This window comes from Myiozetetes cayanensis, unplaced genomic scaffold (assembly GCF_022539395.1).
Source record: "Myiozetetes cayanensis isolate MyiCay16 unplaced genomic scaffold, myiCay2020 scf4, whole genome shotgun sequence".
NCBI lineage: Eukaryota > Metazoa > Chordata > Aves > Passeriformes > Tyrannidae > Myiozetetes > Myiozetetes cayanensis.
Window position 1 is genome coordinate 53347751 of NW_026087631.1, and position 121896 is coordinate 53469646.

Below are 121896 nucleotides of genomic sequence, written 5' to 3' on the forward strand. Positions count from 1 at the left end.
TTCCAAACAAAAAATAACTGTTCATGAATTCTTGTGTCAAGTGTAACCAGATGTAGAACTACATTATGCTAACTATTGTATCTTTTGAAAATGCCACTTTACTTCCACCTGCTCAAAAATCATTTTTCTTTGATTTTAACTAGAAAAGCAACAAACCCAACATACAGTAAAATCCTATATTAATTGGCACTATTTACTGTCAATGAAGCAGTTTCGTGCTTAATGATATATAAATAGTAGTTCTGATTCTTGCAAACCTCTCTAGCTGCTATTCTTTATCAAAATCTGTAGAGTATCTACACAGTACTGAAGGCAAAAGTCTTTGTTTTAGAAGCCGTAATTACTCTATTACATTGTAGAGCTAATCGAGCTCAAATTGAGCTAATTTGAAGTTTGATAACTTTTTTGTATTTGGAGGAAAAAATTTCATTAATGACTCATTAATTTCAATTAATGACTATCTCCAGTCATATTAGTCTTGCAGAATACTTCTATCATGTGGAAAGGGATATTTGGTGCTCAGATTTGTGTTAAGACAGTGAAAAAAGATCCTTCTAACTTCTATCTAAGGTTGTTTCTGAGCCCTGCAGCTCTGGTCCTTCACAGTGGTCAAGCTTGCACCTCGTAAGATTGTCCACCTGTGTGCAGGCTTTGAGGTGAGCCATGGATCAAGTGCCTCTGAGTCCCTGATCTGTGCACAATCCTATCTCACCACCTGCCTGGCTAAGTCAAGGTTATGAGGCTGTGTCATACCAGAGTTGCATCCATTGCAGACAGGCAGCAAAACCCTGGGGTGGGAGAAGCCTACAGGAAAGAGGCAGAGAGGCACTGTTGCTGAGCTCCTGCCTCGGGAAGTAAATAAAAAAATTTACTAGTGTTTCTGAAGGGCAGGTTTTGTTGAAAAGTATGATCAGTACTGCCTCTGCTGCAGATCACCCTTGTAGCTTCTGTGTTTTCTTGCATCTCAGCAAGCTGGTTTGAACTAAGTGTTGCAGGATTTATAGCTAGGATTCTAATTATTTATTTATTTCTGTTCTAGCAGGCTTTCTGTACAGCAAATCTTGAAGAGAAAGCAACTCTAACTTCTGCATGGGCTGGTAAACACTATGCAGCCTCACTTGTTGATAGGATGAAAGTGTTGAATTTTATGTTTTACTTATGAGGTTTACTAAAGGTCTTCTGGACTGCATTTAATCACACAAGGTTTCTTTTGAAGTAGGGAATGAGTTAGGATTTCTGAATTGTCTTACACACAGGAAACAAATAGTAAAGAATCTACCAACTACTGCTTGCTCTCATAATTCATGAACATAAGCCAATCACACAGCAGGTTAATGTCACCTCAGCATATACAGAGACATAGAAACATAGAAATTATTTTGTGATAATATGGTGTGAGTTATTTTACACTCATGTTTTGGAAAATTGTTAATGCATGCATACCAATTGCATGCTCTATATTGTATGTGTATACTTTGGGATACAAAAGAAACTCACTTCAAGTCACTTTCTGCTGTGCTCAGTTCTGGTGCTTCTTTTTTTCCAGATATGATGGTTATTAGAAGGGAATGATTTTATTGGTGTCCATCTGCGGATGTCTGTCAGAAGAGATCACACACAGTGAGTTTGAACTGAGTTGCTGCCACCAGTCCTGATATACATGCTCAGAGATGAAAACATGGAGGGAAATTTGCTACAGTAGTGCTGACCAGAGGTTTTTGTCTTAGCAGCCTTCTCTAAATGCAGTTATAACTATTACTGCCTCCAGGAAATACCCAAATTATCTGGCATATGTGTACCAGATGGAGTCTTTTTGTTATTTTTGAAAACAATGGAGGTGTATTTTAGAGCTCTGAAAGCATAATACCACAAGGTAGCAAAGGGAACAACAAAAATTACTGTTGCTAGCTTGTTAATGGAGATTCTTGTTCATATCAGGCATTCCCCAACATGTGAATCTCCCTTTTGCTGAAAACTTCCTGTGGCTATTCCTGGTAAGAAAGCCTCATCTTTTGCACTACAGCATAAGTAAACTATCTCCTGCTTGAAATACAACAGAAAGATAAATTATTCAGAAAAAGAGCTGTCTAGTGTGAGCTCAGGAAAGCTATTGAGCTCAGTAACAGAAGTGAGTTAAATTGTTGACACAATGAATTGGAGACCAGGTTCAACTAAAATTTTGCAGGCAGAATAACTCCAAAAAGCCTTTTATGTCTTGCTTTGGAGACAACATGCTGGGAAGGAAAGAGAAAGATTGACATTATTTCTCTCAGAAATTACACCGTTTTTTTAATTAGAGTATGTATTTACAAAAGAGTAAATCTGTGGTTCAGATTAATCTGTTAATATCAGTAAGTGACCTTCATAACCCTTATGGTGTCTATATCCTCATTTTGTGGAAATCTGTTTATTCAGGGTGTCTTGGGAATACAGGGCAGGGAAGTTAGTCACTGTGGATATGCACTCACTGGTATTTAATCCCTTTCTATCAAGCTGGATTTATAGCTGGTTTGTTGGGGTTTTTTTTCCATCCTGCTTCTGAAATTAATCGAGAATTTCTTTCTTCTAAGCCTAGTCATTTTCAAGCTATTTTGGCTATTTTGAATCCTTTTTTTTTTCTCATGATTCCATCACATAATTTTAATAGTTCTTTTCTTTATGGCCTTGGTGCTCACTTGTTGATGTATTTATAGACAACAACCATATTACCTCTCAGCTTTCATTTTTGCCAAGTACAACATGTCCAGTACTTTCAGTTACTCCCTGTACAATGGGCTGTTGTTTCACTTCTTCACTTCATAGTGCTTCTGTCTGTCTGCTACAGGTTCAAAGGATCCTTGACCAGGATAATGTAAGTCACATATAACATCATTGCCTTTGAATGTGGATATTAACACTTCTCCATCCCTGAAGAAGAGATTTTTCTGGTATCAGCCTCATGACCTGTACTGTTTGAAATCTCCTAAACTTTATACTCCAGAGAATTAAGGTGGCGTTTGCTGCCTTTTTCCACTGTGGGTATAGAATCTGTCAGGGGTAAGCAGTGGGACACTGGACCACCAGTACAGTTTCTAGCTCCTTTATGAAGCCATCAAGACCAAACTATCCAATCCAAACCTCCCCTGACACAACTTTATGCCATTCCTTCACCTTCTGTCACTGGTCACCAGAGAGAAGAGATCAGTACCTGCTCCTCTGCTTTCCCTCATGAGGAAGCTGTGGGCTGTGAAGAAATCTCCTCATTGGTTCACTTGGACCTCCATGGTGTTGCAGACCGCATTGTATTTTAGTATGCATACATCAGTGTGTACCATCTCTTTGACCAGAAATAGTGTCTATTTTCCTTCTCCATGCCCATGGGAGGGTTTAGCCACTGACTTGAAGAGGGACCCCTCCTTTCCTGCAGATCCTTTACAATTACCCTAACAGATGCCTCTTCTGAGGTGGAAAATGCCTGTTAGTCTACTCTAAGTGAAAGTCTGATGATCTACAAAGGAGATGTAGCTTCTGTTCCCATATCATGTGTGGGAGGGGATCTTCAAATCATGATAAGCAATGCCAACACAATATTCTATATCAGCCTACAAAGAGAACAGAGATGCTTCCCAAAGGCATGGAGTTAGTCAGCTTTTGCAATGGGACTCTCAACCTCTGCATGCACCTGTGGGTGGTGAATTTCAGATCCCAGAGACATTTCTTCTTGAATCATCAGGGAGATTTCAGTCCCCTGCATTCTGTTTTCCTGCAAAGCAGCTACCTATATGTAGGTCTCCTTGGTCCTTCCATTAATGAGCAGTGTTGTGCAGGTACTCCCTGCCAGTATCATCAGTCTGGTTTCTGAAGTGAGAATTGAAGAGCCCTGCCACTCTGCTAATGTTTCTAGGTCCACTCACCAGAAGGTAGACCTTCATCTCTAACCCCCACCTCCTAGGAGTCTCCTTGTTACTCTGGCCTCTCTCTCTTTTTTTTTTTTTTTTTTGAGTATGGCTGACTAATTCTCCTTCAGTCAGGCTTGTTCATTTGCAGAGAATTGCAAAAGTTTTGCACAATGCAAGCTTTGTACATGCCAGAGATTGTAGCTCTTTTCCATGAGTTTTCCCAGCCAACTCATATTTGTGCTAACTGCTGCTTAGGCCACGGTGCTTCTCTCTCTTTTTTGAAATTTTTTTGCATTTTCTTGTGATATCCACCTTGCTTGTTTTTTTTGATGGATCAAGTACACTGGAAGTGTTGGAAACCTGCTTCTTTATAAACCTGACTGTTTGAATGATGGACTATTGAGGCTTACTTGGGTACGAAATAACCCATTTAGTTCAAATAAGAGATGGGTAGACCCTTGCAAACAAAATCATACATGCACTCGGCAGTTAAGCAAATACAGATAATTATAATTTCTAACATCAGATTCACTCTTGAAAATAGTTGCTTAAAAACATTTTAAGGCCTTACAGCCTGGGACCATTTGTTAGTTTTACATAAAACACTTTTAGTTAGTTTTACATAAAACTGTCACAAGATATTTCTGTAAACTAGAGTAGGCCTGCATCTTTCCCACTTAAAATTCTGAGAAGTTACACTTATAACAATTAAACTATATTAGTATAAAATATTTGATTGTGGAGTTCAGCCAACCTACTGGAATGACGTCAAATAAGAAGAGTTTCTGGAGGTTCAATCTAATTGTGTTACAATATTTAACTATTTGAAAGCAAATAGGAACTCTTGTTTTAATATTAAACCTTCCAGCACAGCCAAACAGCTAGCTCTAAGCTTTTTGTGCCTTATTAGAACAAGAACTACCAGTAGCTCCTTCAGAGTTCACATTTGATCTACTTTTGACAAAACCGACCAAATTGTAAAGCCAAGCCAGAATACTTGACTTTGCTTCTGCTGCCCATGGGAAATAGGCATCAGTGCCAAAAGAACTGTGCTTCAGTGCCTTGCTCCCCGTGAAATAAAGATTCAACAAGTGCCCAGGATAGTCCTTACCTTTCCCAGAGGAGGACAGCACTTTTCATATGGGCAATATAATTTGTTTGCACACTTATCTGAGCCCTTTTTGGAAGCATCTGTGGAAGGTATATGTCTTGCTTTGACTCCTTGTACACAAAAATATTTTACTTTTAAATCTCATTTTAAAAATCTTAGGACAGCCATCCTCTGTGGAGATGAAGTATGTAGGAGGAGTGAAAGGAAAAAAGAAGACTGACACATAAAATTTCAGTGGAAAATAATGCTTTTGCACTTTCTCCCTAAGTAAATTTTTTCCGCAGGCATTTTATACTGTCATTAAACAATATAGTCAGCTAATTACCTATGATAGCACTGCTATCTAACCAGTGATTTTCACTAATTTGTGGTTAGAATTCTGCCAAAATCCTTGCATGTGTAATGGTGGAACTTGAAACTTTATGTAAGATGAACACTTCAGCTGGGACATCATCTACACTATCGGTGCATGAACATAAGGGAACTTGTCTCATACAGAGGATCCTCATTCATCAGGGTCAAAGTTATCCATGTTTGCTAAGCAGTGCTGTAAAATTGCATCCTACTCAGAAGTTGTGCAGATATAACTGTCCTTGAAGCACCACTGCGTGAGGCAAATAGTTGGTAAAGAGCAGAAGAGAAATTACCACCCTACATAACCACTCTACTAACTCAGATTGAACTGTTCACCCATGGTTCCAATTCTTATGCTTAGGTAAACAGATACCAAAGCCTTTTCTATTTCATTGTAAATGTGAAATGATTTTAAGGTTTTCGATTTTATTAGTAGTTTTAAAAATATGCTCTTGTTTCACAACTCTTACAAAAATGTGTATGGTATCACAAATGCCTTTTTTGAGTGGCATGATTCCAAAAACTCATTTGTTGAAGCCTTACTTGTTTCAACAGGATACAGGATAAGCACTGACCTTTCCAAGTGAAATGCAAATTGCCAAACAATCACAATTTTCAAATCATCCTGTGGAACATCCTTAAAGTTCATCTTCAATCAGACTTCCTAAGAAATACTTTTTGTGTGTCTGGACTGCTACCTTTTGACCTTGATCTGCTGCCAGTTCTGCTCAGCAACCTTTCCACCATATTAGCTATTCCTTTTTCTGACCTGGTCCTCATTAGAAGCAACTTTCTTCCTGTTTTTTAAGAGGAATAGGAAATCTGCTCATCCAGTCTCATGCAGTCCAATACACTCAGTGCCAATGAAACAATCAAGCTGCAAAATGTTAGAGGCGTTGAGAAAGGCCAAGAGCAACATTACAGGAAATCTGAAGTGATGGAAAATAAAAATAGTGGAACCCCAATAATTAAAGGTCATTATGGAGCTATTTCATCTTCTCATCTTTTTTTTTCCTTTATATACCTACTGTGTGAGATGAAGTAATTTGGAATCAAATGCTATTCTCAAGGATAATACACCCATAGTCTGTTACCATATACTTAGCTGACCTCTTGAAGAAACCATCAAACTTCTGCAGCACGTAAAAAAAAAAAAAAAAAAAGAACCCCAAAAAGCAAATAAGAGGCAGATATCTTTCTTCCTCATAAAAGAGGCTTCTATGTACCTTTGTCTACTGCAGCATCACAAGGACTAAGCCATAATTTTCTGTTACCCTTCCATCCCCAGCTCCCTTGCAAGGCTGAGCTCTCTGTTCTGTGTTCAGTGCACCTTGCAGTCACACTGCACGCCTGCTCCCCACTGAGGGTTGGGATCTACCTTTACCGTCCTCTGGAACCAGCTGCTACTGACAGGACTGACTTGTTTAATTTCTTAGGGTTGACAAGGAATTGGATAGGATAGAAAATTAGTTTTTCCTTGGCTAAAGTTTATAATGCAAAGCAGTTCTATTGCCTAAGTGAAGTGTAGCCTACTCACTGGTTTTTGATTCTACTGAGAGTTTAAACATTTATTTAATTTTTGTAATTTCCTCATAAAAGATTTTTTCAGACTATCTCTTTTAAATATTTTCCCCAGGATAGAAAGGGAGCATATTTGAACTCTTAGATTTTTCCACGTAGACAGGTTATCGTTTCCTGTCTAGGTGTTTCTATAACAATTGATTTAGCTTTTGTCACCACAGATATGATGCCATCATGTTCCAGCCATAAATTTACCACACACGGATTAATGAGTACAGATCTATATATATATATAAAGAAGTAGAAAGTATTGTTATCAATATACTTGTTTCAGAAATACCATGTGGTGGCAGAATGGATTAAGATCTGAAACATCAAAAAACCTGGAAGTAAAAAGAAATATTTTTTAAAGTAAAGGATGTTTAACAGGTAGGGAGAAAGTAGAAATTATACAGCAAAAAAAATATTATTGTAAATTCTGCTGAATCTATAGCCTGTGGGGAAAAACAAGTCTCAGGAAGAGCATTCATTCATTCCTCTGTCACAACTGGGCCACATCTTTAGGTGACCTGAATTTGGTGAAATCAGTGCCTAAAAGGACAGTTTTCCATGATCCCCAGTCCCTGAGAAGCACACACATGGACACCTGCTAAGTGGCAGTTCACATTAGCAGGAATCTGCTCCACTTTATGCCTTCTCCAATGGAGCAGCTCTTGTTAAGGGAAATTATCTGTTTGTTGTGCTCACCAGTTGCTTTTTGAATTTTTTTGCTGTTTCTGCAGCTTGAACCTTACAAGGTTCAAGGGAGGTGTGAGCTGTGTGTTCTAATATCCATCAGCCACAGCTTAAGCAGCTGGGGATAGACTTGTGAGTGGTATTCCGAGCTACCCAGCATAGCTTTGGGGTAGCTTCACGTCTAGGAAACCTACTCACTGAGAGATGTAATGCCTCTTGCAGCTGCTTCTGGGAGCTCACAGACGTCCCTCAGGCCTTCCCTGTGTCCCAGTCTGAGGTGCTGGACTCCTTTATGGACTGCACACGTCTTGCTAGTGCTTCATGTCAACTTGCTAGGCTCTCTGGCCCAGGGTGTTGCATGTTAACAACTAGTGCTTATAAAATTAAATCCTTTGTTGAACCTAGACTGATACCTTCCAGAAACTGATAATCTTTAGTGCTACCTTGACAAGTCAGAGGGAAAAGGTGAGACGATACACCTCTCAGAGAACAGCAGTTATTATCCATGCATGCCCATTTCCCTCCCATGTCAATGTCTGTATGTGTGCATGTGTATAGATATGGTGGTGTAAAGTAAGACATGCAGGTATCCCCAGAAATGCCAAGGCAATGGAAAGAATTCAAAGATTTGTTTAGGAGGCCAGAACAATACCTCACAGTGCTATTAAGAACCAGGCCCCAGGGACAAAAGGCAAGTTCCTGCCCTCTCTAGGGCCTTTTTATCCTCTCTGTTTCTCCCCTGCCTTCCCAAGGCCCATGTACATATCTGTTAGGGTTATCTTTCTTGGTATAGCAGAGATAACACAGCTCTTTCTTCAACCCCCTCTGGGCTGCAGAGGGGAAAAAACCCATTTAACGCTCTTGAAAAGGCCCTTTGCAGGCTTCCTAAGCAGAAAGGATTTTCCAGCTTTCCAGTTATAAATTCTTCCAAAAGCACCACTATTCCTACAGTTCTATCATACACACCTCTTGTATTTCCATCTTAACTCATCCTCAAGAGCTGCTCTAACACGTCTTCCAGAAAATGAGCCAGCTCACCTCATAGGAAGTTACCTGTTGGTAGCTGCTGTGACAGCAGCCCACAACCTGTGTGCTGTGCAGGCACATGGACTGAGATCACATGAAAAATGAACTTGTCACACTTATAGCCAGTTTCCGAGCACTATATGCATCACATGGAGTTGTACCTTTACCATGGGATGATAAGAACAGAATTCATCTTCTCTGTAGGGAGTCTTCATTAGAAAAGAACTAAATCACGTTAAAAGTACCAATGCACAGCATTCATTTCCATTTTTCTAACAAGGAAACACATTACAGGAGAGATCCCTGTGAACCAGGCATACTGTAAACTTCCACACCACAAAGATAAAAATTTTATCCTTTGTTAACAAATTTGCAATGGTGCAGGCTGGGATCTAGGGTTCTAGGCATGTAAGTGGAACATGGGTGACATCAGAAAATTTTTTGTATTTAAATAGATCTGGGTTTTTTGCTGTTGTGTATAGTGATCCTGATATACCAATCTGTGTTGTTCAAACATCAGAGAGTCACAAGAATATTGACGGTCTACTAAGTTATGAGTGAGATAATTTCCTTCTTGTCATAGGGTAAATATAGAACAGAAAATCGCATGTGAACATAAGCTTCAAATACATACATCGGAATAAAATAAATAGGTGACTTTGCTGAAGGGAAAGGTGGCTTACACAAAATATGTCCTGTTAGAATTGCCAGAAGGCACTACAGAGTGGAAAACACTCAATTTACCTCACCTGTTTTATCATATCAGTCTCAGATCAACTGGCACTCACTCATACTCTCACCTGCACATGAAGCAGTGCCTTCCTTCCTTAGTGATGTTTAGGTGTCTGTAGCCAAGGCCTGAGAGAACATGACTATTACAACTTTGGAAGGGTTTTGCTCTAAAATGAAGACTACCCCAGATCATTCCTTGCCTGAATGTCTTCCTTAGGAAGGGTAGCAGCTGGTCTTATTGTACTTTCATTTTTGTTATGACAAAAGAGTGACTCACCTTAGAAAAATTCTGTCTAGTGGTTATATTGTTTAATGAGATTTGTTCTTGTTGTTGACATTCTGACAGATACTGAAAAGAAACTGTGAGAATGTTGTCACAGATCATTTGAGAACTAAAGATGCAGTAATGGTGGCAGGAGCGTAATGAAATTGTGCTTGATCAGAATGTGTGGCAGCTTGGTAGCCCAGTTGCTGTTTCCTTATAAATATTCTGATTTGTTGTAAATGAACATCTGCCACACTTGGACAAACATGAGGCAGAAAAGTAAAGTGCTGGTTGAGCAGATATGCAACATCACATGAGATACCATAGAGTTTCAGTGAGACATAATATGGGATTGTGTGCCATTTTGCAGTCACACAGGTACAGCCCAGGACACCATCTGACAGGAGACGCAGTACTTTGAAGAATCCTGGTCAGTCAAACATCAGACTTGTCTCCTCTAAGTTGATGATATGAAGCTCAGACACCCTACTGAAAGTGCCTGTGAAGAGTTCTCCCCTCCAGAGCTGCAGAGAAGGTCTACATTAAGAAGAACAGGAGCTTTCCTCATCCCATCAAACACGACTCCTGCTTTAAGTATTTGCATACTAGATCCAAGCACTGTGTTAGAAAGTTTTATTGCACTGATTACAGAAGTCCCACAGCTCCCCCAGACTGCAGTAGTAAAATCAAGAGTCCACAGTAGGTAGGAAGAAACCCATTTATAGGCCATGGCAGAAAATCTTCATAATCATTTGTTGCTATCCATATGTGAATCACCTCATTATCACTCAACAATACCTGCAACGAACTCATTATTTCAATGAAGATTTCAGACTGAAACTATTTTTCAAATTGTTTCCTGCTCTGATTTGTTCACCATGTGCAACGGAGATTTTGCAACAAAGCTAGGCAAGGTCTAGTTAGTTACTTCATTGCTGAAAATATAATTAGTAATCTTTCAAATAAGGTAGCATCTTTAGATAAGTCCAGTTCTGATTATGAATTTTGCTACACCCTGTCAAAAACTAGTGGATATAAGGTCCAATAGGAAATCATTTGACTAATTCTAAAGACCGGTTTTTTATTGAAGATAGCAATATTTAGGCTTCAAACCTCTTGATAGCAAGCATCTCTGAATTTCAGGCATCTAAATATATTTGTAAAACTGATTATAGCTGTTCCTGCATAGTTTTGAGTACTGACCCTTTTGAAAATCAATCAATAAAACTCTCTGGAAGAGAGAACAGAGTAATATTAAAGGAATCAAAGTACAATTGAACCTGCAGACAAAGAAGAAGATTTCCTATATGCTTATTTTATTTTTTGACATGATGTAATCTTGATTTCTTTCGTTTTATGTACTAAATTCAGTTATTATATATATACCTAGCAAGCTAGAAATTATATCCTTTTCCAAAGGACTACTAAAAAGTATCAAGGCAGTTGAATAATGTGCTAAAAGTAGGAAACCAAAATCCAATGAAAGATGAAAATGGGTGATTAAGAAAGAAGCACATTCGTTCTTCAAACCTTTAACAAGGAATTATGAACAGCATTTTTGTTGGTTGTTTTTCTTCAAAAGTCAAATAAGTAAAATTTAACAAATGCAGGTCTCATTCATAAACAGCGAAGTGCACAAACCACTGCAAATCATAACATGCAATGAATGAAGCAGTCCAGTATGCACTCTGGAGATTACAGCAGCAAAGGAATGGTTCAAGAAGTTTCTACTTCCTTCCTTGAAGTATGTAGAAGGTTACAAATTAATCTCAAAAGTTTATAAGTCTCTCAAAGAGTTAATGATTATCTTGGAGCTGCCTGCTTCTCTTAATCGTCTAAAGGGCAGATGGTCCTGGAGTGTATAAAGTACCCATGCACGAAGATGAGAAGTACAGCCAAGAGAAACAGTAAATGAGCAGCAGACAGGAACAAAGCACTGTCTGCTGTGAAAGATGCCAAAAGATGTTTTTACCTTCATTCGTCTTTTTGTGCTCTTACTCAGTTTCTCCACTATTTGTCTGGGAGTCCTTTGCATTTCCACAAATTCCTTCATGTGCAGATGTGGAAATAATGAGCTAGTGTTTTATTGCCTGGTAGCTCTGGGGTTCTTTCTCCTTGTTACTGGCATTTTCTGGAGCACTTTCCATGAAGTCCTGAAATACAGGGCCCTTGGCATCATCATGCGAAATCCCAGCCACCAAGAACTATGTGTCTGCACCATAGACAGGTAGGTGTTGCGGTTTGTTGCAGATGAAATGGGAGGGAGGGATGTTATTTTGTAAGCATACTGTCAGAAAAAAGACGCAATAAAAGGTTTTACAAAATTTTTAAAAATTGTACTATATTTACTATAGAGAACTGTAGTCTGAATTTTTATTTGCTAGAGCAAGGAGCAATGTGCAAGCTGCAATTCATGCAAACAATACATAAGGTAAGGTATACTGGGGGAAACAGAGAGGTTTCACTATCGCGGGTGGGGTTTGGTCCCGCGACAGACCCAGTGGCACATCTTGTATGGGAGACGGAGCACAGGAGTGTGACCCACAAAATGGCCTTTATTAAAACAAGATGTCACTTTATATAGAGAGGAACATGGAAGGGTTTCACAAGGGTGGAATTCTGCTAGGAACAACGAATCCCAAGGGTCAGAGATAAGAGGGATGGAGGGATTGGCCGTGGGGAATACGTCCAGCCATATAGGGAGAGTTGGGAGTTAGGGAAAGAAGGGAAGGAGAGGTGAGGGGCACAGATAGGGGGGTTCTGCAGGGGTCTGTGAAGCGGTGTCTTATTGCTGGATCTCAGGCACTTCCTGCAGCTGCAGCTGTCAAAGCACTTCTAGACAGATTTCTTCCTCTGAGGCTCCTTCACAGACCTCCTGCATTTTTCTCCATTCTCTGTAGGCTCCCGTTGGTCCACCCCCGACATTTCACTGTTTTCAAAAAGTTTCCAAAGCCACACAGGGAGGTAGCAGGTGCACCTATGCCAGCTTCATGCAGGGGCATCCTGAATTCCATCTCAACAGACAATTTCAAATGTGCTGCTGTAGGGTGCTTATATAAGTGATCAATATTGAGGTATGCAGGGAGCTTCAGCTCATTATATGGCTCCTGCTAAAGTTTTCTGGTCTAACTGTCCCCCTTATCGGAAAACCTCATGAAGTTCAACACAGCCAAGTGCAAGATGCTGCACCTGGACTGGGACAAACCCAAGCACACACACAGGCTGGGAAGAGAATTAACTGAAAGCAGCCCTGGGGAGAAGGACTCGGGGGTGTTGGTTGATGAGTAGCTCAATATGACTTGGCAATGTGCACTCACAGCCCAGAAAGCCAATGGAATCCTGGGCTGCATCAAAAGCAGCATGGGCAGCAGGTTAAGCGAAGGCACTTTGCCTCTCTACTCTCTCTGAGTCCCCACCTGGAGCACTGCATCCAGGTCTGGGATCCTTGACACAGGAAGGACACTGACCTGCTAGAATGGGTCCAGAGGAGAGCCACAAAGATGATCAGGGGTTTGGAACACCTCTCCTATGAAGACAGGCTGAGAGAGCTGGGGTTGTTCGGCCTGGAAAAGGCTCCAATGAGGCTTTATAGCACCTTCCAGTACCTGAAGGGAATTTACGGGAAAGATGGAGAGGGACTTTGCATAAGAACATGTAGTGACAGGGCAAGGTGGAATGTTTTCAAAATGAGAAAGGTTATGTTTAGATTAGATACTAGGAAAAAATGGTATACTGTGAGGGTGGTAAGTCACTGAAACAGGTTGTCCAGAGTTATGGATGCCCCATCTCTGAAAGTTTTGCAAGCTAGGTTGGATGGCACTCTGAGCAATCTGGTCTAGTGGAAGGTGTGCCTGCCCATGGTGGGGGGTTTGTAACTAGATGACCTTTAAGTTCCCTTCCAACCCGAAACATTCTGTGATCCTACAATTTTATTTCTTAACAAAGTTGGATGCTTTGAGAGAGAGAGAGAGTTTCTTAAACTGATTGGCATTAGGCCTTGCAAAAGCCTTTAACAGGAACACTGGATACAAATTACTTTTCCTGGACTGTTGTGGAAACCGCACCAGAAACACTGACAGTGGGTTCTCTAAAAGCACTATAAAAGCAACATTCAGCAAATTTTGGTTAGATAAGCAGAGACATACAAAATGCATTTTAAAACTGTGGAAAACAATGGTTATTGGAATAATAAATAACTTTGAACATTGATCCCAATCTTCTTTCAAATTAAACTTTTCTCAGGCACTTGTTGAAATACCAGCACGAGTGTTTGTATGTCAGGGGTGCGAATTTTCACGAGGAAGGTTTGTCCTTTTAGAATGTTGTGTTTTAATAAAACATTTTGTACAAAGCCACAGGAAAAGATCCTGGCTATGCCTACCTTTTTAATTTAATATATTTCATTGTTCCAAACCTATTTAAGTTTCCATTTACAGTATAAGCATCATCTAAACTTCAGAAGTGTAACAGACAAAGCATCTAACCAAGCTCTGTGAGATAAATCACATTTCACCACAATGTGTTTCTTTTTGGTTTTCTTATTTTAGGCCTGACTTCTATCCTCCCTCGTATGAAGACTACACAGATCCTGAAAAACAGACTTCCCCACTGTCAATTGCCTTCACAGTAAAACAGGAAGAAGCCATCAGTGTCCCTCCACCTCTATATAGTGAAAACAGTGCAGAGTTCATCAGTGAAACAAATGAGCAGGAACAGCCACCACCATATGAATTATGTGTGCAGCAGGTAAGGCAGCAGCAAACAGCTGACCAAGACTCAAACCCCGGACTGGAGTCAAATTCTCATATATCCATGCAAGAAATCAGTTACCACCTGGATATAGGCTTCCAGGGAACCTCAGAAGGAGTGACACCTGTCAAAATATGGGTAGCCAGTAAAATTCCACATCTGTGAAGCAGGAAAAACTGGAAGAAAACTTGTGTAGGTGATCCCTAGTAGTACACTACCTAGGGTGAACTGGCACAGGAAAAACACTGACCATTTGTCAGTTTGAGTGGAGTTGGAGGATATATATAAAAATGCTCAGTATTTCAGAGCAGAATAACTCTCTGTAGAGATAGAAATGTTCAGGCTGTATCTTACAGAAGTCACCATCGATGGCAATAGGAGTTTCTTACACTACAAGGCAAATGAAGCATCACGCTATTATCAGTCCTAAATGTCTTCTATCTTGTAAGGAGTTTCAAATTAAAGCCTTCATTTGTGGTTTTGAAACTTTAGCTGACTTGGGAAACTTATGTACTCAGCTTTTGATTGCTTTTGTCTGAAATGTGTAGATTATTTGTTGTAACTGATTGTTTTTGTATTGTATGCTTTTCAAGTTTTGTGTTTTATTTTGGGGTAAAAATATCTGCTATTTTACTATAGATTTAATGAATAAATTTTGTATTTCAAACAAATGCCTTATGTCTGTTTATATGATACAAGAGGTCCATGATTCCAGATAAGGGCACAATAAAATATGCCTCCAAGCTGCCAGACAGACAACACTGGTTATGCTCACAGCTTCTCAGAGGAAACTACCAATTGCAGGAGGAAAAATTATCTCTGACTCCTCTGAGCTACCTCTAAGGTCAGTTGCTTCCATTGCAGCTTACTCAAGACTGTGGGAACTGAGAAAGGGACCCTGTATCCTGTTTCTGACACAAGTGATCTCATAATTACACAACAAATACCACAAAAAAAGATAGTCTTGGATATATGTCTTCCTCCCACAGAATCACCAAGGCAAATTCGCATCCAGGCACTGTCACCTATAATTCCAGATGACAAGAAAAATGTCAAGAGGGTTCTTTGAGATTTGAATCTGCAACATTGACTATAGATGAATTTTCCTCTTTTGGTTGGAACGGACCTCTAGAGGTCATCTAGTCCAAGCCCTGACAGTGAGCTAGAACACATTGCTCAGAGCCCCATCCAACCTGACTCTAAGGTAAACATATGCAGGTATTCTTCTCAAGAATGCCAAGGCAGTGGAAGGATTAAAAAAGAAAGGTTTATTTTAGATGCAAGGACCCCTCTTTTTTTGATGTTGCACACATTAGGCCCCAGGGGCAAAGTCAATGCCCCTCCTCCTCCAAGGCTTTTCTTATCTTCTCTCTCTCTCCTCCGATACTCTCTTTCTGGCCCGAGGAGGCCTTGTGCATGTCTGCAAACATGTTAGCTCTCTGCATACCAGAGAGTGAGGCTGAGAACTTCTCTTGCCACGCCGCGGAAGGGGGGAAGGTGGGAAGTATTAAAGTTCCCTTTGAGAAAGAGTTACCATTTCGGCAGAAAGCCTTCCTAACAAAATGAGTTGTAACTTTTTGTTACAAATTCTTCCGGAAATGTACCTATTCCTACTGACCTTGAATTTGTTCAGGAATAGGCTTCTACCATGTCTCTGGGCAACCTGTTCTTGGTTCTGTTACATACCAGTGAAACAGAAAAGCTATCACACTTTCCAGATGCCCACATACTATAAAATTACAAGGTGAGCACTGTGGCTGCACATGCATTAGAAATACAACTTGTGGTGTTAACAATAGCTAAGGCCAGAGAACTGACAATTGCATCAGTTTTGTCCTTCAAAGAATTTCACCCTATATAGGAAAAATATACAAACCTTCAGTTGCTTTAAGTAAAAATGAAAGTTGAGTAAAATGCGGTGAACAAACTACAGAGAAAGAAAAATCAGTTCAAGATAAGTTGTTGATGAGAAAGGTATTAAAACACTCAGAGTATAAAAAAAGAACCCCTGGAAAGAAGTTGATAGAAGATGCTATAAGCATATAAAGATTTTTCAAAGTGACTGAGAAGCAGCACAGCACAGGGAACAATAAAAGCCACAATATTTCCAAAATAGTTGAAGTGGGGATCTGCTATGCCAAGTGACCTTGTTATAGTCTTACCTCTGTATCTTACTCCCATATCCATCCCCTGAAATCTCTTGCTTTTCTACTCCAGAGTCCCAGATTCTGAAGGTAGTGAGTACTGTAAAAGTATTGGTGCAGTGAGATTGATCAGCCAGGAGGCATCCCATGGCAAAATGCCTGTCCTGCATGTTCAACGTTTTTTTTTTTTTTTTTTTTTTTTTTCTCCAGTGGGGATCAAGCTTTTCCACTAGGTAGGTAACTACTAATGCAAGACCAAATGAGTGGGAAAAGATTGAGACTACAGTTCTGAGTCATGTTGAGAACAAGTACTGCTGGAGTACCCCTGAAGTTTGCTCTTGGACCAGTTTGCTATAGGAAATTCACTCAGATGCTTTCCACATAGTTTATGAACAAACAGGAAGACCTAACCCTCCTTTCCTTTCTCCCAGTTCCAGAAGAGCCCTGCAGTGCCCTTTTTTGGCTCCAGCCCTCTGCAGATGTTGTGAGGTCTCAGTGGGTCCATGAATGTCAAACTGAAGATAGCTGCATCTTCCACATGCAGTATGTAATAAAGTATTTGATACATGAAAGTTACTGAGATAAGGAGAACATTAAAGTTAATACCTAATATTTTGATACAATCTGGTATTTTGACACAATCACTTTGTCTTTTCAACTAATGAACTATTTGATTATGAACTTAATTAAAAATGGCATGGGCAACGAGCTCAAAAATGTCAACAATCTTAAAGCAGCAAAAGCTTTTAAACAGTTTGCTTTTGATCAAATTTAATAGCATGAAGTCATATTTGCCAAGAATAGCAGCTGGAAATTTTAAGTTAAAAGGAATTTTCTTTGGGCAGAAGGACAAAACCAGTCAAACTAAGGCTTCAGAACAGAATAGGTTCTTCCAGTGCATTGACAAATAACTTCCTGCCACTGGTGACTGAGGAGTCAATAAGATGGTCCTGTCCTGGCACTCACAATACCAGAAGTGGGTGGGCACATGAAGGTTTTTGCTGCATTGATCATGAGACAATGGATTCAGAATTCTGAGAGGAGCAAAAAGGACAAAAAGTGAGACCAAAGTCTGCAGAGAAGACTTTAACGTCTTCAGAGACCTGCTTGGAAGAGTCCCATGGTTTATGGCCCCAGAGAAGAGATAAATACAGGACAGCTCTTTGATTTTCAAGGATTGCCTCCTTCAAGCTCATGAATGGTTCATTCTGACATGCAGAAATCAAACGAAGGCAGCAGGAGGCCTGCATGCATGCACTGATTAAACTCAGATATGAAAAGGAAATGTATGATAAGTGGAAGCAGGGACAACTGAACCAGGAGGAATACTGCATGATTGACACTGTCCATCCAACCGTGCAGGGCTGAGATCAGGAAAGCCAAAGCCCACCTGGAGTTGAATGAGGTGATGAATGTGAAGGGCAATGGGAAAAGTTTCTACATGTACATGAGTTAAAAGAGGGTACAGAAAAGGCTTAAGTGCTCAATGCTTTCTTTGTCTACATCTTCACTGGTAAAAACAGCCTTCAGGAATTATAGGCCCTCAAGACTAGAGGAAAAATCTGAGGCAAGGAAGACTTACCTTGGGTGGAGCAAGAACAAGTCAGGGATCACTTGAAAAAACTGGACATACACAAGTCCATGGGATGACTTGGAATGCACGCTCAGAGCTGAAGAAGCTGAGGCATGCCATTGCAAGGCCACCCTCTGTTACCTCTGAAAGACTGTGGATGACTGGGAGAGATCCCTGAGAGAGCAAATATCACTCCTGTCTGTAAGAGAAGGAGGGTCTGGGAAGTTAACAGGCTGGCCAACCTCGCCTTAGATCCTGGGAGGTGATGGAGTAACCAATCCTGGGAACCCTTGTAAAAGCCATGAAGGACAAGAACATGATTAGGAGTAATCAGCATGGATTTATGAAGGGCAAATGATGCTTAACCAACTTGATTACCTTCTACAATGACATGACTGGCTTAGTGGATGAGGAGAGAGAAGTGGATGAGGAGAGAGTTCTGAATGTTGTTTGCTTCACCTTTAGTAAGGCTTTTGACACCATATCCAAAAACATCTTCAGACTGATAAAATATGATTTAAAAAGTGGACAGTGAAGTGGATTGAAAAGCAGCTTACCAACCAGAGGGTTCTGACCACTGCCACAAAGTCCATTTGGAGGCCAGTCACCAGCAGCATAACCTGGGGCTCAATACTGGAGAAAATATTGGCATCATGGAACTGATGGGGCAGAGACATCTTCGGTGGTTTTGTAAATGATACAACACCAGAAGGAGCAGCTGACATTCCAGGCGGATGGGTTGCCATGACAAGGGACGTACATAGGCTGGAGAAATGGGCCAACAGGAACCGTATGAAGTTCAACAAAGGGAAATGTGAAGTCCTGCCCTTGTGGAGGAACAAATCCAAGCACCAGTACATGCTGCAGCCAGTGGGCTGGAAAACAGTTCCACAGAGAAGGACTCGGTGGTCAACCAGTTGACAGCTCACCAGTAATGCACCTGCACAGCAAAGACAGCCAGTGGCATCCTGGACTGCATTAGGAAAAGCATCACCAGCAGCTGGAGAAAGGTGATCCTTTCCCTCTGCTGAGCAGAGTGAGATACAGCTGGAGTGCTGGGTCTGAGCTTCCCAAGTACAAAAGAGACATGGACATAGTGGAGAACTTTCAGCAAAAGACCAGAAAGATGAAGGGACTGGAGCATTTAGAATCATAGAATCAGATGGGTTGGAAAGGACCTCTGAGATCATCTAGTCCAACCCTTGATCCACTACCACCACAGTTACTAGACTATGGCACTAAGTGCCACATCCAGTCTCATTTGTTATGAGAGACTCAGAGATTTAGGAGTGTTTAGTCTGTAAGAAGGTTCATAAGGAACTTATTTCTGTAAATATTTAATGGGAAAGAAAAAAGTGTATGGACCCAAGCTCTTCTCTGTGGTGCCCAATGACAGGACAAGAGGCAATGGACACAAACTGAATCACATAAAATTCCATCTGAAGAGCCACAGAAGGTTCTTTTTCATTAAAGGAGTGGTCAATCACTTGAACAGTTTGCCCAGAGAGGTTGTGGAGTCTCAGCCCTTGGATATAATCAAAACCTAACTGGATATGGCCCTGGGCAGCTTCCTCTGCGTGACCCTGCTGAGAGCTGGGACATGGACCAGTGATTTTAATCCTGATGAACTATTTGGTCCCTTCCAAACTCAAGGATTCTGTGATTCTGTGGTTCAGGTGAGTAGTACTGCCTTACAAATTATCTCTGAACACAGAGAGAATCCAAGGTGTTGGGAAACAGAATTGATGTCCAAGTAAATGTTAGTGCAGTCATAGCTGAACAATAAAGGAATTTTGCAATTTCCAGACTTGAGGAAACTGCTCATTCAAAAATAGCACAGAAGGGTGTGGGTCTCTGTCACAGTGCCTAGACACTGTGATAAGATGATAAGAAAAGTATCAATACTTTTCCCTCTGCTAGATGTATGGTCTGTTTTTAGGAGCTTTTCATTTTTGTGTAACTTTGTATATGCTGCTTTTTTCCGAGCATCCATCTTTCATGTTAATAATTGAAAGACCTCAAGAAATGCTGCACACTTCATAAGACTATGGCTATGGTCTTTCCCCAAATTTATCAGATATAAAGATATACACTGTACTTCAGCCTTACAAAGTTTTATTCATCTTCTTGCAGAGAAAAGTAATTAACTGGTGGAAAATACCAGTTACATTTTAGCATTATCACCCATCTTTTTAAAAACAGGACCTGGAGCCCAAGATAAAGTCGATACCAGGATTTTAAAATATACCCTTTGTTTACCATGACTGCCTTCATGAAAGCAGACTGCCATCTACTGCAGCTCTAGTGAGAGCTTTCTGATAAAAGCACAGATATGATTCTTCACAGTCCTCACCTGTTCCTTGTGAATCTTCCCAATGCATCCTGAAAGACACCTGGCTTCACTATATCTTACTTTTCGAAGTGCATTGTTCCCATCCCAGAAAAGCTTGACAAATGGGATATGCCATAGTACAAATAACTATATATTCACTAGGTGATCAAAAATTATTTCATTGTCAAAGAACATGCAGGAGATTTTACAAGTTTGTTTTAGTTCGATGCCTTTCAGAACATTCTTTCGTGCAACGCAGTAATTCGAACTGTCGTAATCCAGAGTGTGTGACTATGTGTGATCTACTGGCTAGGAGCTTACTATCTTGGACCTAGAGGAGTTCTGATCTATAATAAATACAGAGCATCAGATAAACCAGGTTTCTTCCAGAAACATTCTTTGCAAGGTTTCTGTAAAGATGAATACTCTTACACTCAAAAGTGGATGTCCAAACTGTGTAAGAATGCCATGGTCATATAAAAGAAAAATCTTTATAAAAAGAACCAAAGTCTTAAAATCTCATTTGGTTTATAGGAATACGTAATGGTAAGATAGGATAATATGTGACAATATTAGTACATCATTCATGTAGAGTCAATTAAGTAATAATGTAACTGTATTAAAGGCAGTTTTATTAGGATGCTTGAAAGTGCAGTGTGTCTTGTCCACAATTACATATTAAGACAGATATACAGCATTACTCTTTATTGTGTACTAAGTGCCATAGCCATTTTTTTGACAGAAGTGTTGAAAGAAATAAAAACAATTTTCTTTGCTGCAATATTATATAAATTGCACTAAAATTTGACAACCACAATGAATTAAAATACACTGCAAAGAGGCAAGTTGCACAAAGCCACCCTGATGAATGAATACAAGTGACCAACAAAGCAAAGCTTTGAAACAAATCACATGCAAAGTGTTTGTGTTCTTCTTCAGGGCACAGTATTGTAGCTAGAACTGCAGTATCATTTCACAAGCAGAAAAATGCTGATGGCCATATCCCCAACAGCCTTCTCAGATCTATGCTGAGACGCCTTTTGCACTCCCCAAACTTTTATTCCATGATCCACTGTTACTAAGAATCTAACAGAAACTGTTCATCTGGTGAATCAGTCAAGTATTTCTATTTAATTTATTAGGTTTTTTAATCCCCTGTTCACTTACTTCACTTTGTAGTAGTGGAGCATGAGTATTCCAAAGACTTAAAAGACTTCCATAATTCCTTGATAAAGAATTGCTGATCTTGCAATAATTACCTTTCAAACACAGTAAGAACCAGTATCATTTCTTGACATGAGGAATATTGCAAAAGACCGTCAGATTCCATAGCCAACATAGTGCTGGAAGGATAAAATCAACTCTATAGCACAAATGCCTCCTTTTGGAGGAAAACAACCAAAGAGCCAAAATATCTGTAACATCTAAAGGCACAAGTCACATTGATATGTTTTAAAAGCAGGGGTAAAAAAATATGGAATAACCCCTTCTTTGGGATCATGTGTAAATGTGTATACAACACTGCTGTCAGTGTGCATCTGTGAGCAACAGGAGAGGCAGGAGAGGAGGCATGGTTGTCAGGTGAGGAAATACAGAGTTTACTATACAGCCCTTATGAGTCAAGACATGCTCTGTATGCCTTTTTATAAACTTACAAGAAGGTGACAATATTCCCAAACAATATTCACCAAGCAAGTCTTTGCTTTGGAATTCCTCCCTCTCTCTCCATAACTGAAATTTCTCCAACTTTTATCACAGCATTCAAAACCAAGCAGTTGTCATTTTCTGTCATACTGCTGACAACATTTGAAGGTTAAGGCCTCTTTGGTTATATTGTTATCTGAAATTAAGATATTGCAGGTAAAACAAAGAAGTCAATATACTATTGCATTTGGAGATCAATGCAAGTGATTATACTCAATGTTATATTGAATTTTACTTTCCACCCTGCCTCTCTCCCCGAGAAAACTTTTAAAATCATACAAGGCACAAATGGCTAACAAGTCTTAACAAGGTTCTGTCTCTTCCTTGCTGTTTCTCTTTTGGCCCTGGTTTAACAATCTTCTGTGGCTTCAGGTAATGACAGTGGGTCCCTTTCGTCCTGTTCTCTCATGAATCTGAGATATTTTCAGTGCGATTGCTATGAGAGGACTCAGCACAGCCTAAAGAGGGAGAAATACATTGAATTACATTGAGCAGAAATATCAAAAGACATCTTACATTTGTAAATCCTTCTTTTAACTGTAGAATTATACAATAAGTTAATGATATCAAAAACTGACACCAGTCATAGTTGTCTATATAGTTATACTTGGCATAATGAAGTACCATGTTTAGCATACGTTTTGTGAAGTGTTACACTGAGTATACCTAAGCTATGCAGAAAAGAGAAACCACAAAATACATTATATTAATAATGGTTCTATGTCACAGGAATTGTGGAGCTCTTGTGAAATCTGCTGTACAAAAAACCCTAGAAAAAGTTCTACAGAAGTAGAATTGTTTCTATTCTGATAACTGGAAGCCACATATAGGATATTTTCCTCCTTACTCTGTGAAGCTTTGGTCAGAAGGTACTGTAACAACTACCCTAACAGAATTTACAGAAGTGTGTTTTGCATAATACCACGTTAATAGGATAAATTCCAACATAAAAGCATGAATTTTCAAGTTTCAGGCTACAGACTTTATTAAATGGCCATATATATGCCCAGATGGGTGAGTGCAAGTAACTATTATGATAGTACCATGTGAAAACCAAGTAAAACACAATTTTTCAAATGGCAATTGAATCTTCTTTCAGTTAATTAAATGATACCCAAAGATAAACAGACAGAGCTGAGTTTTGTGTGAAAACCTGCTTTTCAGAGAATTGTATATTTGGTTACCAAATTAGTAAGTTAATTCTCTGATCCTTAGAGATTTCCCCTGGCTGCCCTTTTCAAATAAACTAATTCTGGCTTCAAACCCATCAGGTTTGAAAAAGAAATAAAACAAAACCGTAATTCTAGAGAGCTTAAATTTACAGATATATTTTTATAACCTTAATATAATCAATACTTTTAACCTGTTTCAGCCACCTAACAGTTTCTGACAGGATGAGGTGTTTATTTATACAAGCAGTCACATGGTTAAATCAGAGGACTGAAGAGACTAACCATGCAAGTAGAGTCATGCAGTAACACCATGAATGCCATTGGTGTTAAGTTAGTTTATGATTACTTTTAGTTATGCACAAGTGTGAGTGGTCTGACGTGTTATTGTTAAAAAAGCTCCATATTTGTAGATATCTATCTACTGAATAATCACTGAAGCAGAACATAAGTCTATTAAAGTCAAACATACTTAGAGAAGATTAATATGCAGAGCACAAATTCACATATGTGAGCAACACTGCAAAAGCAAACATTATAATACGCCAATCTATAAGGTCTGGATGACACCAAAGCATTTAAACTTCTCTGGCACTCTCCTAAGAAACCTTTTCCTTATGTAATGTAAAACCAAGAGAAAATTTAAAAAGCAACCCTATTGACTAGTTCTACTAGACTCTGCTTTTTTAGGTAATAAATGCACTCTACATTAAAATTAAAAAACAAGCCAAGCAACACGTTATACAATGCTGGAACAAAACACGAAATCAAGTGAGTTTATGTGACATCCATTTACATAAACAATTTAGGGGCTGCACTTTTGCCCAGTTATTTCACTTGTTACTAAATGTTCTTCTTGCTACAATTATGCTTCTCAACAGAGAAAGTCCTTCTGTAATTGTCTTCTCAGTTTAATTACATTTTCTTCATCCAGAATATATAAAAAAAGTGAAAGTGAATTATATTTGGAATAGCAAGAGCAGGACAGAACAACATGGAACTAGAACTGCATATGCCTTTTAAAAACTCCTTTACCTCTGCCATGAATAGTTTACATTTCAGTTGCAACAGATAAATCCCAGCCAGCAATCACTTATCATTAATATGACTCTAGAAAGCCTTCTATATCTCAAAGAGATCTTGATTTAAAAATATTTTTCAAATGGTTCTTTCTTCTTCAGAAATTGTAAAACTTTACTATTGACATGTCAGCTCAAAAAACAATTGCAGTCACTTTGTACGTTAAATAACACATTTATCTCTTGGCAACTGTTTAGGAGATATGGTATGTTATCCTTTAGCATTATCTAACTGTGGCCTTCCAGTACCTGAAGAGAGCCTATAAGGGAAATGGAGTCCAGCTTGAGGCTGAGGGGGATCCATCTAGGAGCCAGTTGGAACTGGCTCTTTTTGACATGGAGGCAGCTTCTGATAACTTCTCCCAGAAGCCACTCCTGCAGCCCTTGATACCAAAACTTTGCTGTGTAAATCCAATACAGTAGCAATTGGAAATGGGGTTGTAGCAGTGTTCTTCCCCAGTTAAAATACATCAATGATCTTGCTAGCTGGGTATATCTGGATATACAGAAAACCAATAAAATTGCTGAAAAAAGGTGCTTTACTCTGTCAAAGCTTTAACATTACAAGTAGTCTATCCAAGAAGTTACTGAGGATGCAAACTGTTACTTAAAGGCAAATAAAATTAATAGATCATATCTGCAGGTATGGAGTCTGCAACATTTCTGTAAAAACTGAAGCACTTTTTGTGACTGATAGACAATGTTTAACAGCACAAGAAGAAACTTGCTAAGTTTATGGTGAGAATCTGGTGAAAAGGCAACATCAAAAATTTACCTAGGGTTCAAATGGATTTGAAAGCTTTTATGTTTTGGGACATTTTCATTTGCATTCCAGTCACGAACACACAGCTACATGGGACTTAAAACTGCAGTGTTTTGATTTACCACAACCAAATGCTTAACCTCTTTTCCATGACACATCCTTAGTCCTCTCTTGTATACCACAGCATAAAGGTGGTTTCCAGGGAAAAATCTGAGAGTGTAAAACGTGATAGTGCTGGACTATCAAGCAAATTGCTTTCAACATTCACTCTTCTTAGAAAAAAGTCTGGTTATGATATAAGTTTTAGACACCTGCAAGTCTTTCCCTTAAAAAGGAATCTCTACATTGTTTAGAATCTGGCATCTGTATTTCCTAACTGCAGTCTCCCATGAGGAATCCTTGGGATGCTCTGACTTCCAGACAACCTTCTTGAAAAATACTTATTTTTAAAATATTGTTCTAGAACTCAGATTACAACCTTTTAAAAAAATAGTGAAAAAAATTCAAACTAGAATGTCTTCCCTTAACAGACTTGGAGTCATTGCCCAGCATTCATCACCACACATCTCAGCCCTTGAGAGTGTTAGATATTAGTGTGCCTTCTTGTTGTGTTAGATATTACACAAACATATATTAAAACTGTTATTCCTGCCTCAAAGCGAGTACATTTACAATACAAAAATCATCTACAAACACAGTAAACCAGTCCAAACATTGAGTGTTACTTCTGATTAAAGATGAGAACCCATAGCCACTGCTATTACAAAGGTAATGCATTATTTGTTGACTTACTATAATCCTATTTCATTACCTGTGGTTCCTTATTGTGTTGGCTAGGATCCTTTTCATAACTCTCTGCATAGATCCGGAGAGTAGCTCTCACATGACTAGAAGCACTCATTCTGAAGATGAGCCTGGAAGCATCTGAAAAAATAATCCGCAGCCCCTACAGGAGAAGAAGGAACAGCATATATATGTTAATAATTTATATATGTTAATAATTTGTATATGTTAATAATTTATATATGTAAGGTGGTAGTACCTTTACATATCACCATTCACTGCTTTAAAACAGTAAGTGAAAGGTAGAGGCATTTGGATGCAATTCCTCTTACCCTGGAACTTTGGACAATTCACTCATTCCTCTTTTTCCCCATTAAGGACTAGAAATTATTTTGCATGTTCCCTCCAACTCCTCATAACAAATACTCTCTTAGTTCTATTTTTATTTTCTTCACCTGATTTTTTCTTGTTCTATTTGGCAGAGTGTAAGATCAATGGCCTGAGAAATAGCTATAAGATCTCCAAAGATGAGTGGCCTAAGAAATAGGTACAGAATCCCAGGACCAAAAACCAGTTGTCAGCAGTGAAAACAAAACACAGGACCAGCTGCTGCCCCTCAAAGACCATGCATTAATATCTGAGTGCAAGAATTTCAATAAGTTTGTAGTACAACTTGGAAAACTTAAGGTGTTAATTAATTTCAAGTACACTAATTAATGCACATTAACTGTGTGTATAATAAAAGGATTGATTAATTTATTAACTGTGAATTTGCTCCTTGCTCCCATCTTCACCTCTTCTTTTCTTTCCTCCTCCCCAACTTTGTACAGCATATATAAACCAGAGACTATATACTTGGATCCACAGTTTCTCTACAGGGGGCCATTAAGGCCAGAGAAGCAAACTGAACAGATGAATAGTTGTAGTGTTGCAGTATTCTACCAGTTCTGCACTAATATGAAGAACTGTAAATGATACCCTCAGACTAAGTGTCACCTCTGCTATGCCACTGAACTTTAGTTCCCCGTAATCCTGCTGTTGTCAAATGCCTAGTGCATAAACTGAGACCCTTGCTACTTTTGTTTAAAGGGCAGTAAACCATTAAAAAATGAGAGAATTAAAAGAGATGCATTTTGTTCTTCCAGTTTTATCAGCACCTTGAGAAGACACTGATGTTGGAAACACAGTGTTCCAATATTTTAAAGAAAAGTAAAACTGTTGTTTTCTCGGGTATATACCAAAACATCTTCAACACCATATAAAGCATTGATTGGTTGATTACTACAGAATCATAGCATGGGTTAGATTGGAAGGACTTTTAAATGTCATCCAGTCCAATCCCCCTGCAATGACCAGGAGCATCTTCAACTAGATCTGGTTGCTCAGAGTGCCATCCAAACTGATCTTTAATGCTTCTAGGGATGGGGCATCCACCACTCATCTGAGCAACCTGTTCCAGTATTTCACCACCCTCACTGAATATATACCTAGCCTGAATCTACTCTTTTCATCATCATGGCTAGGCTTCACGAACGAAGATTTGAGAAGGGCTCTACCCACGCTTGCTACAAGCGCGCTGATGGCTAAAAAGGCCAATGCAAGACAGACAAGTCCGGTTGCAGAAGGCACAGCAGAAAGACTCCCCAGGGAATATCGACAAGAGGAGATTCTTTCTGCGTTGTCTTTTCTCCTCGAGAGTGATCCTGCGTGTGTTCTCAAAAGCAGAAGCAGCGTTATAGATGGTGTGTCTCCAGGCTTTTAGTTTAAAGCCATTACCACTTTTCCTGTTGCAACACGCTCTGCTAAAAGGATTGTCCCCGTGTTTCTTACAATCCCCCTTTTAAGTACTGAAAGGCCACAATAAGGTCTCCCTGGAGCCTTCTGTCTCTTAGTGAATGGGTAACTTGTACCTTTCATCCTTACAATTCAAATTTCACACAAAAATGCAGCTGGTTCCATTCCTGGCTTGCTGGTTCCTCAGAAGCAGCACTGTTATGTGCTCATGTTCACAAAAATTACAAAGACTTATAATAAAAATTAAAACAGTCTTCAAGAACAGCAGAATGTTTAATTTAATTTTATGCCTTATTACTGCACTGTGATAAACAATATTCATGGGTTTCAATAGAATTAATAGAATTAATTAAAAGCTACAGTCTTAGTGTATCATTTGCTACCTATTTTCTTATTGCTGTATTTTTTTTTCTGAATAAGTTGTTTATTAACACTGATTAAGTAGCATGTAGCCAACTTTTCATTCACTGAATATAAATTGCTCTCCCCTACCTACCAAAGATCAAAACTTGGAACATGCTGAATACATAGCTGGAAAATCGGCATGAAGCTTAGGATAGTCTGGAAGGGGCATCTGCATTTAGAGGATGAGCAAACTACCTGAGGAAAATGGCAGCAGTGAACTCTTGTTTCATTTGCATGGATCAGCATCCCCTCCTATTTTATCGTGCTTGGAGAATCCCACTGAGGCTGCAGATTCATGGAGCTAGGAACGTGTCCTTGCCAAAAGACATATTGGTTGAACTGTGCTCTGAATAATTCAGAGCTTCTCCCTATGACAAAACATCCTTTCTGGTTTTAGGGTCTCCTTTTCAGAGTCCATCTGAAAATAGGCCAAGTCATGGTTCTCTGTTTGTGTTACACACTGATATGAATTAGCAATTATATTCCAATATAGAGCAAGGGCTTTGGATGAAAATTAAGGGAAAGAAAAGTGCAATGAAAATCCACAAGCTGTTTTTCTAAAGTACAAAGGTCACAAGTCTGCCCTGCCTGTAATTTTCCATTGGACTTGGATATGACAATATCCTCATATCTTGGTTCAATAGTAATACATACAGACAGTAGCTAAGTGGCAGATGGGCTACTTACGTTTTCTGGATGCAATGATGAGTGGAAAATATAAAGACTTTTATCAGAATGGCATGACAACAGTTTTAATGGCTTATAATATCATTTGCTAGAGTCTGGTGAGGTCAAGTAATTAAAAAAACAAAGAAACCGGGACAAAAAATATAAACAACATAAAATCAGGACAAACTTTAATATGAGTCACAGCTCATATTCAAGATATTTGAATATACATTTACACCTGGCAAAAGTGCATGGTCACTCTTGAGCACATCATGAGTTTCAAAACACTGAAGGCTCAGTTTGAACTGCAGTTCTTGAGAGCTGAGGAATCTCAGTATAGGCAGAGCCCAAAAGGAACTGGTGATTTGGGCTAGAGAAGTCAATTGTGCTCACATAGGGTACAAATCTATTAAAGTCTTCTGCATGCTGTTGGCTAAAAACAGATATTTTACCCTAATTATGTAAATTCTGTGGGTCACCAAGAGCAAGAAAATTTTAACTTTTTTTGTAATATATGTATAGCAAGTGGATATTTCAGACAGAAAATAGAAAAAGGAAAGATCTTTTTATATGACATTTTCCACTGTTCCGGAAAGGGAACCCTCCCTATACATGCATTGCTGTCAACAGGGACTTCATCTCATCCTATGTTCACTGTGAGACTACTGTCTCCAATTATGTACAGCAAGTGCAAGCTAAACCAGAGGTGGATTATCTTATCCAGACCAAGCTAATCTTAAGTAGGAAATGCAGTATCTATCAAAGCAAAGCAAACACCACCCTATAAATAAATGGACAGTCTTGCCAGCTGAACTTTAGAAACAACACTGTTGGATACAACGTGACAACTGCAAAACCTTGCTACTCCATCTCTACAGCCATACCTGTCTTTTGGTCACAGTGCCATCCACAGGATCTACGAACTCAAAGCTGTCTGTTCTTTCCACACTGTAGATACTGTTACCCACAGCAAACTGCTGATGGCTGAATGATTTGTCAGTGATCAAAGCTTCCAGGTCTCTCATTATGAAATATGCTGTTCTGGGTTCCAGTGCTTCATAATCAAACCTTGCATATATATCAAAAAAAAGGTAGAACCAAAAAGTAAGTTCTCAGAGCCCCAGAGAAAACAGTTCTGTTTTCACAGAACTCTACATACTCAAAATTAGCAATTTACTGCTTACTTCAAAAATCAGAGGCGGAACAATGAAGTACTGATTGCAAATTAAACCAGCATACATGTGCAAGTCCTGTGCAATCTGACCACTACATGTGTGCACAACAGTTCTACACTGGTCACTGACTCTGAGTCAACAGAAATAATTTAGAAAATGCACAGTTTCTGAATTAGCATAGAAAATATCACTGATACACAGCTAGCTTTCCAAAATTAAGGACACATTACAGTGCTCAACAGACAAGTGAAATAAAGAAATAAAGAAGACTTTGCTACAAGAGGAACAGCTACACGCAAAAGGCCTTACAAATTGCAAAATTTTTTGGATTAAGAGAGGGGTAGAAGCTAAAATGTAAATGATGTTTGGACCCTTGGGGGAGTTAACCTAAATTGAAAGTAGGCATAGTTTCAGTTCTCACTGAAACTGTCATATGGAAGCACTTGCAGAAAAAATGCAGCAGTAAATGTTGCTGGGATTTTGATTCTTTTTCAATGTCATGTAACAAGCTACACCTACACATTTCACAAGTAAATAAGTCTTTCTGCCATTCAGTATCAGAAAAGTCAATTACTTATATACTAGCAGTAACATACATATGTGCTCCTCCTTCTGTCACTTATCAGAAAAAACGTGCCTACAGAACAGTGGTAATCCATGGTAGATTTTCATTCTGTAGCCACAGCAAATGCACACCTAAGTGCAGCTGAGCATATAAACAATGACTGTAGCAGAATTCTCCTATCAACTCCAGAAGTTCCCGTGCCTTTTCCTCATTTTTCTCACCTGCAGTAGTAGTGCCGGCCAAATTTTGCCCAGTGATCCCTGACAATCTCCTCCACACTCTGCTTTCGGGCTGCTAGGATTGAAAGCCAAACTAGCACAGCCCACAGTCCATCTTTCTCTCGAAGGTGATCAGACCCTAAAGAGACAGACATAAAATGCATTATTTGGTATCACCGCAAATCAGAAAACAAGGTGAGGAAGCTGGGCAGATGTCTAATTTAACTTTGTACATCACATAATGGTCATCAATAGTACTAACCTCAGCACCTCTAATATCTTCCAGACAGACAATCAGAACTGAAGTTTAAAATATGATTTATTAACATATGACAAAATCCATATTTCTCAGGTTAAATAAAAATATATACAACTATTTGAAAAGAAACAGTAGCAGTAGGAAAACAATTTTAGTCATGATTCCTGCTCACTAATAGGATGTTTTCACCTCTGCTACTATTTCAGTATGGGGGTAGATATGCAAACCTAGTCATGAATCAGAATGTTCTGTGTTTAGAGAGTCAAGTCCAACAGCATCTCCTTATCTCTGCAGATGTTCATCTGTCAACCTGCAGTGAAAGAATTTTCAGAATGTTCATGATCTCCCATCAGGACGAAACCCAAGAGCTTGAAAAGATTTTTCTGGCAAAAAAACCCCAAAGCAAACCAGAGAATGGTACTTTTTCTCCTTTCTACATTTCTCCATACCATCTAAAGAAGTTTGGATGCCCAGGTCTAAATCCCTTCCTAGGTTTATATTTCTGAAGAGAGAGGTTATTACAACAATGAAGACTAGCAACAATTTTGCAATACCCCATAGGATTTAGCACATAGTCCTAGACCCAAGTAAGATTCAGGACCCGTGACATTCAGTTGTACTGAAGACAATTGTATAGGTTAATAGACTTATGAAACTTGAAGAGATATCAAAAATGTGGTCATTGCTCTGGCATAATATACTAGGTTTGGCTGAAGTTTGCTGCAACCTTATGGTTTTCTGTCTAATGCACCTTATTGAAATCCTGAGTACAAAGCAAGTGTAATAATTCAGCAGTTTTGTTTTTTCCATGAATTTCCTACTGATTATAGAAGCAACCAATTGAATTGTCTGTGTCCTTAGAAGATACTTAGCAAAATCTTCCAGAGAGGAATCTAAAAACTTTTAGGAAGAAAACCTGTTTTCTGAAGTATCCTCCTTCCATAAACACAAAAATCTTGTTGCAGCAAGACTGTTTTGCAGTGTTGTGGTTTTACATAACAGCCTGCAAGGTCCACACACTCATCTGTCAAAACAGCTGTGTTTTGCTACTGGCAGAGGACACAGCTCCCATAATATAAATTGATGTACTGAAGCTACTAAACCTGTGAAAAACTGTTAACATATTAAAGGCATATAATGAAAATAACAAGATGTGCAGAGAGCCATCTTAGGGTTCAGTCCTCCAGTCCCTGCTGATGCCTTGAACTTGCAGCCCTACTTCTTAGGAGAGATCAGCAATCAGAATAGCAGCCCCTGCTCATATGGTTTTGCTAAGAACTTGTCCTGGGTCTGCCACAGCTCTGACTGGCACTTGCACTTTTTGTGTTACGTTCAACCTCAACACCCTGAACATAACATTAACTACTTAAGTAAATCTAAATTCCTATCCAGCACAAGTTCTATGGGAATGATTACTGAACACTTGTAAAAAGGAGAAAGACTTGTATGAAGACTAATTATATTTGTGCTATGTGTCAGGTATTACAGAAAAGGGCATTTAAGAGCTGCGACAGTAATGGTTTCTTTGCATTTGCAAAGTAGCTGTCATGATAGTAAGAGCACCTCCTTTCTGCTCCTTTTTGTATGTTTTGAACTGTAATCTGGGAACTCTCCGGAACAACAGCAGTCTCCTACTGCAATAGCCAGAGCTCAGGGCTGTTCCTTGAGGAGCTGCTGTAGGAGGAGCTACAGTTCACTCTGTTCCCTCCTCGTGAGCCCTGCGTGCTGTGAAAGCACGGAGTGCCAAACAAGCAGAAGAAAAAGGGAAGGATTATTTATGAGCTTCCAAAGCTTTGCAAATAGCTTCAGATAAGAAAGGAAAACAAATGTCCCCCTAAAAAAAGTCAGTCCTTCGGGCAGTCAGGTCATAGAATCAAAGAATTGTTTGGGTTGGTAGGGACCTTATAAAGGTCATCCCTCACCTTTTCTACAACCTTCTTGCAGTAACACGCTAGATCAGCTTAAGGATACCATACACCAGCAGTATGTGCTATGGATAATAAAGTCAGCTTCCTTATAGGCAAAGCAGACAGCACGGTCACAGTCATGGGTACAATATCCAAGATAATGGTACAGGCTTCTGCCCCTGCCACCAAAAGAGAAATCTAGAAGAGAACTGTCACTTCCCCCTCAGCATACATCGTTCCTCTGGTAACAGCATGAAAAGTCATCAGGTCACCACAGGGGCTGAGGACACTCAGGTGACTGGGAGCACCGGAGGCTGCCCTAGGCCAGCAGGGCAGGAGCAGCCAGAGCCCATCCCCCTGCTCCAGAAGCAGGGCAGCCAGGGGCACCAGGGCAACCCCAGCCATGAGCATCAGGCACCTCCCTGGGGATGGAGATAGGGCAAGGCCAGGCCAGGATGTGGGGCCATGGGCAGGTCTGGCTTAGGGAGGTCCTTAGGCAGGCATGGTAGTGCTGTGGGGAGTTGGAGACTGGCCCTGTTGCAGCATTACTGGGGCTGGGGCTGGGGCTGACAGCCTGGGTGCTGCTCCTGGGCAGTAGAGGAGACCCAGAGGGCCAGGCAGGGCACTGGTCAAGGGCACTGGCAAGCTCACCACACCATGGCTGTTCTTTTTCTTCTTAACCTGCCTGCCTCTCCTTTCAGCCATTCATCCTTAGCACTGAAAAATTCCGTTTCACCTAAAAAGTCATCTCTGTTGCTGTTATCATCAGCCACTTAAATGGCTTAAGTGTCTCAAAAGACACTAGCAAGAAGTGGAGACTTGGCACTAAACTTAACCCCTTAGCAACTTGTTCCAATGTAAATGACCATTTATTCTCCTGTTGTGTAACATTCTGCAGACTGCAGGCCAGCAAATCATACAGGGAAAGGCACAGCAATCATTCAGCAAATCATCATCATGACCACTGAGCAATGGGCTGAGCTGAACACCAAAGAGATGCATTTTGATTTAACTAACACTTTAAATACGTTTCACCGAACAAAAATGTTCCAATGAAACATGGGCAGGAATATTTCTGTAAGGCTGTCTACTGTGAATCTACAAGGAGGTGCCTTGCAACTATGTATTCCTGAAATCCAAATAGTAATATCCCTCCCAGCTTGCTGAAGGCTTTCAGTAATCTCAGTATGATTCTCAGTGCTACTTTTAATTGAAACATCCTCGGATTTAAGGAATTGTGTTTAATGAGCTGAAGTAAAAAGGGAGAATAGAGGAGTCAACAATTAATTTTTCTGATTTAACCATTACATGTAATTTGCCATTGTTCAGGGAAATTATAAGACCAGCAAGCGTTATTTTTAGGTTAATATGTTATTTCTCCGTATAACAAAGCAAAAGTTATTTTTTACTACTGCAACAGTCAATTGCTATGTTCAAACTCAGTGTGAACAACCTGGGAAAAATTCTCAGAGCATGTTACCATTCATAAAGAACTACTCAGCTTACACCGGTTTAAACTTAAAAAGTTTTCAGAGGCAGTAGCTTGAGAAACAAAGTAAGTTCATGCAAATACGTTCATCTGATGATTTTTGTGCTATTTGAAAGCTGTTGGACATATATGCTGGCTTCTACATGTCTAACTTAGATATCTGAGATATCCAATTCTAAGAGGGACAGCAAGCCTTGAGGGTCATATGCACAAATAAAATGTAATTGCTTTTCCCTAACTTAGTCATCCCTCTCTAGTATATTGCATTTTATAAACATTATTTTAAAACAAGAAAAATCACAGGACTACACAAACGCACAGTAAATAATTTTGGTTGCATACACTTTGAGTCTTATAAATTTATCATCCAGCACTCTGAAACTTGATATTTTAGACAAATGGAGATTTAGGGACATTCTGATCTCTTCCTTTATTCAAGTTAATGAGATTATTTCAGATTTGTGTAACTGTAACATATACCACCAAACAGCTCTTTTGAGGTTTTCATTCATTTCAGCAACAGCACATTATTATATTCTCCACTAGTTCTTCTTCTGCATAATCCTTCAGGGAAAGGTGGCTGACATTTACAGAATCTGGAAATTTGGAATGAAGCAAACAAATTTATAAAAGTTGTAGCAATTACTGAAGTGGCTTAAACTGCAGAGAGATAAATCGGTGACACAGCTCTCCTAATCCTGATTAATAGTTTTCTGATGAAATTTAGAAACTAATCGCTGCTACTCATGCCCCTCTTTGAACTGAATGCTGAGTATTAGTCATAGAACCAGAAAGCTACTAACTTTATCTGACAAGCTCCTCACACTGCTACAAAAATGGAAGAAGTTTTTAAAGCATTGGTTGAGCTCCAAGATCAGCTGCCAGAAAACAAGTTTGGGAAACACAGCTCTATGAGATGTTTTCAAAATCTTTTGTCCTTTTATAGTAGAAAACTTGCTTTTATTTACTTGTCAGAGCAAAATCCCTTGTGTTATAAAACCAGGCTCTGTATTACTTGGAAATACCAGCTGGGCTGAATTACCTGTGTACAATGAGCAACATCAAACTCCAGTGAAGTTTGATGACAGAATGTAGATTTGTAAAACTCCTTCCTCTTGCACAGAGCCCCAAGTTTCCCACTCTGATCACTGTATGGTATGCTTATATAAATATTCTATGCTGAAAGTTAAAGAAGTACCAAGTTTCAACTCACTAAATAGATATGATTGAGCAGAAGCTGTAAATTTGATTCAAATGCCCAATACTGGTAGAAACTTGTGAGGGTCACACAGCTTAGGACATTATTAAAAAGATTTGCAATAAGGTAAATATTTGCTGCTAAAAATAGCTCACACTGCTACAGTACTGGTCATCTGTAAACCAGACTATGTTTTACAAAAAAATCTGCTGGCATATGATGACACATTTTTCAGACAGCTGCATTGAACTGAAAGATGATAAGGAAACTGAGGTAGGGAAAAAACAAACTTTAGGTATCATAATCATTGCAAAATTGCCTATGTAAGTGTCACAGAGTCACAGAATAGGTAAGGCTGGAGGGGACCACAGTAGGGCATCTGGTCCAACCTCCCTGTTCAAGCAGGGTCATCCTTGAGTACATGGTACAGGACTGCATCCAGACAGTTTGTGAGCATCTCCAGTGAGAGAGACTTCACAATCTCTTTAGGAAGTCTCTTCCTGTCATCTATGTTTTTTACACAGCAACTACACATGCAATGAAGAATTTAAACCCCACGCTCAAGTTCTCCGGATGCCCATGGGATCGAATCTTGAGGATCCAGATTTGCCTTTAGATGGAATTGGATTAAATTGGAGGTCAAGAGGCTTTCTGCACTAAAGTACTGAAGGTACAACCAAGTTCATCTGACAAGAACATACCACAGTGCAGAGATATTGCTGTAGAACAGCTCTCCACACTGGCAGCAATATGTTGTTCAAGCACTCTTAAAATTCACAAGAGATGGGATTTATCAGGAATCTGAAGAATTAATGATAGGACAGGAGCACTAGATTAATACAGGAATATGGAGAGTGCTAGGAATGCAGAGACTGGTCTGAGACAGGAGACAGGAGCTGCAAATTTGGAAGAGAGGCTATAGTACAAAATGCAATTGTTTTAAGGCCCTACAGAAAGATACAAGCAAAGGAAAAAGTCAAGGGCAAGAACAGATAGGGAATTTTGTTCCCTATCTGGAACAGACAAATCCCAGATGCCCTTCCTTGACCTCCATGAGTGTTTCTCTTCCCAAATTCAACCACTATCGGATACTGAGGATAATAAAGTTAGTCAATACAGATCAAAATGCCCTCATTTTTCAGTAGATCAGGACCTCAATCCTCTTTTTTTGTTTTTATTTTCCATACAACTGATTTGCAGAGTCCACCAGTACCTGGGACAGCCTGCTGAGCAAGACCTGAACAGTGTGAAAGGGAAATATGATGTCTTTTTTTTTAACAACTGTACCATAAGATTTTAATGACAAGTCTCCTCAAAGAAGATACAGCTTCTACTAAGCAACCAATGATTCTTCCTTTCTCCCTCAGACAAAAGGCATCTGAGAGAGTCATACTCAACATCTTCTCAGATGAAGATGGTCTAGCAACGGACTTCCCAAGCAGTAACAGGCCCGTGACAGTGGTTTGTCACGGCATACGGCACGTAGAGACCACCCCTGTTTGTTTTACACACCTCTACATACAAACCTGCAAGCAGCAGGATATGCTGCATTCTGTGAGCTAAGGTATCTAGATGTACTTCAGTCTATGGGAACTCACCATCAAAACTCTTACAAGTTCCTTCCAGTTAAAACCCACACTTCCCTTTCTGCAGCATGATGCTGACGGTAGGATATTTTTTCAAAATAATTTGGGTGCTAATGAGGTCATACAGGTGTCTCTAAACCCACTCAAGTTTCATGAAAGTATCTGGTTTTGCATGAGCAGCAGGAACTTCAAATATTTAGAGAGAAGAGGTACAGATTTGACCTCATGAAAAAGCATCAAAAAGTAGTGAGAGCTGCAATCTCCCAGTTCACACCTCTCATTGCTACATATGGGCAAATAGAGACAGAGTTCAACAACACACCACAAAAAAATAGCAGTATATTCTGACTGGTCAAGATCTTCCTACCCTTCTCTTCAAATTAGAAATCACATAGTGACTTTGTAGAACACCCTGTAGAGAAAGTATCTATTCAAAAGACACTTCAAGGCAATACAAACCTGTGCCACTCACTGTGATTAGTCAAGGAATCCAGGTTGCTAATCATGGGACATTGGTTACCATTCAAAACAAATAGAAAATTAACATTAATTATTAATTTCTCTTCCTTCTTACTTAGAGACACCTAAAGAAATCTAACACATTTTTGGTTCTTCCATCATAGTCCATTCAGATCTGTACAGTAAATGACACATAGGATGGCATGTCTTTGGATTAAAGGTATCCTCATTTTTGAAGAAGTAGCATTCTGCTCTAATTGACCTCAACTGAAAAAAACTAAATACCTAACTCAATCAAAGCAAAATGAAACAAGTTTCACTGCATGGTGAATATTTTCTACAAAAAGCTGCAGCCAGAGAATTTCACATTCAAAATAAAGAATTCTATGGAACTCACATCAAAATACACAATAAACTATTAACCAGTTATATGGTCATGTTATTCCAGTACATGCTCTTTCAAAAACACTTGTAACATAACCAGTCTAATAAATAAAAAGAAGGAAGAATTTCTGTGCTAGAATACAGGAAAGAAAAAAGAGACCCATTCTGAAATTTATTCAGTTTTTCTCATAAACTGCAGCCATATTTGTGCAGATTTACACACTATATATTTTATTGTCTGCTCTAATGCTTACTGTCAGCACTGTATTTCTGATGACTCAAATTTGTTGTTCATTCTGCATTCTGTTGCTTGACTGGTTCTTGTGACAGCTAAGAGAGAAATACCCAGGGAAAACAGAGATGCTAATATGTAACTGAATATCTTCTAATGATGATTTTATCTGATATTTGATTAATTGTAATGTTTCAAAAAGGGTTGTCTACAACAGGTTTGTTTAGGCACACCATTGGACATATCAATTCTCATACTTTGTACACTTAATCACATTAGGAAAAACCATGTGGTTTCCATATGGGTAAAATCCCTCCGAATGCTGTTGCAGTCTGTGAAACGACTATTACAGTGGAACCAGTGAGACATTTCTGCATTATGTTCAAGTCAGAAGAGACTGCCAGGCACCTCCAAAAGCTGTCTGGATAGTAATAGGTTTGCCTGTCGATTCTGAGTGTCTGTCTTCCACATTTTTCACACCTCTGGTGGAGGTACTGGACACCACAGTTGAAAGATGACCATCAAAATGTGAACAACAGACAGTTCTCTGTTCCAGCACAAAACAGTTAATTTGCTGATTTTTTTTGGCTGATTGACCACAGGCATCCAGAAAATTAAAAGTTGTCAATAAAAGTCTGGTAATTTTGGAGTATGTATTACTTACCAGTGCCAAAACTCTCCTCTCCACAAAGTGAACAACGTCCAGAGTCCATGAGATTGGAAAAGTATCTCCATCCTGCTGGTGTCTCATACACAGGAACCTTCATTACTTTTGCCACTCTGGAATAAAACATCACATGATTAAGACAGTGCTTTTCTTATATACGATATGAGGTCAGTTGAGGAATATTCTAGGTCTTGCTACACCTCCTGACAGCTGGGCTATAAGTTAAAAAAAACCAAAAAAGATCAACAACACTGTTCAAAACTGATCCTTGTCTCAGAACCTAACTTCAAACAGAACCCAAGTGTGTTTATACACTAAGTGTAGTATTTTGGAAAATGTAGGACCTTACCTCATTAGGTTTTACCAGTATCTTTCTCTTCTTATTGAGAAAGAAATAGTAAACTCTAGATACACAGTTTTATTATATCAATATTTTTAATGAAAGTTAAAGTATCATGTAGAAGTACCTTCCCTTACAAAATATAGGGGATCAAAATCAATATGCTTCGAAAACATTTGTACTTCTGTTAATGTGTTCAAAGCCAAGACAATAGAGGGATGTTTCCATGATACAGAATGTCCTTTAAAAACCTTTCCCAGTCTAAGACTGAATTTGAACAAGAACTGTTCCCTGATTTTCCCTGTCTCCTCTGACACATGAGATGAGCCCTCTCACTATCTGGGCAACGTGCTAGTATTTTCTAGAACTAAAATTAACCACCATATAATCTGGATGTGTGTTTCTCTTCCCCAGGTTATTAACTGGTAACTATGCATATTATAAGCTATAATCAAAAAAAACTTTTTATTGGCCTAAAAAACTAGAAAGAAAGAAAACCCATCCAACAACTCTAAAGAACTCACCACCAAGATGGGATTTGTGCTGAATGAATATTACCAATCTTCTTGGTTCTAATTATATTTGCAAGGTTTCACTGTGTGCCTAGGATTTTCAGGACCAACTCTTTTATAATATGAAAAATAAGAACTGAGATATAGTGAAGCAATCTGATCAACTAACAAGGACCTTATGATTGCTCCAGCATTCATACCTAACAAACATTTCTTAAAGCAAGAAAATTTAAGTAATTTTAACTGCAGCCAAGCCCAGGTAAAGCAGACCAATCAAAGCTGGATTCAATGCACTTAACACAATCCACCCAGAAGTTACATGTCAAGGTGAAAGCAGTCACCACTCTGATCAACAGAGACACCTATTTTCTGGCCATACAGCACTCTATCCTAAATTAGGCACGTAAAGTAGATGGGATGAACTGATTAGATATGCCAGCACTAAATGATATGCCTTTCAAAAACTACATAAATGACAGAATCATCAAGGTTGTAAGAGACCTCAAAGACCATCTAGACCAAACATCAACCTAGAAGGACCATAATCCCCCCAGGTGCCACATTCAGAGGCCACTTGAACGTTTCCAGAGATGGTTACTCCACCACCTCCATCAGCAATTTATTCCAATACATTCCAATGTATAACCATTCCAATATCCAATCTGAACCTTCCCTCACAAAACATAAGGCCATTTCTTTTTGTCCTTTCACTTGAGACATGGAAGGAGAGACCAATCTTTATCTCAGTGCAACTTCTTTTCAGGTAGCAGGGAGCAGTAAGGTTCCCCCTCAGCTTCCTTTTCTTCAGGTTAAATAAGCCCAGGTCTCTTAGCCACTACTCATATGCCTTGTGCTCCAGACCCTTCACCAGCTCCACTGCTCTTTTCCAGACTTACTTCAGCACCTCAATGTCCTTCTTGTAGTGAGAGGCCCAGAAATGAATCCAGGATTCAAGGTACGGCCTCACCAGTGCCGAGTACAGGGGGACGATCACTGCCCTGGTCCTGCTGGCCACACTATTGCTGACACAGGCCAGGATACCATTGGCCTTCTTGGCCACCTGGGCACACTGCTGGATTATGTTCAGCTGCTGTCAACCAGCATCTCCAGGGCCTTTTCCGCAGGCAGCTTTCCAGCCACTCTTCCCTCAGCCTGCAGTGCTGCTTGGGGTTGTTGTGACCCAAGTGCAGGACCCAGCACTTCGTTTTATTAAATCTCATGCAACGGTCCTCAGCTCATCGATCCACTCTGTGCAGACAGGTCTGCAAACCCTTTATACCTTCCAGCAGTTCAACACTCCTGCCTGACTTGGTGTAATTTGTGAACTTACTAAGGGTGCACTCAATCCCCTCATACAAATCATTGTTAAAGATGTTAAAACAGGATCAGCCCCAGTCCTGAGTCCTGGGGAACAGAACCATTAGTGGCCGGCCACTAAATGGACTTAGTCCCATTCACAATGGTAAGTGGTGACATGACAGTTCAGCCCTTCAGTATTGTCTCTGAGATCTTTACATTGTTAACCAGCACTGATATTAAGTCCCCAAAGAAACATTTCTTTTATTAAGAAATATCCATTGCTATACACATTTCCTCCTATTTAGCCTAGGTGTTAATTTTTGTACTTACATATTACATCTAAAGAGAGTGATTTTTAAATAAGAGTAAACATTGCTGATATCTATTTTAAAAGAGCTAAATATGTACATGAAGAAAAAAGTATTATCAAAATGGTTAATCCTAAATTGAGCCTTCATATGTCTAGTTCAGAGGTAGAGGTAGGTGTATACCTCCTTGTGTTTATACAGCACTATACATTTTATGGACTCTCAGAAAGGCTGCTGCATAAGGGTGGTTTCACAGTGTGCAGCAGAATAGGTTTCTCTCTGGCTCTGTAAAAAAATCAAGAACATAAAAGGATTTAATCTCTGTATGACAGTAACTGCAGGCTGAAAACAGGACTGTACTGCCAAAAAAAATAGAAAACATTAAACCAGAAAACAATAGCTAATGTGCTGGAAGAACAAAACCAGTTCTCTCGAGGTAGTCTAACAATACAGTAGAGTTATGTTTGCTTGCAGAAATTTTCCCATATCCCAGTACTGTTTCGGAGAAGGAAATCATTTCCCTTTCCCTTTTCTGTATTCCCCTGGTCTGAGGATAAACAGTCTACAATGAACTTAGCTTGACCAGCACCAAAAGCTTCCAGAGGTTCTAGTAGTTTTCAAACTGCACTAGGCTAGCACTGAAAATACAAATGTTGTTTCTGTTGTCATGCTTCTTTTTTATTGACATTTTGCTGAAATAAAGAATCATCACTGGAAGTCTAAATAAGTGCAGAATGTGCCTTTATGCAACCTATTCAAGGCAAATAACCACCCCAGAAAACATGAGAAGGGTTCCAACATGAAGATGCAAAAATTCTTAAAGCTGCATATTAAGAGAAATAATGTGTTGCATCAGATCAAATAAATTATCACGCAAAATACAGGAAAACACCCTCAGAGGAAGGAAACTAATATGTGACTGTGAAATTACTAGATCTTCAAAGCCAGGGAAAACAGAGATAAGATGCAGGAAAGGGGAGGGCTTTTTTTTTAATGCTCCTACATCTGCTTCTTTCTAAACAAAAAATGTGACTGGTATTACTTCAGTGGGAAGAAATTAAAAAAATACATATAACCATCATAGAATCATAGAAATAACTGGGTTGGAAGAGACCTCCAAGATCATCAAGTCCAACCCTTGATCCAATCCCACTGTGATTACTAGATCATGGCACTCAGTGCCACATCCAGCCTCATCTTAAAAACCTCCAGGGATGGCGAATCCACCACCTCTCTGGGCAGGCCATTCCAATGCCTGATCACTCTCTCTGTAAAGAACTTCTTTCTAATATCCAATCTATCATTTACCAAAACTTTTCACTTCACCAATCTGCTTTTTTGTAAAGAAAATTACTAAATCAGAGCTTTCAGTCACAAAAGCCAGGTTTTTGTTTAAAGAAGTTCCAGATGAGACTGGCAGAATCCTCGTGGATGAAAATTTGGAAAGTAGTTTCTAGGTACCACTGTTTCCAGCACTATTTCATGCAGCATATGGTTTCATGACAAGTTTTATAGATGTTAGGCAAAAAAATCCTTAGGATGAGGGTTTCAGGAACTTGTAATTCTGCAAGAACAACTGCTGATAAGTCACAGTAAGGATTTTTATCTATAACAAATCATAGATCGATTAATTACCTTCTATTATGTTTTTAGCAATGTACCTTCACGGGACAGTTCAAACAAGACTATTTATGTATAGGTTTTCAAGTTTCTCTTCTCTTTCCAGCTTTCACTGGAATCCCTAAATTTGGGAAATTAGAAAGGAAAGTCAAGGGGTTAAGAAAAAGAGTTTTATCTATATGAGACCTCTTGATGAGACAGAATACTGCTTCCCTCAGAAAGTGAGTTTTGAAACTAATACTGCAAAGGGTTTATACCTTCCAGAGGTCTCACTCAACAGCATAAATTTTGTATGTCTTTATATATACGTATAAGGATATACTTATAAGATACTGATGCAGCAGTGCACCTGTAAAGGTAGTACCTCAAACTCTAAATCCTTGGGTTGTAGGTATTAGCTGTCAAAAGGCCTGACTTGATAGATGGAATATGGTTCCAGAGCAATTTAAAATAAAAAACTGGAAAAAAATATGCCCTATAAATAAGTTCATTTTCCTTGCCTGTTTGAAGTAAAGGCATTCTATTTATGTCTAACCACACAGTTGATATACCTGTGTTTATATGTTCCATGAGTATGAACTATGTAGAAAGAATACAACTGACCATAGACATTCTGCTTCTTGTCATCTTGGACACTTAACGGGACTGACTTCAAAGTCAGCAGTGTAGTGTAACTGCTCACTACATCAATGAGATTACACAATAAAGATTCTTCAGTCTGTGTATAGCACTAATTAGCTCTTGTTAGACTAGGAAACAGAGAATTTACACTTGTAACTAAACTGAAAAGTAATAACCTTAGTTATTATGACCATATTAGAGCTAAGGGTGTTTATGATCCCAGTATGTTGAAATACTAATTAAGGGGAAAAAGATAAATCAAAGAAGAGTGGACTGTGCTTTTTGCAATTACATGCATTATTTAAAACTATATTTTGTGAATTTAAAAAAAGCAGGAGTAGATGCTTTTAAACATGGAGATAACAAAATGAGTTAAAATCAGAATAAAAATTCTTGTACCGTTATATAGTTAAATTTACCCTCCTACTGTACAGTTTCACTGTCATTTTTATTTTGAAGAACTAGTCCCACACTACCTGTACTGACAGCCTTCTTTTTATTCAAACTTGAAGAAATTGAACACAATGCAACCATGAGAAGCAGTTTCATCCCTAGAAAACAGATTTATTGGAGAGTTTAGTACCAAAACAGAACTGTTAAGCCAATTCTTGAACTCTACAATAAGTCTTACCTAAGCATGAGCTGGCCAGTTCAAAGTAAAGGTAATAATGAACACAATTATAGCCTTCATAATAAAGATCAGGATTTTTACAAATTTGCTGACAAATTAAAAAAAAAAAAATTAACAGCTAGTTCTAATATCATTCCTTCTGCACCAGGCAACTGAACTACTAATTGTACAGTTGCACATCTGAATATCCCAGGTCTTCTTCCTTATGCTTCATAGCCACCTACATGTTACCTAACTAGAAAAATAGAGGTTATAGGACTCTTGATAGTCCACGTTATTTTCCTTAGAATTACAGTAAAAATACTAGTGTGCTTAAATTGTGAAAAAAGATAACTTTCCATTAAAAAAAAGTTATTTTATTTACAAATGTTAAAGGAATATCTTTGTGTTACCTTTCTTTCTGTTTTCAGTAGAAACAACACTATTTTTTACAGGTGGGCTAATAAAACAAAGTGGTCCTTAGTTTTCTCCAACCTAATCTATATAATGCCACAAAAACAATACAAGTCATTCAGATACAATAAATGGCCTGCAGCAAGTTGACTTTCTTGTACCCAGTGAAACTCCAAGAATAGATCAGTCAATCAAACAAAATTTTCCTGCCAAAGTTTGTGATGGTTGTTCACCACAAAGATAAAGGTCACAACACTGGGGGAAGGGCTTTCTTTAACAGGCCTCACGAACTTGCAACGATGCAAATGACTGGTTAGAGCTTTGCATTGCAGGTGAAAGCTAGCATAAACTGGGGTAAACTGTCTAGGGTAAACTGCAGCATCACATTAATTCTGGAGTATTAACTTGGAGGAAGAAATAGATATTAATGAAAAAAACACTAGAGAAGCAGCTATTGCATGCCCTTGTCCCCTACCTTCCACCACCTTACGTAGGTATCAGCTCACATGTGGAAGATGCTCATAGACACCTCGGTGAACAGGCTCCAAAACACAGACTGGTGTTCCACGGACACAATTATTTTCAATCCTACTCCTCTCTGTGATGCCAGACAAGGTACTGTAATTTAGAGACCAGCAAGCCTTACTCTGCAGAAGGGTAAGCACTGTCAGGCCCTAACAATCAGGAATTGAAGGAATTTGTGGGACAGACATGAGGGTCACTGAAGGGTAGTGTGTGGCAACAGCATTTGATAAGAGATCAAACCTCTGTAAAGGTTTCTTTCAGAGTTACAATGGCTACAGAAGAAAAAGGTTTACCACTGGGGTCTTCTAAATCTCTCCTTAGCCACTAAAGTGGCTTGTCTTACCTAATCTCCAGCTGATAAAATCCTCATTTGATTTAAGGTCTGAAGCATATTTTATTTCAAAGACAAGACTATGATTTGACTGAACTTAAGAAAACTTGTTTTGTTTTCCATCTCGGTAGTCTTTCTTCATGAAAAGAATTAAAGGTATCTCAAGTAAGGACCTGCATCTGATTTATCAAAAAAATAATTTCTCTAGCTGAAAATAAGTCTTCATACAGTCTAACCTTAGCATACAAATCTTTGTATCTGATATTTTACTGCTTGTATTGCTTGAATTTTTTTCCTAACACTCTGAATACTTCTGAGATCAACACAACTGATTTATGTTTGCCTATGTTATTTTTCCATCCCTTTAATAAAAAACTGTTTGGGCTGTTTTATAACTATATAATAGAGACTTTGCCTTCAGTGTACTTGCAACCAGACCCAATCTTTAATGGGCTTATTCTTTTGGAGTACCCTCTTCAACATTTAGATTTTATTTGAAAAAAAAATATGTATATACTTTACTGACACCATATTAATTGCCCTTGTAGTCACCAAGTACCTAGCCCACTCTCACTGCATAATGTTTCCACCTGTTCTTCTGTGGTCTCCTCTTCCTGATGCTTCAGAGCTCTTTGCCATTTCATTTTTCAACTTTTGAAGTCCAATTCAGTTCACCTTTGGTCAGTTCTCTCTTCGTTCTTATTATTTCTCAAGATGCAAGAGTCATTAACTAAATGATTTTAACATCTGTTTTCAATCCCATCTGTAAGTCTACCCTTTTTATCTGTGCAATTCCAATAGACTGTGAGAAATTCACAGCAGTAGCAATGACAGCACCAGCACTGGCACCAAGTATAATGTGAAATGTATGTTCTGCTTCTGGATGTTTTCACTCTGTCTGCACCACCTTCCCTTAAAAGGCTTCAACTGCATATTGTGCAAAGAGCAGAACTAAAACAGTCACCTCCCTTATATGGTCAAGTATTACAGTGTTACTCCTTCCTAGTCTTTAATTTATTGAGTAAAAAAGCAGTGGAATGCTAAGCCCTTGCAGACAACACAGACAACCAGGACACACCACTAAGATAAGATGTAAGCCATCATGTTTGGCAGAGAGGCTGTCAGGAGCATACGGCAGAAAAAAACCAGCAGACAAGTGCCTTTACTTTTTCCTTTCTAGCATGCTACATCTCAGAAAGAATAATCACAGTAACAGAAATCAATAAAGAAAAAGCATCTGAAGGCACTTTAATTACAAAGGATCTAAAAAATTTAGCTTTTTCTTTGTTTTGCTTCCTCCCAACCCCTGCAAAGCTTTAACCAAAGTACTAATGCAGTTGAAAGTATGCTGAATCCTCCCAACCCCTGCAAAGCTTTAACCAAAGTACTTATGCAGCTGAAAGTATGCTGAACCAAGCTCTGATGTTCAGGAGTAGTTTCTGTCCTGAACACTAGTAACTTTAGGTGGATTTTTTTAGATGGCAGTAGTTCGGAGGACAGTTATAGAATAATAATAATTGCAGAAATCATCATTAAATTCTAATTAGGACTTTGAATTGTCTGTCTATCAATGGAGCCTCATAGCACTCATGAAACATAACTGCAGTGCCAACTTATTGTTCCAAGTCTCCTGCCTCTCAGGCTCACACTGGCCTTTCTCTATGTTTGAAATCTTTCAACAGGAAAAATTAAAAATTACCCTAGCAGAAAGGCAAAGTCATAGAATCACAGAGTAAAAGAATCACAGGGTGAGATGGGTTGGAAGCGACCCTAAAGATCATCTTGTTCCAGCATTCCTGCCAAGGGCAAGGATGCCACCCACTGGATCGCATTTCTCCAAGCCCCACCCAACGGCTTTGAACACTTCTAGGAATAGGGCATCCACAACTTCTCTGGGAACCTGTTTCACTGCCTCACTACCCTCACACTAAAGAATTTCCTCCTAATATCTGTTTTAAATATCTCGTATTTCAGTTTAAAACCACTCACCCTTGTCTTGCCACCATCTGCCCATGTCAAAAGCTGCTCTCATTCTTTCCATGAGAGCTCTTTAGGTACTGGAAGGCTGCAATGAGGTCTCCCTGCAGCCTCTTCTTCTCCAGGTTGAACAACTCCAGGTCTCTCAGCCTGACTTCATAGGAAAGGTGCTTCAGCCTTCTGATCATCTTTGTGGCCCTCCTCTGGACCCGTTCCAATGGGTCCACACCTTTCTGGTGCTGAGGACCCTAGGGCTAGATGCAGTACTTCAGGTGGGATCTCGCCATAGCACAGTAGAGAGTGAGCATCAGCTCCCTTGACCTGCTGGCTACCCATCATTTGATGCAGACCAGGATGTGCTTGGCTTTTTGGGCTGTGAGCACACGTTGCCAGCTCATGTCCAGCTTTTCATCCACAGGAACTCACATGTTCTTGTCCACAGGGTTGCTCTCAATGAGTTCTTCTCTCAGTGCATACTCATGTTTGGGATCGCTCTCATCCAGGTGCAGCACCTTGCCCTTGGACTTGTGGAATCTCATAGGGTTCTCATGGGCCCACTTCTCAAGCTGGTCCACACCCACCTTGACAGCATCCCTTCTTTCTATTGTGTCAATTGCACCACAGCTTCGTGTCATCTGCAAACCTTCTGAGGGTGCACTCGACCTCACTGTCAATGTCATTGATGAAGATATTGAAGAGCACTGGTCCCCAGACAGAGCCCTGAGGGACTGTACCTGTCACCAGCCCCCACCTGGACATAAAGCCATTGACCATAACTCTTTGGCTGTATCTACCCGGCCAATTCCTCAAATTCACTGCCTTCAATTTGGAGATAAGATGTCATGTGGGACCATGGCAGAGACATTACAGAAAACTAGATACATTGACATCTGTTGGTCTTCCTTTGTTGGTCTTCCCTTGTTAGCCATTGTAGTCACTCCATCATACAAGGCCATCAGACCGGTCAGGCACAATCTGTCCTTAATAAAGCCATGTTGGCTACTTTGGATTGTCTCCTTGTCTTGCCTTAGCATTGTGCCTTAGCATGTGCCTTAGCATTGCTTCCATGAGGTTCTGCTCCATGATCTTCCCAGGCATAGAGGTGATGCTCATCATAATGTAGCTCCCCATGTCTTCCTTTCTCCACGTTTTAAAAATAGGGCTGATGCTTCCCTTTTTTGCAGTCGCCAGGGACTTTGCCTGACCACCATGAGCTTTTGAGTATGATGGAGAGTAGCTTGGCAACAACATCAGCCAACTCCCTCCAGACCCTGGAATGCATCTCATCAGATCCCATAAACTTGTGCCTATTTAGCTTCATCAAATGATCCTCACATTTGCTCTTTGCTGACAGTGGTAGAAACTTCGCTCCTGCAACTCCCACCTGAACAGGGACTTGAGAAACGGGGGAAGCCTAAGGTGAAGACTAAAGTGAAGAACTCACTGACTACCTCAGACTTCTCCATATCTTTTTTCACCAGTTCTCCCTTCTCATTTGTTAAGGTGGGAATACTCTCCTTGGTCTTTCTTTTCTGACCTACGTTCTCACAGAATCCTTTCTTATTATTCTTCAGATCCCTTGCCAAGTCCCACCCATCTTTGCCTTAGCTTTCCTGACCCATCCCTACACATCTGAACCATATCTCTGTAGTCTTTCTTGGTCACCTGTCCCTGCTCCCACTGGCTGTGCACTTCTTTCTTATTCCCCAGTCTGAGGAGCAGATCCTTGCTCAGCCATGCCAGTTTCTGTCCTGCACTGCTTGATTTCCTAAACACGGGGATGGAGAGCTCTCGTGTGCTAAGAAAAGTGGTCTTAAAAGAGTTGCCAGCTCTGGTTTGCTCCTCTGTCCCTAAGTTTCCCAGGGGATCACATCCACTAACTCTTTGCACAGCTGCAAGTTTCTTCTTCTAAAATTCAGGGTTCAGGCTTTGCTCCTTGCCAGGCCCATGTTCCTCAGGATCATTAACTAAACCCCGGCATGGTTGCTACAGCCTAGGCTGCCTCCAATCTTAACCTCTCTAATGAGTTCATCCATACTGGTCCATGCCCAGTAATGCTTCTCTTTTGTTGCTTTCTCTAATAAATCCTATAAACAATCTATCTTGCTTGTATCTTGTAATACAAAGTAACCACACATACATACTAGAAACAGCTACATGGAACATGTCGATGTTCAGTACAGTGACCACCATACTCAAGGACTACTGTGTGGAATACCAGCTGCTTTGCTTTAAATCTCTAAACCAACAAATTTAAAACTTAGTATCTTCCTTTGGGTCCTTCAGGTTCATTGGACTTTATCTGTCTCCCTTGGGAGCAGACTTGAAAAGGCTTGCACCATCACAAGGGTGATTAGAACACTCATCAGGGAACTCAGGCTCCCAAACACACAGAGAAGCCCTGCAGTCAATCATATTCTTTGTTGTCACCTATAGGTCACGGTGTGAACACACAGCTCTGTATTTCAAACCAAGGTTTCCTACACAGGTTCTGGAACAGCTCAGTCAAATGTTACAAGCACCTTGTGCAACAAATCAAAAAGGCAGCATTTTAAAAGTACTTGATACATTTACAAAATAATACAAAACTAATTTGTGTTGCAGTCCCAACAGGCAACTTTCTGATTCAATCCCAGGGGGTAAAAGCAAATTGTGCCTAATTCCATAGCCAGCTACAGAGCCAGGGGAGTACTGTAGAACTGAAATGCATTTGTAAGTAGGCCAACAGCTTCAGCACAGCTCTGCTTCGCATCTCTGAGAAAGTGCTGCAGAATGCTACTGCCTCCTCCCTGCTCTTCAGGGAGTAAGCGGTCAAAGTAAAAATAGCCAGCATGGCTCCTTGCTGAGTCTGCCTTTGCCTTCAAAACTAATGTGATAATCCTGTCCACTATGAGCAGGAGATGCAAGGGTACTTTTTATGGGCACTGTACTTTAGCCTAGTCTCACTAATTTGCTGTGAACTGCCACTGATGCAGAATTCACTGGTGAACAGGGATGATAAACGCACCTTTAACAAATACACAAAGCAGATGGCACGCAGAACTTGAATTTTTCACCCCATATTTGCAGATGCTGCAAATAGGTTATTGTTGTAGTGATCAAGACATGAAATTACTGCCAATGTTAAAACTATCAAGAGCATGCAAGTTACATATGTATTATCACAGTGAGATTGTTACCATCCTCAACTTGTGAGCACGAGTCATTAAAGAATCTGTTTTCTGGGAAGTTAAATTACTTTTATAAAGTCAGAAGAACTTTTAAGAAGTTACTTTTTACCAATATACAGTCTTAGATTTTAAGACCTTGAGTACAGCTTTGGCTTATAAATCCCTCTCTGAAGTCTGGATGATAATAGTCTTAGCAATGAGATTCCACAGGAAAAAAAGTTCTCTGTGGAGCTGTGTTTAATTCAATTTAATTGAAGTTTGTACATACATAAACTAAGAACTATCCTTCTTTTCAAGGAAATACAGCCCCCAAAAAAATCCCACCATAAAAGATGGGATTTTATCATAAGCTCCTCAATTCAGACAGGAAACTGGCCAGTAAGTCTGTGGCATCTGTTTCTGTTCAGTCAGACTACCATGATATAGACGGTGCTGTCAGCATGAAAGCACTGTAGGTCAGACTACAAATACACAGTTCTTTGCAGTCTCCAGGAAAAAAAAAAAAAAATCACAGCATAGATTTTAGCTTGGAGCAGATCTTGGATCTTCAGAAAGGAATCAGAAATTGACACAATTACTAGATGATAGATTTTTACACAATAATAATGAAATGTAACTGAATAAATACTGGTTCAGTGGTGTTTGCTATGAGTAGAGGTACTAAGGATCACTATCTTATTCACCTGAAACCTACATTAGTAGGTCAAGAAAAAAAATATTCCTGCTTTTTTTTAAAAAAAAGAAAAGTTCATTTAATCATAATGCAAAACCTTTAATTTTAGATGAAGTATTTGTGCTCTTACTACAATCAATGGAACCAGGTTTTATGTGAATTCACATTTAACTGCTAGAAATTACTCTCAAGTACTTTTTACCAGGAATTAGTTGAGTGTAAAACTCCTTTTCTAAACTATTAATAATTTTACCTTTTTGAACTCCTTACATTGCCAGCTTTTCTTTCTCTTCCACTGAATGACAGAATCTCCTCTCTTTATCTTTTCTTTCTCTTCTACTGAATGATAAAATTCAGAATGAATCCTCTGTCTTTAAAGCTAACCCAGACTGTCAACTTGCACGTCTGTATCTGGACTGAGTTTGCTAAGAGCAAGCATTTATTTTAAGTGCCGTATTTACAATAGTGATCTTTTCTGCTGCGTGTGAGGAAAAACACAGATATGACAGTATGGGAATAAACAAGAAAGACTAGAAACAAGTCCGCAGTGTTTTTCAGGGGCATCTCCGCAAATTTTGTAGCCAATATTTTTGTGGGAGAAGAGGACTAGTGTGATAGAAGTCCTGCTGGATACTCACCCACCTTATGCACCTCTGAAGGTGCAAATGGTGTATGCCACATAGAGCAACTGAGCACGGTTCAGGTATCTGTAACCTCAGGGTGAAGAAGCTACCTGTAAATCAGGAAGCAGTCTGGTCCCATCAGTGTGGCACTATGCCCCTGTTGGTTTCCTTCAAAGACCAGGTTTGGTGCTTTGCTAGCACAAACACATAGGTCGATGCACCCTAGATAGTATCTCTGCACTGCTCTATATGATACCATGCAGACACATGGGCTTATCCAGGTATTAGTGAAAAACACTGCACTGTGTGAAGCAGCCATAATTCAGGCTTTGCTGAATTAACTGCACTGTATCTTCCTTCACTGGAGCAGTGTTCAGAATGTTCTGAGTTGTGCTCTTCCTAACTCTTTCCCTTCCATGTCTTCTTATGTCTTTTTGGCCCTGCTCCATCATGCCAAACAAACTGGAGAAAAAGAAAAAACACTGCAGTAAAGGAAAACAAAAAACTTTTGTGCAAAATTTCTTTTTTCTATATTATCCATGCATTTATTTTTTTAATAAACTTTTACAAAAGGCCTTCATGTTTCCATTCAAATCTCTGGAAGTTCTCATGAGTCCAAAAGTTAAGTGTGCTTAATTATGTTGCTGAACTAGTACCAAGAGGCACAGGAGAAACACAGTACACTCCTTGCCCATTTTGTCTCAGGTATGGCAATACTCTTAGATGTGCTGAAACATTACCAAGACTCTCATTCATTCACTAACAACAAACTTTTAATGTGCTGAATGATCCATTTGAAGAATTTAAAAAAAAAAAAAAAAGAGATTGCCACACTTTCCACAATTCTTTCTAGTGAAACAAAGAATTGACTGATCTGCTACAAATAAAAAAGTTCTCTGAAAACTAGGACATGTGGGACTTGATACATCCCGCATTTGATGGTAGCTACGAGGACAGAAAAGGGCCTGACAGGTTAGTTCAAGTTGCAATTAAGTATTATTACAGTAAACTCAGCATGACAATCTACCACTACTTCATTTCAGTGAGATACAAGAACATAAATTAACTCTCTGATTATGCTGTCTGAGTGATACTCACCACAAAGACAATTTTTGCAAAGGAGCAAAGTTTTAAAATGGGCAAGGAGCACACAGACTGGTAACAATGACAGTAATATCCTCAAACTGGCAAAAGCAAGCACGAATGAAGCATCTTAAGCCATCTAAATGATGGGAGAAGGAGAAAACCAAATCATAATTGTGCAGAGTTTTGGCAAAAAGAAGCAAAGAGAGCTTCAGTTGTACCTGGTGGGGATTTGATTCACTTGAACAAGAGGAAGTAATCTCAGAGAATGATCAGCTCACAGTACTGTTCCTGAGAACATATGACTTTAGACAGCAGTTTCTTGTGTTTCTGAAGAACAATCTACACAGGATTCTAACTAGAAGGTTAGAGATTCTAACTGGGAGGGGTGCAGAATTAGGTCTTGATTCTGGAAGACTCAAGAGCCAAGTACTGGTGTCCCCAAGGGCTGACAACCAATACTGACTGGCCCACAAATGAGCTATCCTTGTCCCACCTTTTTTAAGAAATTGGTCTGCACCTGGGAAGAAAGATAACAAGAGAAATAAGACACTGTATGATTGCAGGGATAAACAACCCAACAGTGAGTGATCAACCAGTCAGGAGCAGCTGCTAAAGAATTTAATTCTACAATTTACAAACAGATCTAGGACCAAGCTAATTTCCTAACACAACTCAGCAGTAAGTGTATGGAGACATTTGCCATAGCTATATTATTCTTTCTGGAATCACAAAAAGATTCTGCAGGTCAGTCAAAACACCCATAACTACACATACCACACCTGAGACAAATGAAATTTTAAAAAAAGATCAATCTTTTAAGGAAATTTGTTGCTTAGTCCACACTGTAATATTTTGGCAAACTCATGATGTTGCTTTATGTTGTAATAAATCATACTTGGACAGCAAAACTCTAGTAAGTTTCATCAACAAAAAAGCCCATACTTCTCATAAACTCAAATGACTGATGTAACTGATAAAAGTGATGAAAACATGAAGATTCTCACTGGTCTCCCATCCAAATCTGTTGGAGTAAAAAACTATTTATGCATTACAGTCATAACCTATATATATGGGAAACATTTCTTCTTTTTAACATAAATAACACCCTCACCATGTATAATACGCAATTTCATGAAAATGCCATCATTGCCTCTGAAATGTACTTTTCCACAAACTCAGACTTACAAGTATGAAAACTTCTAAACTATTACAGTAACTAATCTTGTTTTCAACTGTTTCTAAAAGTACTGGAAAGCTTTGCATAAGACGCAGTCTGTGTAACTCTTGTTTTATTATGGGTTTGTTTTCCTCAGTGTGTGGGATGTTAACAGGTGTACTCATCGTGATGTTCCACACCAAATGCTGTCTCATGTTGCTTTAGTCATCAGTTTGAGATTCAGATTCAAAATGTGTAACTTTGCACCCTGTTTTGTAAACATTTCAAGAGTCAACTCCCAAAGGACGTATAACCTTCAGGACAGAGTGCCTGTGACTCCCTGCCATGTGAACATTTCATTGTCCCCTTCACACAAGCTTTAATAGAATGATTAGAAACAGCTGTTGACATATACAGGATCTGGATATGGCTGTGCTAAAAGTAAGGATAAAGCAAGAGACAAAAGCTGCTTTGCTACAGACAACTAGCAAACACGTGTTTCTGTGAGTATATAATGAGTGAGAGATGTGCTTTGGCAGCAACATACCGCTAAAGAATTTTGTCTTTCACATAACAAAACCAGCTGGTATAGTGCTCAGAGTCCCTGTGAGGTGAAATTAGAATCATAAAATATCTCAAGTTGGAAGAGAGCCGTAGGGATCACCAAGTCAAACTCCCTGCTCCTTGCAAGATGATCTAACAAAATGATATGACTGAGAATCATCCAGATGCTCCTTGAACTCTGGCAGACATGGTGCTTCAACCACTTCCCTGGGGAGCCTGTTCTAGTGACAAATTGCACACATATGTACTATAGATCCACAGAGTATCTGAGGTTTGATTGCAAAGTTCGTAGTAGTAATGAAGAAAAGTCCAACCATCTGGCAAGCATGTGGTCATGCTCTCCAGATGTACTGCAGTAATGCCTCAGGTCATTCATGCCCTTCCTTCCCTTCCTGGCTGAGACACAAGAATCTCTTTTCATTATTATTTCAGCATTCATATGCCTATTGAGTAAGTTAACTCCTCCTTGTCAGTAAATTAAAGGACAAAGAGAATGCATGGTGATCAGGTATGGTGACTTCTAGCATTTAGTGAACTTTTACATAACTATAATTCCTGTAAAGATTCCAAGTTTATTTTAGATTCCAAATTCTGCCATGGCTCAGCAGCAGAAAGATTATGCCTTGTTTTGACAAATACCCTGTTCACTTTTTTTTATGACTGCAACTAACTGTATTAGACGGTCTGCTCCGTTCCCAAGAGAGTGACCTGTGACTAGCTCAGCAGTGCAAGCAAAGTCAGGGGTTTTTTAATATATATCCAGAAGAACAGCTGTCAATGGTATGTTGTAGTATGCTGCATTAACAGCCTGAGTTGTGGCTGGTTTACTGAAAAAGACAAGTAGGGGAGAAACCTTCTTAATGCAGGGCAGTAACAGAAACAAACAAAAAGACTCAAGCTGATTAAGGCAAACTAGTCCCTCGAAAGTGAAGCTTACCTACCAGTATGAGACACATCTGAGCACAAAATGACACAAATTAATTTCAGAATGGATTTTGTCCCACTAAGGATTTGGCAAAAGTTTCGTATTTAGTACAACAATGAAATAATAGAAGGGTCTGTAATGCACGCAAACTACAGAAAAACAAAAAGAACTCCAAAGCTTGAACAAGAAACAACCAACACTTAAAGCCTTCACATCTTCCCACCCTCAAACAGGGATATCTTGAGTTCTAGTCCTGAGTTCTTCACAGTCACTGCTGCATACAGAATTCATGTTTTGCAGTAATAAAAATTGTCTATGAAGGCAAGGAGTAAGCGTTTTTTCTCCTATTAGATAGAAACTGTCAGGAATATTTTATTATACCAGAAAGTGACATAATGATTTACGAATTGTAATGAAGAGGTATGCTCCTTACATCCTTCTGCAGATATTTACTGAGGTGAGCCTCAGTAATGTCATAACTAAAGGCTGGCAAGACCTGCGGTCTTCTTCAGGAAATGCAATAATCCTATGGACTAAGTACAGGGAAAAGACCCTCCATTAACTCAGGAGTACATATGGTTCATAATCACTAGCCTTTTCAGGCCTATTACAGTGAGGTCAGCTGGTTCACCGTGCCTGTGCTCAGATGCAGATGCAAGCCAGATGTGAATATAATCACCATGTGTTACAAAACTTTATATTGATAGCAATTCAAATTGCATTATTGGTACTCTGAATTGTCTGAATGACAGAAAGAATAGCTTTAAGTACATATCAGAAGTTACTGGTTGCTTCAACAGCCTCTCCTTCACCCAAGTCCTATAATACTACTTCCATCCTCTCACGCAGAGAACGAAGACAATCAGGAAAAAAACCAGTTCTGTTTCTCCAGATGTGTAACTCCCTAGTTTAGAAGAAAATTAAAATGTAAACAATTTAGGGCAGCATGAACATTTTCTATAGATCATTCTTCTGTTACATAGTAACTACAAGACTGCAAGGGTGCAGGCAGGCTCAACAGTCTTGGTAGCGTAAGGACTTTTTGGCAGAGGTCTCTTCATAGGAACACGGTATTATTAAATAATTCAGACTGGAAGTGACCACAGAAGGTCTTAGTCCAACCTCCTAACTACGAGATAAGGTAAAGTTTCTCAGGGCTTTATGTAGTTGAACACTGAACTTCCCTCTTTCAAATTTCATTGCCTCTTGTTCTTCCACTATGCACAGCAGTGTAATGTCTGGCTCCAGCTTCTTGACAGGCACTCTGTAGGTATAGGTAGCTGCTGTTGGGTCCCATCAAAGCTATCCACCTCCACACTGCACAAACTCAGTTCCCCTTTTAGGGCCTGTGCTCAAGGCCCCCACCTGTGTTGGTGATCCTATGCTGAACTCACTCCAGTTTACTGACGTCTTTCCTGTACTGCAGATACCCAAACCAAACAGTATCTGGGAGTGGTTTCACACATCCATTCCTGCCAACTATCCATGTTCCCCTGACTGTATCAAAAATACTGTGGCCACCAGGACCAGGGCAGTGTGATCATCCTCATATATTTGGCACTGATGCGGCTGCACTTTGAATCCTGTGTTCAGTTTTGGGCCCCTAATTTCAAAAAGGACACTGAGGTGCAGAAATGTGTCCAGAGACGGGCAACAAAGCTCATAAAGTGTCTAGAAAACATATCATATGAGGAACAGCTGAGGGATGTGGGTTGGTTTAGTCTAAAGAATAAGAGGTTCAGGGGGAACCTCATCACTCTCTACAACTACCTGAAAGGAGGGTGTAGTGAGGTGGCGGCTGATTTCTTCTACTGTACCTGCAGTGAGAGGACAAGAGGAAATGGCCTTAAGCTGAGACAGGGAAGATTCACATTAGACGACGGAAAAAAAAATTCATTCTTAGGGCGGTCAAGCATTGGAATAGGTTGCCCAGGGAAGTAGTGGAGCCACCATTCATGGATGTGTTCAAGACTCATCTGGATCTGGTGATATAGTTTAGTGGTTGAGGGGTTACAGGGGTGGTGCTGGGTGGATGGTTGGACTGGATGATCTTGTAGGTCTCTTCCAACCTTGATGATTCGATGATTCTGTGACTGATGGCTCTGCTCTCCAGCACACCAACAGGTATCCCCCACAACCTGTAAACCTTGTTAGGGTATCCTCCACCCCCTCCTTCAGACCACCGATAAAGATGTCAAACAGGACAGGTCACAGAACAGACCCCTGCAGTACCCCAGTTCTTACCAGTTCATTAACCAATGGCCTTTGAGTCTGACAATCAAACCAGACTTTTACCTATCTATTTGTCCACCCATGCAAATCAGAAAGTCCTGGGCTTGGTACAAGAATGCTGTGAGACAGTTTCAAAATCCTTGCTAAAATGGCAGTAAATGACATCTGCTATCCTAACCTCATCAACAGATTCAATTGTTTTATCATCCATGCTTGTTGGATATGATTTATTCCAGCAGCTCCCTAATGATGCCATTTAAATTTGGATTGCCTTGTTTACACTAGTTCTTCTTTTTCTCTCTTGTAAACTGTTCTGTGGATTTTAGAGACGGAAAATTAATAAGTGCTCTTATGTGTGACTTGGCTGGGAAGGGAAAGGAAAAAAGCAGTTTCACAACTTTACGATAGTGTTCATAGAAATAGAAAAAATTGAGAAAGAAGAAGAAACTACAATATACCATAGATATAGACTATTACTACAGAACCCCAGAATTGTTGATGTTGGAAATATTTTAGGCCTCTTTCATTTCCCCACGAAAGGAAATAGAAGACAATGTTTCTTTTCCTTCAAAATTAATATAACAATTCAAGTGATTATGACCTAAAGTAAGACCTGTTCTAACAGGACTTTCAAATTTCTTCAAATAATGTTAAGTACCCTGGCTCTGTCACAATTTTACAGAGATCTTCTTCAAAAAACATGGAACATAAACAACAATCTCCTGTCTTCATAATTTGTAAAGAAGAAGTGTAAGAAGATTATACTTTAATGTAGATTAGAAGCAGAATTTTAAACACACTGTTTGGAAATTCTGTGCCAGGAAAGTATTCTTTGAAATCACCAGGAAGCCTTTTCCCTGAGTGTCACCCATTTACAAAAAATTCTTTGATGGGACATGTTGCTCTCAGGCTCACATCAGCTGTGCTATCCAGTATGGGCAAAACATGTTCAGACATGCTAATCCACGTGGGAGCCTTTCTAGGTTGAAGTGTATGTGTGCAAGACTGCGTAAGCCCTTGAAAAAAAAAGGGGTCTTCAAACCTTCTTTAGTACTCACAAAGTCTTCTGTAACTGACTTGCTGCAGGATTTCTTCCAATATTTTAATCAAAACATTTTTGGACTTTTAATGAGAACATCTGTAGGAATTCCTGTTGTTTACTCACAGCTGTATACTTTCTGAGATATAAGACAGATGCAGCTCTAAGAAAAGTGTGGACTTTCTGTTACCCAACACCTGTCTATTGCACAGTGCAAGGCCTACTGGGGAGGTTTTGCAAAAAGTTTCTTTTTCTCAGGTAGTTTTTCAGATGTGGCACATTAAGTCTGTTTGTTAAAACTGCAAATACACATACTTCTTCCTTAACAGGAGTGAATCAAGTTTACAGAATGTACTTATTTCCCACCAAATCCCACACTCTCTAACTTTGGTTGAAAAACTGACCTCATTTTCAGCCAAAGCCTAATCTGGAAACAGAGGACTACATAGTTTTGAACCTTGTTTTCTTCTTAAATGAAGAAAGCTCTCAATACACCTTTCTGGACTCAGTTCTGCAAGCTTCACATTGCACAACCAGTGAAGATGCTCATTTTAAGCTAAGCAGCTGTAGCAGTCCTCTCCATGCACAGGTTAGAACGCAACTACCTATGAATGAGAGTAGGAGCCGTATGTTGTGTAAGGCTGCTCTGCAGCCTGCATTCTCAACAGGGAACAGCTGCCTCCAGGCCCAGAACTGGCCAGTAAATCCCTCTCAGATACAAAAACTAAGTTGAGCGCCAAGGAAGCAAGCTACAGGACTGTCTAATGTCTCTCACCATTTATCCATAAAGGACAACACAGAGTTTCCTACTGATATTTCACAGGACACTAACATGTTTTCTGTCCTTTTCTTCACGAGCAGTCACTACACACAAGATTAATTCTCTCCTGGAAAGTTCAAAAGTATGCAATACACTGAGGTATGTTAGTTCTCATCTTTCACTGAGAAAGTATTTGAGGGTCTGACTGCTGCTATCCTGAAAAGTATTGAAAATAAACATTTACCCCACATACATAAAAATGTGGTCTCTCATGACTATAGCATGTTTTCATCAGTGCAGGCAAGGATAATGAAAGACTGGATGGTCAAGCATATAGTGGGCCTGCAACAGTCAAACAGACCACAGCATACTAAAACATACCAAATCCAACATCAAAGAAAACATAAAGACCAAGACAACTCCTAAAAGATATTCTTGAAAATATCTGCAATGATAAATAACTTCTACTGCTTAGAAAACATTCAGGGATGAAAGGATAGCAGCTAGAGTACAAGCGCATTGTAGAACTAAGAGGGACAGCTAATCAACAAACATTCATGCCATACAAAGATAGTTGTTTTTTCCTCCACAAGTCTTCTCAAACATGTCACATCTGTGTAAATAAAACATTTAGAAGACATTTGAAAGCTGATATAGAAAAAACTTCAGAACTTCATGTTTCAAACATGTTAAACTACATTCATGAAGATTTTATGCAGCTGTCCTTCTGCAGTATTCCAGAACATAAATTTTCCTTCTGCTCTAATTTAGATGTATGTGACATAGATTCAGTTTGACAGAGGTGTCTTAAAAAATTCACAGCAAGCCTATTTCAGATAAGAGAGAGTGAGACTGAATTATCCTGCTGAAGAAAGATAAAAAGAGTGAGGTCATGACTGGCATAACTTGAACAAATCACAGTCAGAGTGAATGCAGTATGAACCATGTACAAATCATGTATTTATAATTCAGAGAAGGAATTTTGTTGGGAAAATCCCTTACAACTCAACAGTAAAGGACATACACGAAGAAAAAAAGAAATTCACAGTGCCTGTCCTTCTTCTGGCACAAATTTCTTCAGATAATCAACAATAGAGAAGAAATGGACATGAAAAGACAGACAAAAAAACCATGTAGGCTTTGTAATGCAGTAATTCAAGAAAATAATCACAAAGGTACAAGTGGAATGTGGTGTGCTCTTCTCTATAGCCAGAGGTATATATATGAAGAAAAGGAGGAGAAACTGAGTGGCAAAGAAATGGGAAAAGAGGAACAGGGGAAGATCACAGAAATGTAAAAAATAAGAAAGAGAACAAAGATAGGTAAAATAGAAGGAATTGTTTAGCAAAAGAATAGAAGAAATAAAAGCTGGAAGAAAAAGAGGGAGATAAGGAAGGAAGTGGGGGAATGGAGCAGAAGAAGGAACAGGAAGAAGAATAAGAAGACTGGGAAAAGTGGTTGGACTCGATCTTATGGGTCTTTTCCAACCTAAAGGTTTCTATGATTTAAGCAAAATTCCTCGTGTGCTTCAGACAAAACGTTTCTTGCTACCAGGGTCAACCTCCTTCTGGACCTAAGACATTGTTTAGAGCTCATGGCATCTCTGCCCTTCACCACATCAAGATGCTGTTTTAAACAACTCAGAATTCTCACTGTCACTGCAGGCCCCCTTAAAACCTGTCTCTAGATGACCAGAGAGTACACAGACAATCAGCAGACAGAATACTGACATATTAAAGTTGCATTAAAAGATGGGCTCCCATATGAAAAGTGGCAGAGATCTGCACATTAGCTTTACCCCGGCTAAATGTAATAAGAGCACCTACATGCTGTTGAAACTACTTAGCTGTAGAAACATGGTAGCAGATGATGCTAGTCAAAGCAGTATTCTCTCAAAAACTCTTTTCTCCAGTAATCATCTTGACTGCTATTTTCTACACACACTCAGCTTCATATTCCCTACAGCAACAATTTTTACTTACCCTTGTGATTCTCACTTTAAAGCCTGTTAACTAACATCTCAGTATTTCATTTCCTTTCCTGTTATGCAGACATCAGATAAACCAGAATACAAGGATATGAAACAAGACCAGTTTTTTGAACAGGGTACACAGGTTCACATTCCCCAAAAAAAAAAGAACACCAACCTAAGGGTACATATTGTCAGAGAACTGAAGTCTGGAGATGTGTTGCCACAATCCTGTTGATGTTGGAGCATATTAAAGCAGATGTTTCCTGTCAAGTGTTATGTTCTCCCTACAGTACATATTACTATATTCCAGCAGTCACTTCAAGCAAACATATGTAAATGTTAAATATTTTCAGTGAATTATCTTGTAATTCACTGCTCCATTTGTTAATGCTGTATTCCTAAGCAATATTTAGAGTCTTCTGGATTATTGCTTCCTTCTGTTTAATAATGCTCTGTAAAAAACTATTACAGAACACATCATCATGCACAAAAGTGAAAAAGGATTTTCTAAATCCTTTCTTTAAATTACTGAGCATGATGTTTTTCTTTAATATAGCTAAGGAAAAGCTCCAGTTCAGTAATTTAGGCTAAATTGTTTCCACACAAAATGGACACACCATAAGAAGAGGTGGGTTTCATTTGTTCTCTAGCATATACAGGGGAGATATCCATAACCTCAGAAGACAGTACCCAGGTGGACAGGAATTAATCCAGTTCTCCCACATGAGAGCTACTCTTATTACCAAGGTCCAGAAACAGGCCAACAGAGACAGCTGAGTATCCTACAGCAAGATTCATTTTGTAAACACAAATCAAATTACACCATTCAGGTAATACTGGGGCTGTGATGGCCAAAGAACTGTTACTCCAGAGACATTGTGATGGTATTATCAAATACAATGAAGTGTTTCTACCACAATTCAGCTTTTTCTCATGAGAAGAACATGAAGGGATGTTCACATACAAGATACTTTTGGCCATCATTATCTCTGTTTCTGTACTCTAGTAACATGTGTTGGGAAAAGATTTTCAATTGGTTTAGTTTCCCATAGAGTAGTGACTGTATTATTTAATCCTAGTTAGATGTGCTTAAAGTTAAAATTCCTAACTTCTTCAGAAGGAGATATAAGCAAAATATAAGCTTCTTTGCATTTCCTAGGCACTACTTATGCTATCCCACTGCACCTACTATTATAAATATTGCTCTGTCATTTTCAAACATTTAACACAGCTTCTCTCTTTCTAGTGTTAGAACAAAATACAGAAAATAAGAAATAGCACTCAACAGCACAGCAGAACCTTTTTAAATACTCTGTTTATTAAGTACGCTTTCCCTTCCTTGTTAATCAGATGTTGTTCTTATTCTTGTCCATACCATTACACAATGTAGATAACAGTTGGCCTGAAAGTCCTTTTCCTTTATTTATTTCTTCAAATTCACTAACAAAATAGATTTTTTCAAAGTACTTTTAAACAACGATTTCCATGGAACTGAATGGTACTAAACATGCACTAAAGGCCAAATTATGACTAACTCAAACTGTCAAGATTAAATCGACCAAGGTAAGTGGGACAAGCCTAAGAAACCCTCAGGTTTAGACTGGTATGAATAAGAACAAAACTTACCGCTTAGTTTCTGAATACATGAAGATCTGCTGTGCATCTATGACCTCAAATGGGATAAATACTAACTTGAATGAATGCCAGATATGACATAAATATTTCAGTATTTGAGGTATTTGGTTTAGATACTATACTTGGTCTACACGGCAGGGTTGGGGGCTGCAGGAGTAGTCTCTACAAGGAGTGGCCTCTACAAGAAGAGGCCCTGGTTGTCCCATGCCAGACACAGTCAGTTCCAGTCAGCATCAACAGACCCAGTTGGGCACAAAGAAGCCTAGCAGGCAAGCTGGTGGCCCTTCTGGGAAAACATACTTCAAAAGGGAAAGTGGGGATTGAGGAAGAAACAGCCCTTTGAATGCCAAGGCCAGAGAGGTGGGAAGGGGAGCAAACAATGCTCTAGGTGCTGGGGTAGAGATTACTCTGCAGCCCATGGAGAGAACAAGGGTGGAGCAAGTGGATATTTTTTGACAGAAAATGCAGTGAGTGGAGAGCCCACACTGGTCCAATTATTTAGTAGTTGCAAAAAAGGCAAAAGCCACATAGTTTTGGAAAGTTATGTAAACAGGATAGATTATGGCTAACATCCAATGACAATTTTTAATGCTTCCCTCAAAACTTTAGCTTTTTTCATTACAATCACTACATAGAAGTTCACTAGAATTTATTTCATTACGTCCATTATGACTAATACCCACAAGGTTTCACTGTCAGATGTTTTTTTCACTCACCTTAACAATTTATACTTTCTACTGTAACTAGCACTGTGTAACAAGAGAGCCTTCTAAAGACGAGAGTGAGGTGAGGGATGAGTGCAAATCTTAAGCACAGATGACTTACCCTCAGAAGAGGAGGAATATCTTGAGGAACACTTAAACAAACCAGACATACAAAAGTTCATGAGGTCTCAGGTGCTGACAGACATTCCTATCTCCAAGTTGTCAAGAGAGAACATCTAGAGAACTACAAACCAGTCAGTCTCATGTTTATCCCTTGGTGATGAAACAACCAGTCATTTTTAAAGTCAGGAAGGACAAGAAGATCCTCCATGTGAGGTCAGTATGGATTTATGAAGATGAAATCATGATTGACCAATCCAGTAGTCTTCTACAATAAGTTAACTGGCTCAGAGAACAAGGAGAGCACAGCAAATATTGTCTATTTTGACTTTTGCAAGGCTTTCAACTGTTCCTCCAACTACATCCTCACAGACAAAACGATGAAACATAGAAAGCTTGAGACAATAGAGGTGGACTGAAAAATGGCTGGGTTCCAAGGCTCAAATGGTTGTGATTAGCAGCATAAAAATCCAGTTAGAGGTCAGTCATTGGGGGTTCCCCCTATGGAACAATATTGTGACCAACACTGTTTAATGCCTTCATTAATGACCTGGATGATAGAGCAGAGTGTACCCTTAGCAACTTTACAGATGGTACAACACTGTAAGGAGTAATACTCCAGAAGATTGTGCTGACATTCAGGTAGACCTCAACTGGCTGAAAAACTAGCAAACAGGAACCTCATGAAAGTCAATACAGGTCAAAGCCGCCAAGCTCTGCATATGGAGAGGAATGACTCCTGACATCAGCACATACTGGGAGCAAAAGAGCAGGATAACAGAAAACTACCTGAGGTCCTGGTAGACAGAGGATTCACTCTAAGCCGGAAATAAGCCCTTAGGGCAAAGAAGGCAAACAATATCCTAGATAACATGAGAAGTGCATTGCCAACAGGTGCAGGGAATTGAGTCTTCCTCACTACTCACCACTGGTGAGACAAACTGGGGATTTGAGTCCAGTTCTGGGCCTATTGGAGCAGTTCTGGAAAAGTGACACAAAGTTGACTAAGGGATTGGACCACATCATAAGAGGCTGAGAAAGATGGCATTGTTCATCTCAAAGACAGAAAGTTAAGGGTGGGGAAATCTTTCCAACATGCATAAATACTCAATTTGGGGGTTGGGGGAGTAACAAAGACAGAGCCAGATTTTTAAAACAGTGCCCTGTAACAGAAGAAGACACAGTGTATACAAACTGAAATTCGGCAAATTCTGTTTCTACTTATGAGAAAACTTTTCTACTCTGAGAGAGGTAAAATACTAGCAAAATTTACCGAGAAAGACTGAAGGGCAACAAGAAAAGCTTCTATATATACATCAGTGATAAACAGAAAACTAGGAAAAATGTGGACTTTCTCCAGAAAGAAATGGGAAACCTGGTAACCCAGGACTTGCAGAAGGCTGAGGTACTCAATGATATTTTTGCCTCAGTTTTTACCAGCAAGTGCCCCAGCCACACAGTTTGAGTTGAAGAACACAAAGGGAGGGACTTGGACAATGAAGAACTGCCTACTGTAGGAGAAGATCAGGTTCAAGACCACTTAGGGAACCTGAAGGTGTACAAGTCCACAGGACCAAATGAGATGTATCCATGGGTCCTGAGGGAACCAGTGAAGGAAATTACTAAGCCATTACCTATCACATTTAAGAAATCCTGGCAATCCAGTGAAGCTCCTAATGACTAGAAAAGGGAAAACATAACCCCCATTTTTAAAAAAGTATAAAAGGGAGATCTGGGGAACTACAAGTCTGAATATCACCATGGTGCCTTGCAAGATCATGGAGCAGATCCTCCTGGAAACTATGCTAAAGTATGTATGGCTTCACTAAGGACAAGTTGTGCATGACAAATCTGGGGGCCTTCTATGACAGGGTTACAGTGTTAGTGGATAAGGGAAGAGCTCTGTCCTGCACAGCATCCTTATCTCTAAAGTGGAAAGAAATGGATTTGAGAGATGGACCACTCAGCAGGATAAGGAAATAGCTGAATGCTCTCACTCAAAGAACTGTCAATAGATCAGTGTCGAAGTGGCAAATGGTATTCCTTGGGATTGGAGCAGGCACTGCTTAACAGCTTTGTTGCCAACGTGAACAGCGGGACTGAGTGCACCCTCAGTAAGTTTGTGATGACACCAACCCGTGTGGCTGTAGTAAGTTGACCCTGGCTGGACGTGAGGTATCCACTAAAGCCGCTTTTTCACTCTCCCTCTGCAACTGGACAGAGGAGAGAGGAAAAAAAACAGCTAAGGATTCATGAGTTGAGATAACAGTTGGGAGAAGTCACTTACTGATTACCTTCACAGGCAAAACAGACTCAAAGTGGGAATGGTACTTAAATTTATTACTAACAGGATAAGAGCCAAAGAGTGAGAAAAAAACAGTCTTAAAAATACTTTCCCCTGCCCCTCCTCCCCTCCCAGCGGTGCAAGGGGACAGGGAATGGGGGTTGCAGTCAGTTGTTGTTTCTGCTGCTGCTCAGGGAGAGGAGTCCTTCCCCTGCTTCCGTGGGGTCCCTCCCATGGGAGACAGTCCTTGATGGACCTCTCTGGTGTGAGTCCATCCCTCAGGCAGCAGTTCTTCCCAAACTGCTGTCCCATGGGTCACTCCTCCATGGAGTGCCGTCCTTTACAAATGAGATGTACTGATGTGGGTCCTCCACAGGGGCCACAAGTCCTACCCGGAAGAAACCTGCTCCAGCGTGGGCTCCCCTCTCCAAGGGCTGCAGGTCTCTGGCAGGACCCTACTCCATCCTGGGCCTCTCACAGGGTCACAGCCTCCTTCATGCACCTGCTCCAGCATGGGCTCCTCCATGGGCTGCAGGGGGGTCTCTGCACCCCGATGTCCCTCCCTGGGCTGCAGGGGCACAGCTGCCCCACCATGGGCTGCCCCACAGGCTGCAGGGCCTCAGCTCTGGCACCTGGAGCACTTCCTGCCCCTCCTTCTGCACTGACCTTGGTGTCTGTATTGTTGTTCTCATGTTCTCACTCTGCTCTTCCCTGGATGGAATTCTTTCTGCGCCACAACCTTCTGTTCTTAAAGATGTTATCACAGAGGCATTACTGTTACTCCTGATTGGTTTGGCCTTGGCCAGCAGCAGGAAGTCCATCCTGGAGCCGGCTGGCATTGGCTCCACAGGACAGGAGCTGCTTCTAGCAGCTTCTAACAGAAGCCACCCCTGTAGCCCCACCCCTGCTACCAAAACCCAGCCACAAAAATCCACTACAGTAGTGTAGTCTACATGTTGTAGGGAAGGGATGGCACCCCCAGGAACACTGACAAACTTGAGAGCTGGACCCATGCAAACAGCTCGAAGTTCAACAAAGCTAAGGGCAAGGTCCTACATGAAGGTCAGCGTAACTCCAAGAACAAACCCAGGCTGGACAGAGAACTGATTGAGAGCAGACCTGTGGACAAGGACTTGTGTTGGTTGATGAGAATCTCTACATGACTCAGCAATGTGTGCTTGCAGCCCAGAAAAACAACTGTATCTTGGGTTGCATTACAAGAAGAGCAGCCAGCAGGTCCAGGAAGGTGATTCTGCCCCTCTACACTGCACTTGTAAGACACCACTGAGTATCCAGTTTGGGAGTCCTTGGCACAAGAAAGATGTGGCTCTGTTGGAGTAGTTCCCAAGGAGGGTCACAAAGATGATTAGAGGGCTGGAACACCTCTCCTGTGAAGACTAGCTGAGAGAATTGGGGCTGTTCATCCCAGAGAAAAGAATGCCCAAGAGAGACTTCTTACTAGCCTTCTAGAAACTAAGGGAATCTACAAGAGAGTTGGAGAGGGACTTTTATACAAGGGCATGTAGTGGTAGGGCAATGGGGACTGGCATCAAACGGAAAAAGAGTAGGTTTAGATTACTTATTTGGAAGAAATTCTTTACTGTGAGGATGGTGAGGCACTGGAACAGGTTGTTAAACAGCGGAGGTGCAGATGCCCCATCCCTGCAAGTATTCAAGGCCAGGTTCCATAGCGCTCTGAGCAACCTGGTCTAGTGGTTAGATGTCCCTGTCCATGGCAAGGGGGTTAGAACTAGATGGTCTACACTGAACTACATGACAACATGTAACTTTTAAGGCTTCAAGAAAACAAAGACAACCACAAAATGAAATAAAAAAAAATAATTCAAGTGTCCTTGATACAGACTGCAAACCTCATAACAGTAAATATTTGTAACATCAGATAGGAAAATACTTACATTCTTCCATCATTATCAATTGCTCAGTTTTATTTAATAATTAGGCTTAGCTCCACATAACTAAATAAGGCAGCAATAACCACAAGACCATCTTTGCACCAGAAGGTCAAGTAAACATTGTAAAGAATATAATTCAAACAGTCACAGTATTATTGAAGGGGACTTCAGACCATGCTTTCTGGCATATTTATCAAACTTCATGGCAAGAAGACAGACAAACATATTTAAATGTCACTGTTTCTTCAAGTCTAACAGGAATTAAGATATGCTTGTGTTTATACACAAAATGAACTCTATTTATTTTATAACATATTTTAATATAACATTATCTTTGTCACTTAAACAATGAGATTTTTGGATCTCTGAGCTGAATAAACAAAATACAACACACACTGACCTAACAGTATTTTCTTAAAGTAGATGATCTACTCACAAGGAAGGAACATGTTCCTGAAGACTCTGTCAAATATTAGAGGATGCTGAAAGCTCTGAATTTAGTAACTTTTTGAAATTTCATGAATAGGCAAACTGTAGAGAGAGCAATCAACCTTTTCATCCAAGCTACATTTAATTTTAAAATTACTGTTTCCTGATTAGACATATTTAATGGGGGCAGCAGATCACTCTTGTCTTAGTAAAGATATGCAATTAGATCTACATTGAGACACGATGGATTTATGGAATGCTTTTTCCACACAGAATATATACGGCAATAAGATTTAGGTTAATCATCGTATCCTGACATTTACAGAAAACTGAGGCCTGGATGATACTTGTTCAAAGTTCAGCTGCTAACACAAGATGCTCACCCAGCAAATCTTTAAAGAGTAGACTGGACTTGTCAGAAAGAGCTTTAGATATACTTTTAATCTGTCTTGAAACTGGGAATGGATTTCATGACTGCCTGCAGTCACTTCTCACACATTTTGTATTCTAACACCTTATATATTTCAACAGTTTATGATGAGAGAGGGAGGTTGTTTTTTTTTTAATACTTGTTTAGTACTGAATTAGTACTTTCTCTGTTTTAAACTTTCATGAATTTCACAAGAAGGGCTGCCAGATAAACTGTAAACCATTATTTACTAATAAAAAGAGCCAAGGTTTTTTGAAAAGGAATTAGCAAATACTTGTAGATTTAACCTATCTACTTCTTTTCCAGACTGAATTAAACTCTTTTCATTCAAGTAAAGATGGGAAAAATTAGTCTAGATAAAATCAAAATGTCATCAAACTAGTTAAAACAGTAAAGCACATAAAGATGATGAAAATTAGAAGCTCTTATCAAAGGCTTCACAATGTTGGAATTGCTATGTAATAAAGAATAAAGATAACTAAAGTAATGACCAAGGTGATACAAATAAATGTTTCATCTTACTTGTCCAGGGCTGTGCTGGTAGGCATGCTCCTGCCAAATCCTCGGACACCCATCTGACAAAAGTATGGAATGCAAGACAAATTGGCAGCAATTATAGCCAATGAATCTGATGCGTTCACAAAGAAACCATTTTGGCCAAGAATCATGTAGCGGTCCTGGAGAAGAAAAGAAATTCAAAAAGTATTACAATTCCATGTATTGTGGAGCTGTAATTTCTTTTGCTAGATCACTGCAGGTAGAGAAAAAAAGGGACAGGCCTTGGCTTACTCACATCCCTCTTTGGGTAGAATAATTCACTGGCATCATCCTGGCAGGTTTACAATCTCACTATCGCACCATCACTCCCGCCTGCCTTGCAAATCAAAGTTCCAGATCAGTCTCTAGCTCCAGCTGCCTACATGTCACGTCAGTAGTTCTGTTCCTGCCAAGGGAATGCTTGTGTAGGAGAATCTTTTTGCCAATGACACGCACTATTAGGTGAGTAGGAGAGTGTTTTGTGTTTACTGACAATAGAAAACAGCTTCTGTTCTTCAGAACCTTTTCGACCTTCTCCCACCTTGTCAGGGCAAAAGTTTCTGTAATACTTTGCTGTTTATAATGCTGATAATATGACATTAAAATTAAAATAAACAGTAATTATGATTCAATGCTTTATTTAGCTAAAAATCCCTTAATTTATGATACTAACCAAAATGGACATAACGTTTTTAGGTCTTAGTGTGGCAAATCCACATTATGTATATATGCTGTGTCTTTCTAACCAGGAAATAAGAGTGTTACACCAATACAAGAGTAAACCTGATATTTAAATAATTCTTATTCTGCCTTGAAATCCTGCTTGATTTGCAACCATCTGCAGAGGTAAATTGCAACATATGTGTCTGATTGATGGGCTGCAAATTCTACCATCTGTACCTGAAACTAATACCACTTTCAGCTTAAATCAGTTACTGAAAAGCAAATAAATTATACTTACATGTCCCATATTTGACCTCGAACAAAACAGCAGCAGTGAAACCTCAAGACATATCAAAATACTTACTCCATCAGCATCAAAAGCTGCTCCAAATCCATACTCTCCACCTTTCATAGCCTCCAGCAAGGCAGTTGCATACGTTAAATTTGGATCAGGACGCTGTCCACCAAAATCCTCCAGAGGAATACAGTTTATGGCAGAATTTGCAGGAGCTCCCAACTCATCACACAAGATTCTTCTCACATAAGGTCCCATAACTGCAAAAACAGAAATCTGCCATGCAATCACAAAAGCGTATGCTTGACATTGAAATTTTTCACAGCACTGTGGAGAGGTGATATAAAACATACTTTACATAGCAATTCTATACATCTGTCCTAACAACAAAACCCAAACTCTTATTTCACAGAGAAGTATGTGATTGTTCTTCCAGTAAAAAATTAATTTGTAATTCAGTATAAAAAAACCAGTTCACCACTACAGGAAGTGAAAAAGTAAACACTGAATGGGAAAAGATGCACTTTTTATTTATCCATTATTAAGTAAAGAAATTATCATATGTATGAAGGGTTTTTTCTCACCAGCATAAAATTCAAATGTTATTCTTTGTGTCCTGGGACGCAAACAACAGTTTACCACATAATAGCACAAAAAGTAAACAGCAGGGGAATGCAGATGGGAAATACACCTACCTTAACATTCCAATTCATGTGAAAATTGCAATAGATTTGGACACCAAAGAATTTCAGTATATTTTAGTTGCTACCATGCAGATAATGAATAAAAACTTTTGCAAAACTAACTCCAAAATACTTCTTTTTTTTGTTAAAGATAAGGCCAATTAAGATCCCAGTTTGTGTTATTATATATCAAAATTATTATATGCATTTGGTGACTAATCAGTCACTAACTGAGCACTCTGCATTCCTGAGGCACTCTGAACAGGTGCCTCAGAGGTGAAAAAATATGAGTGACTGGTCTGTCTCTCATGCTCTCTCTTCCTCCTACCTTATTCCAAGATCTTGCTAACTGGAACAACTGTGACCAAAGGTAAAAAAAACATGTGAGAACCTTGTTTTCAAGAAAATGTAACCCTTTATAACATACCATGATTCAGGTTCTTATCAAAAGCAGACTCCTGACAAATTACTCTTTTTTTATGCCAGTGTTAAAATACCAATGTCTATGGTATAAAAACATATTCCAGAGGTGCAGATCGAAAATATATTTCAGAAGACAGCTTTTCAACATATATATGTGATCCTCTCTAATGTTCACTATACTGTGGCTAGGGACTCACTTTTGTCTAATGCATCTCATCCAGAAAGTCTTTTGATCACATGCCATCAAAAGAAGGGTAAACCCCAACTACCTTTGACAGATTGCTCCAATGGTTATTCACTGTTACCCATAAATATGTAAGCAACATTTCAATATGGATTTACCTGGGCTCAACTTCTCTCTCTATTGATTCTTTCTGGCATTTTGGGGAATAACAGCCTGAAAAGTAATTTTTCTGCAGAAAAAAACCCCAACAACTTTCTTTGTTGTACAGAGACATAGTCTTGTATACACTTAATCTATGTGTACTTTATATTATAGTATGGGTATTTCTGCACCAAGATGCAAGGTCATGAAGCTTGTAAATAAAGGTCATCACCTTGTAAAAAAAGAAACAAACTCAACTTAAACTCAGTTCTTTAAAATTTTTGTGTGCATCTATTTTTCTAACCCTGAGCCAGACTATGCATCTCTTTGACCACAGGTAAAAATTTTTAACTCAGTAAGAGACTTGGACTGAGAGCTCTACAAAGTATTTGGGCAACGTTCTCTCGGGTATTGTATGTGACAGCAGGCAATGCCTTTCTTATTGCTCCCTCTACATTGTTCAAGGATACCATTTGCTCTTTTGCCACAGCCTGGAGAAATGGGGTGTTCACACTGATTGGATGCAGAATATAATCCTTGGCCATGGCCTGTGAACACTCTGACCTTTTGAAGACTATCACACTGTATTAGAGGCCAAGACTAAAATGCTTTACAGAAGTTTTCTAAGCCTATACAGCTCCCTTTATTGGTTGATTTTTGTAATCCCATTAAAAAATGAAACCTGTTTAGTTTGATGCAATTTGCTTTCCATGAGATAATGCTGAACATTCTTACGTATGCTCCTATCCTTCAACTCATTATCTGTAGAAATGTTTATTTATATTTTCATAGTATAGCCTAAGATAGATGGCATGCTGATCTATGTTTTCCCAAGTGACACAGCTTATATCTTTTTTAATACTGGTCTCCTTAATGTCTTCTGTGACACCTGCAACTTGTCCACAGCACATAGAAATTAGTTTACTTTTAACATCAGTGAGACAGAGGTCTCAGCCAACTCTTTAAGGGCTTCTGGGTGCAATTTATTCAGACTTTTCTAGTTTTATAACGTTTAGAATTTGCTCTTAGTAGAAGCTCCTCATTCACTGGATACCGCAACATGCTTCATCACTCTCTCATGGAGGGATTACCTCATCCTGCTTCCTTCCAAATGCAGAAAGAGAACTTTTATTGGACACACATGCCTTTGCTTATTTATGAAGTAAGATAAACCCCTTTGCCTACTAAGGGATCTAACCCATTGTTAAGATTGCCTTTGTTGGTAGTATAATGTTCAAATCCTTTCTTATTATCCTTAACATTACATAAAAGTCTGACTTTTACATGCTGTACTGTTATTGGGAAACCACTGCAGTGTACCATTTTTTATTGGGAAATTATTTCTGTCCTGACAGCCACTTAAGTTCATACCTCCATTCATGGCATCAATCCTTATTTTAATCTGATTGGGCCCGGTCAGCAGATTTCTGATCGCACTGAAGTCAAAAACACTTCGAAGGAGATTGAGGTAGATTTCCACAGAATCCACAATTTCCACTAGAAAAATTACACAGAAAAAAGTGACTACAGTTCATACATGGGAAAATCTCTCTTCTAACACAGTTCCACCAGTCATGTAACTCAACTGAAGTCAGAGCACACAACTCTACGTAACATGGATTTGCTCTGAAGCCCATAGAGGTAAAGTCAAAGACACCTCCTGCCCTTTAGCGTGGCGAGCATTAAGCCTGAAAAGATAGACAGTTTTGACTGCTAAAAAAACACACAGATAATGTAAGTTGACAGTTCCTATTTCACTGAGAACATTAAAGAGAGTACATTATATCAAAGTAAACTCTGTATATATCATTCACTAAGCCACTGAAAAACTTTCCAAGCTAAATAGGTTTATTCTCAGAGGATGAAGATGACCATGACAAATTGACATCAGACATTCTATTCTTCTGACATCAGTATCTATCTGCATCAAGAGAGACATACAGCCTATTCTTCTAAATTCTGGCACCAGGAATACCTGTGTCCAGTTTGCTGGCAACCTAACATTATACTTTTGTATTGTATATCACTGACTTAGGAAAGTAAGGCTCAGATACAACATCTTTTTTTCGTTAAGGTCTTGATAACTTGAATTTTAAATTCATAAGCAGAGCACTACTAGTTCTTTTGGATGGAAAACATTAAACTAAAACACATTTATGAAAATAAGTCCATCATAATGAAAGCAGTTACTAAACAACTGTCAAAAGTCATGATTCTCAGTCATCTTGGAATGTATTGCTCTTCCTGATTAAATTAAAAAGTATACATTATAAATATCTTTTCATCTGGTTAAATAAGTACCTTAAAATATTTAATTACAAGTTAAATTATTACTTAGAATGTCAGCCAGTTTTGCTCAAAAACACTAACTTTGCCCTAATGCTCTTCTTTCAGGTAACATGAAAATGACACAGACATTTTTTGAGCCTGAGAAGAACACTAGAATAGATTGTGACAATGTGCTTGAAGGAAGAAACAAAAAAAAGGCTCTCAAGGTTGAGAAACAATCTGTAAAACCTACTTGAAAATTAGTCAGGTCTATGGTATTTGTTGAAAGTCTCCAGCTTTCACTAAAATGATATTATTGCATATCTTCTATGCCCTGTTTTTAGCAGTATTTTAGTAGACTCTAAGCTTTACACATATGAACAAATGTGGCAACTCCAGCGGAGCTGCTCACACATGTTAAGATAAAGGATTAAAGTTTAAAAATTACTTTAGCTCCTGCCAAACCCAACTCAGTTGCTTCAACACCTGTGTAGGCTTGATTCACAGGAATTAGTTCAGACAACTGAAAAAGCAGAAGTTTTAAATACGTCAGATATTACCTTAAATTACTTTTTAAATTACTTGCATTCGTTCTGCACTTTCAACCTGCATTCAAATCTGTGTAAACTACGCTTACTTGTGCACTTATAGGCCAATTACGTTGCTTCAGCAGGGTTCCCTGGTAGCTCTCCTGTCTCAGGTTGATATATTGTTGGAAGACAGGATTGAGATATGTTTTTTTCTTAGAAAAACATACAGAAAAATTGCAACTATCTCTATGCACTTCTGTACTAATGTGGGGGAGGGATGTCTGATTTTTGTTTACAAACATACAATTAGGAGAGACTAAAAAGCTAAAAAAAACCCAAAATATAAAAATCTGGCAATTTTTTCATTCTGGAGTGGTACTAGAGCTGAATTTTCTTTGCTTTTTGTTTGCCTGAAAAACCTAAATATATTAATTACAATAAAATTTAAAAAAAAAAAAACACACAACCAAAACATAATTTAATGGGGTTTTTAATGAAAAACTTTACTTCTTAAAATGTAAAGTTTGGACAGAAAACAAACTACATTTATTTCTAGGGCATCAGGAATGAGCACAAGTTTTTGAGGTCACATGGAGTTTTACAGTATTTGAAATATATTAAATTATATTAAATTATCTATATCAAGTTAATATATAAAATATATATATGAAATATATATGAAATTTGAAATACATTTCAGAACCCCTTCCTTTGCTTTTGACTCTTTCAAGGAGATATCTAGGTTAGGTAATTTTAAATCAAGTGTAAGCATAAAAGTATTCACATGCTTAAAATTAAACATGTGCTTCAGCACTCCCTTTAGATTTGGACTCACTGGATGCATAGTGCCACAACTTTTCAGAAAGCATGAGCAAAGAGTGAATAAACTTAGATTCTCACACATTCCTGACAATTAGACTTTCATAAGCAAACCATTCCTAGTCCAAAAAGGTTTGTGTTTGGTGTTTAACTACTAGCAAGCATAAGCACATATATTTGGCAAAGACAGGTTTTTCCCTAAAGGAGGAGAAATTTAGATTAGATTTTCTAAAGAAATTCTTTACTGTGAGGGTGGTGAGGCACTGCAATAAGTTGCCCTGAGATGTTGTGGATGACCCAGCCCTGGCAGTGTGCAAGGCCAGGCTGCATGGAACTCTGAGTAACCTGTTCTAGTAGAAGATGTGCCTGCCCATGGCAGGGGTGGTTGGAACAAGATGATCTTTTAGGTACCTTCCAATAAAAAACCATTCTGTGATTCTATACTAACTTTAATAATTTTTAGTAAGGCATTTTGAAGAACTAAAGTTTTGTTTATATAATTACCCATTATAATTCTGCAGCAATACTAATATTTAGACTCAATGTATTTAGCATGCATAAAAGCAGACATTGCTACCTCGGAAAGGTTTGAATTTGTTCTCCAGATCAAATTCTTGTCTTCCCAGGCGTGATAAATCAACTCTGAGATCAGGACAAATTGCATATTCCTCCAAGGTTTTGCTGATTTGATAGATTTTTTCTGAAACCATATCTGGAGCAGGTCCTAAAAGAGAAAATAATGTGGTAGGTCATTTCTGTTAAATGAAGGTTCCTTACTTTAAAAGTAAGTGCTATAGCAAATATTTTTCAGAATATATTGGAGTTAGTACAGAATAAACACAAAGTACTACAATAAATAAGGTCTGTTCTTTCACTACAACACAAGCTTAAAACATTTTTTGAAAAATAAAACATGGAAATATAGTATGTTACACATCATATTTTGATTTACATAGAGTATTTAAATCAACCATTACCCAGGAGCAGGGAGGATGAGGGAACCAAAAAAAACCACAGCCATCTTTCTTTGAGTTTATTGCTCGAAGACTGTCTTTTTTTACTCTTCATAGAATCTCAACAAAGCTATTAAAGGAAAGCCTATCCTTCAGCAGCAGTTGTTTCATAGCACTTTCTGCAAATGCACACTTGTGAAGGTTCGTTAGTATGGTGGTTCATATTATTTCATAAGAAAAATTATCACTTTTAAAAGCCTTAACAGGCTTTTACAGTGGTGCTGTATTGCAGTTTTCCTTCAACAGATTAATGAAATCTATCTTTGTTGGAATTTGCTCAACAATTAGCAATCTGAACTTGAAATAATGACATCATTCAGAAATAGAAAATGCATCTTACTTGTAAATTACTTTCATTGCCAAAGCCTGAAAAATGGCTCTACTTTTAAAGATTTACTGTTAACCAAATAAAAGTTGTAGGCTTGATGAAAAATTATCACATTAATTATGCCATATGTAGTGCAAGAGTCAAGTCTAAGTTACAACAGAAGTCCTTTCTGGCTTATCTGACTCTTTATAGCTTGTATTAAAATCACAATTTCACTCTAAAAATTATTTCCTTTATTCTCTTTTATGCCTTCTCTCTCCTGTGCCAAAGTGCCTTTGAAGAGTTTTTTTCAGTGCTAATTTTCCATTCCTCTAGCAATGCTGCTATATGCAGTGCAGTTTTGCCACGTAAATTACTATGTTCCATCTCAGATGCAGTGTAGCAGATGGTCCAAGTCAATACAATAAGTAACAGTCACTTTGCTCTTCATTCAGCTTAGAATACAACTTCTTACTCATCTAATCGAAACCCATCCAAAGGGTGAGGACACGTTTCATTAGCTCCAGATCATCCTTGATAGATGGATATCTTGTTTATTGGTATTTCCAGCCAAGGAGATCCCACAGTGTCACTCTACATTTTCTTCTACAGCAATAGAAAAAAACCACTTCTGCTTGACCTGGATCTGCAAAATGGACTGAGAAATAATGTAGAGCAATGACAACCTTCCCTAGGAGCTTGTTGCTGTGTCTAGCCATTCTCTTACTACAATAGTCTTGCCTAATAATCAGCCCACATTTTCTCAGCTGTAACTTTAATTGCTTTTCATTATGATCTCAATGATTAGCACAAATACTTATACCTTGTGATTTTAGTTTGAGGAGTGTTTCATATATAAAGCTTAATAGCCTTTTTGAATTCTCTTTAAAAAGGCAAAGCACACTAAAAAGACTGCCCCACCAACTGTTTCCCATTTATCAAAGAGATTTTAGGTATATGTGGTGTTTTAAAGTTTATAGAGTGCTAATGCATCTAAAAGTTTGGCTCTGGTATGTGTCCGCTGTGACCCTGGCTTTCTCACTGGATGCCCTTATGGAGTCCCTCTAATCTCTCTGGGATTCAAGCCTATTCTGTTTATAAAATCCCATGAATTTAACCATGGATGTTTTTCCATTAAACAAGGGGCAAGGGAGAAGCACTCCCTTCTCAAGTTCACCCACTTCCAAAGTGGGGAAGGAAAGATTTTAAAAACAGTTTCAGTTCATTTTTTTCAGGTAGAAAACATTCTGTATGTATGAAGTATACAAGGTGTCAGCAACTGCCACCATAATGTTTTATGGGTGTACACAGATCTATAATATAAAACATACTGAATGTATAACATACCTACTTGCGTTAGCTTGTCAGTTTTGGAAAACAGGACGTTAGCTACATACCCAAATTCCACTATTCAGCGGTGGAACTTCAGTAGTTAAGATGCTACAACCCTCTCACTCGATAAGACCAGTTACTTCCTGGGTAAAATTAAGAAGTGCTTTCTTCCATACAAGACAATGAGTTATACTGCTTACAGTATTTCTGAAATTACGTGCTTTAGAGTAAATGCCAAGACAAGCAACACAAAATATGAGCAAAACAGAGCTCCCTTGTAAGTATCTTTATAAAAGGATCAGAACTGTTACAGTGATCTGGAAGACTACATAAAATACTGTAAAAACACGATAGCAAACCTCTTGTTTACAGAAATCTTACAGATACCACAAGGACTCCAGTAAGCATTTAACACTTATTGTACAGACCCATGCAGACAAATACACTCCTCTTACTGAAAAAAAAAGAAAAAAGAGACTCTTATGTTCTTCGCAGTTTTACCAGAGAAAGTGAAAAACACATAGTTAAAGGTACCTAGTTATCCTTGACAGTATATTTTCAGCATACCAAGATGCAATGCTGTAGTGTGTTACCAAACTCATACCTCCATTGGCAACTTCAAACTTGACTCCAAATTCTCCTCCAGGTCCCCCAGGACTGTGGCTAGCTGTTAGAATAATTCCACCAGCTGCTTTGATCTTTCGGATGATACAGGAAACAGCAGGTGTGGACAAGATGCCATTCTGTCCAATAACTAATCTGCCAATCTAGGTGGAAAAAAAAAGCCAAAGCACTCATTAATATATAAATTAATATTAATAATAATACACACATTAATATATAAACACACACATAGGGTATTTACCTACAGAATAGAAATGTAAAGTCCTAATGTGGAACATATTCTTTTGCAGAGAAATATACATACATGAGTTGGTTGCATGCTAATTTGGAGCACTGACAAAAAACATTGTATCCTGGCACATTTAACACCAGTGGCCTGTGTATTGGCAGTAAAGCAAGAGCACAGTCATGACAGTGATTTGCAAAGCTCCCAAGCATAGCACTGGGCTATGATCCTGCTATCAAACCTTTCCAAGCATCCCCACAAATCAGCAAATCTCCTCAGATACCAATATAGTTTAGGGCTGACTATGTGGATGCACTCTTCAGGTCTGGGGCTTCAACCAGCATGAAAGAGAACAGAAAGAGAATTGCTTTTCAAAGAGCAGCATTTCAGGGCAACCACAACTATCACTACACATTAGGACCGGCAGTCTCTTGCAGTTACATCTCTATTGCTAAGACACTCTTGGATGTCCTGCTCCATATAAAGCATTGCTCTTCCTTCAGCCATCAGTGATTCCTGGGCTATTCCAAATGAACAGGGTGTGTTTCCCAGGGCACAGCTGAGCAGGGAAGTTCCCACCACTCTTAAAGTAAAAAAAAACCGTTATAGGTGGCGTTATTAAACACTGACTCAATGTGTTTGGTATTATGTGCCGTTCCACTGCAAGGTTCCAATTTCAAAACCTTGCCTTCATCCCCTACACAGATACTACAGTTTCAGCTGAACATAAATAATTTAGAAGCAAATCAGAAATGTATTTGCAAAGAAATACAAAAGAGTTCCAATTTCTGGGAAACAGGCGGACACAAAAAAAATTGAGAGAAGAGGTTATTGTCACAGATGATAACTGATGCAGCTGCACATAGAGTTGAAAAGTGTATCGCTAATGTTCAGAGTTTTTTAATAACATCACTGTAAGAAACAATCCCACCCCCCACCACTACTGAGTAGTAGTTTCAGAAGGGGTAAGGAGTGGGTAGGGGGGGGCAGAAGGAAAGCCAGAACACTGAATTCTTCCTTCTCCTCATCTTAAAACAGACCGGGAGTTGAACTTCAGTTTTCATTCTCAAGTTTGAAGGACATTTGATAGCTCTCTGTGGCAAAGCAGCAGCACAGGAGGTGCTACTTCTCTCCTTTCCATAAAGAGCTGTTCCTTCACATACAGATGACCTTCCGGTCACTCATGTGAAGCACTTAATTACTCAGAAGTGCAGTTCCAAATAATTTCAGAAAAGCAAAGGATTAATACATTATTTATTCAGCCTGCTTTTGTGAACTATTTTAGTTTTTTAAAAATAGGATCTCTACAAAGAAATAATCAACTTCTAAAGTAAGCACAAGTTACTTTTTGAACTTAAATCTCACAAAGTACAGGCTATGGTCAGCCATTTCTCTTTCCCTGAGAAGAGAAAAATCTGCTTTCAAATTTAAAAAAATGCACAGAAAATGCATTCCATTAACTGAGATTTCTACCTCAAGATACAGTGATTGATTGTCCACCCAGTTTTCTTTTCACAGTTTTTGCAGATAATTTTGAAGCCTATGGATTGTTGCTGGGAAACAGGAGAGCTATCAAAATTATAAATACACTTCATGGAAAATCTTCAAGGTTCATTTGAATTGTTCTTATTACTATTAGAAAAATGTTTTGTTTCACTGTCTTTTTTTTTTCCCAGGTTGGAACAATTCCAAAGGGGGGGGGTGGATTTAAGAAACAAAAAAAAATTTATTATGGAAAGAAAAACATGATGAAAATAAATACTGAAAATGTTTGTTTTGAATATTGTCTCTCCCTTTTTTAAACTATGAAGCATGTAGAAAGCTAGAGCAATGACTCAATCTTCCAAATACAGCTGTCAGAAATGGGTGCCAGCTCTTAAAACAGCATTGTGTATGGGTAAGCAAAAGGAATATGACAGTGATAATATTTTACATCATGCTTGAAAACTGTAAAACTAAATCTATCTTGAGTACTTAAGTATAAATGCATTTATACTTGTTTATAGGCTTAGCACGAGCACATTTTCTGTACCTCTAAACTAGTGAGTTTAAGTTTTTGCCTTCATGCACATCAAAACTGTATTTTTAAAAGTTAATAGAATACTTAGATTACTCAATGCATAAATCACCTAGCACCAACCATATTTCATATTTCCCATTTCCAATTCAACAAGAGTTACACAAGCTAGTTTACCCATTTTTCTGGATGCCAAATATTTATATAAACATGACTAACTAGATTTGCCTTCAGCTTTTTTCAGAAGGTTATTATTTCTATACTACTTAGAAATATTATTTATTATACTAATTTCTATACTATAGAAATACTGAAATACTTAGTATTCTAAATTAAGGTTCTTGAAGTCAAATTACATGAATGATACACTGGTATTTTATTTGCAGCAACTACTATAAAGTTTCACCTTATATTAAGGTCTTCAGTGCTTTTACAGAACTCCCTGAGGACACTGAACACCTTAGACGTGTAAATGTGCTACCCATCTTCCTCTGCTTTCTTTGTTTTGGTGGCAAGAATGTAGAATGTAATATTCTCTTGACTCAGAAGCTCTTAATTTTGTCTCTGAACCAAATATTAAATGGACATTTAGTTAATTCTTTAATTAATTTAATTAGTATCAGATGTTACAGACTTCTTACAATCTGGGCTAAAACAGTAACCAAACATTATCCACACACTGACTCACAAATAAAGTTTCAGTAACATTGTTCCGAAAATGGTGGACAGTTTCATAGCGTGGAAAGATTATCTTTGGAATTCAAAAACTTACACGGCTACAAGATCACAGGCATGTAATGTCTCTTCTAATACTTTGTCCCTATGCCACGTTATATTTTGTCACTCTAGGTTTAGTAGCAACAGCAGAAACAAAGATCCTCAGCAAGTGGTTACAGCTGAAAGAATAAAATAACAAGTACTTTACAAGAACATTTTTATGCAATATTACTGCTTGCAGCTGTGCATTTTCAGACAATTCAGCTGATTGTCATGGAGTCACTTAATGCTTTTTTTAATTATTTTTCAAGTAATCTCTCATATGCCTCAGTCAATTATACTTGAGAGAACATGAAGCAAGCAAATTACATCCTGAACAACATGGAGTTGTGCCTTCCTACCTTTTAGTATAGTACCCTAAAGATGACTGAGTGCCACAATCAATGTAGAAGCAAATAAATCAATTTTCCTGGACACAGGTCCAGGAAGGGAAGTCAAGATTCACATGGAAGGCCATGGGAAGGAAAACAATATGGTATTATACAGAATACAACTGTAAAACTCAACTCTCTGTTATCTCAAACTTCTACAGCATTACTAGTAATACTCTGCAATCTCTAGCATGTCACGACTTTCTATATTCAGTGTATGATCTTTACCTTCTGATCTGCCACAGAGACTCACAGCAGCTTCTCATTTAAACCTATCTTAAACTTTGCATCAAAAATTAGATAGCCCATACAGTTGGTGGGTCTAACGGAATATTTGCATCTAATTCGCAGAGAAACTGTATTGCAGCTGCTGGAGCCTTCTACCTCAGTGCTTCCAGACATTAACACTCAAGGACACTACTACTGGCAGGACATAGGTGAAAAGGGCAATAGACCCTCAGATACTGTCCTACCACCATACTTTGTAAAACTGCTTGTTGCAACCCAGAATGGTACAAAACCTCTGTCTGCCTTCCTCACTCTGCCCCACCCTCCCATGACACGCAGTCCCTTACCCAAATGTGTTTGCTACAGCCCCAGTTCTGTGCCCCATTTAAGGGTGACCCTGATTAGCCACCTTCAGCTCTGAACAGAAAGATTTGTGGGCGCACGTGCTGCTTGTAACTATGGAGCACGGACCAGCCCATAGCTGCTGCCACCAGTGGAAACCTACACAGGCTATAGCTGTGGAACATGTTCCTTCAGGCCCGAGCTGGAGGGCATGAGCCAGTGGGACTGAGGATAAGAAGAAAGCAGGCCAAGCACTGGCAGCTGACTGGGAAGGGGACCTCATCTCATTCCTTGTACTGGAGCCTATGCCAATTGTGCTAGGCTGTTAGCGCGGGGGGGAATGTGGGATGGGTCACCAAGTTAGAACAAGAGGAACCTAGCAACTCTAAAGGGCAATACATTTATGGTTGATAATAGAAAGCCACTTTTATTTTTGTACTCAACAGGCACAACTAACAGTGACACTCAGTATGTGTCTCCCAGGAGGGAGATTCAAGTTCAGTTTATCAGCGATATGTGGCTATCCCTCTCCTGGCACTCAGGGTGGCTTAAGGTTTTCAATGCAGCTTCAAGGCTTCCACACATTTCATCCAATCCTATACCAGTTCACTTCTTTCCCTGTGATAGGGCCTACATGCCTTCTACTGACATTAACCTGATCGAAAGGGAAAGATCTTTGCCCTCGTGAGTATTTCCTTCTTCTACCCCGATTTACACAGCACAGCACTAAACAGTGCCATCAAGTAGGTTTAGTTATTTTCCCAGCAGGTGTATTTTAACAGCCAAAAACCAAAAGACACAAATAGTACTCATTAAATTAATGTGAGGCTTACACATTTACAGTGTGCTTGAGAGAAATGGAGGGCAAGCAGGGTGAAAATGTTAGAGAGGGAAAGAAGTATTAGAAGCTGGAAATGGGAAGCCTTTTCAGTATCAGTAACTCCCCACCAGCTGGCTTACCAAATTTGTGAGGACTGTGTCATTAGTAAGAGTATCACGAATAAATTCAGATATTTGTGGAAACTGTGAGCAGAAGAGTTTGGGAATTGGCTTCAGAAAACACTAGTGAGAAACTGTTTCCAAGAAACTTGCAGTAACTTAAGGAAGTGGAATCATTATTACAGCAAGGTGCCAGAAACATGACAAACTGGAACTCTCCTGAGGTCAAAAAGATATTCAAGGGAGACAGAGTAAAATGGGTAATGTGACAGAAGCAGCAGGAAGGAGGTAGTCTGATAGAAAAAATTAGTCAGCATAAGCTGTTTGAGAAGCTCCTGCTGTTCTAAATCCTAAATTTCTTTTGTTTCTCAGTCCTTGTGGTCACCCTGCAGCTGTAACCCACTCCTATAGCTCCTGCCAGCATGCAAGGACAGGCAAGGATCTCAGCCTCAGCAGGGCAGTTCTTGCTGCTGGACTCTTGCTTTAATTGTTGTTGCACTTTATCCCAGCTGTATTTCCATTGCCAATGTCCTCACTTTAACCAGTGTTCCCCTGACAGCCCTTCTCACACCCTGAGCCACGTAAACTCTGGCATCTGCACCAACTCCCTGTGTGAATGGCTATTTTGCACAAAGAAGGCAGCATGTAACATAAACAATCTCTCTGAAATCTCAAGTATCACTAAGCATCAGCTTGATGCTATTAGTGTGTTGAGAACACGCTTTAGGAATAATTTTAAAATGCTCATTATTTATATCAGACTGGCTAGTCTGTATAGCTTGTATGTGATAACAAATTAATTTAAAAATGTTCATTATTTATATCAGACTGGTTAGTCTGTATAGCTTGTATGTGATAACAAATTAACAGGAAAAATTTGGACACATATAGAGATTCCTTTCAAAGTTGAAAGATGGAGCTTTTGAAAAAAATTTAATTCCTTACCAAAAGAAGCCCTATAAAATCAGATCACTCCTTTTGCCAAATCTAAAGGATCAATTTAGCCATCATAACAAGAGACAGTAGCTTCAGCTCTGCTTTGAATTGGGAACTTCAAGCCTACATTATCTGGTATTTCCAGCTTTCTGTACATATATATCCACACATGAATGTGCATGTATCTAGCAGAAGACATCAGTTTTCTTCTCGAGTTCTTTCCTATTTTCAAAACTGCACAAGAGAAATCTGTATCCCATGAGGTCACAGAAGCTTCTGCAACTTCTGTCTTCTTACACTTTGTAGTTTGCAAGCTAACAACAGAAAAGAACGACTATTTTCTTAAAATGCAGCCAAAATGCTGAACTCGTCTTCCCTCAATAATACCATTTTCCATTAATATTTCTAAACTATGCGAAGCAGCAAACACGCTTCTGATACCTTTGTTTCCCAGGCACATATTTTTAATTCTTGCTACATTTTCTCTTCAGAGTGAACTCTATTTTTCAGCGCTCATTCCTTCCTCCTCCTAAAATAAAGCGAAGCGGCACGGTACGGCTAGCAGTCTCCTGAGGTTGTCATCATCCCCACCGTCAAACCCCGCCGGAGCCACCACGCACGCCAAAGCCCAGCAGAGCAGGGGACACACGAACCGGCACGGGGCTGGCTCGGGCAGGTGCCGGGCAGAGCGCCGAAACTGCCGGACGCGAAGTTCCTCCCGGTTTTATTTGTACATTGAGCGCTGTCCGGGTGACGACACTGGAAGGCTCTCCCCGTGCCCGGGGCTGCCCCGCGCCTCCCGCCGGGACCGCTGGTGCGGGCACCGCGCGGGTCCCGCTGAAGGGAGGGGGCCAAGGGCCAACACTTACCCCGTTAGCCGCGGCCATCTGAACGACGATCTCGATGGCCGTCTTGCTGAAGTACCTGCCGTCGCTGCCCACCACCATGGTGCAGCCCTGCCGGTCGCGAAGGTCGACGGAGGAGAGCAGGCTCTGCACGAAGTTGGGCAGGTAGTTGCGCTGGCTCTCGAAGAGCGCCGTGGGCCGGCGCAGCCCCCCGCCGCCCGTCGGCCGCTGGTCCTCGTAGGGTGCCGTCTGCACGGTCAGCACCGGGATGGGGGTCCGCTCCATGGCGGCCGCCGCCCGCCCTGCTGTGGCTCCGCTGGGGAGCGGCAGCCGTCGCGCAGGGTGCCGAGCCGGCGGAGAGGAGCCCACAGGCGTCTCCCCGGCGGGGGCGGGCCAGCGCAGCCCTCGGCGGCCCGCGGCGGGAGCCCGACGCCGCGGGGGAGCCGGGGCGGGAGCGGGGTGCGCGCCGCCCTTCCCCCGCCCGCCCCGCCGGGGCCCCTGCCGGCGTCTCGGCGCCCGTGAGGATGCCCGGGGCCCGACAGGCCGCTGCCATCGCCATGCGGCGGCCGCGGCCAAAAATAACCCTGGAAAGCGAAGCCGAGAGCAGCGTCTCCTGCCAGGGGTGTAATTGGAGGCAGCGAGGAGCGGGCGAGCCAGCGCCGCACACTTGCTCGGGGGGATCACGGTCTGTCAGCGCTGGGGCCGTCCCCGCCGACCCCCGCCGGCCGCCGCAGGAGCCGCCTACCTCCGGGCATGGAGAGGAGCCGGCGGCAAAGCTCAGATCATTGACATATGTGTTCATTCTGCTTTAATTAAATGCAGAGGTGGTGGCCCTAGTGATTGTGAAGATGCCTGACGTTTCCCTGTATAAAGGCTATGTTTACAGATGCCTGTAACTGTCAAACATCGGTTGAATTTTTCCGTCCAAAAGCTGTTTCCACGCTGCACCCACCAGGACAACCCTGTTGGCTGGAGAGTTGGAAAAAATAGTCATGTAACCTCGATGTGATTCTTGTGTTAAAGAAATCCCTGGTGTGGACCTGCATCTGAGCAGGCAAAAACAATTTTGTAAGGCATTTTTCTGTTCTCTGGGAAAGAGTGCTCAGAAATTGCTCGTAAGCCCAAAGGAGTGTCATGGCTCAACAAGACAACATGTTAGCTGTGTGACAGGAGGTGGCTGGGGAAACATGGGGTAAACTGATTTTGTCTCTTACACAAAGAGCTCGTTAGGACTCGGTGAGTGTCACCTGATGAATAGTAACCAGAGGAGCTCAGTCATGGTTTTAAGCCCTGCTTCTGCAGACTCTTTGGTGGTTCCTAGCAGATAGAGTTTGACAGTTTCTGATACAATTGTCTGCTACACATCTATCCCTTTGCCAGAACCACTGCTGTCACAATAGAACACTATGCGTGCTAGGGTAGGCAAGGCCTAACACTTTAATTTAAATAAATTAATCCACTGAAGCAGATACAGGAATTCTAGCTCCATTGACAAAATGCTTTTGTACAGGGCCATATACTCTCGCAGAGAACCAGAGCACATACAGGGAAGAGGTAATCTCTGTCTTTTGTTAGACCTCCTAGCCTGTAGTTGTGATTGTGGCTTCCTGCACTGATTCAGAATGCATTTTAAAAAGCAAAAGGAAACAAATCGACTCTGTGGAAATGCCAGATCTCATATTCATACTGTAAACAAGGCACAGCTATAGATGAGATTGCTTTATCAAAAAATTTTGGGCACTGCCAGCAGTGAAACCATGACATACAGTCTGCATTAGTGAAAGCTGAAATAGAATCAGATAACTGCTATCTACCACAGCAAATACCCAACAAGGAAACAGCAACAAAGATCAGAAACATTAGAAAGAACAAATTATAAAATCCAAATGCCAAATAAAGGAAAACATATGACCAAAGTAAGAAGAAATGCAATAATCTTTGAATAAAGAGTAGATTGTATTTTTCATATGTATTGGAGGAATGTGTTTATCGTTTGGAAGAAAATATATCCATTCGAATCAATTTTAAAAATTTTGCAAACATTCCCAAGGGACAATCAGCGAAAATTTTCCAGAACTGCTTGTCTCAACTCATATAATTTATAAATATTGCTGAAGAATAATGAAAAAGTGTGGTTTTACAGTCTTTTCAAGCATTGTCTTGACAAGTGCTCTACCAGAAGTATAATGGATTATTGTAATGAACACTGTAAATTTTTTAGTTCAGACTCAAGCTCTGCTTGAGATAAGTCCAAGCAAAAGTTTATGTGATTCCTCTTTCATTGTGATTCCTATAATACTTTGCAAAACTCAGTTTCATAAAGTCATGCTATTTCAGGAGGAGCTCAGATTTTGTATTAAAAGAAAATTACAAGCCTTCACAGTAGCAGTGCAAAGCATGAAAAAGTTAGTGTAGAGAGCCTAAACATTCTAGTACAAAAGCTGAAGAAAAAAAAATTCCTTACTTTTTAAAATAAATTCTACAACTTCCCAGTATCCATGGTAGCATTATGTTGATACATTTATCCATGTAAAAGTGCTTCAATTTTTCTTTTATATCAATGCAAATCCCACAAGCAGTTCTACTCTCAGCAAATTTCATTGAAAAGTGAAGGTCTCTGTAAATGGCCAGTACTGCAGTGCATTAAGTGATTACTGCTGTGTATCTCTAACAAATGACTAATTATCAATGTGGGATGATATTAAAAGTCTGGAATGTCTTCTTGGAAAACAACAGCTAAATATATTCTTCATATTACCATAGTGTGCTGTGAGTTAGTTTTTGAGAGGTTATTAAAATAAAAAATAACTTAATGTAGAGATAAGATACATGTTAAATTTGTTCCATTTCCAAGTAAAACAATTAGCTTTCTTACTGCTAGTTTTAGAAACTTGGTTTGACATATGCTGTCTAGTTCAGGAATATATGCACCCCTTACTTTGATTCTTAAAGCCTTTTAATTCTTGAGCCTTAAAATGTTTACCATAGCTCCTTTGTCTTGTGACAACATGGCAATGTTAATTACTTTAGGAGCTATAATTTTTATGTTTGCTTATCTTTAAAAAAAAAAAAAAAAAAAAAAAAAAGAAGCACTGTACTGATGTCTTTCTTTGTCCTGTGATGTCCAGTTTTTTCATGCACTGAACTGGGAATTGGGTTGTTGCCTGTGTTGACTCAAAGGAAAGAGTCCCATAGCAACAAAAATCCTTTTTAGCCACACAATTACTTCTGATTCAGTTGATCTGGTGACCTGAGGTGTCCCCTCTGCAAAATGGCAGAAGTTACTGGTGGATCTTCTTAAAGGTAGATTATGGAAGCCCAGCCCAGCTCTGATTTGATGCTAATATAATAGAACTTGCTGTGAACCTGAAGCTTACTTTCTGTTAAGGAAAAATATTTTGTATCAGCTTGCAAATGTTGCAGCAGAATTGAACCAGCGCCATTAACTAAGCAAGTTAACTAAGCAAGCTCCTTCAGTTTAACTTGGGCTCACATTCATCACCAGTATAATACCTGAGTTTTAGATGAAAACATATTTTTACAGTTGTTTCATGTAGAATGTCTTTCAGATAGAAATATGGATACTCAAAATTAATTCAGCTGTTCCCCATGGTGCCATATTTTGAAGTTCAAATTCTCATTCTGCCACTGAACAGGATATTCCAGTTTCTCTTATAGCGCAGTTACAATTTGAAGAATGGCATACACATACTATAAGATGAAGATTGTTAACCTAAACTATTGAAAAAAATATTTTGCAAAAAAGTTCTAAAAATAAAATAAAATAAAAATAAATATTGACTTGTCTAAACCCCTCCAAGAATTGCAGTTAATATATTGTTTTGCTAATAAAAGCAAAACCAGTTTTAAAACCCAGTGTTAGGTTTTGAGGCAGTTCCTACATGTGAATGCTTTGTTTGCAATGACTTTGTTTCAAAATGTAAATTACTTAGAAGTTAAAAAAAAAAAAAAAACTAAAAGAGAAAAATAAAATTGTAAAATTTGGAGATATTTTGACTGACTTGATCTGTCTTATCTTTCAGCTCTCAAATAAAAGTCTCTCTATGCAAGCCCTTCTATTATGGTTAGAAAAGGCAGAGAAATTGTATTTTACATTTTTATATGCAAGTTAGTTCCCTAGTAGTGAAGCTTTATTGAGAAGTATGATCTCATGGATTTCCATAGAACCAACTCAATTGGTTCTATGGAAATTGTACTTAGTCACCACTACAGTTATAAGTTTCTAATTACTATGAAATTGTTCTAAGGAACATTTTCACAGAAACTTACATGCACATTGATTTACAAAGCCCCAACAAGAAAAATTCCCTGAAAATGTATTTCTGATAACTGATAATTGATTTACTGCTATGTCAACATTAGTGCTATGTGATGTTGTATAAGCCAGGTCTGACTTACAAAATTGCCTGTCACTATTCATCCAATCAGGAGAAACAAGGAAGGAAGGAAGGGACTGAGGAAGGGAAACAGGATAATCATCAATCATTAACCTAACAGAAAAAGCAACTGTTGTAAAAAGAACATCCTCCAAAATGTCCAAAGACTGCAGAAAGTTTATTCAAATAATTTTGTGCATAGCAGAGAAATTCAAGACAAACATCCATTTCAAAACTACAACAATATGCTCACTCAAATTAGTGCTTTGGATATCTTAGAATCACTAACAATTTTTTCTTTTCCAGTGTTACTGACAGACCAGTCCCATCACTTTTGTTTTCAATAAGTCATTCCACGGAAATACTCAAGCAAGGGCATCGAATGCTAGGCCATGAGGAGTTATGCAAGCATATGAATGACAATCGTGATGGTTCTTGCCAACATGGGCAAGAAGCAGAATCTGAACATGGACCCAAGCAGTGGTCTCTGTCCCCACTCTAATCCTGCCACGAGTGGGCCAAGCAGCTGACTCTTTAATGTGTCTTAACAGCAGCTCGGAAAGGGAGCTGTATGGGAGAGGAACAAAATGTAATTCCCAAAGTAAGGTCTCTCTCCAATCATGCAAGGGGGTATGCAATGCTTTTCCTCTGAGTATGTCACCTCATTAGCAAGAGCACTGTTCTACTTATTTACACAGCTTGCTTAGATCCATCATCTGTTATAGATTCCTTGTAGATCAAGGAAAATAAAAACTGGTAAACTGAAGTCTTACTCCATGTGCTAGATTTGCTAGATGGCTATGTGGACCAAACCAGACACTGCTGTGCAATGGCTTTTTCTGGATGTCTGAACTCCAGGACATAGTGGATACGCTTTTGAACAAATTACAGCTTCTCATTAGGCAGCCCATCTGGATTGGCACAAGGGGATCAAGGGTGGAATAAATGCTTAATTGATAAAAAGACTGTAAGTAATATATGGTTCAAGTTCTTCCTGGTATTGCTCAGTAACATTTGTTTAAGATCTGCTAGATTCAATCAGTCAAATAAGCTGTAGAATTTGTATCATTATTTGGGCTCACACTAGCCACCAATAGAAGTTAGGACATTTGCAGAGTGCATCTTCTGGGAAGAAAGTCTATATTTTCCACTTGAGTTTATGTTGGGAATTATACACAGACATGAGATTTTTTTCTTTTTATTTTTTTTTTTTTTAGTGGGGATTAAAAATCAATTAATACCAGAAAGTTCAGAATAGAATGATGAACCATCAGCACATGCAATGTTTATTGGTGTCATTTAATTAAATACAGATTGGGAAGTAACATGATTCAAGGATGGAAGGCATTATAATAGAGTTGAGTAAGGAAAAGGCTAGGGACAGGAAGATGGTATACAGCCTAGTGGTCTCCTTTCTTAAACTCTGTTCAAGAAAGCCTGACAGAGTTCAGGAAGCGTTTGGACAACTCTCTCAAGCACATGGTGGGATTCTTGGGGTGTCCTGTGCAGGGCGAGGAGTTGGAATTTCATGATCCTTGTGGGTCCCTTCCAGCTCAGAATATTCTATGATTCTGGGGTTCTGGTTGGAGGAGAAGGCAATTGGAGAGGACACTCAGCTGCATGATTCCCTCCTGCTACCTGATAAATATGCTTCAATATAGCTAATGCCCAGAATGAAGGTAGCAGAGATGCAATCCCAAAAAACAAAAGATGTATTGAACAAATCCTATGTGAGTTCATCACAAAATCTGGAAATATATTTAAGCCATCTATAATACTAACATTATCAAATATTAACATTTGTAATCAGCTAATTAAATTCCTGTTCAGGAAGCGAGATTCTCTTAGTCCAACATAAACTCTGTGTGGAAGTGCTGAACATGGAAGGATGCTTCCCACCATTAATTTTGCCCACTGTCAAGAGATTCATACTCTTTTTCTAACTGGAAAATAAGTTATTTAAACTCACTTTATGTAAAATTAACTGTGCAATCAGCACAGTCTTGCTAGACTGTGTGACAGAGACAGATACGTTCTGTTTTAAGAAGGTGTTGGTACTGCCAAGTAAGCATCATGATTGTCAAGGCCTGATTTAGGAGAAACTTACTCCATATTCACTGTGGAAGCCTTACACTTCCATTTATGGCTACTTACCAATTATGTCATGAGTTAAGAGTGGAAACTTTATCTATATGATTGGTGTTCCAGCACATAATATGGAAAGAACAAAGCACAACCTACAGACTGTTCCTACTGCTGCAGACCTGCAGATTTTAGATCCAATTTTCAGAGGTGCAAGAAATAGGTACTACCACTGCATCCAGTAAGAGTGACGTACAACTTGACCTTCCAGGCTGTAGTGCTCAGACATCATCATGTTCTATAACCATGACAAAATATGTCTTACAGATACTGCCAACTGAGTGACCTCTTCCACGTCATCAGCCACTTGTGCGCTGCAAATTCCTGGCAAACAAATAACTTCAAGGTCTAACTCCAATCCTTACAAGTGAGCACATTCTCTATGTATGTCTGTCTTTCTCAGTGGAATCACTGAGTAAAATGAAAATCTCAGGTGAGACACAATGGTTTGTTTGATCCTGGGAGCTGGGCAGTGATAATGCAGAAATGAGACACTCGTTCTCAAATTCATCCTCCCTATCTATCTACTAGCCCAGGGATGCTAAGTAGTAAAGGTTGCAGGAAAACTGCTAGGTCTCTTGTACTGATAGAGACTGTTGTACATGAAGCAGAGACTGAATTTATATTAGAGATCTATTCTCCATCCATTTAAAAAGCCCATGATTTTAACATTAAGTCAAAGCCTATAAAAAGTTTAAAAACATAGAGGAAGAAATTTTTCCACAACATCCCTTCACAAACATATCTGAAGGAAGATACACATTCAACATAATGATTGGTGCAGGGAGTCCTTGTCTTATACTGGCTTCTACAACAACGTAGCAAGGTAAGTAAAGCAAAATGCCCTTGCCCTGCTCTGTGTCTCAGTGTCTCTGACAAGAATTCAAAGCAGCATGTAAAAACTGCTCCTTCGTATCAGGGAGGATTTTAATAGTAGCTTTATTTCAGAGTTTTTGGGGAAGACACAATATGTTTAAGTCCCTCAATTCACCAATCAAGTTCACTGGCCTTTTAGAAAGCACTTTGAGACCTAGGGATTAAAAAGCCCTATTTTAAGCAAGGTGCCCAAAAAGAATTCCAGTGATCCTTAAAAAGTGTCAATATTATGGTTTTGATCACTTTGCATAGTTGCTTAACAGTTTGCTTTGGGGTTTTTTTGCATCCACTGAAAAATGAGCAGTTAACTTCACTATGCAGGTTGTGTGTGATCCACACAAAGATTTTTCTCTTTTTAAGACTTCTCTGTCTCATGTTAAGGGTCAAGTAATTTTTCAGTATACATAATCTAAATTCTACATGAGAAATAGATTTTGCCAGGGAACTTGTTGTATCCTCTGACAATAGCTCTGAAAAGAAGAAAAAATCTTCACAGCAACATATCATGTCTGCTAAATAACCTTTCCACATCCAAGTGGAGTCTGATTGTTTCTTTGGCCACCAATGAGGTTAGAAAGACATAAAATCAGTGCTTTAAAATGATACAAATAATCCAAAAGGAACTACTGACTAAGGTCCAAACAAAAATCAGGCAAAATGAGTCAAAGGTGTAATTTCAAGATACCTCAAGAGATTTGGGTCTGAGCCCTGGTTTGCAGCTGAAAACCCCACGTGGCTGCAGGTGCCATCATGAGGTGTGGAAAGTGGTCGAGCAGCGCCTCCTTCTGTGGGGATATCGTCTCTGTCAACCTCTGTGAGGCTCTGCCCACAGGAAAAGGCTGATTTCATTTTCCCTTATGTAACCTACCATATCCTCTGGCTCGTCTCTGAGAAGTTTGCTCTCACTTCTCACTACCTGCAAGCCAGGAAGGGTGCTTGGTTAGGGATGAACATTTGAATGTTCACCTTTGGAAACTTTTGTCAGACAAACCAACTTTTTGGGTTTGGTTTGTCTTCCACTCCTGGTCTTGCCTGACCATCTAGTCTCAGATAAATCCAGGGTAACTTCAGATTTTCTTATTTATATTCTTATATACACTGCAAAAGTGTAAGGGGAAAAAAATCTGATGTGCTGTGGACAGTAAGTGTGGCAGCACTTGGCAGTTGCAACTAAAAAATAGCCAAAGTAAAATAATAAATTGCAGGCGTGAAGTAGGTAATTTCCTTTAGGTTGCCATAAACACGAAGTTAATGTTATACCTGCAGTCAACACCTGTGCCAAGGTTTTCAGAGACTACTGCTGCAAAAAAGAATCTGTCATGGAACTGGCTTTAACAAGTCTGTCTTGTTTAGACCAGTGCTTTTAGAAAACTAATATGCTGACTTCCTTATTCTAGAATTACCAGCTCTTTGTCCCAGGATGCTCCTCTTTCCCAGAAGTATCGGTTATTTCTACCTACCTCTTTTACCGAGGGTGCTGGTTTGACTTGCTCTTGTTGACATTTTCTGGTCAACACCCACACCCATCCCGCCCCCTGCTGCCTGTCAGGTTTTACTTTGACTCAGATTATGTCAATGATGCCAATTCCCATCCAGTCTCTTCCATGGCCATGTGATTAATCAGCAAACACCTACCAGAGTGGAAGCGTCCTGGGGCTTCTGGACCTTTATTTTTAGTTTTTCTCCTGTGTTGAAGCTATCCCTGCCTTAACACAATTCTTCTGGCATGATCTTGGGCCAAAGTTTACAAGCTTGTCTTTCAGTCTTCCTAAAATCACATTCAAGTGGAAGGTGCTGGAAGCATACTTAACAACATACAACAATTTAATTTTCTTCTTTACAATAGCCATTGTTATAACAGAAATAGTTGAAACAAGGCTCACATGAATTTTGAAGTGGGTCTTTGAGGACCCCATTCACATGTTCTTAGTGTTATCTCTAAATCAAGGATGTGTTATGGCATAGCATAATTTCTCGTCCATCCTACCCTTTCCCGGGAGTGCTGTATGCATCCTTTTCTGCTTGCCAAACCTTGGGTAGAATGCAGCATCCCAGGTTTAACATTTTTGATTTTCCTGATTCCGTCAGTGTAATTGCCTTTAATTGATGCAAAGCAGAGGTGCCTTATTTGACAGTTCTTCAAAGAGCATAAGCTGATGCAGCTTTATTGACATATGCAGAGCTAAACAAAGCAACAGGAGCTGTAAACCACTACAGCATGAGTAGTATATTACAGATGAAAATACAGATGATTACAGATGATATCCCACTGTACATCCTGTAGCATCAGGAATAACTGAGGAGAGTGTGGAGAACAATAAACTAAAAAGATGCTATAAAGAAAACACTCTGTCCAGTTTTTGAACAACATGGTTAAAGTTTATCTGGCTTCCTAGAGCAGTGGGGGTGGAAAGCTAAGGTTTACCTTCTCAGGCACCTTTGATATCATAATTCAATCTTGTAATGATGTTGGTGAAGTCCTTCAAAAAATGTAATGTCAGTATTCTCTCAGTGTTAGAAGAAAGAGGAAAGAATTTCCAGGGAAAAATAATCTCACTGTGATTTTAGACTGAACCATAAGTAAAGGGATACAGGTTTTTTAGTCTTCATAAATCCTTTCCTTTATTACCTAGAAAGGGCATAAAAATCAAATCAGACATACAGTTTCCTAGAAGACTAAATCCACATCATTGCAGAGCTAACAAACAATTGCTGAAATAAATGTTACCACTAGATGACAGCAAATACCCGTTTACTGTGACATTTTCCTACCTGTGAGCAAGCAGGTCGATTACTAGAAGGCAAAAACAGGCAAAGAAATGGAGGAGCTGGGATAAATCCCCTTTTGGAAACAAATTCTGTTTCTCATGAAGAGGACAGCAGAGTTCTTCACTGAGTAAAATTTACTTACTGGGTAGTAAATTCTCTATTTCAGCTCAAGTATCATGTGGCTTTACAATCCTAACTTTTGAGGAGTTGTCCTCTGAGATATTAGGCTTTCTGATAATCTTGATGGCAAACCAGAACTCCAGAAACTGTGTCAGTTTGAATTTTTACTCACCTTCCTCCAATTCCTTCTAAAGAAAATGCTGATCCCACAGGCATGTTTTTGGGAACAAGTTACAGAATTTTTACAAAGAGGCAAATAAAAACATTATGATTTAAGCAGCTTTGTTTATCCAGGCTATTATTTCTAGTTGAAGATGTCCCTGCTCAGTGCAGGGGGTTGGACTAGATGACTTCTAAAGGTCTCCTCTGAACCAAACTATTTTATGATCCTGTGACTCTATGGTTATAACTGAGTCCTCCTGGAAAATACAGCTTAAATGTCATATGAATATCCAGCCTTGGTTCAGGTAGCCCCCAATACACTGATGGCAACAATATCAGTTTACAAATGTCCAGCCCCTTCATCTTGTTACAACATTAGAATGGTATAAAGTTATTATACAAACCACACTTTAGACCAGTATTTATAAGTAAAAACAAGGAACAAGTGTTTAACACATTTCTTAACAGGCAATACACATCCTAGGCTGCTTGATGCTTGATCTGTTACAATTGCACTCTTCTCCCAACATTTCTGTGGATGTCGGTGAATGCAGGACTGAGATCACGGTGCACTGGATCCCTGATGCCTCGAGCAGGCTGTCTCTGTGAGGTTGCTGGCCACAGCCAGACTTCGACTTCCTCTTTGTTCCCTTTGCCTGCATGTCCACGGCTGGAAGAACAAAGGACCATGTGCAGAGCATTGGGATGTAACTTTGTTATCCTGCAGTATGCCACTGCCACTGTCAGTAACAGGCCATAAGCTTTGAACTGAGTATGCAGCACCTCAGGGCTGAGGTTGGTCACACCTGGTCTGGCAAATCTTTTCTTGATCTGCCTAAAGCTTCGTGTTCCTTGGTTTTCCTGTAACAGCAGTTTCTCTAATTGGCCAGTATAAATTTCTAATGTGTTTGACCTTCTTATTTTCATGTTACAACCATAGTTGTATATATTGTATATAATGTATATATCATTTATATAGTAAATTTGGATGCAGTGTGAAGCTGAAGAGCAGTGCAGGATCAGCAAAGCATGGTAGCAAACATAAAAAAATGATGCCCAAGTGGATCTGAGGGAGGAAGAAGAAACAATCAACACTGCTTAGGCCAACACTCCTGGTAGAAGGAATGCCCCACGATGAAAGGCAGGTGCTGCTGCTGTGGGCTCTGCAGGGCAGCTGGGCTGGTTACAGAAGCAGAGAAGCAGGGTGACTCATGGGGACAGCAGGTGGCTGGGACCCCAACCCCATCTGTCCTATCCTCTCTAGCCACATCCTGCCTACAGGGGTTGGGATGGGACATGCACAACCACCTGCTCCAGTGCACTGAGAGGTTATACTTAAGGAATAAAGAGTAAGAATCTCATGGCACTCTACCAAATTCAGAACTGCTTAAATTTTATGGGGCATAATAACATAGAAAAATTAAACTTCATCCATCTCCTTGGGTAATTCCTGAAGATTAAAACCAACAGGTGATATAAACAAATGCTACAAGAGTTTGTGCAAGGGCAACATTTCTGTTAGTTTCACATTTAATAGAGCCTATAAAAAATGTATAAAGTAGAATACTGTAGAGAAAAACACTGTTTTGGAAAGTTGATTTTTGTAGATGTTTGATATTCATGAAAGCAGAGGTGATCAAATCATTGCAATTTGCCTCTAGGAGAGAAATGCCCGTGCTAAGGAACAAAATGTGTGGCATTTGTTGACAAGACCATTTTGTACCTATTATTTCATGTGTCTTGGTGGAGGGGCACGAACCACTATTATCCTGGGAGTTATTTGGCTGGGAAGCCCAGGTGTGGGTGGCCACCATTTCTTCAGAAGGTTTGGCTCGCTCTCTGTTGTGCCCCTGTTGGGACCTGCAAGGGGGAGAAATGCTAATGCTTTTCCTGACCAGACTCCTCCTCATCCCATCCCAAGCATCCCTGAGCTGCCCCACCATCCATGCCACCACAACCTCAGGACAGGACTGAATGTTGCCAGCCTGTCCCCTCCAGCCTCCTACACACTCTCACCTTAACCCAATTCCAGTTCCTCGGAAAAGACCATCCTTGACATAACTCCCAGTAAGACAAATATTGCAATAAGTTTGCTACAGGCAGCTTTTACTGCTGTCATTTACCATTTTACAGCTCTGTCATTTACCTTTCTTCCTCTTTTTGTTTTGGCATGATAAAAAAGAGGACTTAAGACCCCAGGCTGGACATGCAACAACAGACAAGAAATCACTAGTAAATAAATATCCAAGAAACGAAAAGAGTGGTCTTCTTGGGAAAAGAGGATAAAGATGAGGCCTTTGGCTGTGATACCAGTATCATTATGTGTCAATAAACTGGAAGACAAAGCACTGGGCCTCCTATCAGCCAGCACGTACAAGAGGGACATATACTCCCACCCTGTCTGGGAGTTGCTTGCTCTCCATCTCAGGGGATCCCTGATGGAAATACGGGAAGTATCCTAGCATGGAAATAATGGGAAATATCCCAGGATGGAAATATGAAGGCAGTTTACAAAAAATAAGCAGAGACAAAGCTGTGCACATTGACTAAAGCTTCTCTGCCACTAACACTTGCAAGCAGTGCAGGTAAAGTCCCAGTGAGAAAGAATAAGAAGCATCAAGATGAGCTGTACAGATTTCCAGCTGCAGAGATTCCCCACTACAGCAACAAACAAAAAAAAAGAACCACCCAGTTTAATGACAATCATTGTGGGAATTTTAGAGTGTGTTGGAGAGTGGGGTTGGTAAGTAAATATTAAAATATAAGCATCTAAAATATGACAGGGGCTTTTGCCCTTGTGACTCATGGTTTAAGCTCTTCTTACTAAATCTCCGAACTTTTTTTCAAACAAAAAGTTAATGATAGTTGGGCACTTCAGACACTAATTGTTCTAAAGAGAACAGAGTCCTTCAATTACATGAGGCATTTATAAAGATAGAAGCTATTTGATTACTTTCCCTATGACAAATGGGAGAATTTAAAAACAAAGGCAGCAAAAAATATAAATGCATTATCCACAATTTTGCACATACATGATCTTATTATTCGATCAATAAGATTGAAGGCAATCATTTGACTAATTTTCATGCAGGACTGTGTCATTTATGCAGTCCAAAACATATATCAGTGTGAGAACACGTATTAGTTTTCAAAATGAAGAGATGCAATTGCTAAGGTAAACTGTCACAGTATCACTCAGGAATATTCCCACTTCACTCAAATGCCACCAAGCTCTGCTAAACAGAAAGGAACATTGTAAGCAGGTTGTTATTTCTTTTTACCTTGCTTTAGTTCAGAGAAAATAGCTCCTGGAAATTACATCAAGCTGTCTAAAATTACTTTTAATGTAAGGAATGAAGTCATGCCTGCTAGCATATCCACAGGGAGACTGAAGAGCTCTATCTTAGTTAAGAACAGGACAAATATTTTAATCACATGAGACACCAGCTCCTGACAGAGAAAGATTATTGTCTCCTTCCTCAGCTCTTTTAAAAACAAACTCTGAAGTTATATATTTTAGTAGAAGCAAAACGAAAAATTTTAAGACTACTGATAAGGGAATGGCCCCCTTTCTTTTTTATGTTGGGTACAGGACAAGTAACAGACCTCTAGTACTTAAAACAAATTTCTACTTATTTAGACTTCAGCAAGCTTTCATGTAGAACTGTAGTTAAGTCTCCATTCTTCAGAATTGCATGTCCTAGTACTCTGCTTAGAAATATTTTTAATTCCACATTATCTTTTTGTATTCACTCATGTTGCTTTCTAGTCAAAATGTGCCTCTAAAGTTAATGGGGAAGGAAGAATACTGGAGAAGATACAGGGCAGGAAGTTCAACTCTAAATTTTAATGAGTTCAGAGATAAAAAACATCAAACTAAGTTTTCAAAGCTGTGTCACAGAACCCCATAACAAATCATGCAGGGTAGCCTGGACAACATAGTGAAAATGTGCTGTCGCTGGTCACCCAAATCCTGGACTGGCAGGGTCATGGCCTAGAAGATCTAAGAGTTCAGCTACATCTTTAAGCCCATTGACTATGTGACCAAACACTGCATTCACAGTTTTTATGTAGATAGCATATATTCCATGTGGTCTTGAGCCTCTGCTATCTATGTATTTTTAGTTTCATATACACAACAGGTTTAGTGGTACCTGGGATGAATATTCATTCAAAAAATCACAATACAAGTGGAAAGAGATGGAAGACAGTTTACTAGTAAACATTAAAAAATTTTTACTGTGATTACATCACTGGTAACAATCACTATTGCTTTATTTCAAGTAGTAGAAGACAGCTAGAGAAAGCACTAGGCTTCAAACACATTTACCATATTACAATATTTCATGTATAGCATAAGCAACAGTCTTTTGCCTATCTGCTCTTCTGCACAGGTGCATGATGTTACTGACACAACTTAAGCCAGATCCAAAATGGTAGAACTGTGTTTGATTCTAGACCATAGGAGCTAATGTTTAAGCAGTCAGTCAGCTAGGATTCTTAGGAAGACTTCAGGGTTTAACTCTTGTATAAACTGAAAAAGGACAGAGAAACTGCTATATCCCATGTCATTCAGTCTTCTCTGTCATAAACAGATTGCAGGATTAAGAAGAGACATTTAATCTTTTTTGTAGTTTGATGTCAACTGTTTCCTTGCTTTTCTCTTACAGTGGTTATGAATACTTCTTTAATGGTCTCTTTGTCCAAGTTCCTGCCTGTAAAGAGAAATAAAATATCTAACTGTATTTTAAAGTGCATTAGAAGAAATGCATGCAGGTAGTAACCTGCCAGTCTTCTCAGTAAACAAAATATTTATTATATGAATGAGTGAGAACAGCAGTAATAAAATTCGGCTGCGGATAACAAGGTATAGATTGTATATGCAACAGCAACAGCAGACTTCAAGCTGTACAAGTAAGGGAAACGAGGAAAAACTGGGTTATTTTTTATCATAAAACACTTCAAAAGCAGAGAGTAAGAAGAAGAAAATAGAAACATAGCACATTCCTATGAAGCTTTTCAGAAACAAAACTGATTTCACACATTTTAATGGCTACAGTCACCTTCCTTACAGTTACTGAATATTTGATTCATTCAAACCATCCCAATCACCCAATTTATAATTGCGGATTTTAAAAATAACATTAAAGATGGAAAAATAATTTATAACTACATAGAATTTTATTTTATTTTAATGTCACTAAAACAGACCACGTATATCCATCTCATCTGAAATATTAAAACTGCAGCAAGTTTGATGGATAAAACTTTGATTGGAGGTTATGCTGAACATACTGCAATTATTCAGGCTAGTTTAATCTGGTTGCTTTTCACTGGACAAGTCACTGCCTGTGAAAAATCAGCTTCCTAAAGTCAAACAAGGAGATGTGTAATTTCCTCTTACCAATTAGAACCAGTCTATTTGTTCTCTTTTCATCTTCTCTCCAGGCTACTGAAGTCTCTTCCAGATCATAGAGCTCATGGACACCTTGGACTATCACCTGATGAGATTTGCCTTGAATAGATACCAGTCCCTTATCAGAAAAATAACTGTTAGGATATATAAACAAACCTTTAAAAATAAAGTGTGTAAGAGGGGGAAAAGAATCTTTGAAATCAGTCCCAGCAGAGAGTAATATTTCTAGCAATATGCACCTGTTAGTCAAAATAACCATGTATTATCATCACTTCTACTCATAACATTCATTCTCACACTTCCTTATTTTGTTAGAGACTAATAACTACACTTCATCACACTGTGCCCTCTATCCTTTGTTTGGTCAGTACCTAGCATGCTTGGGCAAAAATAAAATGTCATCAGCTACTCCACCACCTTGACTACATATAAGGCGTATGACATGGGAGCCCATGAAAGCCAGACTGCCAGCAATGATGTAAAATGAGCAAAAATGCTTGATTTCAGATTATTCTCATGCTCAACTGTTCTGAAATACAGTCCTTGAATACTGGAGAAAGAACTGAAGTAAAACAATTAGTAAAATGTTTAGAAGGGATTATTGTCGGAGCGAGTCCATCAACCCCCATATCAACTGTTCTGTTAAAACAGTTTTCATCACTTCATAGTAAAACTTTCTAAAATATTCAAGTGGTACACATTCTCTAAAACATGTCTCACAATTCCACTATAGAAAAAAAGGTTAAAAATATTTAATAAATAAAGGTCTGCATTTGACCTATCAGTTGGAATTCTATGTCTGTTACTACCAAAAGGATTATGACTGCAGATAAGATATAAATATAAAAGCAATGAACTTGGGAACCCATTTTGTAATTAATTACTTGGGGGTCATTTGCTTTGCTGTATGGGACAGCAAAGCAAAGCTGGCTCTGTGACAGAGCCAGCACACAAATTATCACAGGCCTCAGATTTCCTAAAGAATTACTTTGATTCCAATGCTCAGTACAACAAAAACGTACTTGCACATGGCGTTACTGTTTTCAGATGGCTTAAGATGCATCAGTAGCTATTTTCTTCTATTTGTCAGGAAAGAGAAGACAAGGATATTCTAATTTTGTTGCTGAAAGAGCAAGAAAACCACCTACCTTCCAACGAAATATGTTGCTATCTATGATGCACAAGTCTTCTCAGGAAACAAACCAGAGAATACTTTCTTTTATTTCTCACAGCCTACCAAATGACTGACTTGATTCTCATTTTTTAAGTATTTATTTGGCTGCTTGGTATAAGGAAAATGACAGTAAATCCTGAAGTGTCACCTCTACTCCTCTCAATCTGCATCTTTACAACTACAGCCTGATAATATTGTAAGAAGTTGTTAAGTATAGATTACAACTAGTACTGCACTCCTACGTTATGCCAAATTCAACTTCTGCATATTACTGCAATAACCATAATTATATGTAAAAATCTATAGAACCAATCTTTGGTATCCAAAACCTAAATATATAAGATGGTTGGAATCTTTCAAAGGAATGGAGGTGAAAAATGAAAAGTGATATAACCATGTCTTGATTATTAACTCTGCCACTGATGTTTGGGACTGTATATCTGCCCTCTCCATCCAAACCAAGTAGGATCAATAATTGGCTTTTATGCCAGCTATCTCCTTCTGAGTTGTCCCTGGAACAATGACAACTAGCTATTCCCTACTTCATGTGCTCTGCTACAGTGATCCAGTAACACCTTTGAAAGGTCCAGAATTGACAGAACACTGCAGCTTTAGTTTTTTTAGTAAAGAGGAAAATCACAAAAAGCAGCTGATAATTTCTGACTAACCTTCAGTCTTATGACATCCATGGTGCATCCAGTCTTATTTTTCACATTCTTCTCCCACAGAAGATTCTATGAAAAGAAATGTTGTTTTCATAAACAAAATGGCATTGGATGATACCTACAAAATGCCACAATGATTTTTTCAATTGACAGTGACGTACTACTACTTACCTGAATAAAGAGATTTAAGTTTTCTTCTTTTATATTTCCTGGAACTTCAAATGTTACTGTGGTTATAGCCTGCAAATTGAAAGATCCACTTATTGTTACCTATTAAACTGAATAAACATCTCATTACAGTAATTTCAAAAGGCGTTCTTTATAACTTGGCCTCATAAAAAGTAGCAACTACATAGCCATGTCAAATTTTAAAAAAAAAATATTTCTGTTCTGCTCTAATTTTCTAAATTATACTCTATCTTTTGTTACTTGGTTGGGTGTGCACCTAACGGGCATATGCAATACTTTCAATAGTTAAATGCCATCAGCTTCTATGATGCAATTTTTTGCTGGAGCTGATGTTCATTCTCAAAGAAAGCCTAAGAATTTTAATTCTTGGAGGCTAATAACCTCTCTCTTTCAAATATGGATAAGAATGCTATTTTCTTGGCGTACTGATCTTCATCACAATTCTATCAGACAAAAAATAATCAAGATAGTTTTCATCCATCTGTACTTGCCTCTTATGAACAGCTTTTTATAAACAGATTATGTAGGAATAGATTCAGAAAATTAACATGTCTGAAGTTATGTTTTGTTCCAAAGCAACCACTGGCTTACTGCTCAGGACTAATTATTATCAAAAGAGAATATGAAAATAAAACACGTAGTTCAAAATAACAATTTATTTTAAAAAGAAATATAATGTGTCTTATTTTTGTCACTATAACCTCTCAATGGCATGGAAGAAGAGAGAATTATTTTCAGTACAACTTAAAATTCTTTCAATTACTTTCAGACGACTTATCTGACTTAAGGAAAAAGAATAAAAGCAACAAGCAGCAAATGTTTATCTAATGACCAAGTAAAGTAATCTAAACAAACCACCAAGAGCCAACACAAGAGCAGCTTCAAAACACAACAGAAGTTCACGTGCTCCACACATAGCGCAGTTTGCTTCTGTTGACCTTCCACACAAAGATAATAAGCACACTCTATCAGCTAACAAGGACTCACAGCCTACCATGAGAGGTATTCTGCTCTCATTTATGCCTTATCTGTCTCAATAATAATCTTAAATGTGTGGGTGTTAAAATAAATAGAGATAGTAACAATGAACTCTCACTGTTCCTACTGATTGGAATGGCTCCACACTACAAAATTAACCTCTTTAATAACACAAGGATGCTATAACTCATAACATTCAGCAAGGCTTCTACCTAACTTTTTTAACTACTTTAGGGATCTATTAAGACTCTATAACTGAGCATATTTAAGACTTTTAATGAAACAAAAACGATGAACTTAAGACTGTCATAGCAATTATAGTTAAGCATGAAACTGATTTTATATTTAATCTTTAATTCCAAAACGAGATTATATTTGTCTTTTCCTGTTTTCAAGACTAGTAACCTCACAGTCAAGATCTGCAGTTCAAAAAGAAAAATGCAGGCATTGTATATGCATCAGATTTTAACCTTAAAATTAAATTTAATCATAGCAACTTCCTAGAAGGAAAGCACACTTTTCTAAGATAACTTACAAAAATAAAAGGTTTTCTTTTTTTGCAGCTCCGGAAGGGACTGTTACCTATTGGGGAACCCCACCCATCTGGAGATATCCCAGGGAGGACTGTGACCCACAATTCAATCATAAAGATTTTGTTTTGGACAGAAAACCTGCAAGATAAAGACTGGCTACAAATTAAGGCTTTGTTTCTATAAATATTCAAAAGAGTAGTCCTATTTATTTTAGTAACACCCACCATGTGAATCAATGAATAATGAAGCTGACTGTAGCAGTGGAAGCCCCAAAGCTATTTTTGAAAGTAAGACAATATAGCCATTTAGAATCTTGTCTAAAACAAAGTACATTCTTTTATGTGTCCTAAGTAATTTCCAAATATGTTAGAACACATTACTTCCTAACTGAAGCCTTCTGAAAAGGTACCACAATTAGCATGCAAAGCTTGCAATTACCCTGAACAACCCTGTTGTTACAAAAACATGGAAGCAGTATTTTTGGTAATTACCTTATCCAGATGTGCGTGTGTTGTCTTTATATGCTCAAGCTTCTTCTGCAAACTGAAAATAAGTAATGTTAAATGTCACATCTGAGTAAGGTGGGCAAAGTGTCATTATTTAAAAATTTTAAAAACTCCAGTACTGCAGAACAAAACTAAAGTAACAAAAATAGACTATATACTCAGAACAAGCTTCAACTGTTAATTCCATTTTAATCTCAACATGGAAATGTTTGATTATATTTGTTTGATTATATTTGTTAACTACTTGTGTTAGAAAACTAGGTTCTTTTAAAATATGAACAGAGTCAGAGTCCTGATGTGCAGTATCTTTGGTATTAAAAATATTTATACTTCAATGAGTACAGCACCCTTGATGTTCCTTTGCATAAATAAAAATGCCTCCTCCTAATTTGATTATTGTAAAATTTAAGAAGTTTTAATGGTGGGGAAAAAAGGCACTCTCTGCTACTGAAGTAACATTCCTCATTCTCGCATCTTCCTTGCTTTGCTGCCTTCTTCTCATACTGCCCTCCACAGAACCCAGAATTCTTGATCTGTTTCCTGTGACTTCAGGGGACGTACAGACTGCCAGGTTCTACCAGTACAGACATACTGATCAGATGTTATCCTGTCTGCTATGCTGGCAGAAATCCTTACTGCAGTATGCAGTTAAAAGAACACTTCACTAGTGTACTGGTTCTGTATTTATGAACTGATACCAGGGTAAGCAACTTTGCTGTAGAGTTCAAACATAAAATAAACGGAACTTCATTTAAGCAGTCTACAACGTTCTTGGTGCTTTTAGAATGTGTCTTTAAATGCTGACATTTTAGAGTGTTTCTTTTGTTTTAATACCAAATATCAAGAATCTCTAAAGGAACTAAGAATGAGATATGAGAGAAGAGTAGAGTGAGGAAAGCAAGAAAGGTTTGGGTTTTTTGTCAGCTATTTAAGGACTTTCTCAGATTTGCTGAGTGCAGCATTTCCTAGTAAACCTTGCAGACCATCACCTAATATTACAGGTAATCAGATCCAACTGTCAACCGCCCATTATCAAGAACAATTCTTCTCTGGTTCACACCTTCTTACTGCTTTATCCCTGTTGTGTGGCTCCAGGATGAGTCAAGTTAGGTAGCTGACTCATTACAAGAACTCAGGACATGGGTTTATGATCTGGCTTACAAACTAATATTTATCTATTGCCCTTAAGTATATATTGGCCTTCCTTTCTTTTGGATGCCTATTCTGTAACTTCCCTGATGCTGCCATTTAGGCCATTTAAGGAGCTCAAAAGAAACAAACACTACTTTTCACTGATCAGACAAAAGCCAACACCAGCAAAAAAAAAAAAAAAAAAAAGGCTATCACTTGGGTCAGTACTGCACCAGTTCACAGGCAAATCTCATAAGCATCTTATCTACTAGAAATTACTAATTTGCATGTCCTGCAACTTCTCCCTTCTGTGAATAAGGAAGTGGCTATACTCCCTTACCTGAACAGTCTGCATCTAGGAGGAAAAATAAAGCTAATACTGCCCTCAGCTGCATATTCCTTCCTTCCCTTTATGATTGCTCCAGTACTTCTCAATCCCTTTGCTGGACAACTTAACCACACAAAATGAACAGAAATCTCTTTTTCCTTGCTTCCAATTTTCCTTTTGCACCAATCCAACATGCTGAAGCACACAGTTGCCATTAAAAAAATCCAGGAGCATGGAACACAGTAACCAGCATTTGCAGTGCCTCTGTTTGCTGTGGAACCTCAGTTTGTCATTCTTTTCTGTGAAATCTAAGGAGGCCTCCAGGTCATCAAGATGTCACTTTAAAAAGTGACTAAACTAGAATTTTTTACAAAAACTAAGATGTGAATTTGAGCCAGGATTTGAAGGTGCCTGTTTCATGCATGTATTTATAAAATGGTTATTATTTCTAATAGAAGATAGCAATATTATCACCTTACCTTATTCCAGATAAACTGTCAAAGGCATGTAGGTCTAAGACATGGCAGAGATCAACTCTAAACAGAGGGAAAAACAAAAGCTTTGTATTTTGGCTGTGTTTAAATATCATATATACTTAAATAATAATTTTTAAAGGGGTTCACTGAAGCTTATGTTTGTTTTCCTGTCTATCAGACTAATGCCATACACACTTAGCCTTATTTTTGGATGTCCATGGTTGGTACTGTTTCCTACAAGGAAATGCTGTATTTCCACAGTAAGTACATAAACAAAATTTTTAAAAATACAGGAAAATACAAATTATTTCCAAGAAATCCCTTACACTGCATGCCTGAAAAAAACCCTGATTTTCCCCAAAATGAGAAAAGGAACCCTGAGCCTTGCCTCAAGACACAAACCCCTGGAACATATGTAGCTTATACTGACACGCTGTTAGCAAAGAAAATTGAAATAACTATATGAGGTAAGTGATACTAAGTGGAATTTCAATTCTAAAATCTGAAACAGACAAATGAAAAATGTAATACAGAACAGACAACTCTGATCATATTTGCTTGTAAGAACGGCTATGTATAAACTTCCATAAGAAACTGGGTTTTTTAGAAGGAAATACAGACTATAGGTTTCACTGCTAAAAGGAACTGATAGTTTATCAAATGCAATTAGTGACGTGAGATTTAAAAAAGCCACCTCCAGAGCACAGCCAGAATTATTAACTTTTACATTCAACAGTAGTTTTACAAAGCAGTTTCTAAATAAAAGATTTATAATGTAATACAATGTAAACAATTCCTGTGTAAAATTCATGACAAGCTCAGTGCCCATTGTTTGTTCTCAGCAGCTTTCTGAAAAATCATACTAAAACTCTCAAGAAAGTGCTATATTAATCCCTTTTAAATGTAGGTTTTTAAGGGACAAACCTCCCTAATTAAAAAGGATATGTTCTCAAATAACATTCCAATAAGTTAATTTTGTGCTTATTTCACTTTTGGAATGTCTAATCATGGAAGAGACATTATGTGTCATTTACTAAAGAATTTACAAGTAACCCTCTGGATACAGTCCTGTGCTGTGTGCTCTATGGTGACCATGTTTGAGCAATGAAGTGGGACTAGACGACACACTGTGGTCCCTTCCAACCTGACCCATTCCAGCGTCTGTAATAGGAAAACTAACAAAAAAAAATACATTTTTACTTATTTAAAATAATTCTTTTATCTGGATGTTTATTCATAAAATAAATACTGAATTAAATATTTCTAATTCAATAGTTTTTCTTTAAGCAAGCTGATCTAATAGAAAACTTAAAACTGTCACAAAAGAAGCAGGATCTAGTACCTAGTAATACTGGCCATTTAATACCTTGATCTTTGTGTCTCTAGAATTTTAACAAGTCCATTTATTGACCTAAAATAAAACAGAAAAATCAATAGTTAGATGAAAATACAATCCTGATATATTGCTTGAATATGTTAAGCATGGACAGCAGCATGTAAAATAGAATCCCAAATCTGTTAACAACTTGTAGATCAAACCAGTAGACAATTGGTTTGAGATAACTGGTTTCCCCTCAGAGTTGGGAAACTACAAGTTCTGACAATAAAATGCTACCAGTTGAGGACAGCATTTTCTTATCCAAGGCGCCTCAGGATACACTGTGCTGGATCTAAAGAATTTTACTTTCAGATTTCAAACAACTATACAGCTGTAAAGCATTTAAAAATTTAAATATTTTATTTGGCTTGTCGTGGTATTGATAGAAAAGATGTTTTTGCTCACTGATTCGATTCAGACTAGTTGAGATTGGTTCTTCTGTTCCCATGACAATTGTTTGTGACTTCCTTGATATATCTTTGCACTTGCTAGTGAACTCGTATTTACCATCAGATTTTTTTTCTCTGAAAAATGGCAGCAGCTGCCCAGAAATGTAAAAGCATGGACACTTAAGACAAAGGCCTGTACTTAGTAAATAAGATCAAATCTCACCTAGACAGGCAAACTGCTAAGGCTGTGTAAGCACACAGAAGTATTGAAATTCCATTAGAAAGAGGCAGTCTCTTTTCCCTTACAAGCTAACAATTGGTGTCAATGTAATCATGAGATCTAACTTCTGTACTAACGGCAAGAAGTAACAAACTACATTTAAATTAACTGTTACAGTTATGCCAAAAGCTTCATACCTCACAGATGTTCTGACTTTATTCATTTCTTCCTCTGAAACCAAATCTGTTTTATTGATGATTATAAGATCAGCTAATGCAACCTGCCTGTGTATTAAGAAACAAAAGACAATATGAACAAACACTTTACCTGTAAGGCAGAAACATCATCTCTCTCCCATGGCCCCAAAAAATAGTATGAACTTTGTTAGAACAGAAGGGCAAACATTAATCACACTAGAATGTCATGGAGCGTGATTAAATACTGCTGGCTTCTCCTAGAAGTGTTATTCTATGTCCTAAGAGACCAAATCAAAGCTTGCTAGATTTTTTGTTTCAGTGTGTTTTTTTCAGATTTTTTTTTGTTGGTTTGTTTGCTTAGAGGGGTTTTTTATGTCATCTACACCAGAGTGCTTACTGATCTAACAACTTCACAAGTTCCTATTTCTCTTGCACGCAGTCTTTGTAAAGTGATACTTTAAGACTCTATGAAAACTTCAGTTGTGACAATTACACTTAATTATTGTAGCTCCACATCTATCAAAAAATATTCCTCTATCTCCAGTTCTACCTTGAGCATCAGATAGATCCTAACACGAAATTTTTTCTTCCCCTCCCCACACGTTTCCCCTTCACTTACGCAAAATCCCATTACTTTTGAAGGACAAGAATCAGGTCTTGGCAGAAAGACCAAATGGAGTATAAAGTCACTTTTCTATATTCTATCTCATTACACCAATCTACTTCGGTTTAAAGCAAAGGAGGAGAAAAAAGCCTTATAAAAGAAAAAGAAGCCACTTCCAATGAACTTCTATACAGTGCAATTCCTAATTGTGATATATAAAACGAATTTCTACATCCATACCGAGATGCTTCATTGACAAGGCCTTCTGGCTTCTCCTCTGTCAAGTGCTAGACAAAAATTAAAACAACCGGATTAATCATATTCTAATTACATTTAAATTCATTTGAAACTAAGGGAGGTCAAACCCAGTTCACCTGAGGTTCTTCAACGAGGTATTGAGGAAGATGGCATCTATAATTTTTCTGAAAATGATGGTGAAAAGGTAATATTTATACATTCACCAATACAGAAGCTTATTATTTTTATGAAAACTATTCTAATTAATTTTATTATTATAATGCTAAAGAGTTGAAAAACTGTATTATATTTTAATTATTTTTCAACTTTACAATGAAGTAAAAAAGTCACCATAACACAGTAACCATGAAAAAACATATCTGAAAAAAATGAAAGTTCAGTAGTTTCACCAGTGAGTGTGACCTCAACTATCTGTTGAAAATGGGTTAGAGTTGCAGTACAGTATTTTATATGCATAACTTTAACCACACTCCTTTTCTCTGAAGAAGCTGAGAAACTTTACTTTGATAGCAAAAACTGGTAACTCTTTTTCCAGGTTTGTATGAATAAACCACTACTCCTTGGCAAGTCTGCCTAACATCAGAAGCTTCTGGTCACGCTGCAGGAGTTAAGTATCATCTGCAGTTTTGTGCTCCGCTTGTTTGCCCAAGCTAATGTCCTCGCAGAAGAATTAGTGAAAGGGAGAAAAATTCCTGCATCTCAAGCAGTAGCCTGAAGTTTAGCAACATAAAGCCTAATTTAATTTAGCCACAGCAACAGACTATGCTGAAGCAGCAAAGATGTAGCTTCAAGTTATTTTCTACCCCCTAACATGGAGGCAGCAGACATCTGGAGGAAGGAGAAACTTTAAACCAGTGCTGTAACATTAGTAAGACCCTGCCACTTACATCTCTGAGAAGACTAGAGTCCTGTGCATTCCTTCATCAGCTACAAACGTACCAGGAATATTACTTTAAAATTTGAGCTTCAAGATACAGAAATACCAAATGAAAGTTGAATTAATTGGCATGGGATATATATAGATTAAAAAAGAAACCTATAAAACTGTGTTTTCTTCAAGTGGAATTTTCAGGTATCTAACAATATTTGACTCGAAAAACAAAAATAAATTATTGCATATTGTGAGTCTGTCACCTTAAAACAAATGAAAGTGTTTCCTGACTATGCGCAGCCTTAACAGAGCATAACTACAAGATGTCTCTCAGGAAACCTCTCCTCTGATCTTTCCTTTGTAATCCTTTGTGTATTGATTCTATTGAATTAAATGTTGTCAGATTTATTCTCCTGAAAAGAACAATGCCTGTAGTCGAGATGTCAAGTCCTGGAAGTAGACAAATGCAACTTCAAGCTGTCCAGCTGTTTGCCCTCGATTAAAAAACTGAGTATTTTCAGACTGCTGGGTGACAAACTCATTACAGTGATAACCCATTATATCAATTACCACTTCAGTTTCAATTTAGCTGACTGGTCACAGGGCTATTTGTCAGCTTTCCTTTTGATGGGTTAGTTCTCTGAAGCATGACAACTTAAATTGCAGCCTATTATCTCAACATCATTACCTGTACTGCTTTCAAAATTCTTTGAATCACAAGCAGCTGTTGAGGTCAAGTTTTGCAACCAGAGGAATTGCTCAAGTTAGCAAGTCCTTTATACAATGCAAAAGTTGTTTACTTGGTAGATAACTGAGAAAACCTGGAATTCCTGCTATTCTGAGTAAATGTCAGTCTTTTACAGGCTTACTGACTAGATAATGTAGGAGGTTTCAGTGAGCTGTCAAAGATAACAGTACATAGAAAAATTGAATGTTTCTAAACATTAACATGTTGTTTCTGACATGTTACTTGAGAGTTTAAATATTTTATAAATTATCTGTCAAAAAGTAATAATGTAGTGGTGCTACATGCAATACAATTATATTTGATTCAAGACAACAATTCAGCATTGCAGGAAAAGCAAGATAAACAGAACAACATTTTTGCAAGTCATAAAACACATCCGAATTTATATGAGGGCACTCAGCTGAAAAAGGGCTGACCTAAGACATGATATGATTACTTGATTTCTTGTGATAGTTGATCTGAGAAGATAGTTCCTGCTTAAAAGGGCCAATCAGCCCCTTCCCTCATGTAAAATGCAGAAATATTAAAAACACTTCCATAGTATGATGAAATTTTCGTACCATGAAGGCAACTTTTCTTATGATTACTTTTATTTTGAATCCCACAAAATTAATACCCAATCATTTCCTAAGTTATTAAGTTGCTAATAACTATATTAACATGTACCTATTATAAAAAAAAGTTGAACTATTTGATTTAATCACAATGTTTGCTGTTATCCAAGCTCACTGTTCCATATGTCTGTTTTTACATTATACTTTATACAGATTACTCTAATGCCTGCTCTTTTTGTCTGCTCCCATATAATGAAATAATCATTTCATATGAAGCAGTACCAGGACACTGGCGCTCTCATCTCTCCTCACCACAACTGCCATTTCATCAGCACCCTTCCCAGTCTAAGCCCTAATTCAATTGTTATCACACTGGTATGCCTGTTCTTAGTCCTCCCCTTTCACTAACATGGACCACGGACACTCGGCAAGACTGATTTTTTCACTGTTTTTACAGTAAGCCAAATGCCTATTTGGAATAAAAGCAAGATTCCTGAGTGAAGTGATAGAACTAGAAGGAACCAAGTACCTAGCAACCTCACAACTCTTAGCAAACATTAGTTGTGTAAGTAAAAATCTAAATTTCTATGAATATCAGTAATCCCTTGTTCCCATTCAAAACATAGTACTAATGAAACACCCTCATTCACAGTAAGAATTACAGCTACTGTAAAAATTAATTCATCCACATGAACATTATCACAATAGGTGTTCTAATGCTGCAGTTTTAAAACATGTAATAAATCCAGTAACTTACCTGCAATCCATGCTTTGCGTCAACAACACATAAAATTCCTGAAAGAAAACATTAAAGCGGAATGGAAATGTGATGAAAGCAGGTGACAGTTTTAACAAGTTGTAAGCTTCCTATACAAAAGAAACAACACCAGTACACTAACAATTGGTTATATAAAATGGAAGCATTGAAAGTATCTGAACATTAGACTCGTCACCCAAATATTTTTTTATTTGTCACTCATATCTGTGGTAAAAAAAATATCTACAAAAGCAGGTGAGATAAATTCTCACAAAGGGGATGCCTCTTTTTCCACAACAGCAAATTGGCAGAGGTATGCTTTTACAGGATATTGAAACAAATTAAGAGGACTGACTGAGGTATGCAAATATTTTGATTCTAAGTGACCAGGAATTTGCAAGTCTCTGGTAGAAATTTAGGAAGCTCTTTCTTTTTCAACTCAATGTTTCCTTCCTTGGATAAATGGGTATTTTACAGACCGACCAAAGCATTAGCAGGACATTTGTTTAAGCCAAAAATTAATTATTTTTTCCTACATTAAAAAAATGCCCCTTAACTACATACAGTGATGATTTATATTTCAGTAAATACAGTTTTTTATTGAAACACAGGAAATACTGGAGCTAACAAGAGTCCAGTAGGCAGAGGGAGCAAAAAAAACAAAAGGCAAAAGCATCCAGATGTTGACAAGTCACGAGTTTAGAAAAAAAAGGAAATAATTTAGGAAAGATTGCATTGGGGGGGGGGGAAGTAAGAAAAAGGAGTAAAGCATGCTTTACTATTACTCATAAATAATGTTTTATAACATCTAGCTAATGAGAATCAAGACACAACCACAATCTCTCCATATCTGATCCCCCAGTAAAGCACTACAAAACTTTTGTTGGATTTAGCAAACTGAAACATTTTGTCAAGGAGACAAACAAGCATCAGAATAAGCAAGGGTATCTCTGTGGTCAAATCAGATGATGTGAGAACCAAGTTCATGCATTTCAAACATTTTCTTAAACCTTGTCTTAAATTCTAAGATTACATCAAATAGAATGCAAATATATGGGAAAACAAGCTTGCACTTCTTACCATCAAGATATATGTCACTTCCCAGTTCAGAATCAACCCAGAACATGGAGGCCACAGCTCCTAAAAAGTGTAGTACACATACAGATGCAGATTTTCCAGTAAACTACCACCATGCAGACAATCCATAGAAAAAATGTATTTGTAGTGCTGTACTTGAAATCACTCTCTTCAAACTCAGAAAGCATCACAGATGTCAAATAACTTATGTCAAGCCACACATTTGAGCCTAACAAAAGCTACCAAAGCATTGCACTGGTGTGCACATCCACAGCTATGACTACAAAAAGCTTTAAATATCATTAAATCTTCCTCATTTCTAAATATTCTGTACTTCCCTTTTTCATCTTTCAGCCACTGTTTATAGGTCATGGCACAGAGACACACACCTCCACTCCCACCCCACCAGCCAAAAGGAAGATACCCACTGAATTTCCATGCAGATGAGGTGTTTCTGAGTAACGAAACATGTAGTGCACTGTCTTTTTTTATACAGTAACTTGTAAAATCGAAAATATTAAACTGACAAATCAGGAGAAAAAAAGAATCACCGACTATTTGGACAACTGGGACCACATTTATCAAAGACCTGGAATCTGTGACCTGACACCTGTGGATTACACATGGCCTAGGAGCATGCTACTCCTGTTTTCTGCTAAAATAGCCCTGCAAAGCAGATTCTTGTTCCAACTCCTCTGCCATGGGCAGGGACACCTTCTACTAGACCAGGTTGCTCAAAGCCCCCTCAGGCTAAGACTACTGAACACGTTAGAAGGAAAAAAAAATTAAATCAGTAACTAAAGTCATTCCAACACCTAAAACTGCCTTCCTGAAGTGGTAAGATGCAGTCCTCCGAACATCACTCTGTATCAACACCAAATACCTGTCAGTTGTTCACAGTGCTTACTCATGCAAGATAGAGCAAGGGCCACAACATGTAATGGTTTTCTGATATCTATTGATTTTTTTTCCAAAACACTTAATAGTTTTCCAATTTGACTCAAACAGAATTTGTGTGTAACAGAGGCCAAATCAATGTCCCGTCTTTTGAAGAAAATTACTTTATCATGACAACTATCTAGCTTTGAGCTGAAAAGCATCAGTCTCCTAAAGGGGAAACAACTGGATTTCTGATAAGAATTTCCTTCACTTTCTATCAACAACATACTTTTCATTGGGATGGTTTGGATAAAATTGTTTTACATAGCTATTATTAACATGAGCTTAAGTTTAAACACCTCTTTATAATAAATATCACTAAACAATACACGAAAACTTTGCAAAATGTATGACTGCTCTGTAAGAAGACTGTATTGGTCTGTTTCACAGTGTATTATTAGGACTTCACAAAATATAAGGCCTATCACAAACAGTGTAACAATACATTAGATGATAACAATTTATGTTTTAAAAGGAGTAATGAAGAACATTAAAAGTCTACGGAAAACTACAAGTTTCAGAGAGTGCTCCTTTTCTCTAAGACCAATGTCTTCCCTTGAAGAGAGACTGGATTTCTGTTAAGCTTTAGAGTTAATCTGGAGCAAGGTAAACAACCCATCCACAACCCCACATCTGCCCTTATCCAATTCACTGGAGTCTATACAGCAATCAAAGCATATATGCCTGACAACTCACCACTTTATATTACATTTTGCAAAGTGAACTGACTGGTGGGCAAATAAACATTCCATAAAAACAGAATAATTATCATGGTTATGAAAGCCATAATGTGAACTACCTGGATCTGCCAATCCAGTTGTTTCTAATAATATATAGTCAAATTTTCCTCTCCTTTGCATCAAGTTCTCAATAGCCTTCACACCATTGTCCCTGTAAGAAGAAACAATTAAACCTCAGAACAGAGAAAACAAGCTAAAACATGCATTAACATGTATCTTCTGATGCAGAACACAGTGTTAATATCATCAAAGCCAAAGTCCTGAGTCAGGACTTACAGCCTACAATGAAAATTTAGGCATCATACTGCTGCTCGAATATTAGGCAAATTTTAGTTTTCTGTTTTATTCTAGTCTGAAAAGAGTATTTGCCTATTCCCACCAGGCACAATAAAGGTGACTCAAATGAAGATTTATTTTCAAACACTGAATACTCTGTAAAGGACAGTAGGGTCCCATGTAGATATGTAATATATTAGGGTTGGTAACTGAGATTACAGAAAAAAGGGATGGTGTGGAACTGAACCATGCTACTCTTCCCACCTTTCCATCTCACCTACAGCAAAATTAAGATGTACAATCGCAGCTGATGAAGTCAGCCTGAAGCATAAATGTATAGCATTTTATATAAAAGAAACAATGTATATAGAACATAGTAGCAACAGTACCCTTCCTTACACCCCAGCAGAACACAATGCAATAAGGTCTTTTGTTTTCCACTTATTACCTATTATCAGTTTAGGCATAGGACCAATTCTTCCAAATTTTCAGGACAAACAGGTCTTTATTATAATAAGGTTACCACAAACAATCTAGCACTCAAACAAACAGGGTAAAAAACATGCCAAAGAAACAAATACTCTCCTGCTTTTTAACATGACCATCAGCTTACAATTTTGAATATTGTGTTTCATTAGGTCGTGAAAGGTTCTCCATTCACCCCTTCTGATGTATACAATATTCAAGTATTAACCACCGTACAGAGAAAGAAACACAGAGTAAGTATTTAACATGAAAACTGGGAAACCTGAGTCCTAATTCCAGCCTCCTTGAATCTTTAGCTCTCTACATGGAAGCACATAATATTAACAGAAGAGGGACAGCTCTCTACTCTACTCTGGATTAGTTTTCTAATAGACACTAACTCCACACCAGGAAGGCAGCAAAAGGAAATAAATTCCTATCTCCCTAATTCCAATTCTTGTTTCATCTGATAAAAGAAGTCTCAATCAATACTACCACCAGTTTTAGGAACCAAATCCTGTATATCTTCTTTCCTCAATTTCCCCCAAGACTCACTGTAAGAACTTGTAAAACAAGTTCCTTACTTTACTGAACAGCACAGGCAGCCATTTCTGAGCTCCAGCCATTCTTCGTAGAGTTCTCCCCCTTGACTGATTGCCAGAGATTTCTCCAAGGCACTTCCTGAAAATACAAGTAGTACTATATTTTTAATCTACAATCTTGCATGACAATGCCTGTAAGAGAGAGAAAAAGATTCAAGTTGGTACACATTTCTACTCTTGAATTATAGTCTTTTCTTCTGAGACCATGTTTCTGACATGTTCTTCAGAAATTAGTATTTCCCACTTTATGACAAACTTAAAAGCCAAGGTAAAGTTGGTTCTACAAAGACCAAAACTCACAGGATGGTACATCGTAAGTGCCACAAACTTTGTTAAGAGAACAGGAATTCAGCCAGTGCCTCCATATCAAATAAAGGCTGTCTCTACATTTTATTTTAGGCTCCAGACCAGAAAAGCAACTTGCATCTTTGCTGATGAAAACAAACAAATAAAGAGCCCAGCACCAACACAGTGCAAACTGTAAGCAATGCTGACTATGGCACAGATATTATAGCCATAGCAATTAAAAATCCTGAAAGCAAAGAATCCAAAGAACCACAGACACTAAGCACACATCTCCCCATTTCTTGGTCTAAGATAATTTGTGATCTGTAAATGGCCGAGGGGAAAGGAAAGAAAATATTATCTACCACCAAGTTAATTTAATTTCCATTTGCTTGAAACTGGGTTGGACACATGGAGGTACAGCACTTCCAACAATATTCATTTACTTTACTCTGAGGGCCTGAATTTAAGTGCAAAACACATTAATGCATAGCACTGTTTTATGAACACCACCAAAAAGACTTTCTACCCTTCTGAAAACTAGGGGGTGTATTAATAATTTCATTAATGGATTTCAAATTACAATGGTCTTGATTTCCAGCAATTTTCTATACTTGTCATTTTGTGGCAAAAAAAAAAAAAGGATTTCTGCACATTTACATACCTTCTCCAAATTCATTCAGTATAACTGCTATTCTTTTATTGTGCTGTTCTGTCAGTATGTAATTTAGGAGAGTGGTTTTCCCAGCTCCTAGAACATAGATCATATTTCTATTAAAATGCAGAAGAAAAAAAAACTTAAATTTTCAAATAAAAAACAAATACTGTTATGCACATGTACATTTCAGGCAAATCTCTTCTGAAATATCAGTTTACATTCTAATATCCTACATTCTATTGTAACGATGTAGAAATTAATTTGTAGAGATATTTGACCTCAGGGAGCCCATTATATTTCAGTCTTAAACGATCCATTGTTTTCCATTCACTAAGTGTCAGTTCTTGATAAACTTAAAGTTCCCTACCAGCGGGGCAGTCTTTTCCTAGAAAACTAACTTCGTGTTTTCTCTTAACAAAAGGCACATTTAATTTTCTCCCTTCCATTGCCTTTTCTGACCAAAGTTTCTGTCACTAATCATGGATGTGCCACTGCCTTTAAGCAGAACACTGTTAAACACACAACACATAACCTCTGCAATACCACCTTACCAGCAGTTCCATCCGCACATCTTGTGCGTTCCGGGTGGACAAGATCACAGAATTGTTAGGGTTGGCAGGGATCATCCAGTCCAAACTGGACGATCATCACAACTAGGGGAATTTAGTAAGGCAACCTTCTTTCCCTGCCCTTAGGGTTTTCCTGAAAGAGCGTGATGTAGCATCAGGAAAGTGCTGGCGATCCTAAATTTAACCAGATCCTTACCGTTCATAACTGCGACTGTGTAGCACACGGTATGAGTGCTGGTGTGACGCAGGGACGCCGAACTTCACCTTTTCAGACTACAATTCAGCCCGAACTTAATCGAGCCAGACATGTTACACCACCCTAACGTGAAGGGTGTCCAAAAGCAATTTGTCAATCACGATCTGAACGAGGCGAACCATGAACACGAGGTGCTGAGTGCAGAGCTCAAAATCGCCCTGCAAACACGACGCGGCGGCGGAAGAGCCCTGCGCTGCTCCCCCCGGCCGCGGGCCCCTATCCCTCCTGCCGGCCGCGCTGCAGCCCCGGCCCCGCTCGGCGCTTCCCCGCCCGCATGCGGTCCCCGCCGTGCGCCCCTCGGGCTGCTCACCCAGGTACCCCGTGATGATCGTCACCGGGATCCTGCCAGCGGGGCCGGGGCCGGGGCCGGGGCCGGGGCCGGGCTCGGCCTGCCCCGCGCCGCCGATCGGCACCAGCTCGGGGCACTCCTCGTCCTCCATGGGAGCCACCCGGCCCGGCCCGGCCCGCCCGGCCGTGACGATGATGATGTCATGCGCGTGACGTCACGCCCCCACTGCGGCCCCGCCCCCGCCGGGCTCTGCCGCGCAGGCGCACAGGGCGTGGGGCGGTGGCAGGAGGAGACATGTCGGGTTAGGCGCACGGAGCCGTCGGGGTGGAAGGGCTGCCGGTGGGGCATCTGGTGCCGCCTCCCTGATCGAGCACGTGGGATTGCCTCCAGAGCGTTCTTGGGGATATCCACTAATGGACTGGAGATATCCAGTAGTGGAGACTCCACAACCTCTGTGGGCAGTCTGTTCGGTGCTCGGTCACCCACACAGTGAAGTTGTTCTTCCTCATGTTCAGGTCGAACTTCTTGTGCTTCAGTTTCTGACCTGTGACTTCTCTCCTATTTGCGCCACTGAGAAGAGCCCGGCCGCATCCTCTTAGCACTATTCCTTCAGATATTTGCATACGTTACTGTGATCCCCTCTGAATCACCTTTTCTCCAGGCTGAATATGCCCAAGTCTCTCAGCCTTTCCCCATAACTGAAGTGCTTCAGTCTCTTAATCATCATAATGATAACACAGCACTCCAGGTGAGGCCTCTCCAGGGCTGAGTATAGAGTGGCAGGATTAGCTCCCTCGACCTGCTGTCAGTGCTCTTCCTAATGCACCCCAGGATACCACTGGCCTTCCAGACCACAAGGACACACTGCTGGCTCGTGGGCAGCTTGTTGGCTATCAGGACACCCAGGTCCTTCTCTGCAGAGCTGCTTTCCAGCAGGTCAGCCCCAAGCCTGGTTCAGACACACCAGGAGCACTGAAGGCATCTTCCTCCATTTGATTAACAAATCTGGTGCAGGTACATGTGCTGTCTTTTATCGGTAATCAAATAAAGATAAGCAACAAATTTGTTGGCTTTCTCTGTTCTACATTTAGGACCATGAGGGGGCACATCCATATATAAGACATAGCTATTGCTAATTTTAACAGTGTTGTGCATTCCTCAGCTTTTTGTGGGCCATAGGTTTAGAAAATAGGTCACATATCTTCCATTTCTCCGCCTCAAAAGGTGTAAATGTAACAGCCCTGGGGGAGGCACAGAGGAGAGATTGGCCTGATGCATGCTGATACATGCATATGCCCCAAAACCCAGGTGGGGTTCTCTGCGCTCAAAATAAAGTCCAGTAGCACTGGTTTGAGTATTGTTATGGTAATGTATGCTGGGCTTCATCTTGTTTGTATGTTTATTGGCTTGTATGGCAGTAAATATACTTAGTATTTATCCTTGATTCTTCTCATACTTGTGTAGGTTAGAATATTTAGTACGGATAATATTTTATGACATTCCACTCTAAATAGCTGACTTCTACCTTAGTCATTCTAATAACAAGCATGTGAAAGTCACCTTTAAAAAACTGTAAAAATAACTTTAAAAAATTATAAAATAACTTTTTTAATCCATTGATTCAGCTTGTTCTTCGAGAGACAACTGCATTTATTCCAACAGAATACCCATAGCTACATGATTGTCCAGATAATAAGTTCAAAAGCAAATTATTAAAATCTCTGATTGTGGGAGAAACTGTTTTTGGTGGTTGTGTTTGTTGTGGTTTTTTTACATTGGTTGTAGTTAAAATAACTCATGTTGTCGTGCACTATAAAATCTTATGCCAGCTCTGTCAGCGGTGAACTCTGTCACCAAAGTGAACTTTTTAGTTTAGCAAGCCAACAAGCTTAGTTATCTGTAGTAAATGAGGGTAGCTGACAAGAATAGCTGTGGAGTTCCTGTTCCCTTAACCGTGGACCACAGTAAATCTCAATCATTCATTATAGGGTATAACTATATAGTCTGTTGATTTCTAGACTTTTAGGTCCAGTACATGGTAAAATTCCTCTTTTTGAATTCTTGTTTCAGCCACTCAGGTTATGCTCTTGTATGACATACCCTATTTTAAAGGAAAAATCATATCCTATTTTAAAGGAAAAATCAGTTAAAACCCTGCCTGATGGTAGTTTTTGCTGTCTTGGGACTGCACACCTTTACATAGTT

At 39.0% G+C, this 121896-nt stretch overlaps 3 protein-coding genes across 8 annotated transcripts; 1 reads left to right on the forward strand and 2 right to left on the reverse strand.

The window, feature by feature from the left end:
- Window positions 1-11574: 11574 nt before the first annotated feature.
- On the forward strand, window positions 11575-14536 carry TMEM252 (transmembrane protein 252). Its single transcript, XM_050329834.1, has 2 exons — window positions 11575-11849; window positions 14170-14536. The coding sequence occupies exons 1-2, from the start codon at window positions 11575-11577 to the stop codon at window positions 14534-14536; spliced, it is 642 nt and encodes a 213-aa protein (XP_050185791.1).
- Window positions 14537-20260: 5724 nt separating this feature from the next.
- PGM5 (phosphoglucomutase 5) lies at window positions 20261-86009 on the reverse strand. Its single transcript, XM_050329637.1, has 11 exons — window positions 85722-86009; window positions 78997-79159; window positions 76318-76464; window positions 73495-73620; window positions 70762-70952; window positions 69720-69874; window positions 38923-39038; window positions 30748-30883; window positions 29671-29854; window positions 25947-26081; window positions 20261-22582 (listed from the first exon to the last, which is right to left on the reverse strand). The coding sequence occupies exons 1-11, from the start codon at window positions 85980-85982 to the stop codon at window positions 22493-22495; spliced, it is 1704 nt and encodes a 567-aa protein (XP_050185594.1). The 5' UTR covers window positions 85983-86009; the 3' UTR covers window positions 20261-22492.
- A 14345-nt stretch (window positions 86010-100354) lies between these two features.
- Window positions 100355-119861, reverse strand: LOC126647416 (COBW domain-containing protein 1-like). Of its 6 annotated transcripts, none has more exons than XM_050329644.1 (15): window positions 119713-119861; window positions 118584-118670; window positions 117617-117713; window positions 116351-116442; window positions 114616-114675; window positions 113536-113573; window positions 110588-110634; window positions 109744-109830; window positions 108926-108970; window positions 107563-107619; window positions 105610-105661; window positions 103590-103658; window positions 103422-103487; window positions 101568-101664; window positions 100355-100878 (listed from the first exon to the last, which is right to left on the reverse strand). In XM_050329644.1, exons 1-15 carry the CDS (start codon window positions 119840-119842, stop codon window positions 100805-100807), a joined length of 1098 nt encoding a protein of 365 aa, XP_050185601.1. In that variant the 5' UTR covers window positions 119843-119861; the 3' UTR covers window positions 100355-100804. The 6 variants fall into 6 exon arrangements, 5 of the variants coding, with proteins under 5 accessions (XP_050185601.1, XP_050185600.1, XP_050185604.1 ...); XM_050329643.1 differs by having other exon boundaries at window positions 101568-101697; XM_050329647.1 differs by having other exon boundaries at window positions 101568-101697; window positions 117617-117766; window positions 119713-119729.
- Window positions 119862-121896: the final 2035 nt, after the last annotated feature.

Coding starts and splice junctions, on each gene's coding strand:
- PGM5 (XM_050329637.1), bottom strand. CDS start 85,982: ATGGAGCGGACCCCCATCCCGGTGCTGACCGTGCAGACGGCACCCTAC. Junction 79,160..85,721: donor AGATGGCCGCGGCTAACGGG/GTAAGTGTTGGC, acceptor TTTTCCACCTAG/ATTGGCAGATTAGTTATTGG. Junction 73,621..76,317: donor CAAATTCAAACCTTTCCGAG/GTAGCAATGTCT, acceptor TAATTTTTCTAG/TGGAAATTGTGGATTCTGTG.
- LOC126647416 (XM_050329643.1), bottom strand. CDS start 119,842: ATGGAGGACGAGGAGTGCCCCGAGCTGGTGCCGATCGGCGGCGCGGGG. Junction 117,714..118,583: donor ACTGAATGAATTTGGAGAAG/GTATGTAAATGT, acceptor TTGTATTTTCAG/GAAGTGCCTTGGAGAAATCT. Junction 103,659..105,609: donor CACACGCACATCTGGATAAG/GTAATTACCAAA, acceptor TTCAATTTGCAG/GCTATAACCACAGTAACATT.
- TMEM252 (XM_050329834.1), top strand. CDS start 11,575: ATGCCAAAAGATGTTTTTACCTTCATTCGTCTTTTTGTGCTCTTACTC. Junction 11,850..14,169: donor TGTGTCTGCACCATAGACAG/GTAGGTGTTGCG, acceptor TTCTTATTTTAG/GCCTGACTTCTATCCTCCCT.